At 50.5% G+C, this 141,308-nt stretch overlaps 2 protein-coding genes across 7 annotated transcripts; one reads left to right on the top strand and one right to left on the bottom strand.

Moving 5' to 3' along the window:
• Window positions 1–57,073: 57,073 nt before the first annotated feature.
• On the bottom strand, window positions 57,074–90,942 carry USO1 (USO1 vesicle transport factor). Of its 4 annotated transcripts, none has more exons than XM_086611350.1 (26): window positions 90,877–90,942; window positions 90,359–90,445; window positions 90,168–90,232; window positions 84,175–84,268; window position 83,382; window positions 78,500–78,597; window positions 77,087–77,189; window positions 76,881–76,936; window positions 76,092–76,212; window positions 74,139–74,317; window positions 73,307–73,447; window positions 72,420–72,508; window positions 71,533–71,687; window positions 71,149–71,360; window positions 70,313–70,333; window positions 66,714–66,824; window positions 65,955–66,073; window positions 65,392–65,573; window positions 64,296–64,417; window positions 63,280–63,418; window positions 62,319–62,482; window positions 61,654–61,743; window positions 60,785–60,871; window positions 59,076–59,174; window positions 58,397–58,612; window positions 57,074–57,531 (listed from the first exon to the last, which is right to left on the bottom strand). In XM_086611350.1, the coding sequence occupies exons 1-26, from the start codon at window positions 90,940–90,942 to the stop codon at window positions 57,454–57,456; spliced, it is 2,895 nt and encodes a 964-aa protein (XP_086467476.1). In that variant the 3' UTR covers window positions 57,074–57,453. The 4 variants fall into 4 exon arrangements, with proteins under 4 accessions (XP_086467476.1, XP_086467474.1, XP_086467473.1 ...); XM_086611348.1 differs by lacking the exon at window position 83,382 and adding an exon at window positions 81,937–81,948 and having other exon boundaries at window positions 78,500–78,600; window positions 84,189–84,268; XM_086611347.1 differs by lacking the exon at window position 83,382 and having other exon boundaries at window positions 78,500–78,600; window positions 84,189–84,268.
• Window positions 90,943–94,385: 3,443 nt separating this feature from the next.
• On the top strand, window positions 94,386–122,827 carry G3BP2 (G3BP stress granule assembly factor 2). Of its 3 annotated transcripts, none has more exons than XM_086612553.1 (12): window positions 94,386–94,448; window positions 102,050–102,168; window positions 105,554–105,635; window positions 106,694–106,867; window positions 107,770–107,860; window positions 108,825–108,927; window positions 110,385–110,565; window positions 111,538–111,636; window positions 116,009–116,111; window positions 118,624–118,752; window positions 118,945–119,063; window positions 121,948–122,827. In XM_086612553.1, the coding sequence occupies exons 2-12, from the start codon at window positions 102,074–102,076 to the stop codon at window positions 122,038–122,040; spliced, it is 1,269 nt and encodes a 422-aa protein (XP_086468679.1). In that variant the 5' UTR covers window positions 94,386–94,448; window positions 102,050–102,073; the 3' UTR covers window positions 122,041–122,827. The 3 variants fall into 3 exon arrangements, with proteins under 3 accessions (XP_086468679.1, XP_086468677.1, XP_086468678.1); XM_086612551.1 differs by lacking the exon at window positions 121,948–122,827 and adding an exon at window positions 119,710–120,091; XM_086612552.1 differs by lacking the exons at window positions 111,538–111,636; window positions 121,948–122,827 and adding an exon at window positions 119,710–120,091.
• Window positions 122,828–141,308: the final 18,481 nt, after the last annotated feature.

The following is a 141,308-nucleotide window of genomic DNA, read 5'->3' as shown; positions in this document are numbered from 1 at the left end:
TCAAGAAGATGTTCTTAGTGAGGTGCAGACTAAGGCTTGAACGACCTCTAATTCATGCTGAGAACATGTTTGTCAGCAGGCCGTTAACCCAGAGGGAGCCACTTCTACATCTCTTATTCTCCCGTTGAAGTGCTTCTACTTTGGTTTCATGAGCTCTTTGTGAGATCTGAGAGATGCTCAGGGTCACTCCCTAGGATAATAGCTGCGCCGTGTTCCCTCAAACGAGGGCCACACACATCTGAAGTCTTACCCTCAGCTCAGCTTCTTTATATTTGGGGAGAGGAACAGTTAGATCAGAAGATACTACTCTCTGAGTACCACATGTGTAAAAGGAGCAGGTTCTTCCTGTCTTCCAGTGAGCAAGGACTGTGATGGCAGTCGAGCTCCTGACAGCTCTGTGGGACACTGGGGTCAGAAAGGTAAAACAGACCACTAAGCACCTCGCGGTGATGGGCAGCTCCAGCAGAAAAGTCTGAGGGAGAGCGAAAAAGCCCCAGTTTACAGCCTGTTGGTCTAGGCACCTGCCTGAGATAAAGCAGTCCTGTTCAATCTTCAAGTCCTGTTCTTCTGGTTTTGGTTCTCAAGTGATTCATTTCTCCCAGAGCCGTCTCGCAGTGATGGAGCTGGTGACCTCCCAGCTCGTGGTCCCCCTTCCTCAGTATCACCTCCAGCTTTTCTCTTTGGTGCAACGATACCATCAGGGGAGTGAGGACTTCAGTGCTGGCTTCTGGGACGTGTTGCAACTAACTCTGTGAGTTAGTCTTTCAGGCTAGAAAAATGGGACAATGCTGGGTGAAACTTGCAGCCTTTACCCTGTGGGTTTACCTCAAGGGTCATTTTCTCTCTGTTGCTTCTGGAAGTGCTTTAACACCCACAAGTTGAAGGGTTTTGGCTGTTTGAAACCGTATCAATGTGAGCCATCTGTCATTCAAGTATTCTCCAAGCCAGGGTTTCACAAGTTGCCCCCAATGACTCGGTGCAATTCTTTGGTAACTGCCCATTTGTACCAGAGTGATGCCCAGAAATCTTCTGCTGACCAGCAGGAAGGGAAGACCTGGACCTCAGTGCCAGGAAATTGTCTCAAGCCCCAGATCATTTAGACCCTCTGAGTAAGTTTGTTGCTGCTGCTCCAACTTTAACTGTAGTACAGCTTTGAGTTACAATGACTTCAGTCATTTCGAAGCGCACGTTTCACCGTCACGTTCCACGGACGGTGAGTCTTGCTTGTGTTAGCAGACGTGGGAAGTGGCTCCTTCCCACCAGGAAGCGATTGCTGCGCAGCATGGGAGGGCTCCGAAACTTCCTGGTGGAAGGTGTCAGAGGGCTGTGCTCAGTTGTGCTCTTACACAGACGTGCCGTCCTGCCCCCAGGAGCAAAGGGATCTCACATCGCTGTCAGTGAGACACAACAGGTGAAATTTTGATCTCTGCCTCAAGGCTCCGAAGTCGAACATGATGCTTCAGAGCTGCCATCTCTATTGGAAACCTCTAACCTGTTCAGTGGGCTCCATATTCTCAGTATTGGACTGCTGGTGGTGCAGACGGCACTGGAACCATTTAGGGAGCGTGGCAGAGCACGAGCAAAACGTATAGACGCACATGGCAACCCAAAAGCAAGTTACCTGTCAGCTCGATGTGTAGGTTTGGCATTGTGTTGGGCACACAGTACCCAGGATATCTGTGGGACTTCCTGATTTAGAAACGAAGAGAAGAGGAGATCAGTTTGCATTGTGGCATTACTTAACCTGTGCTTGTTTGTGGAAAGTTCTCCATGGCCTTCCTTGATGGAAACGAAGCAGTTTCTTGCGTCTGCAGACCTGAGTGCTGGCATTTCGTGGAGAAAATAATAATTTTAGTGTTTGTTGATACGTTGATTGTTCATGAAATGCCAAGTGAAAGCACTGTCTAGTCCCCTCTCATCGTTCTGGCTGAACAGGCTCACCCTCAGTTCATAGGCATGAGGTCTTGGCAGGAGAGTTGCACCCCTCGCCGGCTTTCCTTCTCCGCTGACTCTTGCAGAGGGATCGCTGCCTTCTGCGAGGACCGTTGAGGTTTGTGCTGGGAAGCAGCGCCCCGGCACAGCCAGCCTGGTACTGCATCCTCTGTTTTTCATCCTTCTGGCCTGCGTTGAGACACCTGCCTCCCAGGAAAAACCGTATCTTCATGTTTTCAGACGGTGGGACCTCCTTGCCACAGCAGAAGCCTCGTGCAGATGCACTGAGTGCAGACTTGTCTTTCGGCTTCGAGTACGCTCATCTCACCGATGAGGCTGGTCCGCTACCTCGAGCTCTTCAGGTGGAACAGGCGAGTGCATCATTAACACGTTGCAGCTGGTCCTTCACAAATCCCGCACATCCCGTTTGTGGCAGACAGCTCTTTCCCCCCACTCCAGTCCCTCTTGCGCTGTGGAAAAGAACAGCATTAGTTTCCAACACTGCCTCAGACAAAACAAGGGTCTTAGAAGGTTTTGTTGTTTTCTGGCATGCTGCTTCCTTCTCCTGTCTGGAGGATTTTGAGTTTTGCCCTGGGGCAACCGACCTCCATGTGCCTTCTCCTGAGTCTCTTACTGGTTACTCAAGCTATTCTCGTCTCAGCAAACCCGTGGGACAGTGAAGGGGAGCGAGGGACAGAGAAAAGTTCATGTCACTGATGCAGAACCCCGGTGTATTTGGGTGTTTATTTAGTACTTCACAAACTATAAACTACTCTGCGAGGGTGCTGGAAGCAGAGATAAATGAATCTGAGTAACTTCACAGACCAGCATTGTTGGTTCTGGTGGGTCTGGGGGAGTCCTCTTCCCCGCTGGAAGCCGGGTCGCCACACCGTAGATAGCAGCTCTCCCTTGGGCTGGGCACTGGTGTTTTGTATCCTGGACCAGTTTTGGTAATGGCCATGTGTCAGTGCAGAGGCAGTGGTCAAACGGTTATTAGTTTGTGAATCCAGGACCAAACATGTTACGGTGACGTGGTCACATGCCTTCCCAGTGATCAGCAGTGCTTGAAATCCGAGTTACGGTGACGCACTAGGTTGAAAAATAAAGAAGGATCCAATGAGCAAAAACTTGCAACACCCAGGAAACGCTCCTGGGGCTGAGCCTGTCTTTTCGGGACAACGTATTCCCTGTGCTTGCTGACAAGGCATGGTTCTGCCCAACTTTCTGGTACCTTGAAATCTGTTTTCTGGAGAAAAACATCTCCTCACATCCTAACACCTCACTGTTGGCTCTTAACTCTTGCGAAAGGTGATCGCGCCCTACGACTGAAGGGCAAGCGAAAGAGACCGTCTCCTCAAGCCCAGAAATAACACTGAAAACTTATCTGTCATAGCAAATGGGATATACATTGAGGAAGGGGAAAGGGGAAGGCAGGAAAAAAATGAGGAAAAAAAACCAGAAAATAGAAACAATAACGTTGTTGTTGTAATATAATCGTTATTCACAAGGTGTTATACCAATAACATCTTATTGTGAATAAGATTCACACAGTTATGTTCACTAGACTGTGACAATCCCTTTTCAAATTCTTTTAGGTGATTTTTGAACCAGTTTACCCTTTTGGCTTTCACTTGAGGCTGTGGCAATGAGTTCCACAAGTAGATGATGCACAGAAAAAGTGAGGAAGAATGGTGGCCTCAGCGAGCCCATCCAGGCAGCGGCCTCGGAGCGAATCACTGTGTGGAAAGGCTCTTCTGTTTCACAACTGCAATCTAATAGTTACAATTGTTTTTCCCACCTTCTTTTCAAGTGAGAGAGGCCTAATCTGTATCTTCTCTCCTGCTGCTGCAGCCATTTCAAGTCCCTCATGGACAGCATCACCTTAGACTTTCCTGGTTCTGAAGAAAAAGAGGTCATGGGAATGGGATGACTAAGACTGCAAGTGGGTTCAAGACGTTATCGTGTTATTCAAGTACACGGTGGCACAACTCTACTTTCTTAACACCTTCTAATACCCTCCTGGCTCTTCTGGCCTCTGCAGGGCACTGCACAGGAGGAGGAAGACTTATGCTGCCTCCAGGCTGGACAATTGAGTTTTACTGCCACAGCTTGATGAGACTGTAAAGAAAGATCAGGCAGAGCTTTTGGCAGCTTGGAGAACAGCGATGTCTAGGGATGGAGGGGATTCTGCTCTAGGAAGACATCTGAGCGAGGTTCACAAAGGGAAGGAGGAAACAACTAAACAAAGCCTCTTTAATTTGGGGGAAGGCAGTGCTGAACTCAAGAGCTAGAATACGAATCTGAAGACTGGGTCTACCTCGGGCTCCTCTGGAGACCCTAAGGAAAGCTGCCATCCCAAATTGGCCTGTCTAGACTACTGCTGCCAGAGCACGGCGTGGGCCAGAGAGCACTGTGGGATCTGGGACCGCCGGCTCTGCTGTGGCTGTCGGATCCGCACTGCGGCGTGTCCTGAGGGACCTGACGCTTCCGTGCTGTCTCCGTTCCTGCAGCTTTAGGAGCACGGGGAAAACGGTCCCTCTCATGCCTCGTGGTGCAGCTCCTGCAGGGAGGTCAGTGCAAACATTTTTTCTAAGCACTTAAAATACATAAACCCGGATATTTCTGAGGATTAGATGAGCTTAAATAGATGGTCACAACCACCTTTTCTCACCAGGCCTGGCGTGTCTTTGAGATGCTCTTTTCGGAGCGGTGCTGTCCTCTGAAACGGGCAGCCTGAGCAGAGGGGCTGCTGCTGTGCTGCCTTCGCTGTAAGAATTGCCATTACTTCCAACGTGCTGGACTCCTTTTGGCCTCAATCCTGGAGAGCTAAGAGAAAAAGGAGTGGCTCCCCTTGTTAAGAGCTTCTTTTCCTTCCCCTGCCAAGCTTCTATTGAACTGCCCTGGATGACAGTGCCTCCTGAAAGTCAGTAATTAAAGTCCATGGTGTTGCATGGGGACAAGTGAAGGCAGTTTCTGATTAGTCTGCGCTGCAGAGTGCACAAAGGGTTCGGAGGCAGTCAGGAGTGTCAAATCCAAAGTTCCATCTGCATTCCTTTGGATGTTGGGTAGGGAACTGCTAGGCCAACAAGCATGGCACTCATGATGTGACTAAACCTGCATGCTCATAAATCACAAGTAGAGCCCTCAAAAGGCTCTTCAGGTTGATGTAAACTTTAAGAGACGTGATGGTTTAGCCTATGGATTTTGAACGGCATTTATTTGCTAATCATCTTTCAGGATTCAAGGGTCAAGCATTTTACTATCTTTCTGTAACGCTGTGGGCTAGAAAGGTAGTTCTTCAAAGGGATTCCCACCTTTCTTTAAAATCAAAGGTGGCAATGCCATGTAACTGCAGGAGCTGCAGTAAAAGGGAAAGACTGCTCTGAGATGCAGAGCCCTGTCACCATAGCTGGTGATACCACAGATTATTTGCTGGGAAGTGCTGGACTGGACCCCTCCTTAGCCTTCTGGGAAGTCCAAGTTGTTGATTCCTCTTTCCGCTTTTGTTTCACGAGACTTCTCTTTTGTGGTTGACGCCTGCGTTTGCCACCCCTGACGCTGCTGACAATGTCAACTCGAGCTTGGGGGGGGCAGCACGGCGCCCCGAGCTGGTAAGCAGCCATCCCATTATACGGTGCCTCAATCTGCTCGTTAGCTGTGGCTGTCTTCTCTGTCAGCAGCTGGCATCCCTAGGAGTTGCAACACTTGACATACTTTAAGCAAGTGTCTTTGCTGTCATTATGATATGACCCGTCAGCCAAATACCCAGGGCAACCATCAGTCTGTCTAGGGCTCCTCTGGAATAAAGGAAACTGTGGCTCCATCTCCATCCCAGGACTTCAGCCTCTGGGAAGGACAGCTCAAACTTTCCTAGTCATGCAGACAGCTTTCCTCCTACTCCCTACCCCTCCCCAGCCCCACAATAGGAAGAGCCTGTTCCCAGTTCCTCTCTGCAGGATTCATTAACAGCACGGGGTGGAATGAGTTCTGTTGTTATCGCACCTGCTCAACACGCTCTGCGAACGGGCAGACTGAGAAACTCAGAACAACAACAAAAAAGAGCCTGTGAGCTAGTTTCTGTTCAGACAGACAGGCTGACCTGCAGTCTTGCAGAACAAAACCTTTTCTTCCCTGTCCTCTCAGTCAAACCCAAGCTTCCTCACTCAGCTCAAACCTTTTCCTTGGTACAGGCAGAGTGACCTCTCATCTGGGGCTTGCCTGCCCGATTTGTAAGCCCTTTAATAATGATCATCCATTATCCTACTTTACACATCAAAACGCACGCAGGCACCTCCCAAACAAGAGAACTTGGCAGATGAACCGTGGGTAAAAGCACCATCATTTATACAAATGATGCTGTTCAAGGGTATCGTTCCTCTTTCTCCTCAGCAGAAGGAAAAGATTTCTTCCCCTCCAAACCTTACAGAAGTAGTGTTTGTAATCAGGTTTATGCAGACACAAGATCACTCTGCTGTGCATGTTCCACGTCCTAAGGGTGCAGCTGGCAAAGCCTTGCTGTGTCCCACTGTCCCTCCAAGACCACTTCGGAGACGGCCTGGAGCAGGCTTTGCCTTGCTGCAGCGCTCCGTGGGGTTCTCTGCACAGCCTCGTAGCCCTTTATAACTGTCCTGGTTTTTGTCTGACTCTGAAGTAAACTCATGCTTTACGTAATTATGGAGCATCTAACACAAGAAGTCTCTAATTTGAGTCTAGGATTAGCTGAGCATCTGCGACAAATTCTTCGTGGAGGAAACAAAATAATCACCATCTGTTACAGCGGCTTCTGGTATCATTTTGGAGTGGGTGGTAGGAAATGACAGTGGATCTGTACACATTGCAGTCCTAAATAAGCCACAAATAATGTATTTTAGAGCCCTTTCATGTCCTGGGACTGAAAGGAGGGGGATGCAGACAGTGCACGCAGTGGATGTGCGAGGGGTGGCAAGGATTGTCACTGAAAACACGTGGACTGTCGGGCACGGTCCTTCATCGTTACGTTGTGCCACCTGAGTTGATACAGCTCGTCCTACTTGCCATGGCGAACCAGTTAGCATCTCCTAGATCTATGTAAATTGTGGCGTCGATGAATTCAGCAGCTTCCTCTTGAAAACCTTTATTGGGCGACTTTCACGCTGCCCCCACGGAGCCCTGTTCCTTGAAGTCAATGGAAGATCTGGGTGTGGTGAGAAGTCAAGATCAGACCTGTAAATCAGATGATAAAGAGAAGTGAATCAGTAGGAAATGCTCTTGGGGAACAACATATTTCTCTCCCATCAATTAAAAGCACAGGGAATGGCTCAGGAATAGCTTCCCTCCAACACGTAAGAGACTGTATTTCAACAGCATAATGGTATAATAGAGCTTTCTAATGGGCTGAGGACATAAAAGCACACTTGTGCTAAATAAATTGTTCAGGCCACCTAATAAAATCCGTTTCTGAAGAAGGATATGCAAATTGGTGTGGTTACTCCAAGGATGTGTTCAGACTTCTTGTGTAGTATTAGCATATCCTGTGGCAGAGCTCAGTCCCCAGCAAATTGACATGCTGTGTGCTGGGCCCCAAAAATGTTTGATGTGGCTGTTCAGGCTTCAGCTGCTCAGCCCTAGGGAACGTACTCCGCTGTGTCCAAATCTCTGAAAGCCTCCCTTATTCCCTGCCTCCTCCCGAAATATCTGTGGCAGGTCGCTGGGGAAATTATGTGCCACTTCTGTCCTTCTGGTTGCTGAGTTTAATTAACGTGACTCCAGCTTTCTTCCTGACTTTCTTCTCCCTTCATTGTTTCATAAGCCAGTGGTACTTAGCCTGTTGTGGGTCATAAGTCATCAAAAGGTTGCCCGTGACATCACTGCAAATAAAATAAAAATGCATAAAAACATGCCCACGCAGGCAGAGGACCGAAACGGAGAAGCGGAAGTAGTAAACGAACGCACGAGTTTTCACCGACGGCAGTCGCGGCGTTCCTGGTACCGCTGGCTCGTGCCAGCTGTGCCCACGCAAGCTGACTCCTGGCCTTTCCCCAGGACAGGAGGTGGGCTCCCGTTAAAAGACGGATGGAGCAATGCCATGGCCAGGGCTGGATGGCACCGCGCGCGGCGGCTGCGCTCGCCGCGTTTCCCGTGCTCCTCCCTCGCCCCTGTCGCCGCGGCTCCTCTTCTGCCACCACCCCAGCTGGGCACTTTCTGTGTCGCTTATGGGGCAGCGTTTGTGGAGCCCAGTGCCTTTTCCTGAGCTGTTTCATCATGTTGCTGGAGTCACGAACAACAGCAGGGCTAATAAAAGAACCTTGGAATGCTCGGCAGATGGAAGATGTCATACTGGGAAAATCAATCTGCAGATCTGCTCTTTGATGGAATCTAGCTGCAGGCAGATGCTTTCATGTACAGCAGCATCTTCCCAGACAGATTATTTCCTTGCTCACATTGTGTACAGTCGTGCAAGTCCTGGGATAAGCAGCTTTGCGCTGCAGCGCTTTCATAAACACATCTAGAGTTCCTTTCTCATCCAGGCTGCTTCCCTTGGGGGCGTTTTGGGATGGATGAGAGAGGAAACAGACTGGCAGTGGCCATCTGATGCAGTGGATCTAGTCCCAGCGTTAACAGGTAGACTCAACAGGGACTGCAGGAGCGACCGTTCCGTGCGTGCGAGCCGCAGTCGCCTCTCCAGCCACCCCCCAGCGCAACACAGGCGGAGGTAAATGAGATGATAGAGCAAACATCTAGCACGTCCAGTTGCTCAGAAGAAAAGGCAGGGAGTTGTTTTGTCAGCATTTCCATCTAGTTTCCTCAACGTTTTTGAAGTGAAAAAACCCCAAAGTACAGCCACCTCTGTTGCTGGGAGTGAAACGATAAGGATCAGACAGGAGCTCTGTTCAGACAGCTGTGCAGAAACGGTCTGCAGTTCCCATCGGAGGACGAGGCACATTGAAACATGTTGTGATACTTTCTTCTGTTACTCCTTATCCCATTTACACCTAGAAACAGCAGGGAACTCCCAACAGGCGGAGTGTTACACATGCCAACCCCCAAAGAACCTCCGTAAGGAGAGAAAGGGCATCCCCTTACACACGCGTGTCTCGTATCTCACACCGAAATAATAATAAACCCAACCCGTGAACTCGTTACGTTTTTATGAGCCTACGTTTTGGGCAGGAGTTTCTTTTCAGTGAGATTTTGTTTGGTGTCCGTTTCCAACAGCTAAAACTAAAAATAGTAACTTGCCACCTAACTTAGTAAAGTGTAATCTAAATAAGTAGCCTGACTCAGCTGCTTTCTTCCAGGTTTATTTGGGTTTTATCTCAACGTCAATTATTGAATATTAACAGCCTTCCACAAGAGAACTTGTAAACAGTGCCAGTCCAAGGGAAACACGGGAAAATACAGGGTAGTGTGAGCACCTTCCCACCCCCTTTACCTTTGTAACCCCCTCCCTTCCACCCATAGTTGTCTCGAACGCACCTTGTGGCGACCCGAAAAGGCATTTATTTACATGGAAAAGCAACATTGGGATATGTGGGGTATGCTCTGGTTTTGGTATGAAAAGCAAGTGGGTTTTGTGCTTTAACAAACAAACAAAAAAAGTTGTTTCTTTTTTTGATTAGCTTTTCTTGCGTATTTTACTTCTCATCGTACGTGTTTCTCCCTGTTTTGCAGCCCGCAGCCCTGGAAGCTGGTTTCCACCAGGAGGTGCAGCTGTGCATTACCAGTAGACTGAGCGGTTGGCTCTGCACCACACCACCCGTGAGAGGGACAGGGCAGAGTGAAATTCCAGCCAAGGTGTTTTCCCACCACCGTCCCCAAATTCCCCTGTAAGTATTGCTACAATTTAACCCAGGTATTACGATTTGGCAGCTCTGGCTGTGGGCACAGCGCTGTAGATGTGCCATAGTCAGTCCATCTTTCCTGCACGGCACGTCAGTGACTTCCTCGTAACAGTTTGGTCTCTTTATTGTTTTACTGTTTGTTCTTCCAAAGTGCACAAAGGTTATTTCACTTCAGATCTGAGAGCTAATGGCAGCCAAAAGGAAGTGAATGTGAAGTAGTGCACCGTGACAACCCGATGCCCTTTCTATATATAGCTGTACTTGAACTTTCATTCGTTTAGTTGCTATTTTGGTATGGCAAACATTCCATCTCCCGGGGAAAGGACGTTAGCCGTGCAGGTGAGCAGGAGGGAGAACACATTGGTCATGCAGACAAATATTTAATGGCCCTAGAAACCATTGCTGTTCCCAGAAAGCATATATAACCAGAGTGATATCGAAGGGAAGCTTCCCTCGCACAGTCATTCAGCCAATAAGCACAGCACTGTTTTGAGGTAAACCCCGACCTTTTTACTGACCTCATGTCTTTTATTAAATTTTAAATCAAAGGAATTTTTAATATTTCTATTCTCAGTGGAATAGGTTTGTCTGATAAAATGAATACCCTTGGTCACTTGTCCCGTGCTCTGCCTTCTGGGCAGAGAGCTGGCTAACAAGCTTTGAAAAGCTACAGGTGGGCTTCTCGGTCCTGGCAGAGGAGGTTTGCTCAGCTGTTCAGTGTCTCACATCTTTCTGGATCGCTAGGCCAGTCTGTAGTGATGAGGCAGGTCTGAGGTCAGAGAGAAGGTGGCCTGTGGGCTGAGGTGGGTGCCCAGACCCATGAAGATCTTTACTTAACTTCTAACTTGGCTAAACTGAGGGGCGTAATTCCCATGGGTAGCACGAAGCAGAAAAGCATGGGTTTCCAGTGGTCCGTAGTGAGAGAGACCTGAACAACTTCATGCCTGCTTGGTCTTATCGCATTGGGCCAGGAGCACACAACAGCATGAGCTGGCTGGCTGCAACTGCCCCTGAGTCCTCGGCTCAAATGCCCAGGCACCTGTCTGCATCTGTTGGAAATAAGAGTAGTGTTTGTCTTGGAAAAAAACCTCTGGATCATTGTTACCCAGACTGATGCTCTAGTAGTGTCTGAGACACTTCTAGAATCATAGAATCATAGAATGGCACAGGCTGGAAGGGACCTCAGAGACCATCTAATCCAACCTCCCTGTCATGGGCAGGGACGCCTGAAGTATGGGCTTGCCCCAGTGCTGCTTACTGGCAACAGTGGGACTTCAAAAGGGGAGGGGGTTTGGAAGTGGGTAGAGATAAGCTGCTAGCTTTTCCTCGGTGTCAGCTGCATTGCCATGGGGTGTGTTGCAGAAGGTGTGAGAAACCCCGTGAAGCCCCTTTGCCAGCAGGTATGGATGACCTCAGTTAGCGGTGCTGGTAAGAGGGGCTCGGTCTGCGCCAGACAGGCAAGGGGCTCCAGCATCGCGCGGGTACACGCCGGCACGGGCTGTGCCCATCGCCTTCCTGCGTGTGGCAGCTGCCGTGCAGACGGTGGCACATGGTGCAAAAGGGGAGGTCAGAGTTTCGCAGCAGATGGGCTGATGGGAGCCCGTTCTCAGCCCGGTGTCTGGGGGACTACGTCGTTAACTGGTGGAAATCTGCCTTCGTGCACCTCTGATTTTCCCTGGCTAAAATCTGTTCAAGTCCTGCTCATTTCATCGCTCATGAAAGCCAGCTGTATCCTGGGCTGCATCCAAAGCAGCGTGGGCAGCAGGTCAAGGGAGGTGATTCTGCCCCTCTGCTCTGCTCTCGTGAGACCCCACCTGGAATACTGTGTTCAGCTCTGAGGTCTCCAACGCAAGAAGGACATGGAGCTGCTGGAGTGGGTCCAGAGGAGGCCACGAAGATGATGCGAGGGCTGGAGCACCTCTGCTATGGAGACAGGCTGAGAGAGTTGGGGCTGTTCAGCCTGGAGAAGAGAAGGCTCCGGGGTGATCTTATCGCAGCCTTCCAGTACCTAAAGGGGGCCTACAGGAAAGCTGGAGAGGGACTTTTTACAAGGGTGTGTAGTGACAAGACAAGGGGCAATGGCTTTAAAGTGGAAGAGGGGAGATTTAGACTGGATATAAGGAAGAAATTTTTCCCTCTGAGGATGGTGAGGCACTGGAACAGGTTGCCCAGAGAAGCTGTAGATGCCCCATCCCTGGAAGTGTTCAAGGCCAGGTTGGATGGGGCTTTGGGCAACCTGGTGTAGTGGAGGGTGTCCCTGCCCATGACAGGGGGATTGGAACTAGATGATCTTTGAGGTCCCTTCCAACCCAAACCATTCCATGATTCTAAAATTTATTTCTTCAAAGAGAAGACAGTTTCAGGTGAAGGCCAAATCCCACCTTTGCACTGTTGCTGCTTACAGTGATTAATGATGATGCTGTGCCCAGAGTAGATGGAGAGCTTGCCTCCTGGATCTGCTGCGCTTGAGTCTCTCTTATTGAGTAGGTTGAAGCTGTACTACAGCCATACTCACAATTAACACCTTCCTCCACATTCTCATTATTTAGCCATCATAGTCACAATCTCTTAGATCATTCCTTTACTCACTCACTAGCTTGACGAATTGATAGCTGATATTTCAAAGGAACTCAGAACTGTTTGTTCCCACCTCCTATTCCCTTTTTCATCCAAGAGGAGTTTTTCCTTTCCAATACAGACCTTCTTGCATAGTGAAATGCCCTCTCACTGAACACCTTTTTGAACTTCACTAATGCTCACCAGCTGAACAGGCAGGGTGTCCTTCAGAGAAACAGGCTGGGCCATTGGCTTCAATCAAAGAATTCATGGAAGAAAATTCCGGACATGGTCTGGTGTAGCCCATAATTCAAGGCCTTATGTGAGAAAGCAGAAAGAAGGTTTATTCTGAATTTTGAATGCTTGGCTTGACAACCTCAACAATACTGCAGAGCAAGCTGGGAGAGGGACCTGCACACGTGTCATCTCACTGGGGCTTCAGGCAAGTGTTTCCAGAGAACCATTGGCTCGTCTGTGCTGGGCTAGTCTGAGCCCCACGGAATGTGGTGAGAAACCAAGAGGCTTGGCATGTGTCACCTACTGTGAGACAAGTTGCAGATACACTTTTGGGATGAGGATGTTAGACAGCCAGGTCCAGATACTCAAAGATCCTTTCCTTCTAGCAAGAATTAAGGGTCTTAACTATCTTTGAGGATCTGGCTCTTCTCCCACAATTTGGAGACACCCAGGTGTGTTCTAGTATAACCTCATGTCTCAAGTCACAGGGAGCTGCCGTGTGTTTTTTGTGTCCCAGTTTCTGTGGAGCTGTTAGAAAGGCTGAAAAAAAAAAAAAAAAGAGGAGTAGAAGACTGCTTTCCTAATTCATCTTTAGTGTCTCTCCCTTGGAGCACAGACAAGTCAGTAGAAAAATAAGTGCCTTAGGAATTACCTTAGATCAGGAATGAAGGGTTTGATCCATTGCTAATAAAGAAAGCCAGGAGGTGCAAGCTGGCTTACCTCCGGAGGGACTCCTTAGTGCCTTTGGGACGGGTACTAGCTTCTCTTTCCAGCATCTTCCCTTCCTGTGGGAGAGGCACGGCGTGCCGCATTTTTCTGTGCTCTGATCGTGCCTACTCATCCTCACAGGTCTCTGTTTGCCAAAGCTGCCTTCGCAGGGTTCGATTGATCACTTCAATCCAGGTGGTAGCCGGGTTAGGAACCTGGATTTAACACAAGGCACACTCACTGCTGCTGGAGGTCTCCCCTCAGCTCCGGGGAAAACATTTCCTTGGAATGTGAACGCTCGCCCTGCAACCATCGAACTGGGATCTTGATTTCAGCTCAGGGTTTTGCAGGGCATGTGCTGGGCCTGTGGCATCAGCACCAGCCTGCTCGGCTTCCTGTTCCTTCCGGAGCTTCCCCGGGTGTCACTGGCATGAGGATTTAGGTGCCCCCTTCACCCAGCACCTATCCCCAGCTCCTACCCACCGTCTGTTTCCTTTCGTCTCGCTCTTGCAAAACGGTCTCTGCACCTCAGCTGGGACAAGGAATTCACATCGAGCAGCTCCCCTCACCCTTCCTGCCTAACCCATGAGTTTGGGCTACAACTGCCAAAATCCGCTAGTCACTGAATTAATTGACTGCTATTGGTAACACATCTTTTCTTCTGTTTGTGGATGCCAACTAAGAATCCTTGGCCCATTCCTGATAGATACCTGGGGACGCAGATGCCAAATGGCATTTGCTACAAGCTGTTTGTTGCTTTATAGAAAGAAGTTGAATACACACAGTGATTTTGTGACCGAGAGGAGCCTCTTTCAATTTAATGCAGGGAAGGTCACCCAGTCATCATATAGGAGATAAAGGAGTGGAGCCACTAGTCTCAGTTTGAAGAAAAAGAAGACTCCGTTACCGCGGCTTTCCTCTAATTGCATGTGAGTTTATCTGAAGAGTTGGAAGGTCTTCCACTAGATGGAACACCAGAAGAGAGAACTTCATTAATCCTTTCCTGCAGCCAGTTTGCAGAAGCGAACGACTTTGCGAGCGCGTCGCTGGACGAGCGTCACACCTTCTCTCCGCTCCGGGGTTAAGATCTGAGGGCAGGAGCAAACGCTGAGAAGAGAGCTGTCCTGTGACTCTAAACGAAGATGTGTGTATTGATACCAACATCTCCTGTGGCTTGAGCAACCCTGGACGTGGGGCGAGGTCATTCACACTTTCATGTGCTAGCCAGCCAGCCGAATTCTCACACCCCTATCTATTGTACGGGCGAAGGCGTCGCTCTGTTTTCTCTTCTATCTGCATAACCAGGGCTTGAGCAACTGGAATGTCATTCCAGAAATTCTGACTGGCTTGGGTGTGTGCTCCTCGCAGGAATTACTTCTGGGAATCGCTCAGGAGGGCCAAACAATCTGAGTTCCAAAAATTATGTTACTGTGCAGCATGCATTTAAACGAATGGCATCATTTTGCCAGAGATGATCCCTGTGTTGTAGAGAGCGGACTCCTCTGCCTGCCATTTCAGGGGGTGACCCAGCTTCTAGGAGCTGGGTGCTATTTACATGGTTGTAATGTTTATTTATAGTGTGTATATGTGCCAGCAGGGAATTAGGGTTTATTTAATATTTTCCATTGTTTCAAACTTGCAGCAGCACTCTTCATCCTCCCACAGCCCCACATCTTGGTAGTTCAGCCCCATCATTCTCTTCATTCCCTTCACAAGCAGGACACGTTCCCAAATGGAAGTGGCACTGCAGCAGGCACAGATGGTGGGAGGCAGCGACCTTCAACACAGCTAAACACTGCTTTCCGTGGCTCTGGGCAAAACCCTGGCATCTAGAGCAAAAGACTGCATCCCGGTGAGCGAGTGGGCACAGCACACGGGAGAGATGGGCGAGCCAGGGAGCTGCCTTCCTGCTGAGCCCTCATCTCGCCGGGTACACGTGTGGGGCAGTCCCCGGCCAGAGGCAGCGCAGAACGAACCACACATCCCTCCCGGGCACCACGGCGGCATCGGGAGCCCCCCAGGCTGGCCCAGACAGGAGGAAGGTTAGGAGCAGCCTTGAACAGCCCAGTCTGTTACCTGTAGTGGTGCTGCACTGCATGGAGTTACTCTGGCTTTGTCTACACCACGTCAGTGGCTGAAGACTACATCTCACCCGCTCATCACCTGTGCTGTTTACAAGCTGGCCAGCACTTTGGCTTTCACCTGAAGCAAATCAGCTCGCTCTCCAGGGAGGAAAGCTCACTCCCCAGAGGAAGAGCTGGTCACGCAGGAGCTCCACCCTGGCTGGCAGTGTGGCAGTCCTTGGCTGTTGGAGAAGCAAAGCCCAGAGCGAGAACAGCTCCCAGAAGGCACGTGGATGTAGCTCAGAAAAAGAAAGCGAAGAATCTTGCCCTTTTTCTTCACTTGATGGCTTCGCTTTTTATAGGCTTTTTTTCTGGTACTGCAGGGGAAGCCAGGGAATCTGGCAAAGCAGCCAGGATAAGTGGGACTCAAAGGAAAACAAAGCCGAAAACTCTTCGGGTGCCTGTCACCAAATCGCAAGGGTCGATTTGAGCACTGGCAACTCAAGGGTCAGGACACAGAGAAGTGTCTCCTGAGGGAATTACCCTGCACACTTTCGCTGGCAGGGAGCAGAGCTGTTTGCTGTTCAAAGCAGTACAGAAACTGAGGGCTCATTCTAGCTTGTATATCCAGAGGTCCATCGGATGTCACCTGATGGCCCTGGGATGCAGCGGCCTTATGTTTCAAATATGGTCCAAAGCTTGTTTATCTAAAGGCAATCAAGAGCCTTTAAGTGAGCTGTGACAAAAGAAGAGAAACGGGGCCTTGGAGAGGGCATAGTTAATGTGCTCCTGGCAAGACAGGAGGACGAGGCAGCTGCTCTGAGTCATGAGAACTGACCAAATCTGCAGAATATGAAAGAAATTTATTCTTCACTTGTGTGCAACACACCGAGCTTTAGCTATTTTTGTAAAGGTTGAGATTTCCATTCTGGTAGGATGTTTCTGCTCACGATCACTGCCAGGGTGGATGGGACCCGAGTGAGTGACGGTGCAGCTGCCTGACTTCAGCGGCTGGCTCACTGCTTGCCTGGCCTTGGAGGCTCCTTCTGAGCAGCTGGTCACCTCATTGTGCCTAGATCTCCCTTCGCTGTCTCCCGCTTCCAGTCTCGGTGCCCGGGGCTCCCCGAGGGTTCAAGGACAAGGTGCCATCTCTGGTGCTTGAGCTCCGGGTCAGTTAGGTGCAATGAGTGCCCAAGGCCCTTCTGGAGGGCTGAGGTTTTGCTCCTGAGCTTTTGCACAGGGAGAGCGATGGCAAGGTGACTTCATACATCCTTCCAGACCGTGGCCAAGCGTGCAGTGTTTAAGCAGAGGGTTGCACTGGAGTTAGTGGCATGACTTTGTGATACCCTGAAACGTGGCTTCTTCGGAGCATTTACAGTCACGGATACATTCAGCTGTAGTGGTAAGGGAAGATGCTCATAGAATCATAGAATGGTTAGAGTTGGAAGGGACCTCAAAGATCATCCAGTTTCAACCCCCCTGCCATGGGCAGGGACACCCTCCACTACACCAGGTTGCCCAAAGCCTCATCGAACCTGGCCTTGAACACTGCCAGGGATGGGGCATCTACAACTTCTCTGGGCAACCTGTTCCAGTACCTCACCACCCTCTGAGTGAAAAATTTCTTCCTTCTATCTAATCTAAATCTGCCCTCTTTCAATTTAAAGCCATTTCCCCATGTCCTGTCACTACACGCCCTTGTAAAAAGCCCCTCTCCAGCTTTCCTGTAGGCCCTTTAGGTACTGGAAGGCTGCCATAAGATCAGCCCGGAGCCTTCTCTTCTCCAGGCTGAACAGCCCCAACTCTCTCAGCCTGTCTCCATAGCAGAGGTGCTCCAGCCCTCGGATCATCTTTGTGGCCTCCTCTGGACCCACTCCAGCAGCTTCATGTCCTTCTTGTGTTGGGGACTCCAGAGCTGAATGCAGTATTGCAGGTGGGGTCTCACAAGAGCAGAGCAGAGGGGCAGAATCACCTCCCTCGACCTGCTGCCCACACTGCTTTGGATGCAGCCCAGGACACGGTTGGCTTTCTGGGCTGCCAGCGCACGGTGCCGGCTCGTGTTGAGCTTCTCATCCACCAGCACTGCCAAGTCCTTCTCCTCAGGGCTGCTCTCAATCCATTCTCCGCCCAGCCTGGACTTGTGCTTGGGATTGCCCCGACCCACGTGCAGGACCTTGCACTTGGCCTCGTTGAACTTCATGAGATTCTCATGTTCATGACCATTTAAGAACTTTAACAACCTCACAGAGTTGGGATATGGACTTAGCTTACTGCACAGCCACACTTCAGCGGTGCGTTGTGCAACTGCTATTAGCATTAATGAGTTACAAGGCTAACACACTGATACTGTTCCTAGAAACAGTGTGCCCGGGAACGCACTCTTTCGGACTAGTTAGAGGAGTTAGATGGAGCAGAGGGGACCTGTGTACTTTGATGCTTTATGGGGTACCTGGATCCAAACCCAGATGTGGGTCTGCTCTTTGGCTGTCAAGGTCAAAACTTAAAAAGAAAAAAAAACACCCACAAAAAACCTGCCTCTGTCCGGGATCACGTTTGGGTTCTGTCTAGGAATTATGTCTTCCAAATGTTGATGAGCTTGATATCCAACCTGATGTGGATCTAGGAGACAAATGTGAAAGCAACTATTTAAAACTACTAACTAAAGAGCAAAATGAAATTCACCCCATACCTTGAAAACAACCTGCTGTGGAAATCTCATTTAATCTTTATTTTGAGTAAGATGAAAATATCTGCCAAACGTTAACGTTTCTAGTTCTGGTGTACAGAAATTGCACTTAGAAGAAGCCTCCCACCTTAGAAGGAGGATCCACAGGGACCATGAGGGTAGCTTCACCCATCTCTGCTAGATCACCGATGCCAAGAAATTGGCATTGTTTTGTAGTGACTGAACTTCTTTGGCGTTTTTGGGCCAGCACAGCCAAGCCCAGTTTGCTGGGGCTGGCAGGCACGAAATGCCGGTGTCGGACCCGTACCGTCTCTCCAAAGCTGCTCCCGCTCTCCCCAGAGGACTATTTGCATGTCCAGACGAGGCAGCGGTGCAGCCGTGTGCTTAGCTGCACAAACCGGTACTGATTTTGCTTGTGCGAAACGCAAACACCCTCAATTACCTGTAGCAAATCCTCGCCCGGGCTTGAGATTTCGGATCTGCTTGGATGTGGCACTTCCTATCATGTGCACCGGTCTTCGTCTGGAGAAGAGCCTGGAGGGAGACGAGGGAGACAACGGTAGTTTTAGTTGAAAGGCGAAGGGATCAAAGGCGGGTGATTAGCATCAGAGCCTCTCGTCAGGACAGGACGGGGTGTCTGGGCGCAGCCTGCCCCGTGTCGCGCCCCGAGAGACGGGTCACTCCTTTGTTTGCCCGACAGCCTCTCGGGGACGGGGCAGCCTGGGCATGGGTCACACATCAGACAGGCCGGGGCAGGAGCCCGGACCAGCCGCGTGGCTGGGACCAGCCCGATGCCACGGCTGATTCCCAGGATGCTCTCAGCCAAACACGAGACCTGATAGACTGGTGGGAGGCGGGCAGGTAACCAGAGAATAAAAGCCGGGCTTCTCCAGCACGTAAACAGTAGAAACCACAGAACAACCACGCTTGCTCCGGAAAAAGCACCGCGCTTTCGGGGCCAAACAGCTGGCCAGATGCTCAGGCGTGAGAGGCGGTGACTCGAACCCACCACTAGCCTCCGAGTCGCCCTCGTGCCCAAAGGCCACGACATCCTCCAAGCTGTCGCGGAGTGGCGTCGAGGAGGAAATCGCCCCGTCGTGTCTCTGTCGTCTGCTCGCGTGTTGGACATGCTGCAGCACTGAGCCTGACGCTGATCTATGGAGATAGATCAGGAAGAGCTTGGCTAAAGTAAACAAGTATTCCAGAGTAAACTGGGAACAAGGAAGAAGTCTGCAGGCTTCGTTCGCGCGTTCTCACGCTCTTTTGCAAGCCTGAGCAATCCTGTTTTCCCCTGCCGGGCTGCGGGAGCGCGTTGAGCTGTCTGCGCATAAGTGGGTCTGTGGCACCCAAGGACCCTGTGCTCCTTTGGGATGTTGGTGGAGATTTGAGGGCTAAGAGATAGCTGGGGGGGTTCTGGAGCTCGGGGCTGAACGAAGGGCTGTCTGCCACATCAGTGCTATATGGGTGGTGCTCAGAGGAGACTCCCTGAGTATATCCACCACTTCTCGCCTCTTCCCTTTGGGTTAGGGAGAACGTCTTCAAAAAGCCGTGCCTTAAGCATGTCACCCCAGGCCTGCCTTTCTCTAATGGCCTCCTTTAGGGCCCAGGGGATTAGAATCTTTTCCAGGTAGTAATTTACCCGTCATTATAAGCATATAGACATGGTGCTCTGGTGTTAGCCGAATTCTGCTCGCGCTGGTGTCACCGACAGCTCCGCTGTAGCGGGCTGAGAGCTGGACCACCACGAGCGTGGAGGGAACCCTGTCCTTCGTCAGCGTCGTTCCACCTGGCCCCTGTGCTTCCCTCGGGTGCAGTGCCAGGGATCAGGCCACCCTTTCGGCCGTTAGCTTTGCCAGCCCGTGTACATTCGTGCGGTCCCCGTGGCTTCGTGTCGCACACTTGGTAGCCCAGCAGACACCGCGTCTCCGCTGTTGGTCTGCTGTCAGTGGAAAGGGGCAGGCTCACCCTGAGGGCAGCTCCTTGCCCTCTGTCTGGGAACTACTCGAGGATGGTAGTCTGAACCCCAGAAAGATGAAATCTCCCCAAAACAGATTGCTGTGGACTTTCCAGAAGTAGTTTCCCGGAGATGTGTAGCATACGCATTTTTCAAGGTACTCATTGTTCACGGGTGTTTATAGTTTGGAAATACGCTTGTATTTGAATATTGCAAGGGACAAAACAAGAGAGGACACTAAAAATGGAGGAAGGTCCTCTGTAGGGCTGGGCATGTACCTTCAGCTCCCATTTTGGATCTCTGCAGCCCTCCGTACCGGGTTTGGCTGTGGGAAATATTCCCAGATCTGTATACTTACGCGTAGTCAGCATATACAGAAGCACAGGTGCATGCCCAGCTCCCGTTGTCAGCAAAAAGAACATGTGCTCAATGTTGTCTTGGGATAGACGTGCTCTGAGGCACGTGTCCTTGGTCTGAAGTAAGCAACCTCTCCACAAAAATCTGTCAAAGGAGAGTTTGACTTGTAGGTTCCACCGAAAAACCTCCGTGTTCAGATGGTTTCATATCGTCACTGTTCAAAGGGCTGGGAAAACCTTCGCCGTTTCCTGTTCTAAATTTTAGGGGAATACGATCAATCCGTTAGGGAATTGCTAGTACATAATGGCTTAGTGGTGGCAACCTCCAGACTTCCTGAAGCTGTACAGCTCGTAATTGCAGGCTATTTTTGTAAAACGCTAGGTGCAAAACGAGGCACCCAAAACATAAACTCAGTTCAAACCTTTCTAAAAGCAACACGTTCCCGACAAAACTGTACACAGACAAAGCCAGACCCTAGGTCCTTCCGTGTGCTGTGGACAAACTATATTCTAGAAGCTGCTACCTCACGTGGTCTTCACCATCCATCCTGGGTCCCTGTCTGTGGAATCTCGCACCCCCACCAGATCTAGTACCAAGCAGGGAAAGGCTGTCTCCTCTTTGGGTGCCTTTGCAACCTCTGCCAGTTTCACAGTCTTGAATACAGCCTAGAAATTACCTGAAAAGGAATTATTCATTATTTTTTTTCTCAAAGGCACAGATGAAGCTTAAAAAATACTTCCTGTGACTGGCTGCCAACCAGTCACGAAACAAAAGCACTCCCAAACTTACAGGGGAAAGAGATGGTTTTAGCAGAAAGTAAACCTCTCTTGGGTTTTGCCCATCGCTGGCGATGAACCACGGGCATACTTTTCTTTCCTTCCTTCTGCAGGTCGGCTGCTGATGCCCTGCCCTCTAACTGGGCCCACTCCAGCTCTGCGGAGGAGGTGACAGTCCGCGTGTGCGGAACGTGTCCCCGAGAGCGGTGTCTGCTGTGCTGCCGTGCTCCGGTCCAGAAAGACGGCGCTCGCCCGCACGGCCCTGTGTTCCTCGTGGAGCTCCTGGGATGCAAAAGTGCCTCTCTCTGCCAGGTAGGATGCTGCAGACGGGCTGTGGTTAGCTGCGGGAGCTGCTTACAGGGAAGTTCAGCCTGTGGATCCACGGGATTCAGAGAAGGGGCCACACTGTGCAGCAGGATACGTTATCTGGCTGATAATTCCTCTGCTCTGCTACACTGTCACTGCACTCGTGACGGTCAGGGACCTTTTCTCAGACAAAATTTCTCCAAATACTGACGTCTCCTGACATTTTCACACCAAACGAGCAACCTGACTGTCACCAGGTCAGCCGCCCCGACCGGCATGGGACATGCCCAACATTTGCACGATTATCAGTACGGATAACAAAACCCCGCTATGGCTGCAAGGGAAAGGTGAAAATCTGCATTATCTGATCTGAGGAAGGTCATGGGCAAACTGGGAACAGGACCATCCCAGCGCCCCGTTTGCATTCCGTATGAAACCCTCGCGCAGCTCCAGACACCAGCGACCTTACCAATAATTAACAATGGAAATTTCATGCCCACATGCCCCTGGATAACAGGGCAATGTAAAGGAGGTATTTTTCCTAGCCTGTCGCATACCTGACAGGGTGTTGTAAAGCTGGTTAATTTTTATGGATGCTGTGCTTGGGATGAGCACTGTTACCTACAGCAGAGGGAGCAATCCCAAGTTCCTCTGTCATAGGCCTCTGTGGGACTTCGCATCCACCTGGCTTGGGTACAATTTTTAGAACTCCTACATAATTTAGGATTTCTTCACGCAGCTGAGCAGCCAGCCCCTGTAGTGTGGGCACAGTCAGGGCTCGGAGGTGCAGAGAGCCCATACACCTCGCTGAGCTGACCAGCCTCTGAAAGCAATTCCAAGCATCCCTGATCTTCAGGAGAAATCTGTGCACATAAACTAGCTCCCTCAAAAACTGCCAGCAGTCCCTGGTCTGTACCAGTGCCCAGCTCAGTCCTCGTAGGGGAAAGTCCGTGTTGTTGGCCACTGTCACACCGTGCTTGGTGCCACCATCGCCGTACCCAGTCTCAGCCGTACCTGTCTGCACCCAGTCGGACGCGTTGGGGCTGTCAGGTGCGTGTTTCCTCAGAGAGCTGGTGATGGAGGAGATACCTGCGTTGTGAGCAAGTGTGCAAGAGCAGGTCTGTGGATCCTCCAGACCCAGCAATCACTAAGAAGGAGACAAGCTAGAGGGATTAGCTCCGATGTTCACATTTTGACTGTACCTTCTCCTTCCAGGCAAACAGCTGACACGGAGATGAAGACAGCGTCTCTGTGGATGGAGCAGGCCGTGGAAGACAAAAGATGACAGTGAAGGCAAGTCCCCAGTTTTATCCAATCTCCCCTAACAATTCTCACACCACAGCTGGTTCCCTTGGGAATCACAGCACAACGAGGCGCAGCATCTTCACACAGGAGAATGGCAGCGGGACTCAGAGCAGCGGTCCCCGGGCTTGCGGGGGGGTCAGCTTCAAGCAGGCTGTCTTTGTGGTTGTTTAGGTGGGGGTCTGACAACGAAAGAGCAGGAGACTCTGCCAGAAAGTGCAAGGGCCAGCAAACAGAGCTGGCAGGAGCCAATTGAGAAAGCTTGGGAACTGTTGTATCTGACATCACCCCTGGCATTAGTCCTCTTGTGTGGAACACTTTGGTGTTGCCCCCCACCAAAGTGATCCCTCGAGACTGCAGGCAAGGTGGGTAGAGTAAAAGTCTTAACTTCTGGTCTTTCCTGGGCAGTGCGTTTTTCCTGGTGGTCCCTGGCCTGCTCACAAAGCCAGTCACAGGGCACCTAGTGAACACCAGGGGTTTCCATACCTAACGCTCACCCTGCAGAGCCTGTTCTGAGCTGCAGCTTCAAGTTTGGCAGTCTGTGGTGACAACACGGTGGTCCCAGGAGAGTCCTGCCAGCCCCCTTGCTTCAGACAGCTTTTCACACAAGTCTTTTCCCCAAACATTATCCATGCCTAAATTTACAGTCCAGCAGTGTCACCACTTTGGGGCCTCAGCAAAGGCCCTTGCATAAATAACGAATGCCCTGTGACTAAGCAATCAGCTGCACTTTTAGAGTGAAGGTGTTTTGAAGATTAGGACGTGTTTGACTACGCGGAACAAAAACAAATGTCTCCTCACTCATGGACTTAGCTTTTATAGATCTGCATGTGGCAAATTCTTTTGCTTTGTGTCTCTTGTTTTCTCTTTCGTGGTAATAGCTGGGCATGAGTTTGTGGGTTTCCTTGTTTGTTTTTAAAGGCAGTGGATGGAGTTGGAAAATGTTTTCTGTGCAGGAGGCGTGAGCCTATTGGTTTAGCTCCGAACAAGGGGATTATAGAGTGAGAAATGTGGGGAAACCCTGTTCTGGTAGATCCTGTACACATTCCTTCCAACTGTTTTGGCATCTCTCCAAGAACAATGGTGATTTATGTAAGCTATTGTGAGAGAATGACAGGAGCGTGAGCATAAATCTGCCTCTCGGTAAGAGGAGAAAATATGCTTGCTATTCTGTTCAAGCTTGTTCAGGGGTAGAGAGAAGAGTAGGCAGGCATCGTGCTGAGTAGTACGGTAGGCGTTGCCAGTATCCATTGAGGAAACCAGGATGGTTTCTGACATTAGTAATGGTTCCTGCTCTCATTTGCAGGTGAACAGTTCAAAAAAATTCAGCTTGACAGTGCCTGAGACTGTAAGAGCTTTGGGAAAAGGGTCCAGGATCGTAGTTCAAATCAAAACTACAATGCTGAGGAGCACCTCGGGTTTGAGTGGAGGCGAAGGCTGAGGCTGGGCTTAGCTGAGCTGTTGTAGCTGCATCTGAAACACGTAGAGAGGCTTCTGCCCCTGTGGCTCAGCACTGTCCCACCCAGCTGGAGGATGTTGCCTCCTACCAGAGCGATCCTTCGGGGCTGATCCCCGATGTTGGCCCCAGGAGGAGGCAGGCTGAAAGCAGCGATTTCGTTCACCAGCAGGAGCCTGTCGTGCCTCTGTGGCCAGACCCAACCACTCCACTTTCTTGGTCTGCCTTCCTTGGAAAATGGATGTTGACTCACGTGGTGAAAGCGTTCCCCTCTTCGTGGGCGTGAGTTACATCCCACATAAAGCTCTGCTCGGTTCTCTTTGCTCCCCAAGCTGTTGCTTTCCCAAAACACAGCTTTCACGGGCTCTGTTTCTTCCCTGTAGCAAATTTCCCCCAAAAATCTAGCGAAAAACTATACTCCTGCTTCTTGCTGCTTACTGTACGAGTGAGCAGTGATTCTGCTGATCCAAACCTTTTCCAAAGGGCCAAACCCATTCGCTTTGTCTTTGAGTCACATTGGTTGTACATAAAAATCCTTTGGAGCGTACTGGAGCCAGAGAGGTACTGTAAATCTCGGCCTGGGCTGTACATCTCAGGCAACCCACAATGCTGCTTGTTGTCCAGGAGATCAGTTATTCCAGCACTTTGTCATGGGGCTCTGCACACCCTGGCCTGAAGTCTCACAGCTGGCTTCGTCCAGGCTCCGCACGTTGTGCCAGGGGAGGGGTGTCTTTGTCCCCAGTGCGCGAGATCCCCCACCACCTTCCGCAGGGTGACAGCTCCCTGCCAAGCCAAGGTGGAGGCTGCCACCTGCTGAGCCACCGGCGCTGCCTCCGGTGACACCTCAGCTGCCTTTGGGGTTTGTGAGCAGGCACACCATGGCACAGTGCTCGGGGGAAGGATCCCAGTGCAGGACTCAGCAGGACCCTTGGATCTAAATTTTTCATAAGCAGCATCCATCCCTTTGACTCTGTTTATATTTCGACACGTTTTATTTGGGTAGAAAAACTTTGGTACGAGTTTGCTCGATGCAGTCTTGCTTTTTAAGGCAGAGTCATCTTCAAAACCACCCCCAGGATGTTACTGTGTGTTACCTGTTCATAACACGGGTAGGTATTAACACAGGAGGTATTAAAAAACCACTGCTGAGAGTAAACTCCTGAGCCTTAAATGCTGATATTCTGACTGAAGGGGTGCCTGACAATTTGAAAGGGCCAGAAAAGAAGAGCTTTTTTTCTCCCCTTCCAAAATCTTGAAAATGAGTGTTTCTCATCTCCCAGAGAAGTGTTTTAACTCTGTGAGGAGTTCCTTCTCCTTGGAAAGTGCCTCCTCAGAGCTGCACGCTGCCTGGTCCGGTCGTGCAGATCGTTAACTGGGTGGCTGCTGAAGTTTGCACATTTCCCTTTCTGCCCCGTGCAAACTCCCAGAACTTTATCCTGCACAGTCAGGTGAATGATACGGATCTTCCCACTTGGAGACTTCTTCCCCGGCGTCAGGATGAGGCATCGGTCCCCTTGCACTTCTCACATCAAACTCAGGTTGAAGCAGCCTTCTGTTGATTGCCACACTCAGGTCTCTGTGCACATAAAGTGAGTTTTTTTGTAGCCAGCTGCAGTAGTCTGTAAGTTCAGCACCTCGTGCCTGTCCTCCTTCATAGCCGGCAGAAATAAACGTTCCTGTGGGTGATTTGTCTGGATTAGTTTAGGTACCTCATTTTAAATTAATTTCCTTATACAAACGCCCTCTCCTTCACCATCTTAAAAGAACTAACTCAAGTTTGGTACCAATCCACTCAGTGGGTAAATATGAGGAGGGGGGAGGTAACATAGCGTTAGTTTCTACAGGTAATTTGGTACTTCAGAGCCCACTGAAGTAAAAAAGAGCACAAGGACAGACCGACTGTGTATAGCAGCAGAGATGTAGCAACTCTAGTCTTTAACACGAGCGGTACTAGAGGCCAGATTTACTAGAATCATATTCTTAAAGCAATTAAGATCCGATTGTATAATGAATGAATTGAAGATCACCACAAAGCTATGAGTTTCCCACCCTTGTTTCACGTTGCAAAGACCTGGGATCATCTCACTTAAGCATCTGTTGCAAGTTCAATTTACTGTGCTGTTGCTGGGAGGATTATGATAAGGGAACAAAGCTGCAGAGTTAATTAATTAATGGAAGTCAGCGGTGGGTGGGGAGCACTGTGAGGCTACAGGGTTCTCCGAACCTTTCGCAGGGCTCTCGTTACCCTGGAATGTGCTCATGGCTGCTGCTGTGAGGTGGGATCGACTTTGATCTGCAGTCACAGGCCTGCTCACAGCCTTTGGGTGTGTTAGCACTCTTCTGTCAGGCTGGATGGAAGGAGCAATTAAACCCCGTTTATGCAGCAGGTCGCCTCGAAACAAGAGAAGCCAACACCCCAACAATCACATGAGATGGGCCGTACAGCTGGCTGGAAGGGTCTCGCTCTGCAGCTTACGTTCACTGGGGGAAAACATACTGCTGCTGTTTGTGTTAAGCAAATTTGTTCAGGAAAAGATCGTTTTCCTCGTTTTTTCCAATGACTGTTTTTAATCAATAACTGAGTAAGCCCAGATGGGTTTCAGGTTGATGGGACTCTAGTCTGACTGCCTGCTGACAGAGGCAAGGCTGAGGCGCTCTGAGTGACAGCACTGGAAGGGAAGGACGGCAAGGTACTGCCTTCAGAAACTTCACATCATTTCATCAAAGTGTGATTCGAGACATCACTCAGCAAGTAGCTGCAGACGTAAGTTGTCATCTGAATACCAAGCACATTCCAATAACTGCCTCTGAAATGAGGAGAGTGCGTTTCTTACTCAATATTGGTCAATATTACATCCTTCCCCTTTTGAGCAGATGTGAGAAGAACTGCTCTTCTTAGCAGAGATGATAGGCCTGGGATCCTCTGCAAGTTCTGGGAACTAGCAAAAGCTTCTAGGAAGAAGAGCTCAACATTTTTCAAACGTGCCTAGTTCTTTAGAAACAGAAACAAAGAATATTTGGAAAAGCTACTCTAGTGAGGAGTCTGGAGTTTCAGAGACAGAGAGGAACCGTGGGAGCTGTTTCACTACGTGCACCTATGGACTGGTTTGCACTCTCCTCTCCCCACAAGAGCAGTCTCCCCAGATTCAGACCTGAGCTGACCAGAGAGGGAACCGCCGGCTGGAAGCGCCCTTTGTTTCTCTGCGGGGATTATTGCGCAGTGAGTCACAGTGCCAGGAGAAAGCAGCTGTCAAGGGCAGGAGGCACAGACAGCCTGCTGGAGGCACAGCTTTATCCCAACCTACACTGCCCTGCGCTCCGGCTGCTGCTGGCAGGGGATGTGGTCACGGAGACCACCCTTACGCACCTTCCTCCCCCTTTGGATAGAAAGCTACCTAAAGCTCGTGTGCCAAAGTGCATTGCAGTGCGGAAACCACAGAAGGCTGCCACAATGCTGCAGCGCAGCGCAGTGTCTTTGGCATCTTTTCCTAAGGAAATGAGTCTTGGCTGTTACGCAGCATGTGTCTCTCTTAGTCCCCCTCTCACAACAGCCCAAATTCAGACACGCATCAGGGATCTCAAGGATATGATGTTCCTGTCTGTGTTGTGAGTACAGCTCACTGGAGAAAGAACAAAATCCTCCCCCAGTGCTACCACTAAGTAGAAACTGGCAGTGCAGGCTCACCTCGAAGAGTCCACAGGCTCCAGCTCTAGACCCCAATCCAGGGAAAACCTTGGACCATCAGTCCCTGGATAGCAAGGCCTTTAAACAGGCAGCATGGGGACAGATAGAAGAGCAAAGATAAGAAAAGTGTCGGAAAAAGTCTTTCTAAAGCTCAGGCCCATCCTTCCTTTATTCTTGTTCTGATCACAGTGTTTATGCAAATGATTCGATAAGCCCGAAGAAGTTAAACCGGTTAGCTGTTGACTTACGAAGTTGTCAGCTTAGTGGCTGAGGGCACCCACTGGCCCGGCGGGATGGAAGGTCAGTGTGAAACTGTGGTCTGGCTTAACACTCCTGACCCGTGGCAGCAGCACAAACCAGAGGGAAAGGCAGCAGAACTTTTCCCATCACCTTTCTCTCTGACACAAAGCCACTGTTCTGTTTACGAGGCTCAGGCAGCTCATCTCGGCCACAAAGCACGTTGGAAAGTGGTCGAACGAGTGTTCAACTACAGCTGTACGTTATAGATGACATCAAGCGTGTGAAAACCGAGTGGCTGGGCCTCATAACCTTCATACTGCGTAGAAACTGTATTATTCTCACAAAAATATCTATTACAGTCGCTTTTTTATTTGCCGACTGATTTCTCAGCTTGTTCAATGCACCGGAATCATGTTTCAGTTTTTTTGTCCCCAGCCCTGAGGGAATGAAACCTGTTTTAGGGAAAGAAACAGAGCTTCATGCCTCGTTCAGAAATCCCCACCTCTTGGGGTCTTAAGGAGCAAGTCTGGAGCACATGGAGCTCAGCTTTGAGCTGCTCCTTCAGGCAGGTCAGGAGGGGATGCCTTCTGGGCCCTGGTCCTTGCGATGGTCACAGAAATCCGTAAGAGAACACATCTCAGGAGACCGGTGCCCTGGGACCAGCAGAGTTGTGTGAACACTGCCTTTCTCTTTCTTGTTAGATCCTGCTAGAGATTCACATGCTGCACTGGATTCACGGCACTGCAAGCAGTGCCCGGAGCCGCCAGTAACCGGAGGTGGCCCGTGTGGCTGGGGATCTCGTGCACTCAATTCACATGCAAAGAGCAGGGACCATGTCTGAGCTGCGAGGGTCCTGGACGATTCTTTATACCTTTTAGTCAGTGCTATGAAACCTGGCAGCCTTCCATACCTCACCAGCAGGCTCCTCCCTCCTCTATCCAGGGTCCAGTCACCTTTAAACAGGCAAGATTCGCAATAAGATGTGTAGGAAAAGCATACCCCTCTTTTCACTAAATATGCTACGTGGGACTCTACGGAGAGGTCACAAATCCAACCATGCGCCCTTTGAAGAGCTTCTCTGGGGGAGATGTGTTTTCTGGATCAAGTCTCTGTCTGTTCTCCTTCTCCTCCTAATTTATGAATGGCAGAAAGCAACAGCATCCTAGCTATGCGTTCGGTGGGTGTAAAAGAATGACTCATTAGCTTAATGGAGAGTTATCTGGGCAATAAACCCATGAATAAGAGTATGTGACAATGAGTCACCATTCGATTATACACCTGGGTGGAACAGATGGAGGTACCATTTTGCCGGGGATTGGTGTAGGGCAGAGTTCAGGATGGGTTCAGGGAAGGTAGGATGCTTTTTTTGTAGCTGATCTAAAGTCCTTTAGCTGTAAGATACAGTTGCCAAGCTTCTCTGGACTCTCTTCGCTAGCAGCATCACCCAAATAGGGTCAGTCTTGCGGGACAGAAGGGTCTCGGAGCCACTTCGCTGGGTTTCCCCTGCAGGAGCTATCTGCAGAGTCTGGCAAAGAAAACTCCGTCTTGTCCAAAGCGTGTCCGAAACAGGAGCCAGCTCTGAGTATCAGCGGGCTGGCTGGGTGCAAAGTGTGCAGAAGTACTGAACCATCAAACAGTCCTGCACAAGCCCTGCGTGTTACTGGGCTCCCATCACCTTAGGCTGAGCAGCAAACTCGCCCTGGGACCACTGAGGCTCTGGGCTGGGAGTGGTCGTGTTTTGGTGCCACCGTAAGCTGGTCAGCGCTGCTGGGGCTCGTGGCCTCTGCCGGTGCTAGCAGGTGGCCCTGGGGGTTCCTAAGCTGTGTGCCTCGTGCCCGTAGCGCTGCTGCGCCTAAAACTCGTATGCGGTCCCATAGCTCCCTGAAATCCTGGCCAGCGATCTTCATCTGGGGGCTTAGAGCTGACATTTGGGTTCAGAAGGAACTTTTGTGACTCACCTTGGGCAAGCATTAACTCCACGTCACAGCCCGGGGCTTTTGCAGCGAGTGACCCACAGCTCTGATGCCTGTTACGAGGAGGAGGTTTGGGGAGGAGGATGGTGCATGCCTGCAGAGGTACCTCAACCTAAATGTTCAGCAGCCATGAGATCCTAAGTCACTAGTTGCTTTTTAAAGCCCTGGCCTGGAATTTCTGATGGGTGATAGATGCCAGAAAGTGAAATTACTCTTGTGATCAAATGAATCCTCCCAGTATGTGAGGGAGTTACAAAACTTCGTTGGCACAATTGCACAACAAACAATTGCAGCTGGTTTTGGGAGAACAGTCTCCACCCTGAAGTATGGTCCGTAGCACCGCTCCGCTCACGTTTTTCCAGGGACTGAACTGGATTTGCAGGTGATGGCAAAGTTGTTTCGTGCGAGGCCGTACGGTAGGCAGGGGCTGCAGCTGACCTGGCAGAATTTGTGGCCTTTCTGATAACCGTGAGAAGAGGGCAACCAGAGCTGCTGAAGCAAATGTGGATGTAGGGCTCCACTTCTGTGTGATTACGTGTTGTTCCCTGCCTCAGGCTTAAAGCTGACTTGTACCAACTCACGTGTGGCCAGTACCAGTGGGGCTGGGCTGTTGTCTGCACTGGTGGTGTTAGTCCGGAATCGCTGTGCTCCCCACGTTAACCCCATGGCCTTTATGGAGATCAGGGCAGCGACATCTTCTAAGAGGATGATCTTCCCCCAGCCAGCGGAGCCCAAACCCCAGCCTGCCTGAATCCCAGCAGGAGCACAATCCACATGCGACTCCGAGCGCGGTGTTCGATGTGGCTCCTTCCCCAGGGCCAGCCAGATTCCCACCCGCCGCCGCACTCGGGGTAACAGGACGAACGAGCAGTACTGACGTGAGAGGGCTGCAGGTGTTTTGACACTAGGGACCTGGGGGAGTTCACAGCGGAATAACAAACCGACAGCACCCATGGAAAAAATACTTTTCCCCTCTAACAACTCTGCAAAAGCCAACGGACGATCAGTCCAAAGTGCCACACGCATATGAGGACTTGGTCATCGAATGAAGTCATCGTCCTCGTGATGACAGGGCATGGAAGGCTGGAGGGCACATTGCTCAACCCTCTCGGTGTCTCACTGTGTCTGGAGTGGCTCCTCTTCCAGGGGAGAACTGCCAGGGGGTCTGGCAAGGAGATGGCCAAACTAATACGGCTCGTTGGAGCAAATACCTTGAATCAAACCTCCAAATTTAGGGCAACGTTTACATACATCAATGCTGTGCGTGTAAATTGTGGTGTTGGTGTATAGACATAAGGAGTAAACTTTAAATACAGTCTGACTTTTTTTCCCCTCTATGCAACATCAAGTGAGGGCAGGGAGCACTTTTATTTAGATGACTTAATATGTATTAGAGGCTTTGTGTAGGAATACAGGACTGGAAGGTAATTCCTGGTGCATCAAGTCCAGCCACCAGCATGGCAAACACATGCATTGTATAATCCTGTTAATTCTTTTGTCGTGCTCCAGTTTAAACCCACTTAGTTTTCCTGCCCCAGGTTCCCTTACTGAAAGGGCACTCATCCCTCCTGAGTGCACGCTTCTTTCTCACTCTCTGTTCAACTGGGTTTAGGCTGTTTTATTATGGACTCAGGAACTCAGAGGATTTGATGAATCTGAGTTTGGAAATCCCTTCTGAAAAAAAACCAGACCACGACAGCCTGTAAAATTTGACACTTCCTTTTCAGAGACACAAACCTAGTTCTTCATGCTGGCTTTGTATTATTAGCCTTAAACCTCAAAGGAAAATACTCATAGCAAAAATGCAAATACTTCGTTTCTACGAAGCCAGCAGTCGGTGGAGCTGAAACAATTACTGGCTGTTCCAGTGCTTTCCGTGTGACAGTGCCATAAAGAGCATTTAGTCTCTGGATGAAAGAAGCCACCAACAAGAAACTCAGAAGTAACAATATCAATTAATTTAAAACAAGCTAATTTTTCTCTGTAATTGTATGTCTCAAAGCTTGGTAAATGTGGTATTGATTTAGAGTTTTATGGATAAGGTAACGATTCATTTTTGATGGTGCAGTTCTCCTCTCTAGGCTTGAGTTTCTACCCATTTTATGTCTGTTGTCCTTGATGGACCCTACTTCCCTTTGTTTGGCAGATCATGAGTGAGTTTTCTGAAAGGTGCTTGGTCTATGAAAAGTTAAAAAAAACATGAAACATACTTTTTTTTTTCACTTGGGAAGTTTTCTTTTTTTTTATCCCACTTGACTTTGTGTACCACAACAAACGTGGTTTGTCCTTGTAGGATCTCCTTTCTAACTGCTTGAGAGACAGTGATAACATCAGTAGGCTGCTAGGGAACACCACCATTTGATGTCTGCCACTGGGCTGCTCTGTTGGTAGGGGTGCAGTCTCGCTCTCCTGAAGTCAATACAGAAATTCCTCCTCAACTCCGTGAGGATCAGACCAGGAGTGCTAAAGATGGCTTTTTGTGGTTTGATTTAAAAGCCCAGGGCCCAGGAGCATTTCATGTGGAGCACAGTCTGCACAGAACTGCGACTCCGACGTGCGGCGGTGGTGGTGGTAGTTACTGGTTCCAGTGCAGCTGCAGTCAGAGCGGCGTTTTCTCCTCGGCCGAAGGCTCCCTGTGCGATCCATCGTGAGTCCAGCAGAGTCCCGTCCACAAGCCCATCTCCTTCCCCCATCTGCCTCTTCTGACATGCCACGGAGAAGCCAGGAGGAAACTGCTGGGGCGAAGCACGCCTGCCAAACAGCTCAAGAACTTCTCTGGCACCTGTGAACCGCGGCGCTTCGGGCCGAAAGCCGCTAACGCTGCCCCGTGGGAACAGGGATGTGCTCCTGGAAGGGCCGCTCGTCCCGCTGCTGTCGCAACGAGGAGCCAGGCGGAGAGCCACGGGCCACCGCTGTCCGTTCCGTGGAGAAAAGGGAGGCCAGGAGGACTGAGGAATGTACCGTCAGCCCGGCTGTGAACCCTGAGCCCTGGGACGAGAGGAGAGGAGGGGAGCAGGAGAGGAGAGGTGAAAGAAGGAGAGGCCGCTGCTTGTGCCAGGAGCACGTCCCGAAACCTGCAGCCAACCCCAGTAACTTGTGGCTTCTCCGGGCATCAGTCGGGCCCCTCTCCAAGGAGGTCAGAGGGTGCCCGTCAGCCCCACAGGAACGGAGGTAAGACAAAAAACAGGGCCCTTTCCAGAGGAAAAAAAGAGCCAGCTCCTCTGCCAGTGCTACGCCCTTCCTTTCCAGCCTCTCCCCTAAATCCGGGTTACCCAATTCCGACATGATTTAACTCACAGCTGCCACTTTGCAACGCTTTCCTCCTGTCACCCTTGTCTGCCCTTCGCTATTTCTTAACCACTCCGTCACGCGCCTCGCATCGCATGACTTAATCGCTTGAGACTTTGGAGTCAATTTACATATATAAACAAATAAAAACATACAACACACCTGCAGTTGCTTTGGCCAGCTGGCAGCTGCCCGAGCAGCGGCCGCATTCCTGGATCATGACATTTAGCAGGGCAAAGATGTGGCTGACACGCAGCGCGCCTCGTCGATAACCACTGGCAGCAGCCGCTGCCTTGCTCTCCTTAGCCGTTCTCCCAGGAAGATGAGGTACGGTGAGAGGAAGGCCCGGAGCACCAAATCCAGCCATCTCTGCTTAAGGAAAGGCAAGATGTAGTTAAAGCCCTGCTTAGTTTCAAGGGGACGTGAAGTCCCTTCTGGTGAGGGATTTTGAGTAGGACGTGAGGAATTGAGGTTAATAAATGGTCAAACGTGTTTTTAATAGTTAACGTTTCTTGGCACTGCATGAAAAGCATTGGTAGCTCCTGTGGCAGGAATGAGAGTGCCGGCATGTTTGAAGTCAGGCATGTGTTTAAACACTTGAGTCAATTAAAACTCCAGGGCAGCGCAAGTTTCATTAGGAACAATCCAGTGTTTCACCACAGGATACTTTTAATTGTTCCTCATCAGGAAGATGTGATCCCAGGGACAGAAAGATTAAGCTTTTAAGAAGCTCAAATGATAACATTCAAAGCACTACCCTAAATGATAATGCATTGCCTGTTCATCTTGTAGACTTTGATGATAGCAACCAGAACGCATGCATGTTGGGCGGCTGGTTTTGGAGACGACGTCCCCTGGATTACAGCAAATCACCAGATGGACACCTGCCACGGTTTAAGGAGTCCCAGTACGTCATGATACCTCCCTCTCCCAGTCCAGTTTTCATAAGACCCTTGGGAGCTTTGCAACCCAACAATTAAGCAGGTCTACTCTCTTGAGAAATAAGCATGTAGGAGCAACACAGCATCTCAGCATAAGCCCTGAAAAACCTAGATGATTGATGTAATTTGGGAAATCCTGTGTGTAGACGGCGTCAGTCCCTAGTCCCAGGTGGCAACTCTAAACTTCACCCAACTCGATTGTCCTCACCACGTGGTGTTTGTGCAGAGGGCACTGGCTATGGAGACACTTTTGGAAATGAAACAGCAAATGAAAATAACAGAAATCACCGAGCGAGACCAAGACTGTCTCAGGGCCATCTGGGGAACGCTTTCTAAGTCGGGATTTGTTCTCTCCACCTAACCCCTAGCCACCCTGGCCTTCTGTCCGCACTCTGCTGCTTGTGACTCAAACACCTTTAGCCAGGAGCTGTGCAGGAAAGACGTCTGGAGCCAGCGTGCAACCACACGAGAGACCAGTGTGTGGAGTAACTTCTCCCTCTCTCTTTCTCACATTTAGAAAACCTCTCCCTGGCTCCTTTCCTCTAACCACTGTTGGAGAACCAACCATCCACTACATGCTGCAACACGAGGTGAGGCGGGTGAATATCCATGACACGAGTGACAAAGCAAATCGAACCACTGATGACCAGAGTGCCTTCTCACCGTGGCCCTGGCAGGCATTTCCTGCTGTTCCCTGCAGCTCAGACAAGTGACGTTTGGGACCAAGCCCCTGGTGGTCGGCCTCTGAGGGGACAGGCGAGGACAGCTGAGGGTCTCCTTAGCACTCTCACCCAGCAAGTTCCTCCTCTGGCAGGATTTGGTCCTGTGCTGTGTTTTAAGCTAACACCAAGAATTCTTCTCCTCGTGTGCAGAGGGTTGTAGGAAAAAGTCATGTTATAAAGACGAATAAGGAGAAAAAAAGTCTTTTATTGCGGTATGGCAGATGAAAGGGAACTGAAAGCAAGGCTGCGAAACTGCTGGGAGCTAGGCTAACGAGCGGGAGGGCTGCCGTGCCTTCCAGGGCTTGGAAGGATCTCCCAGACATGTGTGGTGCTGTCCAGAGGAGGTTGTGCAGAGAGGAGACATCCTGCTGGAACGCTTACAAACCGATGGCACAAAGAGGACACCTGGTGTGGGTGACGACTGGAGCTTAGTGTCATGGGAAAAGTCATTAACTAATTAGAAAATACAGGATAAAACATGATAGAAGCTGATAGGAGTGTATGTGACAGAAAGCAGACGGAACAGATTCAACCTGGATTGGGGAGATTCTGGTTGGATGTTAGAAAGAATTTCTTCTCTGAAAGGGTTGTCAGCCACTGGAATAGGCTGCCCAGGGAGGTGGTTGAGTCTCCATCCCTGGATGTGTTTAAGAAAAGGGTGGATGAACTACTTAGGGATATGGTTTAATGGCAGATTAGGGATGGTTGGACTGGATGATCTGTAAGGTCTTTTCCAGCCTAGAAAATCTATGAAATCTATGAAGGGCAACCATGGGATACATTCAGTGGGCTGGGCAACCCGTACCCTCTCCATGTGCTGGTGAGCTGCTGACTGTCACCTGTGTCACCCCAAATCCAGGGGCCTTGCTGTCAAACCCTCCTTGGAGTTCAACCTTATGGCTGGGCAAGGCCGGGAGACGTTGGATCAGAAACCATCTCTGGAGCACTTGGGCTACGGCAAGCGGAGGAGCAGCTACCCGCTGGGCAGACCCTGCAAGTAGCAACCACCAGCAGCTTCTCAGCATGTCGGCACAAAGCGCCCGGGCACCTCTGTTGACTCACTGTGACAGCAAACGTGCCCTTCTGCATTGAGAAAAATCTCAGGATCCGGCCCCGCCGACACGCGGGTGCTGTGCCCGTGGCTGCCGCGCCGGCACGGGGCAGGGAGTTGAGCCTGGAGAATCTCGGGGGTCTGTCCGGACCAGCGCTGCGGTGGTGGAAGCCGAGATGTTTTTCCAGGGCGGGTTAAAGCCGGACAGAAGTCAGCGTTGAAGACAGATGCAGAGATAAAAAAGCTGAGATTTCCATAGGTTTACTTGGCCACATCATTCGCAAACACGCTTTGATCTCCAGTCATCTGTTGCTATAATTACTGGAAGATGGTTGATGCAAACACCCTTCCCACCACGGCTGGGTCACTGCAGCGCGACGCGCTTGCTGCAGCGCTGACCCAAGCCTGCCTTCCCATTCCTTTCTCTGTTCAAAGGGCTTCCCACTGAGGGTTATCTGACAAGTACCTGTTCTTTGGGCATCAGACCTTGGTGACCAGCAGTCAGTTTGCCCTTTTCCATGTGTGTGGAGCGATCGCCACGGAAAGAGGCTCCGATATAAGGGGGAGCTCCAGGGAGAGCTCGTTGTGGGCAGACACACTGCGAAGCCGTGCCCGGGGGTAGCTCGGGATCAGACAGTTGGAGTGCTTATCTGCGGATCATCGCTGCGCCGTTTGATGTTCCCCTGCTGCTGTTCGGGCAAGCCCGTTCGGGAGCTCTTCCAGAAGAGCCGCTCCACGTTACCATTTCAGTGGAGTGAGACAGGATCTGATCCTCGGTGTAAACACGCCTTCAGTAAAACAGGTGCATTTTATCTGGTGCAGCTCCCCACCCCGCAGCCTGCCTCCCCCAGCCAGGTCAGTCCCGCGTGTCTCCCGCTGCTCCCTCTGCCCGCGGATGGCGTTCCGACGGGACAGGCCACGACTCGCCGCTTGCTTTGATGCTGCCTGCAGGCTCCAGAGGGTATGGCCATGCGAGGAAGAGATCGCTGCTTCGTGAAAGAGGGAGAAGGGAAGTCACTGGGAGCAAGGATAACGACAGAAGCAGCCTCTAAGCTCTTGGGGACAGGAGAGAAAGGAGGTACTTCAGAAACGTTGTCTCCCTCCAACTGGCACGCAAGCTTTACTCCAGGGGCCGGAGTTTACTCTTAATTAAAACCAGTTGCAAACTTCCTAGAGGAGCCAGTAATGTCAGTTTTTGTCTTGGTGCAAAACAGGTACGGACCCAGCCCTTGGAAGCAGCCACCTTTGGGAGAAGTCACGTGAGCAAGCACAGCGGCGCGGACTGCGGAGGGGCAGGGTCGCATCCGTCGCCGTGGCACAGCCCCGGGTGTCCCTACACGCCTCCCGAAATAAAGACAGCGTTGCTCTCCTTCCCTCATCCTGCCTCCAAAGACCGTAATTAATTTCTTTGTGTCACAATTTGCTTTCCACAGGTATGCTGAATACTGTCTCAGATCTCAAATGCAAAATGTCGTTACTGCCTTTTGAGAGAAATCTTTTCACCGTTGTCGAAATGAGATGCACTGGTGTTATGGCAACAAAGCGATTGCCTTGTCGAAACACAATGTCCGTGTTCTGTAGGATTCCCGTGCTGTGGGAAGTTGCTGGCTCTGGAGTTTTGCTCCTATCTGATCGTGGGAAATGCTAGAAAGTCACCACTGAATGAAAAGAGGCTCCTCAGACTTTCACCCTCAGGTTTTTCAGCCATCTCCAGTGACTATTAACACAAATCATTGAATACGTGTTATCCAGGTCCATTCCAATCCAACTGCAGATGCTTTCTGGAAGGAAGGAACATCTGGGATCTCTCATACCTAAAAATAACTCCCTTTGCCTTAGCATCACCAAACCACTGAGATACTCCAAACCAAATCTGACCCGCGGCTCTGCCAGAGGATCAGCCTCTCAAAGCTCATACGTGTCGTAACAGCCCAGTTACCGGCTGGTAGGAAGGCAAGTGGAAAAGTACTGCCAAGGCAGACTTCCTTCAGCCCCTCGTCACGGGCCCATGACACAACGCAGCGTGCCTGGTGCCTCCGTTTCTCAAGCGTGCCCTGCACTAGGGAGGGACCTCGTCGAAGTCTGCAAGAGATGGAGCTGATACAGCGTGCCCGCAGCCACTGCCAGGAGGTGGTGGGTCACACGAGGCGTAGCTCCAGATGGCAGCATCCAGAATTATGTCACGTTTGGGTGATCCGATTGCAGAAAGGATCAAAGCATCTATAAATAGTTTAAGTAACCCGTACCCTTGTGAAGGACTGTAGGGAATACTGGTTTTTAGGTCACAAAACAGGCAATTACGTGCCAAGAGGAAATTGCCCAAATATTTGCGATGCGTTATTGCTTTTCTTAATTTCGCCTTCGTGGTGTGTCAGTTCCAAAGGGTCAATTACGTTTCCAAAAGATACATATTTCTGTAATTATACTGAGTCTGCAGCTAAACTGGGATGTGCCGTGGGATCTCGCGCTCGACTGTGGGAAATGCTGTGGGTGCGGGTACGGCAGGCTGGGCAGCCCGTGGGCACCCTCCCGTGCTCTGCCTCTCGTCTCATCTCATTGCAGGTCTGCCTGGAGCAGCACCTCAGCTTGCTCAGGCTGCCAGAGGGCTTTCTGCCTCTGCTCCGTGCCTGGATCGTTTCCCAGAGCCCAGCAGGGACCCAGGTTTCTGGGGGTGGTGACAGGAGGCAGCAGAGGAACACGGGGGTGTCCTGAGCCGGGAGTGAATTTCACTGGGAGAAGGGAGCATCTCAAATACCCCTAGTTCCAGAAAGAAGGCAGATTGGATCTTATAACTGACACGAGGCATCTCACCTGGAGAAGTGCAATTGCTTCAGGTTTGATTCTCAATTTTTAATTAGCTGGATTTGAAATAGTTTGGGAAAATAAAGGCATGTGATGCAAAGGAAAGCTTGGCCCAAGGTTGGCCCCGAAGGTTTTCCTGGCTCGCCCTGCCAGCAGCCACAGAAACAGCTGTCACACAGGAAGGCACAGGTCACATTTTCCATCTTGTATGTGGAAAGGGATGCGAGAAGTGTGGCATCTGCCTCCGGTGCCAGCATGTGAGCAGGGAGCGGGTACTGAGCCAGCGGGCCGGTGCCCGGCCAGCGGTGGGGCTGGCAGTACACTCCTCCGCCGGACACCGGGCAGCCGGTGGGGCGGCAGAGCGAGAGTCCTTCCCCGCTTGTTTCTGCTCTGCCTGCGTAGCCCGTTTGTGGCCAGACATGCACCCAACACGTGAGCAGTGCTGCTTCTGAAACCAGTAGTGCTGACTGGGATGGAGGTGATAAACAGCAGCCCTGCTCCGTGAAACCGTGTTTGCTCGTGGCACCGCTCCGGGGAGCTGTGTAACTCTTCCAGCCTCTGCTCTGAGGCTGCTGCTCCAGCCTCTTTTTTCAATATTTGTTTTCATCCTAGAGTTTTCTTGTGATTCATGAGGCTATTCTGCTTGGAAACAAAGGCAGGAGAAGCCCACCCGTGGGGAGAGCCCTGGTGGCAGGAGGGAAGTGATCAGCAGGCGGCTCTCGGAGCTCCTGCTCGTAGCCAGCCCTTCCCTACCCACAGGAAGTGCTCCTGCTTTGAAGTTTATTTGGAAAGCTTTAAAAATACTTACTAATTGCCTGGCGTAGACCCGTTGATCTACGAGGAACACTTTGCAATGTAAATATGCTCCCTTGGTACACTCAGATAACAAGACCAAGCTCAGCCTCTGTCTCCAGAGGCCTGGAGTTATTTTTTTCCTGCTGTTCATCGTGAGTGGTTTCTGTGCCCAAAAACTGACCTGCGAAAATGGGTACACCTGGTGTGTCTCTGATGGGTTTTGTGTCCCATCTGTAGCCCCAGCCAGAGGGCTCTGAAATTCCCCCGGCCCAGTCCATCTCTGTCAGCAGACAGTTAGAATGAGTTCCCATTTCCAACAAAAGCACACCTGGAAGGTGAAACCAGTAACTGGCCGTTGTAGAGTCACAGTCCTTCTCCGTCCTGTTGCAGGGCCTAACCCACGGCTGTTGGCGCCGGTTCACGGAGCTGGGAGCTGTGGCAGAGTCTCCAGGAGGACAGGGAGGTCACGTAACACGACTGACTGCGATGGAGCCAGGTGCCAGATGGGAGAACACCCATAAACCAGAAAATGTAAGTGATTGATTGTTTCTGCAAGATAAATACACATGGAATTAGCTGGAGCCAGTCTGAGCTAACGAGGGCATGCTGGGGCAGGGGAGGTGTGTGAATAGGGAAACGAAAAGTTAACTACTAGCAAGAGTGGGAGGATTTCAGAGGAGACGTGTTACTCTAGCGCAGATTCACGCCAGGTGAAATGGGATGCCAGAGAGAAAATTCCGGGACTCTTGTCCCAGCGAGCTTCCTCCTGTGGAGTATTGGCGCGTTGAGGACTGTTTTGCCTTATCTGTAGAATATGCATCTCTGTCTGCTGCCCTGTAGTCTTCGTCAGCTTTTGGATCTCTGTGAAGTAATAGTAAAGATGGGAGTTTTATGTCAGCAGTGATCCTTCAACCGTCGCAGCCTGGTTCTGCCAAGAAATACCACCTTCCTTGCAGCTCCTGGGCTTCATTCCCCTTCCTCATCCCTCAGCCAGCCCCGAATGCCCTGAGACTGTCACCCGGCTCTGTAGGGAGGTGCTGGCTGGCAGCAGTGCTCCTTTGACACCTGCATCATGGTGAAGTGCTATTGACTCAAGGAGATCAGGATCGGGTCTTTAGGGAGAAGAGAGCTTACCAGTTAGAGGAAACTGGTCAAGGGCTGGTTTGTCACTCGTGTGATAAAGTTACTGTAGAACTAAGGGAATGAACGTCACTCGTATTCAGTCATTTGCAAATAATCGACCTAAAGTAAACCATCCCCACTCACTTTTCCTTCAGGTGTAGACAGTTTCCAGGTCCTGGCTGGGTGGGGGATTTCCTGTCTGCATTTAGTTTGTACCTTTTCCAAGGCCTGCGGTTTGCCGGGTGGTTCGTGCCTTCCATTAACATCTGCTGGTTGTTTAACTCAGTTTTAATTTTACGACTGGGGGAGCGAGTCCTGTCTTCTGCAACTGGCAGAATTCATTCTAGCAGCTGAGTCTGTGCATTCTGCTGTCTGATGTGAGCCAGAGGGTTTGCTCGGTTTTGTTTCGCCGAAAATTACCTTGATAGTGTCGAAACGGAAACCAAATAGATAGAAAGGGAGCAACCCAGGAGCATCACTCCCAAGTTATCGTCGTTCCTTTGCCAACGGGCTGTGCCAAGCCTTGCGTGCTTTCTGCGGACTCTAAAAAGCACCCTCCACCCTCTCAAATAGAAAGTAAAACTCACTAAATCTTCCCAGTCTACACAGGAAGCTGGCTCAAATGAGGCTGGATCAGTGGCACTCAGGAAAACTTCCTGAGCAAGGTGAAGGAACCAAAATGTTCCATTTTCCTCACCACCTTTGAGCTGCCGGTATTTATGAGTCCAAGCAGTCGGCGTGTATTCTGAATTAATTAGGGAGTCAGATCAACCCTCTTTTCCCCCGGCTCCCAATCATACAGGATCAGCAAGATCAGCTCCAGCAGCCTTCTCTTTGCAGCCAGCGTGCCACGGGAACTCGCCGGCTCTCCGGTGCCACCGCCTGCTTCGCCGAGCGGAACGGGCGCTTCATCCGGTCCGCTTTGGGTCGAGCAGCATTTGCACCTTGTAGTCTGGTGGAGCTGCATCCACTTGGAAGTGCTGCTTCTGTTTTTCAGTTTCTGCCTCACAGGCTGTCAATAGATAGATTTAAAATATATCTGCTGTGAGTGGAAATATTTAAAAAGCTAGGGCATTTTTCCTAAGGAGGAACCAAAACCACAAATCAAAGCAAGTACTGTCTTTTGCATCAGCCTGAAGCGTGTTTTCAGCAGCGTGAAAGGGAGACTCATGAAAGCTGTGTTTGGTGTTGACCAAAACATTTCCTTTTCTTGGCATCTAATCCTAGCTATTTTCCCCACAAACACATTTGAAAGGAAAAAATCCAAAGAGTTTCCTTAAAAGAAATGATATGAAAACAAAACAAAAATGAAAAATATCACCCCTTCCTAGTCCTTGACTCAGCCAAACGTATTTACCAAATCCAAGGTGTAATCCTTGTTTCCCGAAAGCGTATTATTTATTCGAGTGCACAAACAATCCAGCAGATGAGAATATTATTGGTGCATCCCGGGGTAGTATTTAGATAGATTCGTGCCATCGTTTCTTTTCAAGTTTCATGATACAATAAAGATTTTAGGGTTTTGACAAATATTAAGGCACAGGCTTCCCAGGTCAGGGGGAGCTTTTCACCAGAAGCTGTGGGTTTTGCTGTGGCCCAGACATTCTGATCCCCTGGAGGTGTCCTGGGTGCAGCTAACCCCAGCACTGGAGTGTCTCTCTTTCCAAATAGATACTGAAGAGCAGCCCCCCCATCAGTCCAGAGTTTGTGAAATAACAGGGAGGTGCCCCCACTTCGCTGATGCTAGCTAAGATCTTGGCATGGAAGGATCTTGGAGGCACCTGGAGGTATTTCATTTGACCTGCAGCCATGGCAATAATTTTTAATTAGAGTCCTGGGCGGTTTAAAGGTACAGTCATGGATGTGTGTATCCATACTCATGCAAAATCCACCTCTGAGGTGCAGTGTTTCCACCTCCTGCCATAAATCCATCTCCAGGACACGTTTCGGGCCTGTGTCATAAATATGCAGTTGGCATGAACTCAAACGAGTCTTTTTTTAAGCACCACCTTTCCTTGAGCCCCATTCAAAACTTCATGTGATGGTAACAATAACGAAATGCTTCTCCTCGACCTCTCTTGCGATGAATTTTCTCAGAGCCCGGAGAGGGAGTGGAAAGCATCAGCTGACAGCATCCTAGATGTGTAAGTCAAAGCTGCCGCGTCCGATTTGCTTTTGCTAAATCCAGAGCAGGCTCACTTTGGCTGACCTGTGGCTTTTTGGCAGGACAAGCAAGTGTGTGTATAAATATATACACAGGCATATATAGGTATAAAATAATATGATTTATATGTAATCGTTCTGGTTGGTTTTTGGAAAACTGTGAAATCAGGTTTGGGAAAATAAATGCTCATTTGAGTTTCCTCACTGATAGCAGGCATGACTCTAAAAGTTCTGGCCTTTGGTGGTAACAGCCCTCCCCACAGCAGAGCACAGCCCAGGTACAATAAAACTACTTGGCACCAAGCCCACCGGAGCTGCAGCTGCCCTCTGTGCCATCGTGGTCTTCAGAGCCGTCAGGTCTGTGACTCCCCGGAGCCGTAGCGCTTTTGAGGAGAGGAAAAGCCACGATACAGGAAGGCAAAACTGCTTTTTTCTAAAGAAATCTTCCACCCTTGAGGGCTGGGGCCATGGGAGCACAGCTCCCGGCGCCCAGCTCCGCGCGGCATGCGGAGGACGTCTGGGCGGCTGTCGTGCTCGGCTCACGGAAGGGCAGCGGGAGGGCCGGGATGTGACCCCCAGCCCCGGGTTCACACAGACCCAGCAGCTCCCCCCTGCCCGTGGCGCTGGGACAGAGCCCGGCTGCACCCAAAGCAAACACCGCAGCGGAAGCGGTGTTTGCACGGGATACCTCCCGCTGCCAAGGTCTCCGGGAGATTGCTCGCCGTGCGCTCAGTCGACAGAGCTTGTCTCTGCCCGCTTGGTCTTCTGCCAGGCACACTCAGGCACTGGTTGCTGCCCGTCGCTCCGACGTGCTGACTGTCTTCCGAGGTGTTCCAAGAACCCGGCTTGCATGGGGCCGGCTCCTTCCTCCCTCATTTGCCTTCTGCTTTGATCCCGAAGCGCTGAGCAGGCAGGATCTCTCCCGTTGTGCCCTTGGCTGGCAGCAAGGGGCCACGCACAGGCTGGGTGAGGGACAGTGCCATCAGGCCACAGCTGCAGGGTGGTCCCCATTTCTCTCCCTATTAGGGTGGCTTTTCCAACCTCTCTCTCTTGCTGTCTCTTGTTCTTTGGACAAAGAACGGAGAAACGAAGGGGCGAAACCGTTTTGCCCTGTGCTCACTGGTGTCCGAGGAAAGCGGACGTAAGGGGCTGCTGTGGAAAGCACACGTGGCGCTTGCGTGCTTTGAGATCTTTTAGGAGAAAGAAAGGATTTCCCTGCCTCGGAGGAGTCCAGGACTCGGGTGTTTCTTTGGGGGCCTGCACGGATGCAAGACATGGAGGCCCATCTGGAAATCTGCCTGGAAAACCACGGAGAGAGATGCAGGGGGAAACTGAGCGTGGGCTTCACGCTGCAAGAGCACTCTTCCCTCCGCGCTCACTCCTTCCTTCCCGGCAGCACCGCAGCCCCTGGCAGGTGTGGGTCACGGGCACCACGGGTGAGCAGGCAGGTGAGGCAGAACCCCAGAGCTTCGGTCAGGTCACACGTGTTGCTGAATGCCAGGCGCAACGGGCACTTTGGAGCCCGTCTTTGCTGGCATCCTCCAAGGAAAGGGGTGCTGCCTGCCCTGCAGGAGAGAGGACGGGAGGTAAGGGGTGGCTTTGGCAGAAGGCAGGGGATCCTCTGTGCACTTCCTGGCCTCACGCTGACTTACAGCTGCTGTCAGCCCTGTCATCTTCTCAGAGATCTTCTCTACATCATCAATCCTGTTGCCCTGACACTGCATTTGGGAGCTTCTTCTGGGAAATACAGCGGGAAATCTGCAAGTAATAGGTATTTCTAGATAGATCGTTCCTGAAACAGCAGGTAACTGGAAGCAACTGTTTTGACTAATGTCCTATTGCCTGTCGTGAAGCAGCAGGGAAGAAGGAATAACAGACACGTTATCTGGTCAGTCAGAAGTCGGCACAAACCTCTGATGAGCTGGGAGTGTCACCAGGACCATTCAAAGAGGAGCTGAAGGCTGAAGAAAAATACCCTCTAGCCAGCCCCATTGCAAAAGCTGCATTTCAAGGGTAAAAGCAGAAACGGAGGGGAATTTCCCACTTGGTCTTTTCTGCTGTCCGTTGAGGTCAAAGCAGGGGGTTTCCAGAGCAAAGGGCAGACATGACTCAAGCACGTATGAAACTTCACTGGGAAATTGTCTCCAGTGCCTCAGTAATCGCGTCAGAGCACGTCACCCTCCACGCGGGGCCCAGCTCTCCGCGTGCGCAGGAGAGCGCTCATCTTTAGGTGGCCAAGTCAGTGACTTGTATGGATGATGCAACCAGCCCAAAAGCGCACATCCAGAGCACAGCTGTGGATAAAGAGCATCTTTTTGAAGTTGTCAGGCGTCTGATACAGCTGCCTTAAGTCCAGCTGCTTCTGTGGGCTTGTAGAGCACACAATAAATGAGTGCAAGTGATGACACTTGTCAGTGGGGTAGCCCTCCGAAGTCGCCAACTCAGCCATAGCCAGAAAAACGTACCACTGCTGGCAGGACAACCTGCAGAAACAGGACCTGGCAACCCGAGCAGCATGGTGGCGGCACGTCGCCGGAGCCGAGGTCCTCTGGCTTCAGCAGCACGCAGCCCAGTAGGGTCGGGCTGGGGGGTGGCACATGGCAGCAGCAGTGGTATGTCACTCTTCACCATCCCAGCTTTATTTTAAAAGCAAGCCGAAGAAAACAGGTGCCTGTTCTGGATCCCACTATGGTGGTTGTGGTGGAAACACCACCAACGCGGCACACGGGTGACCAGGGCAACGAATGATCTGCCCAGTGCCAAGGGACCTCGTTTACCCCACTCCCCTTTGGACATGGGCTCACGTGTGTGGGAAGCAGGCAGCCACGTGGGCTGGAAATCCCAGAGAAAAAATGCCTCTAGGTCTGGTCTTGGATTAAGAATAATGTGTTGAAAATATTGTTGGGAACGAAGGTATAACCTCCCTGCCGAAAGCCTCTCGGTGAAAGATCGTTGTTATCCCCCTCACACAACAGAGCAGAAAACGGGGGACAAAGCAGCAGTTGCTCCGGGTCCATGGTGGCTGCAGGAGGACAGCGGACCTGGTGCAAACTCCCAGCCATTCCCCCGCCCAGACCCCAGTCCCAGCCCCACCAGTTTGGGCAGGACAGCCGCCCCTGAGCCTGCAGCTGCACGTATCTGCAGAAGAGCTTTGCAAAGCAGGTCGCCTGGGCCCTGCCAGGCAGAGCAGTGCGTGATCAGGTGCCTACAGCTGGGCTTGCTCGGGGTGGAAGCCGTGGATCCGTTGCCCAACCGTCACCCCCTTCCTTCCCATGGAAGCGCGTAGCGTGCGAGATACAATCAGCTCCAGACGGCTCGTGACAAAAAGCTGAGTGTAGGTGTCTGAGAGGTTTTTGTAAAATAATAGAGAAAGTTTGTTCTTACTCAAGCGGATTTCCTGGGGTGATGAGTGAGCCTGGCATGTTTCTTTGTGCCAGAGCATCTGGGCGGGCTGGCATAACCTCGTGCATTCCTACTGCGAAAGGAGCGCGTCCCTTCGCAAGTGCTCCGTTGGAGCCTGCTCTGTCCTCGCCTCTGCTGCTCCAGCACCAGCACCAGCCCTCGTCCGCGTTAGCTGGGCACCCTCTGGGCAGCTACGCTGGGGAGAACTATTCTGCATGGAGGACATCCTGCTGCTGTCGCCTTGAGGTGCCATACCTGCTCTCCTCGCTCGCTGCGTGGGCCAAAACTGATGGCAGCTCCAGTAAATCACACCCCTGGCAACCTCCCGTATTCCTGCACTCGCTCGTGGCCATGACAGCCTGGAGAAGCCCTTTACTCGTTGGCCAGGCATCCTGACAGATGCCCTCTTCTCTGGCTGCCAGGAAAAACGTTCTTCCTGCCAAGAGATGTTTGGGAAAACAGCTCCCCAGAAAAGAAAGCAAAACCCAACCCTCCTGAAAAACAAACACCATTCTGCATTTAAACCATCTAGGCATTGCGGTTCCTGGTGCTTGTGTGAGCAGGGAGAAACTGTGGAAGAGTTAGCATCGGGTTTGCTTCCAGATTTTTTTTTCCATTTTGTGCTTTAAAACAGCATGCAAGCCTTTAGCAGGTTATCTCGAACACTTTCACCTGCCGCTCACACCCTGCGTGATCTCACGCATGCCGATATTTCCGGCCAGATAAAGCTTTTCGTTCAACCTGGGTGATTTTTTACCAACTCCGTGATTTACGGAGGCGTAAGCAAACAAGCAGCCCTCTAGTCACCTTGCAGTGAACTCGGGAGCAGCGATTTAACAAAAAGGACCCGGTGAGAGGGGAGGGGACAGCAGCACAACGCCCGAGCTGGTCCTCAGCCTGGGAGCGAGCCGCGCGTGCCTTCTCACCGGCATTTCCCAGAAGCTCCGCAGCCGGAGATGTTGGCTCCATATCCACACACGGCACAACAAAGCCCAGGAACGGAAGTTGCGTGGAGGTTGAGGCAAACGAAGCCGCTCGTTTGCAGAGGTCGCGCAGTGGATCAGTGGCAAAACAGGTCCTTGACTTGGTCCAGCACCCTCCCTCGTAGGCTCTGTTGCTTCTCCATGGAGGAGTGGAAAGACAGGCCTTCAGGTTTCCACCTGTGTCACGCCAAGGCCGAATGACAGTTTGGAAGGTTTGAACCCAAATCAACACAGCGCTGGCTCCAGCCTGGCAGCTGGAGTGCAAACAGGCTTCCTTCTCTTGCACCTAAGGAGTAGGGACAACGGGACCAACCTCCTCAAAACTGCCGGCACGGCCACCTTTACCGGGGAATTCAGTGGAAGAGCCCTGTGTGCTGCCTAACTCGTGTGCAGGAGAAACCCCAGGACTTCAGAGGCTACCAGGCAGGAGCACACTAACAGGGATCCACTGTGGGCAGGCAAACAGGATGCTCTGGAGCCTAGAGCCCAGGCTGGCTGTGCCCTCCCGTGGGTGCAGGCTCACCGTCTGCGTCCCCGGAGCTGGCACAGCTCTTCCTGCAACGCGCTCTCTGCAGCCGAAGTCCAAGCACAAGTTCCGTTACGAGCTCGTTTCACGTAAACTTATGTCCTCAAACTGTGCCAGCTGCTAGAACTATTTTAGGTGGAGGATTACTAGACTTGGGGAGCAGAGAGTAAGTTATACTCTAGCTGTTTGCCCTGCAGCTCTGTTTAAAGCCAAAAGCAACCATCTAGTTGCCTTGGCAGCCCCTTTGCTCGGGTAACCTTCGTGGCTGCAACGCTCAGCTTTCCAGCTGGTAGCTCGGGGCTGCGCCGGCTGGGCTCCGTGTCGTGCGTGTGAGCTCCACGTGAGCACCATGAGATCCGTGTGAGCACCCTGTGCGCTCCGACAGCTCCATGTGAGCACCATGTAAGCTCCATGTGAGCACCATGAGCTCCGTGTGAGCACTCTGTGAGCTCCATCAGCTCCATGTGAGCACCATGTAAGCTCCATGTGAGCACCATGAGCTCCGTGTGAGCACTCTGTGAGCTTGGTGAGCTTCATGTGAGCACCGTGTAGGCTCCGTGGGAGCACCATGAGATCCGTGGAAGCACCATGCCCTCTGGTGGCAGCACCGGAGATGGGCAAGTGTCAAGGCAGCTGGTAGCCACACGTTCCTTCCGCAGGATCACTGTGGTAGGTCTCAATGGCTAAAAAGAAATGCCATGAGCTCGGCGTGAGCACCCTGTGGGCTCGGTGAGCTCCATAGGAGCACGGTGTGAGCTCCATAGGAGCACGGTGTGAGCTCCATGGGAGCACCCTGAGCACGGTGTAGGCTCCATGGGAGCTCCGTGGAAGCGCCATGCCCTCTGGTGGCAGCACCAGAGATGGGCAAGTGTCAAGGCAGCTGGTAGCCACGCTTTCCTTCCCCACGATCACTGTGGTAGGTCCCGATGGCTACAGAGAAACGCCATCTGCTTCATGTGAGCGCCCTGTGAGCTCGGTGAGCTCCATGGGAGCACCATGAGCACCGTGTAGGCTCCGTGTAAGCTCTGTGGGAGCTCCATGGGAGCACCCTGAGCACCGTGTAGGCTCCGTGGGAGCTCCGTGGAAGCACCATGCCCTCTGGTGGCAGCACCAGAGATGGGCAGGTGTCAAGGCGGCTGGTAGCCACACGTTCCTTCCCCAGGATCACTGCGGTAGGTCCAGATGGCTATAGAGAAATGCCTAGAGCTAACCAAGGGTTAACTCATTACCTCAGCAGCTTTCTCCCTCCCAGCCTTGCTGAGGCACCGGGAGCAGAACCGCATCCTGCAGCAAGCCCACTGTCCCGTGCAGCATCATTTAGGCTGCCCAGGGAGGTGGTTGAGTCCCCATCCCTGGATGTGTTTAAGAAAAGGGTGGATGAACTACTTAGGGATATGGTTTAATGGGGATTAGGGATGGTTGGACTGGGTGATCTCTAAGGTCTTTTCCAACCTAGAAATCTATGAAATCTATGAAATCAGTTTTGGGTCTGAAAGCATGCGGATGAGAGTCTGGGTTCCCCTGGGCAGGCAGGTGGAGACAAAGCTTGTGATTTTGTGCTGTCGTTACCCAGCTTGCTTGTGCCGTGGGAGATGACATGAAGACAATGTGGTTGTACTTTGGTCTCAGTTTAGAGACTGGATCTCATCGGGAGTGTCCAGAGGTGAGAATCTGTCCGCAGATGCGGTGCAGGAAGGCTTGTACTGAAAGCTTTTACCAGTCCCTGTTTCAGGCCTCCCCTGATGAGTGGGGAAGCCCCATTTTTCCTTTGCCTTTAGACTGCACGTGTATCCAGGAGCTAAGCTCTTTACCCAGTGAAACGTCCAAATCGGTGATGGATTTACTGGTGTAGGTAAGTCCACAGAGGGAGTCTGGAGAGTTAGAGATGTGAGCATGCAGCAACCCGGCCCTTCCTCCGCTCTGGCGGCAGAGATCCCACCGCTTTGCACCTACTTCACGTCTTAAGCTGCAAACAGCAGCTACGCCGACCCTTTGTTCCGCTCTGCACTTTATTCCCAACAAGGAGGTGTGAACAGACAGGACAGGGTAAGACTTGGAGTAAGTCCAATACAGAATGAGTAAGAAAGGGCTTTTAGGTAACATCTGTGGAAATACCTTAACACACGGGCAACAGAGGTGTCCTCAGAGGAGGAGCAGCTGGTAGGGAGTTCAAGAAGCAAATTTAGAGTCATGCAAGTGCCAGTAAAGCTCCTCCTCAGCCTCGTGCCCTTCAGCAAGTCGGCTCCTGCTCTGCTGGAAATCTGGGACCAGCACAACTGAGATGGGCATAAGCCCCAGCTCTGTCTTTGGCCCCAACGTGGCCCAAACGGTGAGCCAAGAAGCCAAAGAGCAAGCTGTTTTCCTGTTGGGGATGCAGAAGTGGCCTTCCTCGGGCTCACCGCCTGGTTCCTTGGTGTCAGACGAGGCGTTTAGAAATCCCTGCCCTGCCCAGAGCCCTGGCTGCACCCGACGGCTCGGCTGCCATCGGGGAAGCTCTGGGAACCACTCACTGGTGGTGAAACTGAGGTAAGACCCTCCATGCTCTCAGGCTGTGGGACGCAGTCCTCTGGTGCTGACTGTCTTAGAGGAGGGCAGAGGCTGCAGAGCCAGGCACGTCTCCGTACCGCCCCGTTGATTTTCTCGGTGCTCCCAGGCACAGCCAGGGACTTGCATCCAAGTCAGACTGTTCTTCCCTCGCCTCAACGGAGAGGCAGCAGCAGCAGCGTCAGTTCGTTCCTGCAGCGTGGCCTGATTTGTGGACCTGGGTGCTCAGAGTGCACTCTGTGAGCGGGGCAGCACCTCTCTCACCCGCTGTCACGTCGCCTCCGCGCCCCAGGTCGATATGGAGATACCAGTCCGGCCACACCGCGGACGTGGCCGGGGCAGGCTCTGCTGTGCTGCGCCTCAGGTCTCACCGGCCGTCGTCTTGGTGCCGAGCTCACATGTCGCTCGCCGTCACGGGGGTCGGCGTGAGGCCCCTCCGTGACACTAACCCAGAGCACGTGCTTTCTCACGGACCTTCCCGTGGGCAGACGCGCCAGCCTGCGGAGCAGCGGCTCTCCGGCACTGGCACTAGTATCTCCGTGCCATCGAGCGGGCTGTCTGCCCGGTGATTTATTACACTGCTCCGAGCCGCGCGCGTGCTGCCTGCGAGGGGTGGGTGCTGACCACCCATTGTGCCCTCTTGGCCCAGCAGGGAAATTTCCAGCTCCAGGGCGCAATGATGTGATTTTCAGCCTCGGCCTGACCTTGGCGTTAGCCTCAGGATCCGAGTCCATTACATCACAGTTTGCTCCCAGTCCTTTGTCAAGAACAGTGTCATAACGTTACTGGTTTCTTTCATAAGTGGTAGGAGGCGATCACAGGCTTGTCCAGACCCATTGCTGGTTTCTGAAATGTCATTGCAAATAAATGTCACGCTCTGCACCTGCTTCATGGAGCAAAGGAGTCAGATGCGTACGGAGCAACCTACAGCCTTCACAACAGGGCTGTCAACTCAGCAGAGAGCAGTTTGGAAGTGCCACAATTACCCATCTAGACATAGATTCACCACTTGCCCCCAGAGAGAAGGCCTGTGGTTTTCCAAAAATCCATTTAGTCCTGGTGGGGACTGGAGCGGTCGCTTCCCCACAGCCATGTCTGGAACGGGTCCCTGGCGAGGCCGTTCCGCGCTGACCGCACATGCGTGTGCACAGCAGAGCCGTGCAGGTAGGAGATGTGGTTTAGAAACGTGCCAAACGGGGTGACAGAGAGAAATAAACAGCGTGACAGGGTCCCACCTTAAATAGCATTGAGAAGGATAGCGAGGGAATGAAAAACCTGTTTCAGTTTTCTTCTCACAAGAGTTGTGCCACAGCAGAGTGCACAACTCAGCCAGGCGCCGTGGTCCTCGTGCAAATGCTGTCATTTTGCTCAGGAACGCACGAGGCTGGGATAACGCCGTCGGCTATTTATTTGAAGTGGAGATGGTGTTTGGCCCACACTTGGGAGGAACCGGAGAAAACATCCTGATGCTCCTCCAGTGCCTTCTGGGGGCTGAGGGTAGAACCACTCTGTGGGACAATGACAAAGCTCGCTCATGGGATGGAGTGGTTCGGCCAGCAAGGTGGAACCGGGAATGGTTCAAAATCCTCCTGAGGGAAGGGAGAACGCCACTGCAGATGGTACAGGGGGTCTCACCCACCCCGGGAGGTGTCAGGTGTGCCAGCATTCAGTCCCGCTCACGTCGCTGAGTGCTGAGCACACTCAGAACAGGCCAGAGGGCTTCAGGGAGCAGTTGTGTTGCACAGACACCCGCACCCACCTTTGCTGAGCAACACACAGACCGGGGATTTCACTGCTCAGCAACCAGTTTCCCCCCAATCAGTCTCCAGTCTCTCCCCATTCAAACTTTCACTTATTCCTACAGCTTAAAGAAAGGGAGATATTTTTTCTAGTAAAGTATTTTTAAAAAAAAGATCTCCTAAGCCTAAGTGCACTGCTGAACGTTTGGGTTTGATTTTATTTTCTAGGAAGAACTTTCCACAAATGAAGAAGGTTTGGCAATTTCTGAGCTCACCGAAGATCAGCGGCAGACAGAGGCTGTGTGACACAGGTAAGGCGACTTCTGCTGCCCTCAAGTCCGTACTTGGCACACAACTGGTGCAGAAAATGGTGTAGCAGCCGTGGGAAGAAAATTACAAAGGCTTCTCATGTTCAGACCAGGCAGCACTGGACCTTTCCTGAAAACCCTTGCAGTGAAAAGGCGTATATGAAGGGACCCTCACTGCCTGGTTTGGACATGGCATGTAAGCACCAGCTCTGGACTCTGAGTAGGTTACAGTGCTCTACTGCGAGCATACAACCATCAGAATTCTGCTCTTCACTCCTAGTAGTCTGCAGTTCAGCATCTCTTGGCCTGTGTCTCTGTATCCAGGTCAGTACCTGCTGGCTGTTACCAGCTGCTTGCTTTGACAGAGAGACTATGTGGAAAGGATCCCAACGCCGTGCAGAGTGGAGTAAACCACCTGCATTCGTGATGTCCCAGTCACGATGGGACAAGAGGAGATGCCAAAGAATTAAGAACGCATCTAATTTTCATGACACAAGCAAGAACACGGAGTCAAGGGAATACCTTCTGGGCAAAGGCCACCGGTTCCACAACCACACAGTTATAACCCAGACACGTCTACTCCCAGCAGGAAAATATACCACCGGGATGGTGCAATAAGATCATTGACAAAACAGGTTTTCTAAGTGGGAAAACCACTTTGAACAGGCTTCTTGAAAACCTGTTTGTAACCAGTTTGTCAGTCTCCTGAACTTCCTACCCCACCTACTTATCTCTTCCTTCATTTTTTTGCAATTTCAAACATTTTGAAGTTGCATCCAAAAGGAAGAACTTTGCAAGCGTAACGCTGCAGAGAACGGCAACAAAAGAACATCGTGGCATACTGCCCTTGGGGAGTGGCACTGATGTCCAGGTACGGTGCCAGATTAGCAGCTCCTGATCAAGACCAGGCCAGACCATCAATCACGTGCCTCGTGCTTTCACATACTGAGTCTGTGTTTATGCTTATTTTTCAGGTGACGCCGTCGCAGCAGTTCAAGGAAAAGGTGCGTTAATTTTCCCTTTTCTTCCTTTCTGTGTTCCCCTTCCCTCTACTCCAGAGAGGCACGCTTGCCTCCTAGGGCATGACGGCATGCTGAAGAACAACTTACCTAAACATCTCTTTATTTCTGCCCACAGCATCTGGAGAGATCTCGCAGAAAGGCAACCAGACGACAACAAAGTAAAAACATCTCGGGCGACGTGAAAGGTGCGTAGAACAGACAAAGGGCCTGCAAGGTCACAGACAACCTAGCGGGACGTGGGGAGGGCAGAGCAGATTTCCCTGCTGGTCCAGCTCTACAGGCCACATCAGCTTTCCAGGCTGTCCAAACATGACAAAGCCATGAGGTCTCCTGACACCACTCCTTCTCCATTGCCACCTTCGCTCTCTACTGAAGGACCCAACACTTGCCAACAACAGCACTGCTTCACAGGACACCTGACAGTAATGGTGGAAGAGGTCCAAGCAAATATAACTTAGTAGGTCTGTCTTCTCTACATTGGGTAGGACAAACTGTCACCAGCTCTCTGAGGGTGGTACCGCTGACAGCAAAGGGCAATGCCAACACTCACGGGGCACCTGGGTACTGAAATTGTCACCTCCACCAAGGTTCATAAAAAAAGGAATTTTTAAAACTGACTTCCCAAGAGATGCAGGAAGGAGCTCCCATTTATTCAGGTGCTAATGCTGGTGACTGAACCACTCAGTGAAAATTTAAACTCCTTAAAAAGTAAGCATGCCCTTCCTTGCCACTCTTCTATTGAAGTGCCAGTCCTAATGGCACACGGGTACAGCCACAGGCCGAGCAAGCCCAACGGGAGCCCTGGTTACGTCAAAGCACCTCTCACTGACCTCCAGGAAGCCTCAAATCAGGCTCTGGGTTGGAATAAAAACCTCCCTACACTTCTTACCAATACCATTGATTTAAGAGACACCAAATCTAGCAGGACGGGTCCATCCCCAGTCTGATTCCCAGCTAATCTAACTGCATGTTTCAGCTACACCGGAATAAACTCCGGTGGGAATAGTTAATAGGCCTTGCATCTGGTCAGGAGAGACAACACATGGTAGCAAGCAAATAGAGCAGTAAACAAGAAGGAACTACCTAATGCTTAAATACTCTCAAAGGCACACGTGGCTTCCAACGCTCAGAAAGAGTTTGGTTTAAAGCTTGCAGAAGGCATCATGATGACAAAATTCTGTTTAGGCAAGTCTAACCTACCCTGAGCGTTGGAGGACCTGACAACTAAAATAATCTAGATCATTATCTAAAACCCATACCTTAAAGTCCAGATTTAAACTCTTTTTTTTTAAGAGATGACAGGCATCATACATTATATTGTGCCCGAAGGACAATCCTAGTCACAAACAGAATTTTCAAGGGATAAGAAATATCAGCCTATATCCACACACACAATGGGAGCTGAGTACTTGAATTCTTCAGCTATTTGTGATAATCCCATCTTGTGACTGTATTATCTTTGAGTAGGGAGGGGAGTACAAAGTAGGTGAAATGGTGTGATAAGTCTCAGCACAGAAAGCTTGGATATTAACTTACACTACTTTTTATTATTATTTTTCCCCCTGCTAACTGTAAAAGCCATGAATCACTCAGTCCAGTTTGACATAAGAGCTCCAAAGCACCCTTGGCAAAGCAAATACCCTGCTCTTCCTCTCTTTGCCCTGGAAAAAAAATAAAAATCAAGACCTGTTAGCTGTCAATGCTGCTATTGTACCACCTTCCACTTAAACAGTGGCCACAAGGTATCTTCTTACTTTCGTATCTAGAGGAGAGTGTAGTCGTACTAGGAAGGGTCACTAAGTAGGGCTGAATTCATGCCATGTGCTTGTGATGAGGGTGTGCAGCAACAAAGCTGTCAAGTCTTTTAGAACTTGTTCACATCACTGCACAAGCAGCAAGAGCACTGCAGGCCTTCCTTGTTGGCTTTTTCAGTTCTTGTAGTTTGTGAATCTCCTGTCTTGAGGGAAAAAAACAATGAAAAGAAAGTACTGCCTCAGAATCAAAGTTCTCTTATCAGCAAATCTATCTGCAACTCTTGCTGCAAAAATCAACACAGCAAAGCCATCTAGAAGAGGTTTCTGGGGCTTGCATCCTTCTGCCCTCATTCTTGGATTTTGCATAGAAAAAGAAAGGGTGGACAGGCACCACCCGTGGGCTGTTGCTCACAGCTCCTGGTTCATGGGCCATGTTCACCAGACAGCAAGCCACACTGGCAATATCTACACCTTGTTATGTAAGCCCCCACACTCACATCGTGTTTCAGCTCCTGTTCTACCATTGCTTCTCATCCTTGCTCTTTTCCCCCAATTCTTGTAACATCTGCCCAAGGATGCAGTGTAAGAGCAGATCTTATACAAACTACACCTTCCGACAATTTCATGTTGAACACACGCTGAGTTTGAGGTGATTTCTCTCTCCAGGCTGAGAGAGTTGGGGCTGTTCAGCCTGGAGAAGAGAAGGCTCCGAGGTGATCTTATCGCAGCCTTCCAGTACATAAAGGGGCCTACAGGAAAGCTGGAGAGGGACTTTTTACCAGGGTGTGTAGTGACAGGACACAGGGCAATGGATTTAAACTGGAAGAGGGGAGATTTTGTTGATGTCTAAGGAAGAAATTTTTCAGTCTGAGGGTGGTGAGGCACTGGCACAGGCTGCCCAGAGAAGTTCTAGATGTCCCATCCCTGGAAGCATTCAAGACTCGGTTGGATGAGGCTTTGGACAACCTCGTGTAGTGGAGGGTGTCCCTGCCCATTGCAGGGGGGTTAGAACTGGATGATCTTTGAGGTGCCTTCAAACCCCAATCATTCCATGATTTGCAAAAAGTGTTTCTTTCCTCTTCTTGCTCAAGTTACCATTTGCTCAAGGTATGACTTTATGTTTGAAAAAAGCTCTGATTAACTTTAGCAGGTACTGAAGTCTGTATTGTTGAAACATGCAAAAACTGAAGCAGGACCCCTCCACACCCAGGGCTTGACAGCCCTAGTACTTGGTATATTATTCCTTTTATCTGTCACCCCTGACTAGCTTTAGACCATATCACATGTGTATTACAATACCTGTTATTCAAACAGGACAAGAACTAAATGAGTGAGTACAAAATGGACGCACCTATTTTTATTGCTGAAAAATGAAACTGATGCATTTACTATGTTGTTTTTCTCTATTAAAATTTTCTCTTTTATTCACTCATCAAGAGCCAATAAGTTACATAAATCATAGTAGTTCTCCTTTCCTTTCTGAAGTAGTCAACAAGATTTTAACTTATTTTTATTCTGACTTGGCCACACATTATATCTTTAGAACGAGCGTATTGATCTTCCTTTCCCATAGAAGTTCTTCTGAAGAACGCTACCTTTCTTGCATGGGTCTCCATTAAACCTCTTCCATGTCATCAGCATAGCACTGTGGTTCCCCCAGGAGGTGCCAACTGCAGCTCTATGTGGTGGCAAGGCACTCAACATGGGGCAGGTCAATGCGCACCCAGAGAACCAGCCCAGGAGGCCAGCAGAGCAGCCACCACACACCACAGCCACCCTGACCCTCACCTTTAAGGGAAGCCACCAACAACACCGCAGCTCCATGCTGAAGGCAGGGCCAATGATTCCATTTGACAGACGTTAAACCAAATACTTGTGTATTTAATCACGTTAAGAGTTCCAGAAGGTTAAAACCGTAGACAAACGCACAGAACTTCTGTCCATGACCATGAACTGCGGCAGGAACTTTGTCATCTCCGTGCTTTAAACAGTGTCTACAGCAACTTCTAAACAAGTGTAATTTGGGATACTCATGTAGAACTTAAACAGAGATTTTTGTTTGCTTTACCTAGTACGAAGGGTTTTCAAACGCTTCAGTAACTTAGAACTAGTCCCACGGTTGCTGTTTTCCCACCCGCTTCTCATAGGCTGATGTTTTGCTATTTATAGCAGTAGTAAGTGTTTTTTTTTCCCCCCAGTAACAATACAATCTACTCGTCATGGTAACACACAAAAGCATCCTAGTCTTGCTCCTCTTCATCCCCATCCTCATCTTCATCTCCTTGATCTCCAGATTCAATATCATCTTCATCTTCAACCTGAAATTAAGAAAGATGTGTTTTGAGCAGTAACATTTCTTTCTGTGATCCTTTTTGAAGGCAAGATAAATGCTAAGGGAGCAAACATAGACTTAAGGCTAAGCTAAAATTATCACCCTGTATGAATTAGTGTTCAATAAAGGCAACTGTCATCTTGTAATGTCACAAAGATTGTAACTTCTCTGCTAGGGACAGCTGACCACTGGGATCAGCCCCCCTTCAGCACCATCAGTTCTGCTCTGGACATTCCATAGCCAACTTCTTCCTTCCCATACAGCTGCGTGAGTGAAACCCACGTAGTCTCCTGCTAGGAGACACAGGCTGCAGCGTGGTGTTCAGCCACAGGAACTGCAGCACAGCTGCTCCTCGTGTCCACCGTATGGTCCCATGCCAAGCTGCCAGTCACAAGGATTCCTGAACACGACTGCCCAGCAGACAAGGTGCCAGAAGGAGCCCTGACACTTCGCAGTGCTGCTTAAGACCAACACTAAAGCTTTCTAGTTACCACTTGGATCCCCTCTGGAACCATCCCTCAGGATTTTAACACAGCCATCATATGCTTTCTAGTTGGCAAGCAGGGTATGCTGCAGCAAGCAAGGCCAGGTACTTGGTCAGGAATCATTCCAGACACGTACATGTCAAGTAGTCTTCCTCCCAGGCGTTTGGCAGGTATCTCTCAACAGCCCTAAGCTGAACACCCCTTTCAAGAGGCACTCATCTTTTATTGGTGGCCAATAGAAGTTCACAGAGCAACTCCGATGAACTCAACAGCCCTGTATTTATACAAAGACTCAGTGGATCAAGTGTTGCCCTGCCCAGACATGCCTCAGGCCCAACAACTCCCTTGACCCATGGTTTTGCTTACCGGTACACCAAGATCCTTCAATTTGATCTTCAGCGCAGACAGTTTCTGATCCTGGTCAGCCAAAAGCACCAGAAGATCATCCTGTTCTTTCTTTGATTCTGCAACTTCTTGTTGAAGTTTACTTTTCTCATCTTGCAAGATAGCAACTGTACTACTGGATGAATCCAGGTGCTGTTTAAGCAATTCTTTTTCCTCTGAAAGGGTTTTGACTTCATTCTGGCAACATGATAAATCCCACACCAAGTTATACCTTATGGTATTAACAACAGCTCAAGCCTTTTTTACTACAAACACATACCATAAACTACCTATAACAGCTCCAACCCCACCAAGCGCCCTGTGGCCTCCTTCCCACACACTTCCTACCCCAGACTCTCCCAACCAGGAATAAAGTAGGTAGATGCCTTAACAGTGGCTCCCTTCCTGTCAGCCCAACTGGGTTGTCCGTGTCAGAGTACAGCTATTTCCCAGACTGCCCTTACCAACTCTTTCACTGCAGCCAAGACCTACATCTCCCAAGTGAAAAATGAAGGAGACATAACAGACTCCTCCTCTGTAGCCTGAAACACTTAAAAAGCTGAGGAAAACCACTTCCACCCAAAACACTTCTATTGTACAGCTCCTCCTAATTGATGGCTTAGCATTAAGTGATTTGGTTTGGTGTTCACCCACCACCCACCTTCAGTTCTTTGATTTCTTGCTCAAGTCGGCCCTCCATTTCCGAATTGTTTGCTGCTGCTGCACCGCTGTCTCCTAAAATACCATCTGCAGTTCTGTTCTGTAGACAAGAAACTCAGTATCAGAGCACTGAGTGCCTCACATGGAAAGACAGCAAGTTCAGACCTTACACAGTCAGTTGTAGAATTCAGTCATACTACCTTCTTACGGCATAGCCAAGGTGTGGAGGCTGCACACATCCTGTCCTGCCAGGCATCGGAAACGGGTCTGTGCTGCCAGGGGTCTCAATGAACACGTGAGCACGTGCACACGAAGAGGAGAACACAAGGTGCAACCCTCCTTCCATACAAGTTGCACTCTGAAGAGACCATTAGGTTTTTCCCTAGGCACACCCTGCCTATTCCAGGTCACCCGCCTTCACTCATATGCTTCTTAAGTGCCAAAGACTTTTTTTATTTTCTTTGGCTAAATATCTCAATCTTTGTATGCCACTACTATAGATAGCCACAGTTTAGCCTCAGCCAGCCCTACCCAGTTATTTATTCCAAACCAGGGCCGCTGTCCTCCAGCTCAAACTGCAACATGGCATGAATTCAAGGTATTGACTTGTCCAGTCATACCACATTGCATCCAAAGCTCTAGGAGAGGGAGGCAGTGTGTGGGATGGCAGTGAGGTGGTCTGACAACCAGTGGCAGCACAGAGCACCCGAAGGTGCCTCTGCCTCCTGAGCACACATGGGCAGCACATGTGCAATGAAATCTTCAGTGGAGCAGCTGAGACTTTTGGCAGTGCAACTCTTAAAAGGCTTCCTCTCTCAGATGATCTGCACATTATCTTAAACACTTCTCATCTTCTGAACACAGGTTCACTTCCTTGCAATACCACAGTTAGAATTTGCTGCACAAGCCAGAACAAACCAGCCAAAAGCAAGACTTGAAACGAGTCCAGCTCCCACAGACCAGCCACCCTGTTTTCATTATAGCAGGGCTGTCAAGGAGGGGACCTTCTGCTTGAGCACCAAACATGCCATTGGCATCATTTCAATTGTTCCTGTGGCCCACGCTCCCGCAGCTCTGTTAGCTCTGCTGTGGAAACATCCCTTATCTTTTCATTCAACTTGTCGTTTAACATCTCTAGCTCAACAGTCCCTTTATAATGCTGTGAGCTAGTTTTGGGGACACCATCACACTTATTTAGCTCTTCTCTAAGGCTTTATTGGCTAATCTTTTCAATACCAGTTAAAAAAAAATAAGCCCTGAAGCATCTGGAGGTCTGACCAGGCAGATGCACCATCCATCTGCCATTCAATTCTAGAGCTAATTAGTATCCTCAAGTGTTTGTAAGAATAACCATCCCTCCACTGTACATGGTATCATGCATTTGTGTCTCACAAGAGATTGTCCACTGTTTAGGGTACAAGCTTAAAACCCCAAATCGTTGGTATTCCTTTGTTTCAATATAGTAAGGACCTGTGGCCTCACGGAGTGCGAACTTGACTGGAGCATTTGAGAGAGACTGGACTCTCTACTCCCGGAGGATTTGCCTAGGGAACCTGTTACTTGACTTACAACACTGTGGGAATGACTTGCTGATGAGTATTCGTACAACAGGCTTGGTGTAGTACACAAGCTACAGACAGCATAAGCAGGAAAGCCAAGTCTTTAAGATTCCATCCCCAAAGAGAAAATAAGGAACTTTTTGACCGATACCATTACTTGTAGCTTTTGATTCTCCATCTGAAGCTTGGTGATTTCCGCAGACTGTAGTTGCATCTGACTCCTGAGCATTTCCAGTTCCTTTGGGAAGCAAAAGCAAAACATACTCTTAAGACCATTTGATAAAGCGAGGGAGTTCTTCACATTAAATTAGTCTTAGGGTAAATGCTACCAGACTGAGTGCTTCATACGCTCCTCCGGGAGAGGAAAGCTGCATCCATCTCTCCATGAGAGCACTGCAGCCGTTTCTCCAGGAGGCGAAGCCCCTCAGGAACATGCGCCGTTTTCTGCCCTGCTCATATCAACTCTTCTCTGTGGAATGCCCAATCAAGGCTCCTATAGGAGCCTCAGGTGCGTTTTAAGGTGTTTCACACCACCAGCACTCCCATTAGCATCCTCCCCATGTTACCATTCTTGGGGCCAAAACCCATTACGACTTATCAATCCAGGCACTGCTAGTTCTCTAATCACACAAACTCTGCTAGGGATTTTCTGAGCAACAGCTACCTTAAATTACTCAACTGGCAGATATTTCATCTTTTACTTTTTGCTGTACATCTAATACCTGGAAGCTTTCAAATCAACATTTAAAGTTATGTTTTGCAATGGATAAACAGATTTTGGAAGCCTGAAGGGGCAGCTGAAGCATGTTCTGCTGGTCAAACCTGCTTCACAATAACTGATTCATGTTTGTACCCATCATCTTGATGCTCCAAGATTAGTACCAGCATCACATAAAAGCACACCACTATAAACATCAACATGCTCAGGAGTTCATGCTGCTCCCTGAAGTCTGACAAAGCTCCCTCCTATCCCAAGCTATCACTCTTCTCCGCAGCTTTGCTGAAATACCCCAAGTTCACCTTCTGTAGTTCATGGTTGTGCTCCAAGCCACCAGATTTGCTGGTCTGTGAAGACTGCTCTGTTGTTCCCATTTCCAACTGTGAAGACTTCTGAAATAGCAAGAGGAAAATCAGCCAGAGAACTAGACAGACTCAACAGTCACGTTGTCAGAACACAGCCAACTGCGTGCTCGCATGACCCAAGTTCCCAGCAAAGGAGGTGCAAGCAGGGTAAGGCAGACATCTTTTAAAGGTCTTCCACGACAGGGGGGCAGCTCCATGGTCTCCTCTAAGGAGGACGCAAAAGTATCTTCCACTAATTCCAATGCAGAAGATATGCACAAAGTAAGCAGCATGTGTCATTCTGCATTTTGACGAGTAGACCACCATGACTGTGTCTTGGACATAACCCCACAAAGCTCCTAGGAGACACCTCACCATTTTTTCCCCACTCAAAACCACTGATGTACAGTACAACAGGTCAGCTGCACACATTACTCTTGGGAACAGTGTCAAAGACAAAAGGCTTTGCTCCAGCCATCTCCCACCATATTTCCCATCATCAGCACACAATCCATTAAGATTGCTTGACTTCCATCATAGTGGGGACTTAGACAGCTGAAGGCAAATTACATTGGAAAACGGGAATTGGAAGGTGCATCAAGTACTGCTGAGACAGCCCTTACCGTTCTTTCAATCACAGAATCCTTCTCCCTTAACTGCCCCTGCAGCAGTTCATACTTGTTTTTCCATTCTTCCAACTCCTCTTTCAATTTGCTCACTTCTTCCATCTGAACCCCGTTCATCTGAAACGTCTCGCTGTGGGAATTATGGTGCTGAGTGTCCTTTCCTAAAAGGCAGATTTGGTAACAAAGCTCACCAACACAACTTAGAAGATTGCTTTGAACACAGCCATTAAAGTATTTATAGCCCATTCTTCTCCCACCCCGCGGGGCAATGCAAGCCATTCTAACTCAAGAACCAAAGCAAAGTATTGAAGAATTTTCTATCAAAAGCTGAATGAAGAGCTCTAAATTGCCTTTCCTTCACATAGGTAGTCATGGCAAGCAAGGGCTTTACTTTTCATTGTGGGCAAGCAAAGCACAACCGCGATCAGGTCCAAAGCTATGGCTAAGCTCAGTATTTCCATGTGTCCATTTAACTGAACTGTCTGGTCTATGACCATCTTCTTCAGGTGGTCATTCTCCCCACGAGTAGCTGTACATGGCAGACGGGCCCTAGCTCAAGTGCTCAAACACATCTTGCAGAAAACACTACTATTTTTTAAAGAGACCCAAAATTTAAGCACAAAGCAAGAAGAACTGATACCTCAATCACATTTTCATGCTGTCCTCTCAGTTCTCACTTGGCTTTATTCTGTAAGTTTAAAGGCACTTAAAGCAAAACCTAGTATTTTAGAAAACGAAGCAAACCTAATGCTTCAACAAAATTGTTGGTCATGCTCAACATCAACTTGAACACATTTATTTTATCTCTACGGGAAGTTCTCATATGGTGCAGAACCTACAACACACATGCCTCAAGAGACAGAAGGTTGTCTGCTGGAGCTGTTTTGTAGCTTGCCATACATCACACAAGATCTTAGCCCTAGCAACATTTTTTTTTATTATTCTTTCTGAAACCTACCTAGCTGTACTTTAAGGAGGTTATACTGGTCCTTATGCTGCTGGATCTGCGACACTTGCTGTGTAACTGTTGTTTGGAGCTGTTCATTTTGAGATGTTAAAGTGTTAATTCGTTGTTTTAGTTCTTCAAGCTCCTGGTCCTGTGAAAGGGAAAAAAGGCACTTGGAGTAACAACAGTTTTCAATACGATACTGTCAGGAAGGCAAATCAGGACAGAAAAACCTTGACTCCACCATTCCACACTATTATTTAGTGACACAATCAGTGCTACCTGTGACAGATGACACCAGGGACAGCAGCAGGCATTAGAAAGGAAATAGATGACATCTTACAAGTGTAATTTTTCTCTATCACACTGCAGGCTGCACCCATTCGGTCCACTTCAGGAGTCTTTATAGAAGTCATGGTAATTATCAGTCATCACATGTTCAATAAAGCCTCACTGCCAGTTCAAAAGCACCCCTTAATTCCACGTGCACCACTATATTCTGTGTCTATTCCAGATCACTGAACTAAAACCACCTGCTTCAGGTTTCCATCAGCTATTTAAGGTAAATAACTTTGTTACTCGTCTGTCTGAGCTGTGGCAACAACACAAGTGTACTTCTGTTCAAAAAAAACCATCTTGAGAATCCAACCATAGCTGGTATGTTCAAACTTGACTGAGAAACTTCATTTCTTCCTTCAGCCACATTTCATCTCTCATCTTTTAAAAGGCGAGAGCACAGAACTCAAATGCATCTCTGCGAAGGGCTGCAAGCTCTCCAGTTTCTCATTTGGTAAGAAACACTTGAGCACAAGAAATATCATGTGTACCCCAGGAGAATTGAACTGAACCAGAATTCTAAACACTTGACATTTCAGTTGAACTAGAACTTGGCTTAGAGGCTTTCAAAACTGTCTCTGCATCGCTAGGTTCCTTGTTACTTGTTTTGGAACATCGGGTATGGAACTGCACCGCCAGAGAGCCAGAACAAACCCCTTGTGGAGGCACACTGCAGCCTGACTCCCTCTTACCTGCTCTCTAATGACTTTTTTGTAGTGAGTCACAATGTTGTCATGCTGCTCCAATGTCTTCTTGACCTCCTCCTCCTTTTTATCTTCCTCACTGGACTTGTAAATAGCTTTACTTATAACACCTGTAAAAAACAGTTTCTGTGAAGTGAAGGCCATTTCACCCATCCTTCCTGTCTTCAGAACAATCTCACAGCCTCCCCCAGTTTAACTGAGTTCATGGCATTACCAACTCAACCTGAACTTTTTAAAAAAAGCAACTGTCACAAAGAGGTTTAAGAAAATAGGAAATGGTAATTTTTTTACAGCCATGTTGGCACACTCACTGCTTTATAGCTTCTAAAAAGCAAATGGGAGTTTTGAGTCCTTTCTGTGAGGGATGGGGTGTTTTAGCTCCATTAGGGCTCCTCTGCAACCACTGCCCAAGCGGTTCTGCAAGTAACTGGCAGACTCAGGACTGCAAAAGCAACGTGCAGGTGAAACATGATTCAGCAGAGCCAAATTTACTGTTGCTGCTTCAAGGTCTCCTCCTTCTCCAGACTGATTTAAGTTGGGCAACATTAATAAACAGGACATTAGTTAGAAGTTAGGGATGATGACAACCTGTCTCTTTTGTGAAGGACAGAAATTACTAAACAAAGTCCCTATCTGTTTCTAAAAGTCAGGAGATTCTGCATTCTTAATTTTACTTAATGAATCATTTAGAAACAGCAAATATCTAGACAATGTACTTCCAGAAGTCAATCCTGTAGGATCACTGCATTTTCTCCCTACTTCAGTCTCTACGCAAGCACAGGTAAACACACCCCTTGGCCACAGCGTGGGAACTCACAGCACAGTGAGAATCACATCACCTAAGAGTATCAAGTCTTCCAGTTAGTACTAGCCCTGATTATGGGCTGAGTACTGAGAGTATTTTTATTCCATACTTCAACTGCAAGCTTGGACATGTGATTACTCACAGCTATTCCTGTAGCATGTTTTTCAGAACACTCCCTTTTATTATCATCACACTACTACGAGGGTTACCTTCAGCACATATGGTAGTTCAGTCACCAGTTCATCACAATAAACTACAGAAATGAGCATAACATCTCACCTTCCAATTCCTTCACGAGCTTGGTAAATTCATGATCAAACATCATGTGGTCTGGGCTAGAAAAACTAGGCTGTGGCTTCTGAGCAGCTCTGGAATAAAGTTCATGTTTGCTAATGAAGCCAAGCTTCTCAATGAAGTTCTCCCTGCCAATCCTCTTCTCAATCAGCTGTTTCAGCTTCTCTCTAGAAGGAAGAGACAAATGAATCAGTGCACCACTTGAAGAGAAGTGAACCTCTCCTTCCCTCAAGGCCCTTTTGCAGTTACAACTCTGATTATCTCACTCAAGTCTGAACTGCTTCACATTTGAGATGCAATTTTTCAGTTGCCACTGACATCTGTTCTCAGCCCAGATACTCAGAGGCTAGGAGGAGCCCTGCATAACAGCTCCCTGCTCTGCCTACCCAGAGGTGGGTCTGTTATTTCACCTCCTCTAAGGAACACGGGTAGAAAACATTCACCCCGATGTCCTCGACTGCGCCACCTCAGTTAAAAGCCTCTTAAACCACCACCTGCCATTCACAGAACCTTTCCCTACAGTCCTCTTAGCTCTACATCATACTTACTTCCTGTAATTTTCAAGGGAATTGTCGTTGTAGTAGATGGAAATGCCAAGCAGAAGTGCACAGAGGCCTTGGACGAGCTGCTCCTCTTCTCCAAGGTTTTCAGCTATCTGCCCTGTGAGCTGGAGCTCTTGTTAAGGACATTTGAGATACTCCACAAGCACAATACTTGAACAGACTTCTCCCTGTATAAACTCCCAGTTCCAATTATTTTGACATGTAAAACCAAGCTTGATTAGCAAGTAGGCAAACTAGCTGCTGCAACCCCCACCAAGCTAGCTCCTGTTTCGAAAGACTTGGATAATGAGTGTTTCCTGAAATTTCTTTTCTCAGTAACTGTCTGTTGAGCCAAAGAGATTTAGTTTAGAGATGCAGTTTAGAGAAGGTGACAGTTTAGCCTGGTGTACTTTAGCCAGACTTTTTTCCTAAAAAGCACAGACTTAAGTTAGAAAGTGGAAGCGTTCTTCCCACCTCGTGGGTATAACTGTTAGTCACACTAAAAATATCAAGGGGCTGGTCACAATAAAATAATACACGTTGCTGGCAGAATGACGTAGCTTTGGGCTTACCTGAATTGACATGTACACCTTAGACACGTCTGGACACAGCACTGTCAACAGCAGGCTGCTTCTGTCTCTTGCCACAGTGCATTTTTGTTGTGTCATGCAGTATCCCTGTAAACTGATCTAGGGAAACATCAAACTGGAATAATCCCAGTAATTCCTAGGCGAGTGCTTTTGCTCTGCAAGAGGTCAAGGATACAAAAGGTATGTTGGCTGGATTGTGAAGGAAGTGGGTGACAGCGATCGAGCAGTTGCTGAGCCAAGTGCAGAGCAACATCAGTAGTCCAACCCTGGTCTGTACTTTGCTGCCCTGAAAAGAATAAAACCCCCCCCATGGTTATCCTTCCACGGAGGAGGACTAAAATACCAAGAAAAGCTGCAGGGATTCACAACTCACCCACTTTCACCTCATCGCTTTCAAAACCAGGAGTCATGTCTTGCATAATGACCCTGGGTTAGTTATACTGAACACAGCTTTAGTGTTTGGATAAAGCCAGTACCAAATCTTACAGATTTAACTGCCTTCAGCACAAAACAACAAGCAACACAGAGGTGAGAAGTGACTCAAGGCAAGTTAGCACCAATATAAAACCGTAACAAATTAGTTTTGCATTTATAATTAAGGTAACACACACACAACTCCTGGAAAGAAGGAACAAGGTGTAAATTAAGTCAAGGGAGGATTCCCTCTAAGAGGTGAATCACTAAGATTTCCCCCCTGCTGACCAAAAATTGCCATGTGCTCCTCGTATTTTCTAAGAAAGATAATACTGGAGCAGCTTTCGGTTGGGACAACACGCACGTGAAGCCAGCAAAAGGAACGCTAACTGCAGTATTTGGTTTTGTTAACCAAGACAATGATGACTAATGTCTCCATTCTGTCTTCCTTGTCTTCGCTGCAGATACCACGGGCACAGCAGTGCTACAACAAGCACCCATCTCCTCCCATAGGCACCATTGGGAAGGCAAGCAAGAAGAACGTTCCCTGCATGGCAAACTGAACTTCACACAAGCACCTCATCTATCGAGCCAAGTAACTGGAAGCTGAAGTCAAGTCTCAAAGGCCAGATGAGGTACACAGAACTGCTGGGATATCTTCGAAAGGGGGCAAGAAAATACACTGAAAGAAGTGGTCACAGAGGTCAAGACAGTGGCAAAAGAGAGAACTGTGTGTTAACAACAAAGGAGCCTGTGCTTGAGACATTGAACTTCCATCCTTGCCTCTGATAACCTCTAGGCATTAAAACTGAAGGCCGTGTTATCTTTAAGGAAGCTTTTTTAGAAAAAAAAAAAGCCCTCCACCATCTTTGAATAAGCCAGTTTGCCCATCAAAACAGAGAGCAAGCAGCAGTCTGGTAAAGAAGCTCTTCTGTGTCAGGCTCCCAGCTACCCAACCGCTGCAGACCACCAGGCAGGCAGGAACTGAGTCAAGCCACTCTGGCAAACACCAAGCTCTGAACAGACACTTCCTTCTGACGTGCTCTGATTTGCTGCAGCCTGTCACCATCCCCGAGATGAAACGGTCTCCTTAGAGGAGCAGAACACACCTCACAGCTGTCGACACTGCAGCAGCCATCCCTAACGCTGCACGCATAGCCAAGGGAGCCTGTGGGCCTGTTCCATCATCACTGCTTCCAGAGACCCAAGCAAGGCGTGTCAAACAGCAGAGAACACAGCCATCACCACCAGCCACAGCCCCGACCTGCTGCGCTTCACGGTGAGTACTACAGACCCGACTAGCCATCCTTGGTTAGTCTTGGCTGTAGGTTTGTCTGCAGCTTTCCTGTGACCCTGTGTTGCTGTTGTATTACACATGGATTATCTACCTTGCTGCTACCCCTCTAGCTGAAAGCCACAACTGGTTTCCACACACCTAGACCTCACAGCAAGCTGCCTGGTCCCCACCAGCTCTCTTCTCTTGCCTCCTTCTTTCCTCTGGACTGGCTCATTTTAGCTTACCCCATCACCACGTCCATTTCCCCTACCCACCTTGTACTTGGTAGTTACTTAATGACTGGGATGCAACACAACACTGACATCTCTGCTCACAAGGTGAGATTTTTCCCAAGACAGTCTAAAGACAAGACATATTTAAGAGATATTCACTAGCATATAGAAAATTTACTCACAAAGGCAAGACAAGATGCCCAAAGACCAGATTCACCACTTATTACTCAGTAGGCAAAGGTGAAAACTGGGTTCATGGTCCAGTTTTCAGGTGAAGCACCAATTAAGACACAAGGTGACAAATCATAGGTCTTACAAGCTCGTACCAAAATCATCTACCACACCACACTGGTGTAGTGAACTGCTATAGTCTTGTCTCGTCAAACAGCTCAGCTGAAGAACCTGCTGACCACGCAGGCCCTTCTTGCTATACCACAGCCTCAGCTCAGGCCATTTGCTTCCTCATTGCCATCTCAGACAACTACAGGGTCACTTGAAACCACTCATTCAACCCTGCTTTCACTCTTCTGGAACAGACAAAAGTTACCTGGAGCAACCAGAACCAGTCCAAGGAAGTTAAAAGCTCAGACTGAATAATGCCTGACAAAACAGCTGTGACACCCATTGTCTGTGCAAAGGCACCAGTGACACCAGCTCACTATTTGTCAAAACATCAAGTCAACTCTCCCCTAACTGAACAAAAACAAATATTTGCTTCAAGCAAAACCAGCAATCAACTCTAGGAACTCTTTTCCCCCATCCAGCCATACAAACACTGGCTCTTATTGTCCCAAGACTATTAGCCTGTTCCTACGCACTGGGAGTAACCACCGTAACCAGCAGGCTCGTCCTGCAGCACACCAGCACACTGCCTGCTTCTTCAGAGAACACTGGCACAAGTGTCTCTTATCTTGTGCGACCCAGCACTCCCAGCACACCTTATCTGCTGGGAGCAGTTGCAAAGCACATTTATTCTCGACTGCTGCAGGCTGTTCCAAGGTCAAATTAGCGTGTTCTGCCTTGGGATTCCCACCCAGTTCCAAACACCTTCTCTAAACCAAACAAAAAACCACCCCAACACACAGCTATTTCCTAGACACACCATGATAACCCTGCTGTGATAGATGACAGCTCTCCACAGGTGCTGGTCTGCAATTCAGGGCTGGTAGCAATACGCCCCCACGGCTCAGGACAACTCTGATTCACTTGGTGAATAAAGCAGACAATTCCACAGCAGGGATATTTTGGAATTGTTTCTTCGGCCAGTGATAACCAACTTAGCAGAGCTTCAAGTAACACAGCCTAAAGAATCAAGCCACTGGCTTCAGGGATCTTTTGCTAGTAACAAGATCTCTCCTAGTCAGCACTAGTAGCTCCAAGGTCAAAGTTTCTGCTGTTAACGCCAATGTACAAACTGGCCAGAAGGCAGGTTCAACAGTTTTTCTTTTTGCCATCAAGCAATCGGCAGCATGTTCCCATGTCAGATGGTACCGACTATCTGCTACAACCCCGTGGGAGAAAACAGCATTTTAAACAGTTTTAATGTTTCTTACAAAGAAGCACATCTGTTAGATGAACAGATGGTGAATAACTCTGCCCCACTGCAAAGAAAGCACCCATGCTACCCAAGATCTTGATCCCATAGTTTTGTGGAGCACCCCCAGAGAATCCCCTGGAGACACAGAGACAGCTTGTTATGCCAGGAAAAACCCAAACCCAACCACAACACAAAGCTGTAAGTGGAAACACATCAAAAAGCAGTTAAAGAAAACCTCCCAAGCAAACCCAAGACAAGAGGCAAAGGCCTGCTTTGGGCAAGGAAGTGCCAGAGCTGTGCCAAAATATACATACCCGTCTGTCGATCTTATCACCCTGCAAGTTACACACGCATTACTTGAGAACTCTGAAGTAGAACAGATTTCAGAAACATCCCCCCCAAGTTGGAGTCCCCTATTATTTAAGGCTCAAGAGTTGAGACAGTTTTACTGACTCGAATTTACCTGAGACACAACTGCTGGGAAAAGGATAAAAAGGAGTCATCTCTATTTCCAGGTAAAGCAGATGTAAAAAGTCACATGAACAAACTGGAAATGCCACCGTTGTGCTATTATTCTCAACTGCAGCAAAGTCTAAAAGCTGCCAGAGCAAACTCGCTCCTCATCATGGCAGCCCGGCAGGAATTAAGTCCACGTAGCGGCAGCGGATGCCACGAGAAGCGTGGGCTGAGAGGCCAAGCTCACTCAGCTGCCATTTGCCACGACAGCTGTTAAGGCACTGAACCAGTTCACAAAGGCTTTTTGCAGCACATCAACAACGACCAAAACATGAGAGCCTGCTTATTTTCAAGTTCCAAGTTAACACTTGCACCTTTACAACTAACCAGGCACTTGAACACCAAAACGTGCCTGGAGATCCTGCCAGTTGGCCTTGTCTTTTAAACCAAGTTGAAGGTCAAGATGCTTTAAGACCCTCTGCCTTCGGGGAGCAGACAACATCCAGCAGCAATCACTGATGAACAACGGAGAATTGCTGCTTTTCTCCTCCCCTTGAAGCACCAAGTGCTTTAAAGAAAGCTTCAAAACTGTCTACAAAAGAGAACCCTCCTTAAGCCAGCGCTCATGTCTGCCTGCGGCGCGCCGCGTTCCTCCCGGACACCCGGAGCTCCCGGCCGGCGCGGGGTGCCGTACCTGCGACAGGATGTTGGTGCACTGCTGCAGCAGCGACACGGGCGGGTTGCCGATGCTGGTGGCCAGCTGAACCCGCAGGAGCTGCTCCTTCAGGGTGGCGTTCTCCTGCAAGGCGTGGGCCAGGGCCACCGCGGCACACCAGTTGGAGAGGGAGTCCGTGGAGAAGAGGCCCCCGCAGAGCAGCTGGCCAGCTGAGACAGAGTTACCTGTAGCTACGGAACAGCCCAGAGGTACAAGTGAGATTAGAAGAAGCCACGAAACCAGCGAAATATTTAAGACATCACCATCCAGGTCAAACCCAGAATACCCAAACTAGTAGATTTTTAGAGAATTCAACCTTTGTGCTAGTTCACAACTCGGTGCGGAGACGGTAGCTTTGCGTACCATCAATAGTAGACGGCAGAAGCGTTGAAACGATTTCTCCTTGTCCTTTTTGGTTTTTGTACAAGAAGCACTGGAAGCAATAGAGCACGGCACAGCGGAGCACGAAAGGCTGCCGCTCGTTGACCATGGACATCAGCAGTACCACAATCGCCGGCCTGGTGGGAGAGCAGAGAAGAAACGTGAATGGCAAGTCATGAGTGAAGACAACTGCCAAAACACAACTGGGAGGGTATTCTATGGGTGAGGAAAGTGACTTCTGCCTGCTCCATCTAGTGTCACCTCAAACACAGCAGTGAAACTTTTGGTATTAACACCAAAGTTTTTCAGCGAGTTTCAACACAGCACAGCAGAGTACAATGAGCCAGTGTTCCTCCACAGTAGTTACACTTCCCATCCAGTCCCCAGCTGCTCCCCACTCAACTCAATGCCATGGATGGTGCCTCACAGGGCCACAAGCAACTGGTAATACAAAACCGTCCTTTTTCTACCCTCACAGCTTCCAACGCAGAGATGAAGATCTCTTTAAGCCAACGCTTGCTGTTCCCTGACTAAATACTAATTACCTGCCTGTTCTCCTGGTCTCTAAATCCTTTCATAGACTGTCTTCTGCCTGACAGTGGCAGTTCATCCCCATCCAGGAACTCCTCAACTATTGCTCATTCACTTTTCAGGTACCACATGAAAAATAATGTCAGTTCTACGCCTCATCTCTGTGGAAAAACACCTGAGACCTTCACACTACCTCTACTACACCCCATGTGAAGCTGAAGCTGTTGCTCTGTATCTTGACTCCCAACTTGGAATTTAAGGATTCCTTTGGATTAGACTGCCAGTGCCCATAGCAATACATCTTTACACAACACAGGTAAACACTTCTCTTCCTCTACCTTGGTGGATTCGAAGGTGCATTTACAGAGGCAAAGTAGTCCTGATTGATCTGGCATCCTCGAATGACCTCTGATACAGTATTAATGGTCTACAGTAAAGGCAGAGAAAAAATTAAAAGGGATGGTTAAGTGTGAACCATAATCTACTACCCAGATCACTCAAAATTATTCAAATGACCCCGACAGCTTAGTATCGAAAAACACATACTGAGTCTCAGCACCGAGATTTATTCAATAATTGTTTGGGTTTCATTTGAAATGGTTTCAAGAGCTGTGAAGCATGCTGAGCACAGGGCAAGGGACAGAAAGCTCAGACAGCTCCACCGTACCCAGTTACCTCCAACTTCATTTTCTCTGTCAAGGCAGTTTTGCTACCACAGCCAGTTAAACTGCACATTTTTCCAAAGTCAAAAGGTGAAACCTTTTAAGAGATAAACCAATGAGAAGGGAGGCCGTGCCAGAGGAACCACTCCACAGTCACTCTAAGCACATCACTTCATCAAGGGAAAAAAAAACCTCATCCTGCACTGCTGACAGGGCTTTCCAGAAGCTAGAAATGCCTGATCCTTGGAAGCATGCCGACTCAGAATACTTGTAGGCTCTCTCAAAACAGAAAAACAGGAACAAAAAGCCACCACTCCCAAACCAGGAAAAAACAGTAATCAATTGAGCCCCTCTGGGATATGCTGAAATCCCACTGGAAAAATAAGCAAATCCCAGTACTTTCTTACATCTGACATGCAAGCTGACATCTCTGGCATCTAAAATACTTTGTTAGCAAATGTTATAATTGCAGTTTGTCTCTGGATAAACCGGTTATCCCTGCCGACTCCTGCTTTCACCCACTCCCTTGCCCCCATTCCCTACGGCTATTTGCTCCCTCTTACTTCCGTCAGGATATCAGCAGGAACTCCAGTTGCCATCAGGATGGTGCAGAGCTGCTGTAACAACCCACAGTGAAACATGGTCTTCTGACAGCTGCTGGTAGCACCAGGAGGATTCGTGGGCGACACCAGCACTCGCACAAGCTACGAGAACAGAAATGTTGGTATGTCAAGAGAGCTCGAGACCTTCAGAAATGCATCACAAAACCAATAGACCCATTTGAAGTTTAGCCATGAAATGGAATTGCTCCTGAAAACGGACATGGAAGAGAACAATTCAAGAGTACGTTCGTTATTCATTCTGAGTTCAGAGAAACCCTCCAAAATCCTCCAATATCTGACTGCATTGTGTACATGACAACTAAGTGGTGAGAAACCAAGCTGTAACTTCTACACAGAGTGTCTCAGAACAGGCAAACACAATTATTTTTATTTTTTGGAGGAGTGACCAGAAGACAAGATACCCGACCATCAGTCATTATGAACCCATAGCGACAGCAGCTACCACAACTCCCTTAACACACCACAGCCCTACACGAACTGGTGCAGGAGGGTTCTCTGGAAAACATCCCTCATGTGATGTGTTTAACTCAAACCACTGTTACATCTCAGGTCACACAAAATTAAGTTCTGCTGTATGGCAGCCAGTACAAGTTCAGTTTGGCCACATGACTCTGCTGACAGCAGTGCATCTCACTCGTGCCGGCAGCTAATTCTCAGCTCAAGACAACACGTGTTTTGGAGTTAATTGTTACATCACACTAATTCTTCATTACAAAAGAGTTGAAAAAAAAACCTCGACATTGCTACTCTGGAGTTAGAAGAACCATTTTACCTGCAGCATTAGGTGAAGATTAGTTACTTTCTGTGCAGACCACCCACAGTTGTCGTCTCCAACTTCAAACCAAGGCTTCATACGCTGAATGTACGAACCTTCTTTGAAGAAATTCTGATTCGAATTATTATTCTTCAACAAGTTTTGTATCAGCAGGAGACAATCTTCCACTACTATTCCTGGTGGAACAAAAAAAAACGAAATATTAATCAAAAGATGACTCATGGAAAACTAACTAGCTTCTCTGTGCACTAAGCATGTTCTAGGTGGAATAGAGCACACTCTCCCCAAACCCTCATACCTAACAAACATTAGATTTCGATCAAGAACTGTGAACCTCATGCATGAAAAAAGTCAAAGCTCACTCTAAATTAAATCCATTGATGTTGATCCAGCATATTTCCAAGGTAACCATAATTGTGTTTTTTCCAGAAGTCTGACGCCAAAACGTTACTTGCAAAGAATATCCAGTGTGTCTGAGTTAATTGGGTAGGAAAGGGAAGAACTTCAGACAAAACCTCACAACCACTGAGTTGTCTTGAAGTACACCTACTTCAGAGTCAGGCTACACTCCTGCCTCTTTGTCTTGTCAGCACCAAAACAAAGTTCCTCTTGAACTGCATCATCACTCAAATGCAGCAACCCTCAGGGGATTACACATTCCTTCTTTTATCAGCAACTACGTCAACTCATTTCAAATCTACTTTTTCAAGTTATTTTGGTGGAGAAGCAATGCTTAGAAACAGCCCTTACGATGAGCCAATACAAACTCAACTCCTTGAAGCTGCAACAGCTTTTTGATTTTTTTACTCTCAGTTTTTATCTGTGCTGAAAAAGCACTTTAGATGCTCATCAACGATGCACTCAGCCAAGAGAAAATCCTCAGACAACTCTGTGCAGAAGACACCACGAATAACCACAGCCTGCTTCTGGTGCTCCTGCCATGCCTCCAAACCCAGACTCCACACAAACCACCAAGACTTACTCCTTGCACCTCTGAAAACACACAGGCAGGGACCGACTTGGGGGTGGGAGAACAAAGAGAGCAGCTGTCACATTCCCCCTTCCCACTGCTGCTGCAGGGCCACAGCTGGCAACGCGGCCCTCCGCACGGCTGCGCACAGGGGGAGTGGACACGTAGGAAGGGGCACATAGAGAAATCTTAGCACTTAGGAATTGACATACCAAGTCCCCTGAACTTATTAACTGCCTAAAAATAGCAGTTTTGAATCAAAGGTTTGCCTGATCCGTCCATGCCCGCATACCTGGAATAATTCAGCTGGGAGAGAAGCACTGACTGCTCCTGCAGCCCACAAAAGTCACAGAGCAGCAACCTGTCTTGTAACTTAAATACATCCTGTAGCAAACTACAATTGGTGGTAAACTCATCATGTGTTGCTAATTAAAAAAAGAAGAGCATCACCTAAGTGCTGCATTGTTTTTGCTCATTTTTTTTAATCCTTTTTTCCCCCTCCACAGGTAAATGATTTGGGAAGGAGCTGACCAGAAAACCCAGTTATTTATGAGGCCCAAGAAACTCAGCAAGCTGTTACTTCCAGCCACTTCAAGCATCCAAGGATCTTGCAGGAGGAATGCAGACTCTCAACTCAGTAAGTGACAAACGCAGCAAATGCATATTTGACACTGCCACTCTAAGTACACCCATTCATAGACCTAAGCCAAACAGCAACACACCAACTCATGCACACATGCTCAGGGAAATTAACTCATGTTTTCACTAAATATCTCAAGACTAGGTTTCTAAAGATGGTGAAACCCTACCCAATGGCTCAAATATAGTTTTGCTTTTGTTTGTTACACCAGCCTCTATGTTTTGATCCTTCGATCCCCTGACCTACCCTAAACACACACTAACGTCAGCCCGCAAACACTGTCACCTTCTAGTTTGTGCAGAAGCGCAAGTATATCAATACATCTTAGACTTGTCTGTACCTCCATCGCTGTTTCCTTCTTCTGTTATGATATCCAGAAGTCTCTCAAAGGCATTTTCAAAGGCAACAATCTTCTGTATGGCTGCATTACTTTTAGTCAATTGCTGTAACAGCAAGACTCCCTTGGCAGGTAGGTAAAAGAAGAAATTAAACTTACTTTTATTAGAACAACATTGCTTTTCACTGGTCACAGCTCTTAGAAGGATGCTCCATCAGCAGCATAACCCTTGGCCAGAGTCACAGGACAGAACCGCACGCCCTGCAGCTCGGCACATCTACCACCACCCACCACGGGCACCACACCATAGTTCCCTTGTGCCTCACTGCACTTCAGCTAGAAGCAAAGTACTGCTCTCAAGGATGCTAAGTGGCTATGCAGAAACAAGAGGCAACTTGTAAAGCACCTCATCTCTTCTGCAGTAAATAATTAGAGCCTTTTGGCATCTGACGAGTAAAGAGCAAGAATTGAGGCAAACCTGACATAAGGCCAAGAGAAAGATCAGCTAACATGCTAGGAAACCCCTACACAAAGGTCAAGGTTGGTGTTAAATACACAGCAACAGTTTGCCTTAGTTCATGTGAATAGTGGCGAGACATCCTTTGGATGTCCACCCAACACGTATGGTTGGCCACCCAACTCAAATGAGGAAGGAAAAATCCGCAATTAGCCACCACAATGATTTCTTCAAGTGCATTCTTTCACTTAATCCAAACTCTGCACGAGTACTAAGCCATTCAGTTGACAGTTAAGATTTACTGAGAGGAGAAACTGCCTTTGTTCTGCACTTACATCATTTCGTATGACCTCCCTAGAGTCTGCTAGTAGATCCATGAGTCGGGAAACACCTGCAAGAAACATTTTAAAAAAGCATTAAAAAGGTGCAGCTTTCTCATGCTGGACGTCTTTAGAACAGCTTGCTCGAGACTCCTCTAGCCTCTGCCATGTTTGCTGAGCTTCCAGCTTCAAGTTTCTCAGCAACCAACTCAACCACTCACCCATAGGGCTGACAAGAATTATCTGCTGCACTTGAGGTCCTTGCTGCTTTAAGAGAGACGTAAGTAGTTTCACTCCAGGCCAACGAACATGGAAATCAAATTCCTGCAAAAAGTGAATGCGTACATCAAGTAATAAAGTCCTCAGTATTCAACCTTCTCTGCTAGACACTACTTAGGAACAGATACCAAATGGATAAGAAACTTCATCTCCTGTCCATTTCTTTTTTCATCCATCCTCTTACAGCACATGGCCAGCAAGTCAAAACACTGTCCTATTCTGTGGGTCTTTATTTTATTATTATCAACTCTCAGCAGTTTCATTTCCTCCCTCTCCTCTGAGGTAGCTTTCCAGCTCTGCACAACGCTGTACACTTTTTCAGTAAACACAATTTCACACCAAGCTAGTTGCAGCAGTCACACTGCTCCACCTATAGGTTTTACCTGTCCTTAGGACAGATGCCTGCTTCTTCCAACATGCCCATCTCAGATTTGGATCATTAAAATCAACAGCACCCTGCTGCAGAGTAAGGCCCTACTTGAACTTGGAACAGACACATCAATCAAACGTATCCTGGATTTTCCTAAATTCAGTATTGCCTTCATGCATCTCAGGAGTATATGTTAAGCCAACCTTCCACACTTGCTAAGTAGTTTTATTGGACTGTGAGCCACAAAAAAGTTTCAGAAGGATAGTTTGACTAACTCACTAACTGTAGTCTGCTAAACTGTGCTGCCAATTAACCTTTCCATCTACTGTGGTCAAAATTAGGCACTCAGGGATTAAACCTCAAATGTACTGACAGATTTTAAACACGGCTGCAAGAATGACTTAAGTTCCATATGAGAAGAGTAGAACATCATCTTTTTACCAAAGATGGCCTATGAAGAGAGACGTGTGGGGGGAAAAAAAAAAGAGATGGACATGGCTTTTTCTCTGAAGCACCATCATGTGCTTAGTCTGGAAACAAAATTTTTAACAGTTGAGAAGAAAGTGGCAGTCCTTGAGGATAAAACCATTGGAAAATGAGTCAAACGTATCACACTGATGGAAAGCAATCACCCTTCCTGCTTGAACTGCATCTCAACTGACATGACTACCATTATCTTGTAATGATCATCTGAAAAATAATCCTTCCACCAGTGACAACAGTTGCTGTTTATGGAGCAATTATTTTTACTGTTTCTAATCAAATAGCTCCAACTCTTTCAATGTCACCCTGCTTTAAAAGCTGCACTAGTGGCATTCATCCATGTCATAGTCTTCACTCACCTCCAACCCCACGTTCACTATGTGTAGGAAAACCTCCATTTGACATAGGCTTCACAAGACAGAAACAGCTTTATCCATTAAGGTAACCTCCCTGTACAGCACTCCGTGTCTGTCGCTATTCCAAGTATCACAGTGGTACTCACCTCCACAAGAGTCAACAGGAGCGTGACATTTTCTTGCTGTTTAATGAAAATCTCCGTGAACTGACTTCCCAAATCATCTACTTGTTTTGGTAAGTTTTCTTCTGTAATAGTGAAAAACAACGTTATTACAACACATGATTGCAAGAACTCCGGGTAGTTGTGACTTGAGTTTTTAACCAAAATAAGGCCACGGATGACCAAAAGGTTTAGAGTCACTGCTGTAATGTTAATATAATTATTTTCTAACAAACACTGACACAAGCTTCGCACGAAAGACAATCTAGGTTATTCTAAAAATAGCTTTTAATGAGAAGCGTTTGGTTTTAAAAACAGGAGGGAAGCAACAATCTACTAAACCTCATGTCAGCATTTGAAGAAAAAAAAATCCTATTTCCACTGATCATGTCCAACCAGATTGACAGTTGTCACCCCCACAGTTGCCTGATATAGATATTACCAAGCACACTCTTCAGTGAGCAGAAAATTCAGAGAGAAAAAGAGAAGCCTCCCAGCAGAGGAGGAGCAGAAAGTCTCAAACTGGCTACGTCCACATGCAGCTGAACTGATGCAGTAGAGAAGTTCCTCCTAAGGACCACTCACTCGTGTGCAAAAACCAAGTACATTTCCTACCACGAGCCTGGAAGGGAACATAAACCACCTAAAACTCAACAGCTCTAACACCTCCTTCGCTTATTTTGGTTTGGCAATAGCTAGAGATCAAAACATCGGGAAAGGAGAGTTAATTTCAATCAGATGAGCTTCAAAACCTCTCAGGAATTAATTCCTCAAGGGAAACAAAGTGTCATTCTGTTCTTTACTCTTCAGTTGTGCAGAATTGCACATAAATTTCATCTTAAACAACTATTTCATCACTGTCCCACAAACAAAGAACACACACATCCATATCCCACAGAAGAAGAGAAAACGTGCAAACAGCATCTCCGCACTGCTGCTGCTTTCCTAGGCTGAGTGACAATTCACAAAGCCTTTTCACAAACCAGTCATCCGTAGGCACTACAGGTTGGCATAGTTGAGGGATTTCACTTGAAAAACTGGCAGAGCAATTCTAATTGAAAGGGAGTTTTTTATTACACTTGCATTTTGGAGGGGCAGGGAAGACCTTTCATTGAAGCCCAGAACAGCTTCTGAGCCCTCAGGTTTGCTGCTGCTTAGCAGCAGTCCAAATCCAGTCCCACTCAGCAGAGATGGGAATTCAGTTGAGCGTGACACCAGTGGCCACTCCATCAGAAACAAGTCTCTCACTGAGTTGAAAAAAAAACAGACTGGTCCTTTGCTGGGTTGTGTTTACACCAGGTTTCTGGGAACAGCACAGAAAGCCAGTGGGCACAAGTAAACGGCTGGGAACAAAACACAGGTCACATCCGCTCACATCCACCTCCAGCCAAGCACCCTTCTCCCTACAAAGCTCCCTCTCCCCATGCATGCCCTCAACACCTTGCTGCCACCCTGCCTTCTCTCTCCTGCCCCACCGAGCCTGCTGCCTCCTGCACAGCAACAGCTCAAAGCGTCAAGCACAGAAAACATGTGATAAAGCCCCTGAATTTCTGACCAAATCCAAAGGTCTGATTTGCTTGAGGCAAGGCAAAACAAGGATTTTTCCTCCTGCTTAAATTGCAGCATTCACAGCCCTATGAAGGGGTCACTAACAAACCAGTAACAACTCAGCAGCTGCAGAAAGGGTCAAAGACCACACACTGTTCAAACTCTGTACCTTGTTTGGGGTATGGCAGGGCAGAGAAATCAAAGGACTCCACCACAGAAATTTGGTGCCCAGAAAACAATTTAATTTCAATCAACCCCATTCCAACTGTTGGCGATGGTGATTGACTGACATTATCAGCTCGTAAAATCTAATAAGGATTTTTAACACAGGAAAGAGGTTTTTGTTTGGCCATTCCGACAGAGCAGCTGATGGTTTCTCCTGTAGTGGAGTTCTCCCCTGAAACAGGCTTATTATGTAGCTTACAAGAAGGGAAAGAAGCAGCACCACTCTGCTGTACGTTTTTAGCTACACAAACTGTAAAATACTAACCCAATATTACAAAAAAGAGGACAGACTGTGTGCCAAAGTAACTCTAGCCCAGGCCTGCAGCATCTCCCAATACACAGGTCTGATAATGAGCACGCTGAAGCTGAGGGGCTTATCTAGTCTGAGTCACTCCTGACTTAAATGAATAAATAATCATCAAAAATAAACGAGCAAAGCCAACTCTGCAGAAGTTCATTGCTGCGCTTCGTGCTGCAAAATTACAGACATCTCAGCTGAGAAGCACACAGGCACTGCACGGGCTGGAGCGTGCTGCAAACCAAGGAAAGCCCACAGACCTCAACTTTTTTTTTGTTAATAGATGCCTAAGTCAAAGGGCTTCAGGTTGAACTTTCCGTGCACTGTGAATGAACATCTTATCCTTTACCCAAATTCAGCTACAAACAGCAAGTGTTTGAACTATGGATTTCTCCTCACCCCACCTCCTGCCCTTGCACAAGTCCCAGGTGCTAAGGCCAAACCTGACCATTACGCACAATTTCCACAGCCTCTTACAAGTCTGCTGTACTTTTTACTTATTCCAAAAGCTTGACTGTAGTAGAGATGTTTAGAATTATTCTATAAAAGGGCCAAATAAAAGTTGTCATCTTCTTTTCCCCTCTCCACTTTTGTTTTTTCCTATCAGTATTTCTTCTAGTAAATTTAAAAAAAAACGTAGAGAGGAGCCAGACAGAAACAAGCAAAGTCAAATTGCATCTTCTACTTACGTGGGTATACCACAGACCTTGCAACCAGACTTCTACCCATAATTGCTCTTAAATCTACACATTCACAGGGCTCAAATAAAGACAACATTCATCTATTCAGATTAACTCTCAGTGATTCACCAACAAGCAGCACTGCAAACTAGAATTTAGTCTGAAAATAAATAGATTAAGCATGCATTTTGATAAAACTAGTTCAAAAAAAAAACAGAACATACCAAGTGTTAGTGGTAAACTTGGGGTAGAAGCCCACAGTATTTTAACATGCATTGCTTCAAAGGGACACTGTGAAGGATGCATCTGTGCCGCACGCGTGTGTGTCACCCTTCAGGGCTTCTTGGAAACAGACACTCTGTTGGGAACCTTTTGCCCATGAAAATCCTACCAGTGCTGAAGCCGCACGCTTTCCTAACATTCTAAACAAGAATTTATCCTTTTTAGTCTTGAGACATCTGCTGGCATTCAACATGCCCAAATCACATGAGAAATGAAACTGGGAAGATGCTTCAGCTCCGAAGAAAACAAAGAGCAGAAAGCAGAAAGCTCTCACTGGGCAGCAGTGCAAATCTTCACAGTGTCCTTTTTGAACCGTGAGCGTTATGGGTGTGAATAGCAACCAGGCCTAAACCAAAGTGCCATATTTATAGAAGTAAAGGTTCTTTTACCTTCAGAATCATCTGTCAGTGCAGATAAAAGAAAAAGAAACAAGAGAAAGGTTTACAAGTTGAACAGCTTTCCAAACAGCACAACCAACAGCAGCGTAAGCTTTAACTTTCCAAGCAGCAATCCTAGCCTTCTAGCAGCAGTTACTCCTTCAGGTACTTGTTGTTGACATGGCCCAACTCAACGACCCCATACTCTTACAATACTGGTGATGGCACATAAATAACTCAAGTTGGTCAACTCTTGGCTTTCCATAAGAGACATCTAACAACATTCTCGTCAAGTCCAAAATGACAGCCACTGCCATGAACATGAATTGACCAACACTGTCAACGCTGATCTTGTTCAAAACCTCTTTGATCAAGATCAGGCAACTAGATGAACAAGGAAAAGAAGGGCAAGTCAGCAAAACGACAGTTGGAGAGATGGTTATGAAAAACATACAATTGAAGGTTTTCAGCTTGCAAGTCTCTTGCAGCTACGTAAGACGAGACAGTGGGGAACAGTAGAAGGCACTGTGTAAGGACATACTGCACAAAGTAATGCCAACGCACTGGCAGAAACATATTCACACTGGAGAACCCTCACCGACTTTCCATAAGGTTATTTATCACTTAAGGACCCTTTAAAGAGGTATCTTGAGGTAAACAGTGCACAGAAGAGACTTCAACTCAAACAGCACTATCACCTTATACTTTGCACATTCACAGGAGCCTTGCCACTTCAGTACATGTAATGGAAACTAAGAAATGAGATGCAAGTGCTGTCACAAACTAGAAAGACTCAAGGCCCATGGCAAATGCAGGATGTTACAAACCCACAGATCAGTCACCTTAAATGTAACCTGCTGCTCGCACCATGTTCATGCTTGCTCAAGAAGTCCAGTCTTTTTTTGGACAAGCTGGTAGGATGGATATTCATGTTCATTGACCCCAAAGCAGAACGGATATCCTACAAGACTTGATTTTTAATTGATGTTTTCCACTTACAACCTTGGAAAGCAACTCTACGGCCGTTTGGCTTCAATTACTAGTTTAAACACTGAGCAAGCCAAGACCTCATTTGCAGAAATGAACAGAAGTGGTTTTCCCAATAACGTTTGCAGCAAGGCCCAAGTGAGAACTTGGAGAAGTCAACTACATGCCACAGTTGGCTCTATGACACAACCTGCTTCCATTTAACAGCCAGTGACCTTTCTGGTAGAGCCACCTACTTGGCAGCTGCCTCCATGACTGCAATTAGTACCTGGTCTCCTTTCTCCACAGTGATGGCAACAAGAGCAAGTGCACACAAGCTCAGCATTTCACTGATGTCCTTCTCTGATTGATATCTCCTCCCGAGCTAGCACTTGCACAGCCCTCAGCCACATCCCGTTCCCGTTCTCCAAACACTTCCTTGATGCCAAGAACAGGGCAACTTGGACTGTGCTGCCCTCTGCACCATTCACCCTTCAGAAGCCTGAAACAGTTGTAACCCAGAGCTGGTTTGCTTGTCAGAAGCATCTGGCTCTTCTTCAGTGTGGGCACTGGCAGGTCCTATTCCTTTATTTAGTTTTAGCAACTTCTTGCCCAAGCCTAATTTGGGTTACTGCTGCCATTTTCTTCCACGTACTGAATTTTCTGTGAAATATGAGGTTATTTTCAGGAGCTGTATCTGTTTCTTTGGCCTTTGAGACCACTTCTGATGGCCTATCAAGAAAGGCCTCGCCAAGTAAAATAAAGGCAAGAGGGTCAGGTTGTTTAGCAGCCTAACTGTACAGCCTCTACTTCTACATCTCCCTTGGGAAGGACAGCCAGTCTCTTTCTAAAACGGCACAGCAGGGCTGGAAAAGAAGGTTTTCACTCTTCTGTATAGCCACCTTATCATAGATCCCTGAGATTTTTATCTTTCCATGTCCTTGTTAAATAATCAGACAGTAGCATCCCACTTGACAGTAACAGCCCCAACAGTCCTTCCCCCCCCAGCAAAGAAGCAATCAATTCTTCACTTACGAACTAGAAAAAACAATGAATTATCCAGTTCTCTGGCTGCTGTTCACAGAACACCGTTTTTACAATAAATAAGCAAGAAACCCAATATCACTTGAACGCAAACTGCGTACAACAGAATTTTTAGCATTGTCATAACAGCTACACAATAACAAAGCAAGTCTCAGCGTTAGTAAATCACAGCGTATTACAGGTGATAATTTGAACAAAACCACCAAGGAAAGGACCCCCCACCGTTACGACAACTATTACTACCAAGCGCTTACCTTGCTCCTCCTCTTCTAGGTCATTCGATATTACATTGTAGAGAGTGTCCAAGGCATAGCCAATTATTTCAGAATCTGAACTGCAAACGAAAGAACCACTTTTCTTTAATGACTTATTTCCAACTACTCTTACAACATTGTTTTTCTGCACAGGCAGTTCCCTTTGCAGCACTAGATCAAGTGATGTTGACAGACATTGTGTAATACCAGGTAACCATGAGCTGTGCAGCCCCTAAGTGGAGTCAAACTCCTTTTCCCGGTTCCATTCCCCCAGGAAGCCACATCCAGAGAGGGTGGTGGCACAGGATGACCACAGGAAGCTTCATTGTATGCCTGTCTTGCATTTCCTGAGTCACTCCTTCCAACCTGCTCCTCAAGTAGACCAGAAGAAATCTCTGACAGGGATTCGGACCCCTTCCCAAAACTCACCCAAGGAAGCTCTAGACAAGCTTCTACACCATCTCAGAAAGACCTCCCGGCCATCCCCTTGGTGAGATCCATGGGCCAAGAGCTTTTGCTCCACGTGAACGCAATGACAACAGCCAGAGGTTCTCCAAACAGGGCACCCTCTGTGTCACCAACTTGGACTACACCCAGTCATTAAGGGGTTTTGAACTCCAAGCAGCCCCAGGAAGCTGCTGGGCAGCCAGCCTAATCCCCAGGCATCAGTTCACCTGCTTACAGCCAGGCTCTTCTCTTAACCTGTTTCTTCTGTGCTACAAAGACCCAACAATCTGTAAACACTATGCTACAACAAAGACACAGTGCAAGAGTTTGAGGGGGTTATGGGGAACATAACTGTTTTTGCTGTTTGCTTTGATGCTCATAAATCAAAAAAGTATGAAAGCACAGCTGGTCAAAACACAAAGGCAAATAAAACCCAGCATGACAAAGGAGGACACACCTCACAGCGTGATCGTGTCTGGCCCAGGCATCAGAAGAGCACACTGCCAAAACAAGACCTCTCATTCCAAGTTCTAAGTATGTGCTTTCGCTGATCTCCAAGGCCTCCACACCAAAGATAAATTTGCATTTTTAAGAAGCTGCTAGGCCGGTTCAGACCCACCAGGTTGGATAAGATGGAATGGAGCAATCCTACCTACACTTCTCACTACAGCCAGGGCTTTAGCAGCTGTCCAAGCAACACCTCGCCTCCCTTTCTACCACTCTCAGGCTAAACCAAAAGCTAGAAATGATCAAGGGTCAGCATAGGTTGTTCTTTCACATTGTGAATTGAATCCTTGTCCTGCTGATGTCCTCCCCGGACACAGGCACTCTTCCTCAGTGTCTCACTCAACTCCTACCTCCTGCTTTTAACCTGCACTGTAATGGAAACAAATGGGGAAAAAAAAAACCAACATCTCCTCCTGTGCCAAACTGTTAGTCAAAGCAAGCAAAGGAAGCTTTCAGTCCATGTAAATACTCTCATCCAGCAGGTATGCTCAGATTTCCAGCCTGCTCATCTTCTTTTTATGGTAATTTTGCTTTTTCAACAAAATACTACAAAGGCTATGGCTTCCTTTTCATGTAACTGAAACAATTCGACTTCTAAAAAACACAAAGGAATTATTTCCTGGAAACTTTTTTTTAAAACGCAAAACCCCACACCACAAAGCTGCAGCATTGCTCTTCATTTCCCTTGTTAGGGAATCACAACAGCTACAAAAGAATAAACCATTTTTCAGGTAGATGTGGTAAAAGATGACCTTGTTTCTCTTGTCAGAAAAGGAACCCATGACAAAACAAGGACAGCAGCATCCCGTTTTTCCTGTTCATTGCCTGACTACCATCCCCTGTCCACCACACACAATATTTTATTGATTATTCTGTTCAAGCTGAAGCTGTGCACCTTTTGCTCTGTAGTGAAAATGACTCAAGAAATGCACCTCCTATTTCTCATCCATCCATAAAAAAACCCACAGCTTTTAAGCAATGTAACCATCCAGCACAAGCCACCTTCGCCATCTGCCCTCTGCCAGCTGGGCTTTGGCGTGGCACCCGGGCAAGATGTCAGTGCAGCGCTCCACGAGGTCACCAACAACAGCAGAGAAAAACCACATGGAAGTGAAGGTACCCACATATTGTCCTGCCCATGCAGGGTGCCTCAAAAAGGCTTTTATCACCTGTTCTCCTGAAACTATAGCATTTCACTGCCAGAAGAGAGACAAGCATCACTTTACAGTTCAAAAACTTGGACCTAAGAGCACATGAATAACTGCTGCTTGAGCATTAAGAAAAAAAGTTAGTCTTTCTCTTCGGTTCGTAGAACTAAGAAAACTGTTAGAATTGTCACACTGAAATTTAAAAACCTTGTTACTTAAGTAGACCCAAGGCAGTTAAAGATCAAGCTGACTTCTCACCCTGGTGCCTTCTCCCACACCAACAGTTAAGCGGTACTGGCCTGTTCTAGTCCATGCCACATCTTTTTCAAAATAATCCCTGGTGGGATGTGGCAACATCTAGACAGCAAGTCAGGCAAAGTCATCTAGTAGATCACAGTTCCTACCTCATGTTACCAATAAACACATGGCATTAGATGACTGGTGTGTGTAAGCATCTGGAACATTTAAAGGCTGACTCAGCAGTGTTAGCGGGCTCCAGGATGGCTGAGGCACATGCCTAAAAAACTAGGGGAAGAAGTTAGTTTGGTACAGAACAAGTTTCAAGTACTCAGGCAAGAGAGGGCTTAAGGCAATCTACAAGTAAACCGCTTAACAAGTGGAGAGACACGTTCATTTCGGAGACACAAGTGGTGTATTTCTGTTCCAAGATAAAGGCTATAAATAGATCCAAGCAACAGTTTTCATTTCTGAGGACAGAAATGAAGCGAGGACACGGGAAGTGCTCACCATTTCAGCTCAGCCATGCAAACCAGGACTTGTCCCTACTAAAGTTAGGAGATAAAGCTATAAATGCCCCTCGCCTCATACTAACAACTTCAGAATTAAGGAAACATCAACATGCCTTGTAACACAAAAAGCTAAAGAAAAGTTGAAGTCACTACAAGGGAAGTCAATGATTAGCACAACAAGGAGGCTGCAAAGGAAGGAAAAAACTACTGCTACAGAGCTACTTGTTCATTATCACTTCAAATTCCAAGATAAGGAACAATTGATTCACCAAAAATCAGGAGATAGACCAGGGAGGAGAGAAAACTACGTTTCCACTCACGGGCTACATGAATAACAGTTAACATAATTCTCAGAAACCATAAGAGCCGTGCTATCATATTTGGCTGACCAGGTCCTAAAACCAAATGACCTTTCAATTAGATAGTGATTTCTCAATGAGCTTATTTGCATTAGGAAATATTCATCTCTTATCAGCAAAGTTGATTCAATTTTTCATATTGCTGTTTCATATTCCAGCAACAGCAATGCTGCTGAAGATCTAAAGTCATGCATCTCCAACCATCCCGTTAATTTGGGGTAAATACATAATAGGAAAGCATGTTCACACTAGTCACTGCTCTCACGTTACGGTACTCTACACCAGCTATCCATTCCACACCTCCAGGCTCTGAGAATTCCGAGACCCATGCCTGCTGCTGGCTCCCCGCCCTGTAATTCCTTCCACCCTAACACTCCTTCCCCACAAAGGCAGCTGGAGAGCACATGAAGCCTCACCTGATGCAGCCCAACCAAGCTCTGCTTCTACTCAACTGGAACGAGGAGAGGAATCCCAAGGATCACGTTCACTTTCTAATGCACACAGAAAACAGGAACTACAGGCGTACATCCAAGACAACAGGCAGACAGGTGTGGAACATGTCGAGCCAGTAAGATAGCAACCATCAGCAGCTTCATGGTCAAGAAGCTTCACCTCAGGAGCTCAGTCACCCATCTTCAGGCCAACCTAATAATCACTGAAGAATCATACTTCGCTAAAGCTAAGCTACAGAGGAAAACAAAAGTCACTATTTTGACTTCAGCACACTCTTTTTGTGGTCCTTGCCTACTTCTAATCATGTTAGACCTTACGTAATCTTAAACTTGACAGCAACACAGTCCATGTACAGGATCAGCACACGAGTCACTCACATGAATAGTGTGACATGTCAGAAGACAACTTGAGTCAATCCTTGACTCCTGTTTTCTCTCAAGTTGCATTGCTGCTTCTTAAGCATCATCTTAAGCAGCTTCAATGCAAAAAAAAAATAGAGGACAGGTGAAGTAAATGAGCATTTTCCATTTCTGCAGAAAGCCTGAGGGTGCCTCATGTGGACACTGAAATGCTCAAAGATGTCATCTACAGAGGGGTTTCACAGTTTCACACACTGAAACAGTGATGACAGTACAACAGCACCTGCTTGTCAGGCCACCACCCTCTGACTTTAATAGGCCAGTCACACCAGGAATCAGGGACAACTGAGCCTACGACTCATTTATCAACCAGTTATTCAGATGAGCTGGCTTTAATTTGTATTCCTACTGCAAGAGTCCCCAAAGCCTCACCTCTACAATGGCTGACACCTAACCTTGCACCCACATCACCTGTAACACACCTGAATTTACCAGGCACAGGGGCTACAACTAGAGCTCTCTCAAATGAACCACAGCATACAACACCCAGGTCAGCTGACATGCTGCTCCAACATAAAACATGCCATAGGAAATCCATCTATCATCGTGGTGGAAGACAACATTTTTTTTCAGCTGAAAACCCATAAAGATCTATGAAACCAGAAAGGTCTAGGGACTGTCATTTGAACTGCAGCCTGACTCACACACGACATCAGCACACACAAATTCCAAAGGGACAACTGGAGCTCAAAAGCACAGAGAAGCTCCCAAGTTCCTGCCCTGCCAGTTGGGGTTTGCATCTCTAAGGCAAGGAGATCAGCAGAGCCCCGCCTCCCTTCTCCAAGTTCCAGTCTGGCCTCAAGAAAAGATCAGGGGATGAAAGCAGGAGCCTTGACCTGATTCTTGGAAGGGCTTCCCCTTGACGTCCCTGACAGTCACTCCTATAAGCTTCCCTTCTACTGTTTGCCTTGTACAAGCTGCACGTAGGCCAGACATTCATTTGTAACCACCCGGCCAACGGGACGGCAGTAATGCCTCCTTCGAGACCCTGGACTGCTGCTGACCTAATCCTGCTTCACCTTGACATCAGGAAACACTTCTCATCTACACACATGCAGGAAATCCACATTTGCCCTTACGACTGCGGGGTTTTTCCTACCTTTACCAGCTTCGTGTTCACATCCCGACTGAAGGAGTGTCACAAAGCACTCGCCTACCTCAGCACCAAGTCTGTGCAGTGTTTGAGGCTGCAATCCGAGCAACGCAAACAGGTTCCACGTTACAACCCCCAGGTACTATCTAGCACAGCAATGCTATCAATCGCTAAAAGAGCTGGATAGCAAAGATGTCTTAAATACTGGAGTGCATAAATAGCACATTCTGGATCACATGAAGTATTTAGACTAGTGTCATCTGTCTTAGCAGCAGCCATGGAGCCCAGCTCTCCTGCTTTCTTGAGCCCTTCAATATAAACTCCTCACAACAGAATTATTCTACCAGTTCCTTCGATGACACACAGCTGAGAAATCATGTTTGCTGACTTCATCTGTTTTCCCTTAATTCTGTCTAGTTCACTTCTTGCCCAACAACAGCTCCATGTGGGTTATTTCCAATTCTCTATTGACTTAATCTTGTCATTTTCAATTGACCTTTCCATAGTAGTGGAAACTGACCACTAGGAAGCATCAAGATGCACTTTGATATCATCTTTAATCTAACCCTGGTCTTTCAGTCCCTTTCACCCTAATTCCTGAAATTCTGTTCTTTTCAGCCCTGAACATGCTCTGAATAAGTCTGTCATCATTAAAAGCCACCGTGACAGAAGAGCTGTTAGAAACCCAGCTTCCCTCCCAGCTTTACCAGTATGCAGAACCAGTCTGTATTTGTCCATTAGGGCAAAAGAGAAGGGTCAGGTTAGCAGCTGGAGGTGGCTACCAAAACTCAGCAACGCGCTTACCGGTCTGTCTGAAGAACGTGGATGAGATGTTCCATAGCCTGTATGCCTACCTCCAGTCGGTATTTCTACTCGGAAAAAAAAAAAAAATGAAGAGTTAAGTGTCTAGCCCGAAATCCAAACAAAGCTTTTTAAGCAAAACAGGACAAAATTATTGAAAACCCACACGGCTCCTCGGGAAGTTCAATACTTACCTTGGATAATGACTTAAGAGCACGCACAGCATCCCTGCGGTCATCCAACAAGGTGGAAGAAGCTACCCGGTCGCACAGCTTCTGGATCTGGAAACAGACAAGATAAAAGACAAAGAGGCCACGACTCCATACCAGATTCCCAAACACTCCACGAAATCCAGCCTGATTCCAATAACAACATGGACGTGCAGTTCATTTCCCACATTCAACTGATAAATTCATTTCTCTGCGCAGAACACGGTCGGGCCACTCGCCAAACCCCCGCGGGTTACGGAACCCCCCGGGGCGCGCTCGGCAGCGGCGCTGGACACTGATCCCAGGGCGAAGCCGTGCGGGCCCAGAACCGGGCGGGAAGGGCGCTCCGGGCCGCGGCCAGCCCGGCCTGGCTCCGGGACACGCTGTCACCGCCCGGCGCCAGGCCAGCGGCAGGCACCGCGCCGCACCGGAACCAAACCCGCCCCGCGCCGCCGCCGACCCCACGGGCCACCGACAACACGCAGGGCCCCCGCCCCGCTCACCGTCTCGGCGCCGGAGGGCTGCGGCCCGGCGCTGGGGCCGCCCATGACGCCCCGCAAGAAGTTCATGGCGGCTCGGCCCGGGCCCCGCCGCCGCCCCCGCCGCGGAAACGAGCGCCGCGCCTGCGCCGCGACGTGGCGCCGACGTGGCCGCCGCCGCCGCCGCCGGGCGAGAGGGATGGGCGGGAGGGATGGGCGGCGCTCCCGGGAACCCCGCCGGTGCGCTGCCGCTGCCGGTCTCCTCGCCCCGCGCACCCTCCGCGCACACCGCGGGAGAAGCGCACCGGGCAGCCGCCCCGTCTCCGCCGGCCCCGCGTCCCTCCGCCCGGGCATCCCGTCCCGCCCGCTGCGTTTATCCCACCCATCATGAATCGAGCCCCCAAAAAAACTCCTCCTTCCCCCGATTGCCTCATTCAGTTTTGAAAACGCGGCAGAACAGCAGGGGGAAGCCCAGCCTTCCCTCCCAGCTCCATCCCAGCTGATCCCTGTTCACCGTAATGGTTTCCGAGTTCCATTTCCCCGTGCGTTTTTCACCCGGAAAAAAACAATCAAGTAATTAAGAGCCCTGACTACCACGTCAGGTAGGAGGAGGTTTTGCCACATGTTTGCTCAGAATTAACACCGCACCCACAGGGTCCGGGGGCATTAACCTGCTTGGAAACGAAATCCCACACACCCCTGTAACCCAGGTGCCCCCCCGGCATCTCGGGTCTGAGTCCCAAACAGCCCAACAACAAATCCTAAAGCTTTAAATTCAAAAATTCTATTTGCTTATAACCGTTAAGGATCATGTGATACCAGCTCCTATCTAGAAGAACAACATTACTATATTAGAGATTTTTAGAACATCATCAACTCAGTGATAAACAGCAGCTTAGCCAGATAACCAATGATGTTAAATTTCTTGCAGATGCTGAATTTCTCAACACTGGATGCTCCTGCAGGACTTGCTGTGCTCCTGCTGAGGACCAGCAGCCACTACCCACCAGTACAGACTCTTCAAGCACAGCATCTACACCTCAGCCCTCCTGATGGTTACCAACAGGATTTTGGGGTTGGTAGTATTTTGGGTTTTTTCTGCATGTCAAATGACAACAAAATTCATAGCAACTCAAGAGCAAACTAGCACAGAAAGTAACTGATCATCTTTTCTTGCAACTCTAACTAATTCATGACATTCCAAAGAGGAAAAACCTTCTTACATCACCATTTAAATGAAAAGCTTTGAGGTTTTTGTGATCCCCATCAACTGAACAGTGAAATAAGCATTTTAAATTAAAATATGTAATTGAAACTGAACATCTACTCTTTCCATATTCTCAAACTAATAGCTTCTCCATCTAAAAACAGACACCAAAAATCAATGCATTCATCTAAAACGATGAGACATGACAGCACTCATTACAAAAAAGCTTTTGTTAAGCAGTTTTATTCATTTCCAACTGCATTTCTTCCAACATCAAAAACGAAGCCCTGGGCACCTCCAATCCTTACAGAGCTACAGAGACTGCTGGATGCAGCCAGCAAACACCCCTCAATCAAGTAAAAAAAAGATGCAAAGCAATCCTATCTCATTTCTGCCGTACTTGACTCACCTGCCCGGCATTCCCTCTCGTGGAAAGAAACATCTTTTCTATGCAACTGCCTTTTCCCAGCGCCACCTTCCATACCAGGTAAAGAAAACCCAGGTTTCCAGTGAACCTCCAGTTGCCCAGGGCTCAGCTGCACCTCAGGAAGCTATCCAAACCTCCTGGCTGGCCAAGTTTTCCCTTTTTCTCCCCTTTTTTTTTCCTCCTCCACAAACACACAGCAACAAAGAAACCTTCACTCAGGTATACTTACCACATAACCAGATGTTTTACAGCAAAAAGGGCCATGGCAACAGTTCCTCGAGCCTCAGCAGGACAACGCCAGCCTGCAGTGACAGCACACACCCAAGGCAAGTGTCTCCCCCCAAGGCAAGGCAGCAGGTAGCACCTGGGCACAAAAGGCTGACCTGGAGGGGCTTTGCACCCCAGACCCTCCTCATCAGCAAGGTGGTTCAACAAAATGGAGCTGGAGCCAGCTCACTCACAGCTGTCCTGGTCTGTACATTCCTGGGATGTCCTCTGACACTGCATTGCCCAGGAGCGGAAAAACAGTTTTCTTTACCTAAGAAAAAAGTAATGAAATCCCTCTCCTAAGTTCAAGGGCTTTACATACATACAGGTTAAGAAAGGATGTCTCCTTCCCACGGGGATGATTCAAGGCACTTACCTTCCTGGACTGCTTGCAGACATGCACCAGAACTCCTCAGAAATGCTCAAGTTGGACACAGGGAGATACTGGTCCTCACAAAGACAAAAACACAACCAAAACTACAACTCACACACAACACAGCTCTTTATTTCCAAGTTTTACATCCTCATATATACAGCCTGAGGGAAATAAAGCGATTTTCTTCTGAGCAATATATTTGTTGTGCTCCAACTGCTCATGCACACCTCAACAGTCAAGCTCTTCGTAAGTCAACTGGACAAGCCATTGTTTTGGAGACATAATACGCTCCAAGGTCCAGCTTTTCTCACAGTGGGGAGGATTTTTTGGACTCACAGTTATTATTTTACCTCTCGGCATAACTCAAAAAACGTACTTCAGGGAAGAGCTCCCAATTTTGGAGTTATGAATGGAGGAGAGGCTCTGCGCGGAAATACTGGTTTTAAACCAGCGCTGTTACATCCCCTACTTGGCAGGATGCTGGAGACCTCCGTCTGAAGGAAAACGCTCCTGCCGTTCACCAGAGAGGCAGCTGGAGAGACAAAAGGAATGAAACTCCCCCGGTAAACCCAAAAAAAACGGAACTTTCGGCCAACCCGCGCGCTGCACCAGCACCCGCCACCACCGACACCCCGCCTCCGCCCGCGGGTAAGACCCGACCAGCGAAACATCGCTTGGGCGGTACTGAAAACACAGCGAGATCACTGAAACAACGAGCGCGGAGCTTCCGCGCTCCCCGGGTCAACGGGGGGGGGGCTGCCGAGCGGCGGGGAGCGGCGGGGAGCGGCGGGGAGCGGCGGGGAGCGGCGGGGAGCGGCGGGGAGCGGCGGGGAGCGGCGGGGAGCGGCGGCGCGCACCCACGGGCACCGCCGGTCTCCCGGTCCCCGCCCGTCGCGGGGCACGCTCCGCTCCCGGCCCCGCGGGACAAAGCCGGAAGCGCGGAACCGCCATCAGCTCCGCCGGACGCGCGTTACGGGCGCGCACCGGACGGGCTCCGCCGCCGCCGGGCGGCAAATCGGCGCTCCGGCTGACGTCACCGCGGCGGCGCGGCGGGGATTGGCGGAAAGCGCCGCCGGAGAGCCGCGCCCCCTCCCGCGCGGAGCACGCGCGCCCGCTTCTCCCCCGCCCCGCCCCGCCCCTCGCGGCTCCGTCCGCGCAGGCGCGCGCGCGCGGGAGAGCTCCGGCCGCCCCTCCCCCGCCCGGCCGTGACATCGCCGCCGCCGCCGCCGCCGCGCTCCGGTCGCCCCGTCCTCACCCCTCCCCTGTCCCCGCTGCCGGACACGCCGCGGGACGCGCTCGCCTCGCCCGACACCGAGCAGGTCCTGGAGGGGGGGACGTGCCCCGGCCCCGCGCACCGAGACTTTTTTTTCGCCGGGTGAGCGCTGGCGGATCGGGGGTAGGCCCCGCCGCGGCGGAGGGGAGGATGGCGGTGTAACGGGCGCGGCAGCGCCCCGCGGCCGGGCTTTGCCCTTCGCCGCCCGCCTGGGCGCGGCGGGGCCGGCTGCTGGCCGCCGGCCCGGTTCCTCGCCCGCTGCGGCGCGGGGGCGGCGGGGCGGCGGAGGGGAGAAGGTGGGGGGGCGGCTTTTGTTCGCCGCCGCCGTGTCGCCGGGCGCCCATCGCGCTCCCGCCTCGCCCCGCGCGGAGAGGGGCGGCCCCGGGAAACGCGCCCCGCTGCGGCGGCGGCCCCGCGCTCGCCGCTCTCCGGCTCGCCCCGTGCCGTGCCTTCCCGAGGCCTCCGGAGGGGTCCGGGCACCGGCGTGTGCGCGGTGCGGCTGCCTCAGCCCCGGTCGGACCGCAGCGGCAGCCGGAGCCTCCCCCCCCGGGGGCGGCGGGCCGCCTTTCCTCCTAGGGCCCGGCGCTGCGGCGGCATCGCGGGCTGTGGAAGCGCCTGCAGCCCTCGCCTTCCTTCCCCGGTCATAGCCGGAGCGGCTCTGTTTGCGCATGGAACGGGGCTGGAGTTCCTGCGGGCACCCTTTATTCCGCAGGTCCGGATGCCGTGAGCAGAAATTCCCTGAGTTTCTCGGGTTTCGGGGCCGCGCTCCGTACGCTCTCCGGCTTTGGCTGCCCTCAGCCTCGGAGGGCTGAAGTAGAGGTCACTGCAGTTCCCGTGGAGGTGCCCAGGAGCAGCTCCATGACGAAGCTTTTACATCCCGCCGTTACTTGGGTGGCCCTGGATCTTGAGCCGGGTGCCAAGCGCCGCTGGATGAAAAAAACAAGGCAGCAGAGATGGGAAAATACAAGATTGTTGTTTGGTTTCAACCAGAAAGACCGAGTCAGTCATGTAGGTCTTGTTATTGTGGCCTTCCGTGTCGGGTTGGCAATTCCTGAGCTTTCCATGTGTTCTAGGTGTTTCAGGATCGGTGTGCAAGTGCTCTGCTTTGCTACAGAAAGAAACGCGGAGATACCCAAGGTATTTTTGAACTGGTGAGAAATGGGATAAATTTTTCTGTTCCTTGCTCGATTCTCGTGCAGGCAGACTGCTGATACGCAACCCCTGTTTAAAGCCAGCCCAGTATTCTTTGGTCTGTAAAGCGAGACAGGAGTATGAGAGGAAAGATATGCTAAGAAGTAAGTGTTTATTTTTTGTATAAAGCACTCTGTGCTGTCTCATATGTCTCAGGGTTTGGTTTTTTTCCACTTTTCTTATGGACACTTTTAATTAGGGAGTAGTAGCAGAATGAAGATCAGTGACCGACTTGTAGGAAGTGGTTACTCTGCAGTGTAGGCTGTCCTGTCCAGCTCAGGGCTGGGTGCAGACTCCACGTGAAGTGATGTGGAGCGATCGCAGCCATGTGTGCCCGCGTTCCTGCAGGTATCACAGCGGCGTTACCGTGGCCCTGCGATCCCAGTTGTCAACGTGATTTCTGATCCGAGAAGGTGCTGGTACTGACAAACCAGTATCGCTTTAGCTTCCGGAGTTAATTTATCATTAATGAGGCGTTCTGTGTTCGTTGTCATCGTAAGTATGCCTACAGGGCTATACCTGCCCTAGGAAAGACTTTCCTTTCTTAAGGATTCCATCTTCTTGTGGCCTCTGGTCGCTGGGATATAAGAGACCTCGTCGTGGCTTACCGTTTGAAATGTTCTTGTAGTGTTCTAATTGGCATCTGTCTTGCGGTGTGGAATTATCAACTGCATCATATTATTTTTTCATTAGCAGACTAAAATCTTTTCTGTGGTAGCTAGCTTAAACTGAAGGGAAAACAGAATGAGCTGACCATGGAGGTCTGTTCTTTTAAATAACCCGGAGGTATTTAAAAGATGCGTAGACGTGGTGCTTAGGGACGTGGTTTAGCGGTGGACCTGGCAGGGCTAACTTAACAGTTGGGCTCGATGATCTTCAAAGTCTGTTCTGACCTAAACGGTTCTATGATTCTGTGGCCATCCAGTCTACTTTTGCACTGATGTCCTTACAAATAAAATGTTTTCCTTTGTGAAACCGAGATTTGAAATTATGCATCTACTCTCACACTTAAAAAAATATTTTACAGAGCTGAAAATATGCTGAAGGAACACAGTATCTTAACACACAGTGTTGAACTTGAGTCTTCCTTCTTGCTATAGCGGTTGTGACACTGGATGTCCTTTTTCTGAGAGTATTGGCCAAAAGAAGAACTACGTTGCAACTGAAGGAGCGTGCGAGAAGATGAATATGTCAGACTAATAGGTAGATCTGATGAGAGAGCAGAAGAAAGGCACCAAACTTGGCATTGGGTGATGACAGAGAGAGAGGCAGTGGCTTCCCCAGAAAGGGTTGCTATTGTTACAGCTGTTTGGGAGGGTGTTAGGTCTTCTGGGGGTGCAGCTTAACTGCCCGGAAGATGGTCCACTAGGCTAGTCATGGCCTGAAATCCAGGGTGCTATTAAGCTCCAACCCAACCCTGCAGGACACCGTGATTGAGAAGGTCTGCATGCAGCGCCTTGGGGCTCAGCCTGTACAGATGGGAGCAGATTAGGTGAAGGAGATGATCATGTCCAGGGATTCTGGTGGATTACACAGGTTTGCCTGCCCTCCCTGCTGATGGAGGGTGATCCCAGTGCTCGCCTCTCTGAAAGAGAGAAGGTTGTTTCCGTACTGAACCACGTTCTTTGGGTCTTTCGATGGCTCTTTCACCATTTTGTTCGTTTCGGTCCAGACGCATTTCGCTTTGCCGTGGAGCACCCACCAGCCTTTGCAGGGCTGTGTTACAGATGCCCTGGCCGGTGCCAGCTGCGCTGCCAGTTGCCATTAGGTTTTTTAGCTTTGTTCAAGGTGTGGTTGCTCCCACAGCGCGTTGCAGTGCCGGGATCTGAGCGTCACGCTTAGGGATCGCGGTAGCAAGCACGCTCTTTAAGGCATTACTTGCCTGTCTGCAGTAGGAAGCGCAGTTTAAAAGTGATAATCTGAATTTAGGAGAAACCTGTCCAAGACTGTGGAAGTTGCTGTCCCCCTCCCTTCTGTTTTCCCTCGGCTTTCGTGGTGCAGGAAGCGGCACGGTGTCCCTTGCAGCTTTGCTCTGTGTGCTCGCTGTGTGGGGAGCATCTTTTCATGATGAGCATTTTGCCCAATTTTATTTTCAGGGGTATATTGTTGTCTGATCAGCGACTTGGACATGAGTTGCAGACTTGTGGGTCTAAGAAGAAGCCACACTGTTGCAGGTTGATGTAAAACTATCGCTCGACACCTGCATGCTTTTAGTTCAGAGGAGGAAATTTGCTTGTCAATAAACCAAAATATTGTTCTTGCTCATAGTTGTTCAGTAAAACAAATGGTGAGGCCTGCATCTCCCTCCCAAAGCTTAAGAGTTTGTCTTGGTGGAGGTTACCTTCGAGTTCAGGTATCACTTTCTTGAGCTCCGGTCAGAACTCGGTTCAGCTTTTTTATTTTAAGTAGGATTACTGAAGCATCCAGGCATCCTCACTGTTGTTGGTCTGTCTTGAAAGAGGATGGAGATGGCTTTGAACTTCCTCTTTCGGCACACACAAAGACTTTGTGCCAAAGGTTGTTCTCTGTTCCCTGGGTACCTAAATTTGAGCATGTACATCACCCTTCTGTAGCTCAGTCACCTCCTCGGGTAACTTCATGCCTTGCCACAAGGGAGTACTCACACTTCTTTTTCCTACCAGATAAGGGAAATAATATGAGAATGCTTACGTATATTTTAGGAAAAAAAGACTTCTCTAGTGTGAGACCTTCTTACTGACCGAGATGCATACCAGTGAACATTTTGACTACTCAACACGTAGTGACCTTCAGTACTTCTTCAGAAACAGATTGCTGCTGCCCTCCTTCGCAAACTGATGGCTGATAGTTTATTTTGTTTGTTTTTTTTTTTTTAAGTTAGTTGAAGACGTGACAAAAACAGTTTAATAAACAAAGTTTTCTGTGTAAAGATGATTACAGGCCAAATGAATTCGTACACTATTAATTCCGTGTGGACTTGAGAAATTATTGCAGCGGCTGGTTCCCGAGTACTTCAACGCAGTTGTGCTGACGTGAGCTGTATCCCAGCTTTTTAGTCCTGAACAGTTTCATTTTGTCGCAGAGGCTAACTTCTTGCTTTATTTATCGTGGCTGTCGTTTGCTATCCCGGGCCATCGAAAGGTTTTTTTTGCAGAGCTGAGGAAAGTCTGTAATAATCTTGTACTTGAACCTAACAGAATCTAACAGAAGCTGGGATGTTGTCAGAAAGTCAGATGAGTGTTACTGTTTATTTTGGCACTACCCTGCAGTTGCACTTGGTGTTGCTTTTCAGAGGAAAATAGCCTTTCTGCTTTTGTTCCTGTGCTTATCTGTGCGTGCGAGTAACAAATAATTCCTTTCTGTGTTAACTCTCCCGTTGGTTTTGTTTTCTTGAAAGAAGTGACCGTGGAAATAACTCAAGATGGGAACTGGGTTGTTTGAGGTAGCGGTGACAAGCTTATCCAGTCCTGCCTGTAGGCTTAACTTGTTCCTGTGACGAGCTCGAGTGGGGCCAACTGAAGTAGCAAGAAGTATTCCACTGGTGCGTGTCCACGTTCCTTCGGATCTGGAGTCCCATCCCTCGGGTGGCTGGTTCTGGGTCCCCTACCTCAGAGCCTTGTCTGGACAAGAAAGATTCCATGTAATCCTCCAGCTTGCAAGTCTATGACGAAATAAATCGTGTGGCTGCCGCTCATCCGCGGTTCAAGAAGGCGCTGCAAAGCCAGGGTGTCTTCCTGGTCGCACAGGAATCAGAAATACTGAATAGAGTGGAAATTAAATCTTGTTGATTAATCGTTTGTTAATTGCTTGATGTAGGCAGGATGACCTGTGGACGAGCAGCGATTGCATGGGTGTTTGCATCACCCTGTCTGTGTAGCTTATGGTTTTTATCAGTGTGCATGATGGAGGGGAGTTCTTTCATAGAATCATAGCATCGTAGAACAGTTTGGGTTGGAAGGGACCTCAAAGATCATCCAGTTCCAACCCCCCTGCCATGGGCAGGGACACCCTCTGGACCAGGACACCACTGGACCAGGTTGCTCAAAGCCTCATCCAACCTGGCCTTGAACACTTCCAGGGATGGGGCAGCCACAGCTTCTCTGGGCAACTGGTTCCAGTGTTTAACCACCTGCATTGTAAAAAATTTCCTCCTTACATCTAATGTAAATCTTCGCTCTTTCAGTTTAAAGCCATTGCCCCTTGTTCTCATTACGGCACCTTCCCAATGGCTGCTCAGGCTCATCTGACAACGTGGCTTGTTTTTCTCGAGTTAGAAGACCGCTCGTTATTCCTTGACTCTGGAGTGTATAGTGTTGAAAACTGGAAAAATTGCTTTTCTAGAGTATGTGTATCACTGGGGTGTCTGTTGATGCCTGGTAAAACACAGAGATGCCATTCGTTGCAGGTTCAGGCTATTTAAATGGTCAATGCCAATGCCTTGGATCCTGGGTTACATTTCACTGGTGCCTTTACTCCCCGAGCCCCTCGGGCCTGCTAAGACTCGGGTCTCTGACTTTAAGAAGGTGCTATACTAATTGGGATGTGGAGATTTTAATCTTTTTAAAACCTGGTTTCATGGCACCCATGTCGATAGCAAGGAGTACCTGCATTTTTATTTTACTGCCTTTTAATGGCTCGGGGACCGGAACAGTTCATTAAGCCTCTGCTGCCCCTCTTGAGATCTCCGAAGAGATAATGAAAGGAAATAACAGTGGCAGAGATGAAGAATTGTACTGAGGCATCCTGTAAAATACTGGGATTCTGTGATGTAGAGCAGTAGTGCTGTCGCCTGAAATATGGACAGAGGTAGATGTTACTCAACTCTTTGTGTAAACCAACTTCTGTCTCACGTTTTTAGGGAAGAATCGGCCGTGTGTGATGATTGCATGCTTGCCTTTCTCAGGTTTTCGGAAAGGTTTCGGCAGCCTTTGTTGAAATAGCACAGCTTCCAATGAAGAAAAGGCCTGGCGTGATGTAGATCTGATGGAGCGTAAGGACTTGTCACAGATTGTCACGTTTTGCACCCAGAGGCGTTCTCGGTGTTGCTGTGGTACGCCAGCAATTGTTAACACGTGTGCTTTGCTTATTGCCATCATCATAAGAAGGTGTGCTGGCTGTGATGTGCTTTTTAATAGGTCTGGTTTTAAAAAACCCAAACACCTGGGTGGTGGGCTCAAGTGACCCGCAGCAAGTGTCTGGAGGGATAGGCTGGAGAAATGGACTGACAGGAACATCACCAAGTTCAGTAAAGGCAAATTACCAAGTTCTGCGAGTGCATGGGAAGCTGCGTGCAAGAGCAGAGGCCGGGAAGGGGCTGGATACACACCAGCTTTGCTCGATGGACCTTGGCGTCCCGGCAGATAAGGTGATCTGCAGTCAGCAGCGTGCCCATGCAGTGGCGACGGCCAGTTGCGTGCTGGGCTGCATAGGCAGGAGCGTGGTGAGCAGAAGTGATGCTTCCTCTCCGTTTGGGCTCCTGGGACACCCAGAGCATTGCTCCCAGTTTTAACTCCGTAGTACCGGAAAGAAACCGACGTGCTGCAATGGGTCTGGTGTAGGATCACCAGGATTGTTGGAGGATTGGAGCACCCGGAGCGGGAAGACGCTGAGAGGGCTGAGCTTGTTCAGCCTGAAGCCAGGAGGACCGGAGTGGGGGGATGATATGTTACCTCCTACCTCCTGCCAGCCACCGATGGGCACCGATTGCAAATGGAAATTCTGTGTACATGTCACCAAATAACCTTATTAAGGACGTGTGTCAATGAGCAACGTGGTAGAAACTGGTCATGCTTTGCACCCAGGGTTGAACCAGGTGACCCCCTGAAGTCCTTTCAAACCGAAATTATTCTGTGACAAACGTGGGACAGAACCAGTTAGCATGGAAAAGTAGTGCCTCAGGCTTTGACCATCTCTGAGGCACGAAGGTTTCCCTTCCCAGTCCTCAGGGAATGCAAATGCAACGCACAGGATTCCTTTGGAATGTTGGTGCTACAACTACATGTTCCCATGTGACAGTAGCCTTTTGCAGCAGGCGTGCTTTGAGATACAGCAATGGTGGGGCTGACCTAAGAAAGCTTGTTCCTGTTTGCAGTGCCCGTGAACTGGGATTTTGAATTGTTTGTCACTTTATTGCCAAGGGGTTAAATAAATGGTGCTAGAGGTTTTTAACAGAATTTGTGGGTGTTTGTTAAGGGGTTTTGTTTGCCATTGCAGGTTTTTTTTAAAGCACCTGTTCAGTAAGGGACTTTTTTTCCACTGTTCCCTCTTTGGCAAAGTCACACATGAATCGATTGAAATCTTTCTGTTTATTCAGAGGAGATGGAGGAGGGTGTCCCGAATTGGTGGAGTGGTTCTGTGTGATTTAAGTTCCTGCTCATACAATTTTTTCAATTCTAATATCATTATGGTTATCTTTTTATAGGGAACTTGTGACATACAGGGCTGTCTTTAAACTAACGTGACTATTTTTAATTACAGCATTTGACACTGCGTACCAAAGAAATGGTGATGGAGAAGCCAAGTCCCCTGCTCGTAGGGCGGGAGTTCGTGAGACAGTACTACACTCTGCTAAATAAAGCTCCTGACTTCTTGCACAGGTAACACCTTCACATGCAGAACTCAAGGTTTTGAACAAAAGTGTGTACTGTTCATTGTAAATCAGATGAACATTCATTTCGGAGGATGGGACGAAATGCACCTGGCTAACTTTTGGGCTCTTGGAAAATTATTTCATTTCACCGAAGGCTTGTTAGGCTCTAGAACCAAGTCTGATCATATGGATGTATGGCATGGTCTACAAGTATTTCCTGTGTGGAAAAGTGAGCTGCTTCTCAACTGATAAAATGGTAATGTGGACATATATTCCAGAAATATTTTTCAAAAAAGGAACGAAAATGGCAGATAAAGGACTTCCACTTTGGAGGTGGAAAACACAGTAGGTTTTTGGTCCCTGTGTGCTAAGTGCTACTCTGAATGTGTTTCTTCCTTCTTTTTTTTCCCGTCTTTTTTTTTATTATTATTTTGATTGGCTACATGCAGCTTGTCGCTTAAGATTTTGCATTTCCACTTTTGGACTCAGAGCAGCATGGACTTGTAATAAATACAGGTGAAAGTAGCTCTGCCAGTGAATAAAAAGAAAAAAGCAGTCGCTGCTTGACTTGCTCTTGTCTTAGAACTCGACATCATATTGATGGTGAAAAATTGGCCCGTCTGAGGGCAAGTTGGAGCTCTCAGATGGCTCACTGAAGAATTCAGTCTTTTGAATAATGCCTCTTTTCATCTGTAGCTTTGAGGTAGGGAAAACGAGTGGTATCGTTTTGACTTAAATCACGGAACTGCTGTGGAACCGTGTTGTTTTCTCTGTTTAAATCTATTTTTAAGATGTCTGAGCAGTGTATTCCAGGCCTTCCGAATCTATATTTAGCAATCTAACAGAAGCTAAAAGCAGGATTTTTAGCAATTGCTGCATTTTTCCTCACCCTCAAAACTTGAGTCGGATCAGATCAACGACTGGACAAGTATGTCCATGTCACACACGGGTACCTGGTACACGACCTGACAGCTCTCTCTGACCCGAGAACTGCGTTCCCTGGGTACGTGTCGTGCCTGGCTCTTTTCCCCAGGAGCCCTGGAAAGGATCTTGTGCCTCGGAGGCACCTCTTAGGCAGGTCTGTCAGCAGTTAGCATCATCTTGATATCCCTAACAGTCCATTGCCTGGAAAGGTCAGGTGGTCGGAATTCTTTTAAGAGACTTAAAAAGGGTGGGACAGTACCAGTGTTTCAGGGCAACAATTATGTTGTGAGCAAATGGTGCAGTGGAAACCCTGATACTGGAACAGGAGGATCGTTTCGGAATGATAGAGAAGGCCGAGTTGGTAAGAGAAGGTTCTTGTGAAGCGTGCTGTCGTTTTGCTCTGAAACCTGGGAATTGTTTGCAGAAACAGAGAGACAGAGAAGTGTTGATGAGGGATGATTAGGCCACGCTCCACAGCTTGATATGAAAGGCAGAGGGAGAATTATATTGCTTCGACAGCGAGATTGCCTTTTCCTTTTGTAACATATCTTTTCAATGACAGTTAAACTGTGTGTTGGGGTAGATCACCCATGCCTCAGACTTGATGCTGGAAAGTCTTTGATTTTGCTCGTAAGAGCGTTTATCTCTAACGATAGCGACGGGAACCTTGGCAGGATTTGGACGGGGAGCGTGTGTTGTGATTCAAGCAGCACGATATGCTCAGTGTGTTTTTCTTCCCTGACTGCTCCAGTCAAAGCAGAGCAGCCAGCTGGTCCAGGCTGGCCTTCCCTCCTGCTTGCCCTTAGTAGGGCAGTGCTACTTCCACGGCGTGGTTATTAACACGCACCATGGGAGCGTTACAGGGTTGGTGGTCCTGGGACTTTTGGGATGCAGACTCATGTTTCCAGCTTGGAGTGATGCAAAATTGACACAAGTGTACGTGGGAGGAGAAAAGATGTCTTCAGAGACATTTAGCCTGTTGAAGACAACTTTGGTACTAGATATCACTCTCACCCTTCTGAATCTCAGGCTTTACTCGAACAGCTCCGAAATGCAGCTTTCTAAATTATGTGGTACGTTGAGTGGGAACAGGGAATTGTCCATAGAGTTTACCTTCTTGCAGGAATTGTGTTTTCATCAAGGGCTCTAGTCCAAAAACGTTACAGAACAACAACTTGCTCGCTGCCACAGAAAGGTTTGGGTTTTCATGGTTTCTTGATGCTCGGTGGTCCTTCTTGCAGCGGTAAGGGAGCTTGGACAGCTGGTAACTGGTTTATTCTACTGAGAGCTTGAGAAGAGTACCAAGTATCATGTTGCTGGGCATTATCCAAAACTTATCCAGTGGTTATGGGTAGGCAAAGATGGATTTGCATGTGACAAATGCTTAATATTTTCTGTGCATTTGAATTGATAGACCAGGCAAAGCTTTATAAGCTGGCAGTAAAAATCCAACGCAAAACTTGGACTATTCCAGGCTCAAAATTTGGAAGTGGATTGAAAGTGCAAAAAGATCTTGAAGCAAATCTCTGGATATTACGTATTAAAAATATGTGCTTTTGAAATTCATTCCAGAAATTGGGTCAAGAAAGGGTCTTAAGGTTTGTTTTTCTTGGAGAGGTGGAGAGGTTTGTGCTATTTACAAGACCAAAACTACAACTGCTGCTTGTTGAGTGGCATAAATATGGAATATTAGGTTTGTGTCACAAGTTACACAATAGAGGCTGCTCTAAGAGAGAACATTTTGGGGGCTACGTCTGGTGCTGAATCCAGCCCTTGGTGTGGCAGTAGTGAGGCACAGTTTTGTTTGGCCTCCTTTTGTTTGCTGGTGTTTTTATGCTTGATTTCAGACAGCATTTCTTCTGGGGGCTGTGGTGCCGAAGAGGAATCTGGTCTTTTCTGATACTTGGGGCATTTGTAATGAGCTCGCTGGCCATTGCTCCCGAGAAGGCTGACGTGTGAAATAACAGCCACGTATATAGCAGAAAGCCAGGATAGATGGGGAGGTGGGTTGGCTGGTCAAACAAGTTGTCTGCGCGGTCTGAATCCAAGGCAGAATCCCACCCTGCTGCCTGAAGCTTCGAAGAGCACGGAGGTGGAAAGCAGAAGCAGGCAGGTTGTTCCTCCCCAGGCCCACGCCTTGGCTGGGTAGAGACACCACCTTTGGCACGGGCAGGTGACTTGCATGTTGGGGAACCTTCAAGCCACAATGGCCACCCTGCTTAAAGGGAGCAAGTGAAGGGTTGAGACTGATTTTGGAGCTTGCTATGGATCTTGGGCAAACTGGAATACTCAATATTAAGCTTGTTTGTTCCTGTGTTCTTGGAGCTTTGGAAGTAGAAGGCGTGTCGTGAGTTGCTGTTTGTGCCGAAATTCCTGATGCGTTCAGCTCTACAACTTTAAGCTCAAATACTTGTTGGATTTGGTTCTGATTTTACACTGCTATCACCTTTGTATCTCTTCCCTTGCAGGTTTTACGGCAGGAATTCTTCTTACGTCCATGGAGGACTGGATGCCAGTGGGAAACCGCAAGAAGCAGTGTATGGTCAAGCTGTGCGTATCAAAATCAGTCCTGTAGTCCACATGGATGTTCAGAACTTACTTGTATAAATCACTTTTTCTTTACCAATTACTTTGACTTTCTTATCTGGTAAAGAATGCATTGTGATCCTGCTTCCTGTTCAGAGGCAGATAGGAATTTGTAGGATTGAATTTGCTTGTTTGATGGTTGCTGCTTTTACTGGGGGTTGTGCTTGATTCATCAGCTTTGCATCTGGACTGCAGAAAAACATATTTGGGCTGAGAAACAAAATCAAGACGACCTGTTAGACTTGTGGTGTTGCTGTATTTAATTTTAGTTAGAAGTGGTTCCTTAGGAAGGGGACTTGATCTCTGCGAGTTACATGGAATTCTCTGTGTTACCGAACTCTTCTGTGAGTGGAGTTTTCTTAAAGTGGAAGATAACTTTTGAAGAGGTGAATTAAGTCCAGGAAACAAGTTTTAACTTTGGTTGTATCTTTTGAGCAGAATAACATCTGTCACCCAGGGGCATCTGTTCATGTGGTACTCACCTCTTTGAGCAATGTGGCACTAAGCCCGGGGCAGGTTTGGTTTCTTCTCCTTGCACGAGCAGAAGCTGATTTGGCAGCACAAAAGTCTCAGCAGTGCAGATGTTACCCCCTTCTGTGACATCTGGGTATTTTGTGGATGCGTAGAGGGTTGGGTTTTCTTGTTTGAGGGGTGGCAGATTGTTCGTGGGTGGTTTTTTTTTTTTCTAACACAAGATAAATCCTGTCCCTCTCACAGATCCCTTTAAAAAATGAAAGCCTTAAAATAAGTCATATGTTGTAATACAGCTGGAAAAATGGGATAGCCAATTGTATGCTATTTGACCACTCTGAGAAGTACTTGAATACTGATGGAAAACTTCAGAATGAAAATTAGATGAGCTCAGATGGACTGTTCTCAGTGAAAGATACTTCTTAGTTCCTGTGTTTCCGTTTTGAGCTTCAGTGGGGTGCTTTTTCGTGTTAGTCCAGACTCAGGTTTTTAAAAGCTGTAAAGCTGGGTACGAAACTCGACGTAGCTAACGTGAAACTCTCTGTTTCTAGGAGATACACAAGAAGGTGATGTCGTTACAGTTCAGCGAGTGCCACACCAAGATTCGCCACGTGGATGCTCACGCCACTCTGAGCGATGGGGTGGTTGTGCAAGTCATGGGAGAGCTCTCCAACAACGGGCAGCCCATGAGGAAGTTCATGCAGACTTTTGTGCTCGCTCCAGAAGTAAGTATATGTAAAATTGTCTTCGACTTCAAATAACGATGATGGAAACCTGACCTGTAGCTACAGTTTGTCATACTGGGGCAAAAAATAGGAGCTGACTTTTAGAGCTTGGCCCGGAGGCCATCATTAGATGTGTCACAGTGTGTGAGTGCAGAGAAACGAGTGTGCTGGACCTGTCCTGAGCAGTTTTATTTTCTTAGACTTGGAAGTACTGGAACAGTAATACCGAGCAAATGAGAGCTTCTGTTTGGGATCTGCCGTTGGCACAAATGAATTTTAAAAGATACTGTTCAACTCAGCAGATCAAATCTCGAGTGTAGTCTTGTACTTTCTTCAAGACTGCTGGCAAATGCAAGTGTGGGTTGATGCTGCGCAAGTTGCTGCTCAAATTCATCTTTTGGTGAGAACACAGCTGTGGAAGGGTGAAGGGTGTCTTGTGTTCTTTCTCCTTCTTTCCCCACACTTGGTCACAAACTGTTGTGTGCTTGGGGATTAATGTTTTAGAGTCTTGTTGAATTTCTTCATTGTTTTCGTATGCAATGCTATAAGCATACAGTCACTCCGTGAAAGTTTGTTCTGTTTTATGGTGGTAGAGTATTTGTAATAGGGAAAATTCAAATTCCTTGATGAAACTGAGGGACTTCATGTTTAGTTAGAACCTACGATGGCCGTGACTTAGCAAAATTGAGTTTTATTCTGCTTGAAACTTGCTTTTACAGCTGGGCAAAGCTAGGATTCAGTTGTTTGCATAGCCAAGAGGTACCACTTAGAAAATGGCTTTAGTGCAATAGTCCTGTTCCAAAATGCTGGTGTGTTTCCCGAAGTTTATAGCTGTAATCCATCCTGATTGTGGTCTGCTAATATACTGTATAGCAAAAAAAATACATGTTGCTCTTTTACAGGGTTCTGTTCCGAACAAGTTCTACGTCCATAATGATATCTTCAGATACGAAGATGAAGTATTTGGGGATTCAGAAGGAGAACTTGATGAAGGTGAGAAGAACTGTACCAGTAGAGTTTGTCTTTTTCTTGTTCCTCTAGCACGTAGGCAGAGCTTTTGGAAGCACCTATAGGAGAAGGAAAGATGGGAACTGTATTGCATTCTTAAGGAGCGTAGTATTTTGGGAGGGGGCTGAGGCGGGGATAGAGATTCTATTGCTGGAACTATCTGCTGGTCCACAGCACTCTGTAAAATGAACGTGGTGCAGTAGTACCTTACTCCTTGAAAGGCTGAACCAGCTCAGGGTGGCTGAGGCTTGTCAGAGAATGGAAATAATAAGCAATAGTACCTTCCCTGCCACTGGTGTCATCTGGGAGACTTGATTTCTCTGATGAGTCAAATTTCTAGGTAAAGTCATTTGAAGAAAGAATCTAATTGGCTTTTCAAATCCGACATGTAGTTCACTTGGACGTCGTCATCACATTCAGTAATTCGTTTCTACTCAGGGGCTGAACTCGACCTGGGTGGGTTTTTTTCCCTCTGTTCACCGAGGCAAAGCGAACCAGAGTGCAGCCAGACTGTATATACATGTGTTCACTGGGTAATTTCTGCAATTTTTTCATCTCAGCTCTGTGGAACAAAGCGTCCTAGGCAGTCATCCTTGTATTTGGGGTTGATCTTGTTAGTTTTAGGTACTGAGGTTTATGAGCTGATAGTGCAATCTTTCTTTTACTGCCACCGTGTGAAAGGCATCTGCTGCTTTAAAAGACCCTCGAACCCTCTTCCCAGAACTTCCCAGCAGCGATATGTCTCCAGTTTCTCCTTTTTGTGAAAATAGTAAGAAACAAAGCCTCTTGACCGAGTGGAAGGGTCTTCTGTCTTTTCTTGCAGCTAATTTTGCCTTATTTTGTTGATGAGGCTTTATTTTGGTTCCTACTAGTTAAATATGCTTTTATTTTAAGTGTGGCTCGTGCACGCTTGCAGGGATGTTCAAGAAGGTTTTTCTTTTTGTGTCAGAGTCTGAGGAAGAGGTGGAAGAGGAGCAGGAGGAAAGACAACCGTCACCTGAGCCCGTGCAAGAGAATGCAAGCAGTACTTACTATGAAAACCATCCTGTAACGTAAGAAGTCCATCTTTTTATTATATGAAGTTGCTTTTTTTTAGGAAAAACGACAGGATTACTTTGGCTTTGGATTCTGGATGTGATTTAGCAGTTAGTTTAGGAAACTACACTTAACTCCATACGAATCTGTCTTAAGTAAACGTTACGTTATTTTGAAACATCGCTTCTTGAATGTAGAGTGGAGGATGTTCTTATGTTTGTTAGTTATTTTCACTTCTGGTTTCAAATGCGAGGTGAAAAAGTAGCAACCATGTTTATGTACACACTTAATGGAGTCTTGGTCAGATAAGCTTGTAACGACGAGTTGACATGATGTAACTAGTGTCAGCAAATGGATTAACAAAGGGATGGTTAATGGTATGTTACTGCTCAAATTGGGGTAGCACTGGCAACTTTTGAGAAGTTGCTGTACAGCTGTATAGGAAGAATAGGCCTCTGTCTTGAGTATCTTAAAATCTAAACAAGACTAAAGAAAAAAATTGCTTTATGTTTTGATAAGAAACACTTTTTATTAGAAAAACCAAACCAACAAACCCCACAAACCCAAAGAAACAAACAGCACCAAAACCGTGTGCTTTTTTTTGAAACGTAGGAATGCCTTTTAAGGGGCCTTTTGTTAAAAAAACAAACCAAAACAAAAACACTGACGACATCTCTAGATGAGGTCTGTTAAGTGCATCAGTGATAACACTGAACGCTGATCACATAACGCTTTTCATGAGAAATCTTACGGAATAGGAGAGTCTGCTGGAATTCTGGCGGTGACTTGCTCATTATGATGCAGGAAGCTTTTCATGCCTAAAAGCATTAGTCAGGTCTGGGTTTTGGGTTACCCTGCCAGTTGGAAAGAAGCTGTAAAGGCAACGTTCATCAGGTTGTCACTTAGGTGTATGCTAACCTGTGGCAGGAGCTGCATAGGCACGAGTATTTGGAATTTGGTAAGCTTTTGGGGTGTCTGAAGAGAGAACTGAAGAACTTCAGATCCATCACGTTTCCAACACAGAGAGTAGAGAAGCTGCATGTGGTTTTCAGTAAACAAGACTTACAGCTCCTTTGGTAAGGAACTCGTATGGCATTTTTGTAAATAAGCTGCGGGTTTCGTTCCAAAATTGGCTTCATTTATGTGTGTAGCTCAATCTTCCGTTGGTCTCTGTTGTGCTTGTGTTCTTTTAGGAGCAGCAGTTCTTCAGTTTAGCACCTGTTCCTTAAAGGGTTTATATGTCTGGGGGATTCTCTGCAGAGAATTGTAGAAGATGTCTTTGCTGCAGCAGGAGTAAAATCTGGCTTTGCGTGCAGCTAAGGGGTATAGCTTAACTTCTCACATTGTTCTGTACGTAGGTACCGTGTGGTAGAACGATCTTTTTGGTACCAGTCATTACCGTAGCATAGTTTATAAAAAGGCATCAAATACAAAGCCATTGATAAACTGCATAAAACGTGTTTGATTGTTGTAGCAATGGGATAGAGGAGGCGCTGGAAGAATCGTCTCACGAACCTGAGCCGGAATTGGAATCGGAAACGAAAACGGAGGAGCTGAAAGCTGAAGTAGAAGAGAAGACCCTGGAGGAGCTGGAAGAGAAGTCTCCGTCTCCACCTCCTGTGGAACCTGTTTCACTGCCACAAGAACCACCAAAGGTTAGTTAAAGTCCTATCTGTGCTTCTAGGTGCAGATGGTAAATCAGAAGATTTGGTCTTGCACTTAGCCTTTTTGAGTGGCCAAACTGGCACCTCTTTTCAGTGCCGTGCTGTCTGAACAGCTAGACTTGAACCTTGAACTTGTGAAAAAGCAAAGTTTAACTGTAAAAGGAAAGAATGTTGGTTTTAAGTGCTGCTCAAGTCACCTGTGGTAAATTTAATGCTCTGCTTGTTGAGTGTGTGTGTTGGTTTTATGCATGTGTAAACCTTTTTAAATGTGCAGTTAGCATATGTTAAGAAAACACCTCAAGCTACCACCCACAAAACTCTCATACAATGGGAACCACTGCTCTTCCTTGAAAAGAACCATAATGCATTGACACTTGCAAAATTGCTGGCGGTGTAGGTTCAGAATCCATATGGGGGCATCGAGTGTCTCCCTTAGAGGCAGGATGCCTGATCCTAAAAACCACCGTGCACTCCGTGCGTCACCTGGTCCTTACCCTTAGGTAGTTTGAACGAGATGGGAGGAACCGGTGGAAGCTGGAGAGACTTTTCATTTTCTAGCTCCAGCGTGTCTCCCTTATTTTATTTTTTTTTTTCCAATCCTTTTTCTCTTTTCCGTTTTTACTTCTGACTTCTGGCATCCGCTTTCTTCCTTCGTGCAGAAGACACTGAACACTACAGGGTTTTCAGTCCTAGGTTGCTAACTCCGTGGAAAGCAGTGATCTGGGGATGCCAAGGGAAGCGGGCTCACTCACCCAGCCATAGTGGGCACGCTCGCTCCACGCCGTTGGAGCCCACAGAGGGCTGGAACTGCAAATCCTGCTGTGTCTCCGTTGTAATGCTCGCACAACAGTTATGTAACAGTCAGATATGAACCGAAAGTGTGTTTTCCGCAGACGAGTTTCCCTGTAGGAATGTCAGTGGTTTGCCATGATGAGTAGCCTAGGTTTGTTGCATTTCCTGCAGGCTTTCTCTTGGGCTTCAGTGACCAGTAAAAACCTGCCTCCTAGTGGTACTGTTTCTTCCTCTGGAATTCCACCCCATGTTAAAGCACCAGTCTCACAGGTAACCCATCTGTGAACACCTTGGATTGTCTCATTACTTCTGCAAACTGCTTCAGTTTTTTGAATTAACAGATCGATTTGTTTGACTTAAATTGCACCGATTAATCGTGTCTTAAATGTTAATGCACTCACCTTGTTGTCGCAAGCGAAGGCACGTACACGTAACAGGTGTAACCTTGGGTGATGGTGACATGAAAATCTGTTCCTGTGGAAACAGGAAATCGCTACTGACATTTTTTGACCTATCTTAATGGGATATGGTTTGATTTGTAAGGGGGAAAAAAAAAGAAACAAAAACTCAACTCCCCGCAAAATGGTAGTTTTCGAAAGTGTGTTTGAAAGGGGTGTTTCGTTGGTGGAAGTGCCCCATAAATCAAAAGGGATGTCATCGTTTCCGAGAAGGTGCAAGATTGCCTTGTAAGGCTGATATCTACAGCAACATGCTGGATTTCGTTATCCATTTATAATTTACTTGCCAGAGAACCCTGTACCAACTTATGACTGTGTGAGGAATGGAAGGATTCCCATGTCCTTGCCGGGACAATGCTGTCTTCCCATTCCGAGGTTGACTGGGTGAGGAGGGGAAAGAGGAAGGAAAGTTTGACCGGGTGGAAGCTCGTGTCCTGCGCACGCCAAGCTGGTGCGACACCGTCTGAGACTCTCAATTCAGCTGCCTCCATGTACATAAAAAATATAAAAAATAGAAAATGTGTGCTTTAACCTCTTCTACTGATGCTGTGTACCAAAGCCCTGTAAGTCGCAGCAGCTCGTGTCCAACCTTCTTAAAAGACTGCAGTTCTCAGTAGAGCAGCTGGGTTATTGCAGCTGTTGCTTTTGCTCTGGTTTCTTCTCCATTTTTTACCCACAGAGAGGAACCTGTCTAGGACTGCCCTTCAGCCAAATGCGTGTTAGAAAAGAAAACAAAAATAAACCCAAAACCTCAACGATCAGAAAACCAGCACCTTGTATGGTGTTGCTTCTGGTCTGACAGGGCTGTCGTGGAAATAAGGTCATGGCTGTGTAATGAGCTGGGAAGCCTGCCTGTCTTCATCAGCTTCAGCAGGGCTTTGAGCCTTCAGGTGATGTTTGAGATGTAAAAACTGTTTTTTTTCTAGTACAGAATAGATTTTCCTTATGCAAAACCAAAATTGGGTTTGATTTATTTGCAGGAGAGAGGGTGGGTTTTTGTACTATGACTGCAAAAAGCCTTTCAGATTTTCTGTACGAGGGAGCAGAATACAGCTTGTAGGTGCCTTCTGCCTTTTAGACAACTTGTGCTGTGACTTGGTGTTTAAGTAAACGTGCGTGGAAGTTGCTGACCAGTGCCCAAGTGGCAAGGATTTCAAAGCTCCTCTGGAGACAGCATCAGTCCGTTCGTAGCTCCTCTTCTTGTCCCCTTTTCTGACATGGCATACAGCAGGCTGGTAAAAGGGGCACCCAAAGAACTTCTACAAGGGCTTACAGATCAGTAGCAGTTTTTTCCTCTTCTCTTGCATGTGTTGGTGCCAGGCACTGTCCGTGTAGCCGAGGAGGGCACATCACGCTAGTTGGTGGGGTGGCTCCTAGGGGATGCTGTTCTGGCCAGCGTCGGTGATGTTACAGAGCAGCTCGTGACTGTCCTTCTCATTCCCTTCTCCGCATCACTCCGGTTTTCCCCCGTCTTTTACCAAGTTAAAAACACAGCCTCTGTAGTGTGAACTCAGAACCCCTCAACAGACGGCACACGTACTGTTTTGGGTAGAAAGCAGTTCAGTTCCTGTTTGTTTACAGCTGTGGCATTAAAGCAGGTCAGCATTTCTTGCTCTTTTTCTTCTTGTGGGCAACTAGAAGTCAGCCTGCCCACACTGGTAAACCAGCCCTTCTCTTGATAGGGTTTCCAGATATTCTGGCCTCCCAGTCGCACTAACACGTCAGCTGTCGCAGGGGTGCCGGAGGGACGGGGGCAGGCAGGGTGCTCCCTCACTCTTGTCTTCTGCCTTGGAAGTGGTGTTTTAGGGAAAGATCCGTTTGTAGACGCTGCGTTCTCTCACCACGTTAAATCTGGCCAGACTCCAGATAGACTTCTGTAACCTGTAGCACCTTTGTGGAAGTGATGGATGGGTGCTTTCAGTACGTCGTGTGGTTCGCGTTTCCCTCCGAGACAGCGTGGCAGCTGTACGAGGTGTGCATCCGACCTCACTGCTGGAATTCTGCTGAGAGCATGTGGGGTTTTTTGTTGTGTTTCACGTGGAGTGTGGTTTCTTGCTTGGCTAGTTGGTTCTTTCATGCGTGCGTTTTGACGGTGGCAGGCATCTCACTTGAGAGAAACTTTTAAGCCTAGTAAGGTGTCAAAAATAGAATCGTACCGGCCTTTGGAGCCACCTCTTCTCTTGCTCTTTCTGTCCCATCCTTCTGTTTCGGGGAGCTGTTCAGTTCCAAAGTTGGTGAGCTGCCTTGTGACTGGTTTTGCTGTCATTGCCAGTAGCACTGCCATAGCAGAAAGAGGTCCCGTTCCCTCCCCAGATGAGCTCCTGAAGAGAAGAGACAATGTCACCTTTTCCTTAGTTGTTCTCAGAGCTCCATTAGGCTGAGGTTTGTGGCACACTTGGCTCCTGGGCTGATCTCTCCTTCGGTAGTCCTCTGTTGAAAACCTTATTCTGTGCCTTTCAGTCTGCTTTCCGTGCTCTCCGTGAAGTGAGAGTGGCAATTAGCTGCTTGGCCAGTGACCGGCAGCCCTTAACAGGAATCTTGGGACGCTGCTCATGATGCCAGTGTTTTGGGAGAGCACGCTTTTGCCCAAGTGCTTTCCTCTTCGGGCAGCCTTCCGCTCTTAAAAGGGATGGTGCTGGTTGGAAAGTAACTGATGTGATGAGCTGTTTGTTGTTTGGGTAGACAGAGCGCGTTTGTGGGATAGGTGAGACGTTCCGTGAAACGCGGGTAAAATCTGTTACTCGGGATTTAATGGCAGGACATCAGGGACTCAGCCCGTCTTCGCTGCGGCTGACGGACGGACCGAGCGCTTAAGCCTGTTAGCCATGAGTATCTAAGGAATGAGGATCTGACTGTATTGGCTTTTGAGGTATTACTGACAATGTGGTAAAGACGTGGGAGTGAAGGATGGCAGGGGAGCTCCAGTGACCCCTGAGGAGGTACGATGAAAAGAGATTTAACAGCAAGGCTGATTTTTCTAGCTTATGCTTGAAATCGGAGAAAGGGTCCCAGAAACATTGGAAAGACAAGCTAATGCGTAGCTGGGTAGAGCGTGGGTGATAGAAGGGCTGAAGCATTTATTTGGTGCCCAATACCTGCATGTTTGGTGGAAAATACAGTCCTTTTACCCCTGCGAGGTTCTCTTTAGCTGGAACTGCCAGTTGTCTTGAAGTCCTCCAAGGAAAATAAAGGAGATGTTTAACATAAACTAGTTCTCCGCAGCAGTCTGGGCCTTGACCTTGTGTCTAATCTTCCTTGGAAGAAGTGTTCTTCTCTATGCTCCTAAGGATAATTTTGTTTTTCTAAGATAAGAACTCAGCACAGAAGCAGCAGCTGGACTGCTGTACACAAAATGGAATTTGAAAAATGTTGGAAGTGGCTTCAGTAACCAACAGGCTGCATAGAACTGTTTTTTATTGTTCTGTCTCTTTTTCTCAAATTATCTTTAAAAGCATTTTTTGCTTACAAAAATAATGAAATAAGTGTTCTAGTTCCTGAAAGCATGAAGCTATGTACTTTGAACATCATGGTCTTGACGTTAGGAAAATTGCAGAACGTCCTCAGCAGATAGTCTGCAGAAATTGTCATTTCAGGTGGCTTTATTGTACCAGAAAGACTTACTACACTTCTGAGGGCTTTTGTTTTGTTCTTCTCTTTCTTTTTGGTAGTTTCCTTATAGTTGTCCTGCACTCGAGGAAAAGAATCCCTCAGGGACTCAGACAGAAAATGAGGTTTGCCCATCTCTTTGTGTTCATCTCGGACTGCCTCCTAATCCATGAATTCTGAGCTTGGCGTGAGGAAGCTTCATTTGATCTTTGTGGAGTTTGTAGTTAGGTCGAGGAATTCTTGAGTAACGGAGCGTTGGGGTCTCGATGCCTGGTCAAACATGGAAAATTCACCTTAGCCATGTTTTGGGGAGATGCTCTGATTGAGAGACGTTTGCTTTGCACCCTTTAGCAGATATAACTGAACACTGCAGTCCTGGATTGGTACAGAGGAATTTATAGCGGTGAAAAAAACGTATTCCCAAACACATTGACATGGATGTATATCTTCTGGAGTTTGTTTTGTGCATGCCACTATCTATGTCTTGTGTTGTGGGCTTTTTTTGGTTTGGTGAGTTTTGAGTTTGGGGTTTCTTTTTATGGGACCGGTGTTTAATTACGCATGTTCTCCTGTTTTAGCCAAGAGTTGAAACGAAACCTGAAGCTCAGTCTCAACCTCCTCGTGTACGTGAGCAACGTCCCAGGGAAAGACCGGGTTTTCCACCCCGAGGACCTCGACCAGGTAACGTGGATCAGCTAGTTGAGTGGTTGATGAGTGGTGTCTCCTTGATGGGTCGTGTCTGTGTTGTATTTGGCTGATAATGAACTGGCTGTTCCTACTGCTTTCAACTAGAAATAGAGCAATGCGATTTGGAGTCCAAGCTGGTGATGAGTTGTTGGGAAGATGAGGCATTATTTCCAAGCTTCTCTTTGGTTGAAATGTTTTTTAATAATCAGGCCACTTGCTTAAGTGCTCAAATACTTTTCACGTGGCTTGATGCCGTTCTGAAATGCTGGTGTGAAAATACCAGCATTTGGTATTGGACGTGTTTGGACACGTTTTGTTCCGTGTCCTCGAATTTTGCTGAGCCTTGGAAGCGAGATCTCTGGAATACCTGTTGTTGCTCTTCGTTTGGAAGAAAGTCTTCCCACCCTGTCAGCCTCAGTCAGTTAATAATTTTATACATATTTTTCCATCTTGTGTAATTGTCTCAAATACCATTCTCAGTTTGGCTGCCTCGTGTTGTCTTAGTTTCTGGGCAGCAGCTCTCTGCGTTTTCTTACTCATACGGAGCATCCGAACCTGTAGGATGGTCTGGCTGGAAAACGCACGCGTTTCCGGACGGTTGTCGGAAGTGGTGTTGGGAGGTGAAGGCCTTCTGAGCTGCGTTCATCAGTGCAGCCTGGTCACTTGGCACTCCTCTGCACGGCGCTGGTCACAAAGGCCCGGAGTTACAGGAGATGGATCGGTTCCTCATCTTCCCTGAGCGTGGCAATAAGCCAGGAGTCGTAAGGGGGAGGCTGGTGTTTGCCATCATCCTGAAGCAGAGCTGGCAGGAGCTGGCACAGCGCTGCCTGCAGCAGTGGTTATGTCTCAGAGGCTGTAAGCATCTCCACCAGCTCTGGCTAAAGTGGATTCTAGTGAAGGTTTTCAGTCAGTGCATACCGAACTGGTACGGGCTGGGCTTTGCAGTGCTTTTGGCTTTGATCAGTGGAAGTGTATCTTCACTCGGGGACAGCACTGAAACTGAAGCGATTTGAGGCACCGAGAAAGAGCCGTGGTATCTATTACAGGTTAACATTTCCTGTTACAGGGTAACATGTCCTCTTTCTTTAACTTGTCATCTCCAGCAGGGAGCAAAAGCTGACACTTGTGGCTAAATCAGGATGCACATCTGCATTTCTCCTACTCTTGAATGTAATACAGGTCATACAGAAAATGTGTAAGAGAGCCCGAGTCTGTTAGTTCTGCTCTTACACTGGAGGGTAGCAGAGGCAAGGGAGAAGATGCTGAGATCTCCATTGACCAAATGGTAGAGCTTCACCCCTACGGTCTTACTTGGAAAGGAAGTCAGCGAGCTGTTTTATCGGCGTAACGAAACCTTTCCAACGAGCCAGCAAGCGCGGAGTAACCGGGCTTGTAGGGAAAGCCGAGGAGCCAAAGGGGTACACAGCTACACCAAAATTCTCTGGGTACAAAGGGGTAACGGCGTGCTGCTGACACGCTGCAGGGCAGGCAGCGATTCCGTAGGGACATACCGGGGAAGATTTGGTCTTAGGTGCTGCTGAGCATACTAATACTTGGGTTGAGCTGGAGAGAGCTCAAGGGGCTCTCACTGGTATTGGGGACAAAGTGGTGGAAGGTGAAAGCCAGAAGAGGAGACCGGCAAACACGGATTGTTTTCAGTATGAGTGCCAAAGTAGGTATACTGGTGTTGTGCTAAGGAATAGATGAAGATGTGACTTAAAATGTACGTTTTAATGGGTAGTGAACTCTTTCTTCAGTATGATGATGGAAGATTATCACCATCCCTGGAGGTGTTGAAGGCCAGGTTGGATGAGGCTTTGGGCAGCCTGGTGTAGTGGAGGATTTCCCTGCCTATGGCAGGGGGGTTGGAACTAGATCATCTTTGGTGTCCCTTCCAACCCAAACCATTCTATGATTCTAAGATACAACACCCTCTGAAACAAACTTGCCTGGTCTGCCGGCTGTTTTAGTCAACGTGGATTTATTTAGCCTAACCAGAGAAACTGGAGAAAAAGAAAATAAACACTTTGTACACTTTGTACTACAAACACTGTACTACTTAGGGGCAATGGATTCAAACTGAAAGAGGGGAGATTTCGATTAGATCTAAGGAAGAAATTTTTTACATTGAGGGTGGTGAGGCGCTGGCACAGGTTGCTCAGAGAAGCTGTGGCTGCCCCATCCCTGGAAGTGTTCAAGGCCAGGCTGGATGAGGCTTTGGGCAACCTGGTGTAGTGGAGGGTGTCCCTGCCCATGGCAGGCGGTTGGAACTGGATGATCTTTAAGGTCCCTTCCAACCCAAACCATTCTATGATTCTATGATACTATCACAAAATTGCCAGGAGTAAGAGGAAGATAGTATCCTCCCACTGCGTCACCCACTCAAGAGCTGAAGGTGCAGAATTGTTGGAGCGAACGTGCTCGGTGCTGTTGGTAGGTGTGTTCGTCCACATCTTCACACATCTTCTAATCGGTGGCTCTGCCATCTTCTTTCCGTTGGTGACAGGGAGAGGGGACATGGAACAGAACGAGTCGGATAATCGTCGAATAATTCGCTACCCAGACAGCCACCAGCTCTTTGTCGGGAACTTGCCGCATGATATCGATGAGAGCGAACTCAAAGAGTTCTTCATGAGTAAGTAGCAATCTCAGCTCTGGAGACTAAGAAGAAAAACTGGGTTGAAAAGTCACGTAACGCTCGCTTAGGGCCACCCAGGGGGACTTTTACGTGATGTGACAGTTGAGGTGCTGTCTGGAACAAGCGGAGGGGTGGCAGCGCTGGCGCTGTGGTTTCGGATAACGTGGCTTTTCCCTCGTGTTTTCCCAGGCTTTGGAAACGTGGTAGAGCTTCGCATAAATACTAAAGGAGTGGGTGGAAAACTGCCTAATTTTGGTTTCGTGGTATTTGACGACTCTGAGCCAGTCCAGCGAATTCTCGTCGCAAAAGTAAGTATCGGCACCGAGGGGGGTGTGGGCCGTCCCAGTTTGCAGCGCTGTTGTTTCTACCGTTTGCTCCTAAAAAACAGTTTTAAGAAGGACGTAGTTTTGGCACGCTCAGTCTGTCGGGAGCGGTCTGTAGCTCACGAAAGCCGTGCCAGCGTTCCTCAAACCGCGTCCGGCCAAACTGGGGTGTTCTGCCTCTGCGCCACGTGGAGCTTGGCGCTTTTAGAGATCCTTTTAAGCTGAAAGTCGAGTGCGGAACCTTTTGGAGGGCATGACGTGGATCTCTGAATTCTGCGTCCTGGGGCTGAGAAGAAGGAGCGAGGTGATTTGTGGTTGTAACTTGAGGAATTTGAGAGGAGAGAGCAGCCGTTTTCATTTCCAACGTGTGGGAGTGAGCTTTAGCCCTGAACTGAAAAGGCTAAAGCCAGCCCTGCCCCTACTCAACAAAGATGTTTTAGTTCCTTGCATGCCAAATGGATGCCAAAATGCTGTTCCATTTCCCGTAGAGCTCTCGGGCTGAGGCCGTGCGCCGCAGCGAGCCGTCCCTTTTTTGTCTTTCGGCGGGGAGGCTGACGCGTGCCGTGGCGCGGTGTTTCCGTGCTTGGCGAGACGGTGACTAACGTGTGCCTTGAAAACTTTTCCCTATAAGCCCATTATGTTCCGGGGTGAGGTGCGCTTGAACGTAGAAGAGAAAAAAACAAGAGCCGCTCGTGAAAGAGAGACCCGAGGCGGAGGCGACGATCGTAGGGATATTCGTCGCAATGATAGAGGCCCCGGGGGTCCCCGCGGAATAGTGGGTGGTGGCATGATGCGAGACCGTGACGGAAGAGGACCCCCTCCGAGAGGTGGCATGGCACAGAAACTCGGCTCTGGACGAGGAACCGGGCAGATGGAAGGCCGTTTCACTGGACAGCGTCGCTGAGATCTCCGCTGCGGGCAGACGGTCTTGGCAGTGGTACATTATCCATCGTGTTTGCATTCTTGTTCATTTTTTTTTGGCTTTGGAATGTGACACAGCCCTTCTGATCTTTTCTTTGATGTGAAAGCATCCTTTGGTTTCCAGTTTAAATTGAGGTGGACGTTCTTTGCCCAGTTTCACAACAGGAGTCACACTGTTAATTTATAAACGTAGACTTGGAGAATTGAGGACTGGAAAAAAAAAAAAAAAAAAAAAAAAAAAACACCAGAGAAAAAAAAAAAAAGACCGGTTACCTATCTGCAACAAAAGTGAACTAAAGGACACACCCCTTAGAATTCAGGTCCTTTCAGTCAAAAACCCTCTGCTGCACATTTTGTGTAAGTGTTACTGTTTCTGCCTATTACTGTTGGAAACACAAATAGTGCAATTTGTGCAATTGGAGAAGCTTGCCTTTTTTTTTTTTTCCTTCTTAGAACACTCAGCTCCAAACAAACTCGTGTTTACGCGCTCATCAAAATGCACTAATGGGTACTCTGAACTCATTTGTATTGACATCTGCAGGAGGCATCGGAGGAAAAAAAAACCTTCATCCTCTTACTCAGACAGAATAGCTTGTGAAACGATGCGGGCATCTGGTCTGCTTGCTGTGACCAACATACATACACACACAAACCTTAATGAGACTCCACGTTCGTTCCAGAAGGAATCCATTTAGCTGTCAACTAAACAACGCAGAGTTTCAAAGTCGTAGCCCTGAGTACACAAGTTTGATAGCTCACGTCAGATTTTTCTATCTGCCCCTCTTCAGGACAGGGATGGCTGCTCAACACACTCCTCCTTCCCCTTTCCCCTTCGATAAGCATTGTACAGTGAAGTTTGTCTTGACTGTATTTGAGTTCTCCGGTAATGTAATAAGCATGATGGTGCCTTCGATGAATACATCATTCCAGTCTTGCTGGTGATTTTGTACAGTGTAGTGTATGAATTACTGTGCTGCAAAGCCGATCGGCTGCAAAGCGTTTCGAAGAAATCATGGAAAAATTGTATTAAAAAAAAAAAAAAAAAAAAATTGCAGTATCTTTCCATCAGTAAACGTTGCTAAAATGGTCATCCACCTTGCTCGTCGATGAACACGTTCGCCTGGTTTTTTGCGGAGGGGGGAAGGGAGGAAGAAGGCATCCAGGTAGTCTCCAGGTTGTCTCTTCTCTTTAAGCGATGTCCAAGTTAAAGAAGGCAGAGTTGAAATCTCTCCTGGGCGTGAGAAGAAGGCAGTGGAGAAGGGTGAACGCTTTTGGCCCGCTCGTAATCGGCGGGACCGAGCATCCTTTGTGGGGGCGAGCTCATCCAAGGAGGATACTGCAATTTTCCGAGAACGAAACAGCAGCTCTTAAGTATTTGCGTTTTCCAGTTGCGCTTTTTTTAAAAACTCTTAACTCATTTTGCACATAACCCTCGGCTGAAGTCGACACGTACGTGGCTCCGGACTGAAGGACAGAAAGGAGACATCCTCTTCTTCGGTCTGACTGGTGGGGTTTCCCAGCGGAGAGCTCTGTTTCTGGATGACATTCCGGAGCGCGTTCCCGTAGACGGCAGCTGCAGCAGACAGGACAGCCGGGCTCGGCGCCGGGGCGCGCAGCGAGCGCCCGGCTCGGGGGCGTCAGGAGTAAAAGAGGGGGGTGTTCGTGCGTGCGTCCGTGTGGAAGTGTGACCACTTAAAGCTGCTTCTAAGCACGGAAGACCTCAAATAAAATACTGGCATTTCCAAGCAAAAGCAGATAGGGCATCACAGCAATCTGTCTCTGGGTCATGCAATCGTTTGCTCTTTTCGAGTAAGTTGGAAGATTTTGCACATATTTTTCTGATACGTTAGGCACAGTGAAGTGGCATCTGTCTGTTTTCTCCCAGACTCGAGGTCTTCTGTGTTCGGTGGTAAGTCTTGCACTATTTTCATAAGCTTTTTTTTTCCAGGGCACGTTTCTTCCCGTTCCCGTTTTCATATTTGAGTTTTTTGTTGAAGGTCTGGCGTTTTTCAGCTGTTACCTGGAAATCTGTCGTACTTGAACTGCTCGCCACACAACAACACTACTCACGTTGGAAGCCTTGGGACAAATCGCTGTCATCGGTTGGCAGTTGGCCACCGGTGTGTTTTGTGTAGCCTTTTTTTTTTTAATTCCCCCCCCCCCCCTTTTGTAGTGCTGTGATGTTTTGCTGCCACCTAATTCGTTTGGGTGGCAAATGGCACTGGGAATAATCTCAACAGCGACAAACAGAGTATTAGAGCTACTGAGCCATTCCGCTTTCCGGCCTGCTTCTTGTTTGAGTGACGTGAACGACCGTTGGAACGTCATCCAGAGAAGTTTACACGGTGATAGCTCACCTGCTGTGCTGTGGACTCTTACGTGTCCTCGACCCTCTCGATAGTCAATGTACCTCTTAGAGCAAAGGAAGGGATTCACTGACCATTACTGTTAGTTCCTGATTCGTGGATGGTGGGAGTGTTTTGTCATTACGGTTCTATTTCAACAAACTTGGCTGACCATCTTGGCTTTAGTAGGTATACGAGACAGTGGATTTCCATCTCTATTGCTGTAACGTGTCAAGCATTATCTGCTCGTAGATTCTAGTTTAATTGTTGCAGGTGGAAAGTATTTTTACTTTTACGTTTCCATTCTGAATGTGTTTTGACTAAACATACCAATAAACTACTGATGTCTGCAGCATTTATCCATGTCCCTAATTCTCTGGAATGCAGGTCGCTGTAGAGCTCTGTTCCCTCCCTCGCTATACAGAAAGTGCTTTTGTGAAATCCTTGGCTGGTTTGTCAGGTGGTGGGAAGCCGTGGCAGTGCAGTGCCACGTGTGAAGTGTTTGACTTAAGCTCTGCTTTGCCCTGCCTGTGGGAAGCCCTTCCCTGGGCCGTCGGATAAGGTGGCACGAGGGTCGGAAGCCCTGCCAGGGCCGCTGAGAGACCGACCGCGTGCGGTTGTGGGCGTTAAAATACTGGAATTAAAAAACGAGATCCTGCAGAAGACTCCTAAGCCCAGGTCACTGAAACCTCCTCTGAGGAGCAGCCTTGACAGCGACGAGATCTGCTGGTGCCGGAGATGCCCGAAGAAATGCGATGCCCGCGATGATGCCCGCGACGTCTCCTCCTGAGGGCCTGCAGCGTTGAGAGCCACGTCGTGCTTTCCCAGGTAAATCAGGAGGCCTGGAAACTCGTGTGTGTCTGGGGTGGGGAGGAGATGGCGGAGATAATAGGATCTGAAACCAAACAAGGTCGGCCAGGACGTGGTTCTACTTGTGCCATGACGTCTTAACATATTATAATTATTCAGGAGCACGTTTTATCAGCAGGCTGCCCAGGGAGGTGGCTGAGTCCCCATCCCTGGATGTGTTTAAGAATAGGGTGGATGATCTACTTAGTGATATGGTTTAATGGGGATTAGGGACGGTTGGACTCGATGAGCTCTAAGGTCTTTTCCAACCTAGAAATCTATGAATCTATGAGCACCTGAGCTGATGTTTAGGCTTAGTGAATGGCTGTGCAGTGATCAGCCTGTATATTTTGGGGTTTTTTTACTTTTTATGTGGTTGAAACGAAGCAAGGTAGGAGTCAATCCACATGCATACCATAGTGATAGTGGGGTGGGGCTGGGGGGTAAAAAAAGAGCTTGGAATGGCAATACAGGGGTCTCTTGGCAGGTGGGAGCCCCGGTGGCAGCGGGCGGCGCCCCCGGTCCGAGCGGGGTCCGGCCGGGCCCGGGAAGCGGCCGCCCGCAGTGCCGCGCTGCGTCCGCCAGAGGGCGACACCGCGCCGGGGACGAGACGCTGTGGGGACGCGCGGCGGCCGCCAGGGGGAGCCCCCGCCCGCCCCGCCCGGCCGCACCCCCGGGCCGCCGGCACCGGGCCGGAGCCTCGACCGGCGGAACGGGGGCGGCGCGGAACGGGCGCGCGGCGGGGCCGCCGGGCTCCTGCCGGGGATGGAGGAGGCCTCTCGGCAGCCGGGGCACGGCGGTGAGTACGCGCCCTGCCCGCACACGGGGCGGAGACGGGCTGCGACCCCCGGGCTGTACCGGGACGCCGCTGGGGTGATCTCTTCCCCGGGAATAAACGTGTGTCACCGGGCAGTGACCGGCAGCTGTGCCTGTGCGCACACGGGCGGGTTTCCCAAACCCGTTCCTGTTGGCTCGGAGCCGGCCCGGGACAAGCTGCCCGTGCCGGGCTGCCCGGTGGGCTCCCCCCGACCGATCGCAGCCCCCAGGCCGCCCCCGCCCCACGGGCCGCCCGACGCTCGGGGTGTCCGGCCCGTCATCAGGGCCGGCTGAGCCTCGTTAGGGGCGGCTCCGCGGGGGCGGCCCCGCTCCGCACCGCGCAGTTCCGCCCGCGCTCGGCGGACGGAGGCGGAGCCGCTTCGGGAGCAGCGGGAGCGCCGCGGGGCTGTGAGTCGGGCCGGGAAGGGGCTGGGGGGAGTCGGGGGGTCCCTGCGCCCAGGGAAGGGGCACGCAAAGGGGGCGCAGCCTCTCGCCCAGCCCTGGGCGCAGCCCGCGCTGCAGGAGCCCCCCGAGGGGGCACTGGGGTCTGTTTGCCCGCAGAGCTGCAGCCACCCGGCGGGGGGGGTGTGTGTGTTGGGGGGGGGGTGTCAGCTCCGCGTCCCGTCCCCCCGTCTTCCTCCCCCCCCACGCTGTGGCCGCTTTTCACGGTTTTTTCCAGCAAACGGCGCCGGGAGCAGCCGAGCGGCTCTGCCCGGAGCAGCGTGAGGAGCGCGGCCCCGGCACGGGCAGCACCGGGGGGCGCCGGCGCGGGAGGCCGAGCCGGGGCGAGGGGCACAGCGGGCACACGGGCAGAGCCGGCGGCGCTGGCACGGCAGGAGCGTTCGGGAAGCGCTCGGGAGCGGCCGCGTGTTGCTCCAGGGGCACCTGGCAGGGCCGGGCCGGGCCGGCGGGAGACCCCCGGTGGGGCGAGCCGAGGGAGCCGTGCCGGGCGGTGGGGGAGGAGGAAAACGTGCCGTGCTGGGGGCTGCTGGTGCCCGCGCTGCTGGGGGGCAGCTGGGGGCTGTGCCGGCAGCTCTCGTGGGGTGGGGGCCCGGCTGTGGCAGGGCCAGGCCGGGGCTTGGGGCTCTGCCCCACGGTTTCGGGACTGGTGGCTGCAGGGGGAGCCGAGGGAACCTCCAGCTGTGGAGCTGCTTCCAGCTCACAGCAGCAGCCTGCACCTGGCAAGTGCTGGGGTGGCTCTCGGGCAGGGCCGGGCTGGGGACAGCCCTGTCTGGTTTCCCCGTGGGGCTCCTGGTTGTTCTGGGCCCCTCCTGGAACCCACATCAGCCTGATTTGATGTGTAGCCCTGGGCTGGGCTTAACTGTGTCTGGTGTTTGGCACACTGGTTCAGCTTGATTCGATGTGTAGCACTGGGCTCGGCAGGGATGTGTAGCAGGATGTCGAGTGCAGCCCGCGGCTCCCCCGATCCCGCTCCTGGGCAGGATCTGGGTGGTGGACAGGGGGTGGGTGCTGTGCGGGATCGGGCGCTGGATGGGAACAGCCCGTCCTCAGCCCCCGTCTCGTTCAGTGTTGGTCTGTGCCCGCAGTGCTCCGAGCCGAGCCGAGGGGTTTCGGCAGGGTGCACGGTCTCGCCTGCTGTTCTGCAGAAGAACGTGGGGCTTTGGGGCCTGTCTCGGTGCCATTTCTCCCTCCTCTCCCTGTCGTGCAGCTCCAGTGGGTGACGCGGGGCCGTGCTGTGCACCCCAGGAGTTCTGACTGACCGGTTTCTCTCCCCCGTTTGCAGGTACAGAGGAGATGCCGACGTCACCCTGCCTGCACCCCGTCACCGCGTGGCTGCCCCGGGAGAGCGGGGGGACCCCCACCTCCCTTCTGCCCTCAGGAACGGGACTGGGAGAGACCCTCCAGACAGAGAAGCGTTCGGTGTGGATTTAATCCCCGAGGGAAGAGGCCGGGCTCCCTGCCCGCAGAAAAATGACTCGCCTCCCTGCTGCTCGGAGCTCCTTGTTGGGGACAGCCCTGCCTGTGCCCACCTCGGAGTCCAGATCCAGCTGACGGACACCCCGGCTTCTTAGAGCCCAGGTACCTCCAGCTGCAGCCATGAGATGTCCCTGCTGTTAGTCACTGCTTCCTCTTGCAGCTGCAGGTGAGCTCTGATGGATGTCACCGCTTGTTACAGCCCAGCTAACGGACGCCCCAGCTGTACCGCAGCTCCAACAGGAGATGTTCCTGCTGACAGTCTCTGCAGCGTGTTACTGCTCAGGGCATTTGAAGCCCCAGGTAATTTCACCTCTGGCTGACTGTTTCCATTGCAGGTGGTTTCGGTTCTCGGTACCGCACGCTCCAGCTTGCTGCAGCTCTGTCTTGTTTCAGTTCAAGGTCATTTCATGGCCCTAAATCCATCACTGCCATGACTTGTGTCTGAACGTGAACTGTCAGAGCTGTGCAGTGTCTAAACACGGACCCAGGAGTTCCGGGCAGCAGCTCCGGGGCGTTTCACGCCGTGCGGTGCCTCCGGGAGCGCCGACTGTCCCACGTCTCTCCCTCTGCAGGAACGGACAGACAGACGGACGATTCCCAGCCACGCCAGGACCCGCGTGGAGTGTGGAGCCCCAGGAAGAAGCCAGGCTGTCTGCGCCGAGGCCGACGCTGTGGGGACTGCGGCACAGGTCGGTTGTTTGAGCCCCTATTTGGTTTGGGCTCCAGTTTGTTTCAGGTCCGGCTCGTGGATGGCTCCAGCTCATTCCCAGCTCCTGTTGTTTGTCTCTGCTCTGGTTTCAGGTCCAACTTCTGCACAGCTCCGGACCCTGGATGGCTCTGGCGAGTTTCAGCTCCTGCTCCTGGACGGCTCCAGTTCCATTTTGGCTGCAGCTCGTTTTCATCTCCGGTGCAGATTGGTCTCCAGTTCCGTTTGCTGCTTCAGCTCCAGTTGGTCTGTGGCTCCAGCGCGTTTTCGCCTCCAGTTCCTGGCCTGCTCCATCTCCAGCTGCTTACAGCTTGTGCTTGTTGGAACCAATGAGCTTGGCTTTTGGCCAGGTCGTAAATCAATCACTGTCATGACTTGTATATGAATATGACCTGTCATAATTGCACAGTGTCTCAATATGGCAATGCCCATTCCGGCGGTTGTACGCGCCTTGAATAAACAGTTGGATCCTGGAAAAACGTGTGGAAAGTGCTTTTTCGCCCAGAGACTATCTCATGCGTTTAATTCGGCCTGGTGCATGCCGGCGTCCCAAGCTTCGGGGAACAATGCGACCGGACCCCCACCTCCGGCAGGGGTCCACGCACCGTGCCCACCCCCCCCCCCCAACCACCCAGACCCCACAGCCCTCGCCCACCCCCCTCTGTCTCCCTCCCACCCAGCCCAAGTGCCCCCCAGAGCCTCTGTTTTTCGGGCTGGAAACAGCTGACTGCGCCGCTGGTTCCGAGTCCCAAAAACGCAGGACTTAGTTGGTTTTTTGTTTCTGGAGTCCCAGAAACTCCCGACTGAACCTGCATTTTCAAGGGCTGAAAACGCACGACTTAGTCTTGTTCTGAGCTCCAGAAAGGCCGTGCTGAGCCCTGCAAACGCAGGACTTAGTCTCCACTTTGCAGCCTGAAACACACAGGGCTGAGGATCCGGGGTTTTTCGGAGCTTTGACAACACAGGACTGACTGAACCTGCGTTTTCACAGCCTCCAAACACAGGACTTAGTCTTTTTCTCAGCTTCAGCACTACAGGGCTTGGCCTCTGCTTTGAGACCCCAAACCAGCCCTGGGAGCTTGTTGTCAGGGCCAAAAAATGCAACATTTAATCCTGCTTTTTCAGCAGCTGAAAATGGAGACTAAGCCCCACAACACAGCACTTAAGGTACATTTTGTGTTTCAGAACCCATCTCTGAAACTGTGTTCAGAGCCCACGTGTGATGTGATGTTCAGGGGGCAGGGGAGTAGAGCCCACCCACAGCCCTGGGGCCCCATGACCAACTCTGGGGAGTGCTTGGGAACTGGGATGGAGGCACCCTCCCTGCAGGGAGGGTCCAGCTCCGTGTCTTTGTGTGGCAGCACCAGCTCGCAGAGGGAATTGCTTTATTCTCCTTTATTTCACCTGCTCCAGCAGCCCCACACCCCAAACCCAGCTGAGGCACAGCAGCTGCAGCCCCTGCAGAAACCTGGCCCGGGCACCCGGGGAGCACAGTCGGGACAGGCACGGAAGGCTGCAACCCCCCCGTGCAGAGGGGCATCCCCGCCCCTCCAAACCTCCGCCAGGCGAAACCGACCCCCCGGCCTCTGAAACCTACTCCAGGGGAACCCCCACCCCCCCAAAAAAAAACCACAATACACACCATCCTCCCGGGGGAACGTCCCCCCCCCAAAAGACGCCCCACGCCTCCAGGTGAAACCCGCTCCCTAAATACCACTCCACTCCTCCAGGGGGAACCTACCCCCCAAAAAAAACCCCGAAACCTCCTTCAGGGGAAACCTCCCACCCACCAAAAAAAAAAGCCTCCTCCCGGGGGAACCAGCCCCTCGCCCCCACCAAGGGCAGCCCCCGGACCCGTCCCCGCCCGGCGCCGCAGCAGCCCCGGGGCCGTCCCCGGCCGAGCCGCGCCGAGAGCGGCAGAGGCTGCCCGGCCGCAGCCGGGGGGGGGGACGAGGCCGCCCCCGCTGCTCCCGGCCCCGGCGCCGCCCCGGGACAGCGCTCGGTGCCACCGGCCCGGGCAGGGCAGAGCCCGGCCGCGCCCGCGGGGGCTCCGGCCGCGGGACGAGGGTTCCCGCAGCCGCCGCCCGGCCCTGGCCCCGGTCCCGACCCAGCCCCGGAGCCGCTCACCTGTCCTGGCGCGGCTCCCGGCGCTGCGGCCGCCCAGCGCGGAGCGGAGCAGAAGAGAACGGGCAGCCGCGGCCGTCGCCGCTGCTCTTCTGGCCCCGCGCAGGCGCCCCCGCCCCGGCACCGCCCCGCCCGCCCCGCCCCGGTACTGGCCCGGTACCGGCCCCGGGGAGCCACCCCGCTGCCCGCCCCGTCCAGGCCCCGCCCTGCCCCGTCCCGGTACCGGCCCCGGGGAGCCCCCCCGCTCTCCGCCCCCTCCCGCCCACCCCGGTACCGGCCCCGCCCCCCCCCGCTCGCCCCGCCCCGGTACCGCCCCCGGGAAGCGCCCCCCCCCGCTCCCCGCCGGGCCCCCCCCGCCCCACTGCGGCAGCCGCCGCGCTCCGGTCCCGGATCTGGGCACGGGATCCCGGGCCCGGCCCCGCACGTCGCTGCCGCCGCCGGCTCCTGGCCCCGGGACACGCGGGGGGCTGCGCTCCCCGGGGACCCCGAGTGCGGCCGGGCCGTGCCCGCAGCCGCTGCCCGGCCCCTCCGCAGGGCATCAGCCCCGGGCGGGGAGGGAGCTGGACCGCAGCACGTCGGGGCACGGGGGGCTGGTCCTCGGCCCCTCAAGTCCTGAAACAGGCCCCCTGGGGACCCGCACTGCAGAAACCAAAGCCATCATCCTGCCAACACTGACAAAACAGGAAAGAAAACCAGACAAACCAAACCAAAAGAACCAAAGCCAGAGGAAAAAACCAATCTCCCTGGGCAGGCAGCGACCAAACAAGTCACTTTTCGGCCCCAGGGAAACGCCCCCTTCCCAGCACCCCGGGCTGCACCAGTCACCCCAGACTCAGAGGCAGCGTGGCAGGGCCACCTGCAAAGGGCCTTCTGCAGTGGGCACCAGGAGAAACGGGAAGGCAGGGCACCTGGCAGTGAGGAGGCAAGGCCCCAGCAGGCAGCAGTTATGAACTGGGCAACACCTTCTTCCCAGAGGATCTAAACCTCTGCACGAAAAAAATGGGAGTAAAAGCAACCTGAGCAATCTGTCCCCCCAGGAGATGTGGAGGCTGAAGCACTGCCTCAGTGCCACAAGCAAACACAACCTGGTCCTGGGCACTGAAGGCCGGCCCACGTGCCGGTACCATTTGCTCCACCTGCAGGGATGTCCATCACTCGTGTATCCCTCCAGGAACAGCATCTCCCATCCCAAAGTGGCACTGACTGGCTGCAGGAGGACAGGGAGCCACCCGAAGAATGACAGCCTTCAGGCTCCGCTGCACGGACACCACCTCCGAGTTGGCATGGGTGATCTGCGGAGACATTCAACAGAAACCACCGGGGAGACCGAGGTGTTTCCCCCGCCCCGTGCCAGCCGGGGGGCTGTGCTGTCTGCCCTTCAGCCTTCTGCCATAGCCCCGCAGGCTGGCAGCTGCAAACTGCTTCGGCTGCCCCACTGCCAGCGCTGCGCAGGGCTGACACAGTGCCCCGGGGGATTCACGGGCATTCGCAGCGTGCCCGGGACTCCCTCAGGATGAGCAGTTAGTCAGAAAGGCAGAGAAGGAGCTGCACAAATGTATATGCCAGAAACACGCTGAGCAGCTGCAGAGTGACCTCAGATGGGAAGAGCTGGTGCCAGGTCTGTCCTTGCCCGAGTTCTTGAAGATTTCATTGAAACTGTTAGGATGAAGCGTCTCCTGCCCAGGATTCTGCATGGCTCCCCCATGTCACTGCAAGGGAGCAGAAGTTCACCCATCAGCCCGTGGGCTCTGGCACCTGCGATGCTCTCGACACAGCCCAGCGCTCTCCGTGCCCCAAAGGGGCTGTCAGGGGCTGAGCTCTGGCCACGAATGCTGCGTGTGGCCACGCTCACACCTTCTCTCCCCAGAAGAGGAGGACCAGCATCTTCACCAGCTCCTCCCTACCTGCCAGAGAGCAGATCCCTGGGCACCCACAGGGGCTGGGGCAGGACGCAGACCTGCCAGGGGCAGCCACGTCTGCAGGGCACTGTTGATGGTGGCCACAGGGTGAGCGAGGACGAGCACAGATACCAGCACGACGAGGAAGTGTCAGAGGGCATCACGCTGGGTGACCAACACATGGACGGAAATAGTGCTGAGGACTTCTGGCACCTGATTGAACAAGACAAAAAGAGCTGTTCTGTTCGGCCTTTCCCTGTCCTCTTACCGAGCCCGGACACGACCGTGCCGACGAAGAGCAATGCCAGTTCCCCTGGCAGTTTCTGCAGATGCAGTCCCAAACGTCACGCCAGCGGTGCGCAGCGAGTCCCCCGCGGGCACAGAGAGCACACTCACCTCTCCCACCCACCCACCTGATCCCCCACACAAGGTGCTCACGCTCCCTTCCAGACGAACACAGCTCTCAGTGGACACTTCTCTTTCCTCCGGCCCCCTCCTTTCCCCCACGTCCACCCTCTTCCCCACACGAGAGGACCTTGCTCTGAGCTTTCAAAGCCAGGCACTGTGTCTGGGATCAGAACAGCCAAAGGATGGGGTCATTGTCCCGTGGGAGCACTCAGCTTCTCCTGGTGGGGCTGGCCCCCAGACAGTTTGGTCTCCCTTCACTGTGGGTGACAGCCACGCAGCCCAGGGGACACAGGATCACTGGGAACAGCCGGGCTGAGGGAAGACAATAAGAACCAAGAACAGGCACATGATGTTGTAAACATGGACCAAAGGCAGAGTAAAACTCGGGAAGTTCGTGGAACCGGGGACGAACAAAGAAAAAGCAAATAAGGGGATTGTGTTGTTAGAAAAATGTGTAAAAAACCTCAGCAGCGCCAGGAGCGAGGGCTTGAGGTGCCCAAAACTCGCTGCAGCCTCCCCACTTACTTGATGGTGTACTACTTGGAGAAGATGGTGCTGTCCCTGTTAGGCCCCAGGGCCAAGGAGGGCTGAGCACCCACCTGGGAAATGGGGAGCAACTGGGAAGTTGGGGTGTCTCAGCTGTAACTGCCTCGGTAATGGGAAAGAGCTGGGTTTGGCCTGGGAGTGTTGGCGTCACCAGACTGACAAGTCTGGGATGTGGCTGCCGGCACTCAGAGCGCACAGATCCCGTGGCTGTGGACACCACGCGTGCCTCTTCAGCCCCCACCAGCCGCCCGTGGGGCACTGCAGCAGCGGAGGTGATGGGAAGCTCAGAGCCAAAAGGAGCCAGTCTCTATTGTATGCCTGGGAATAATGGTGCCCCCCCTCATTCTTCCAGGAAGGTCACCAGCCGCCCGCCAGCTGCCTGAGCACACGTGGCTCTGATGGACACCATCCCATCCAGCATGGCAGAAATGAAGACGGCGTGGCCTGTGCTGGGTGGATGTATCTGCATCTCCACAGTTTGGAGAGAAATCAGAAACAGGAGAGACCGCATCACAGTTCTGGCTCTCAGAAACAAAAGAGGAAACTGAGGCACGCGATGAGAAGAGCAGCCCCTTAGTCCTGCAGGGTGCAACTGCTTCAACGTCCAGCTGGGCAGGTCGGGCTTTTGGCGTTCTGCGTAGCTGACAGATCTGAGTGTGAGTCCCCAGCTCAGCCCCAGACCCTCACTGGAAGCCAAGACCTGCCACATCCCTGCCACGGGCCCAGTTAGGGCAACGAGGGCTGTGCCTTGGCACAGGCTGACACATCAGCCTCCTCTCTGCTCGCCACCGGGCAGTACGAAGTTGGAATCTGCCCTTTTCTCTGACAGCTGCAGCTGTGGAGAAGCTTGGGCTGATGGATCTGCTGCTTAGGGATATGATGAACTTGTTGGCCAGAAGCTGCTGTTGATGTGAAAATATGTGGCTATGAAACTGGGCACGGCGACCTGAAACCACGGTGATTGCATTGTCATGCCAAGGTGGTGTGTTGCACCCAGTCACAGGAAATCTCCGCTTCCGTGAGCATCGTGTGAGCCAGAAGGGCCCTGAATCTCGGACCCTGCTGCTGCCAAGCTTGAAGCTTTCCCTGACACCCCTTTGCCACGAGACTCCATCCGAGTCATCTGCAATGTCGTGTGCCAGCCCAAAGCAGGGCAACGGCTCTGAACTCTTCGCTCCGTTTCTCCTTTCTCTCACGGACCTCAGCGGATGAGCTGCCGCTGCAGAAAGTTCCCAAAACAAGGGCCTGCAGGAAGCAGGGCAAGAAAAACGCCCGCAGAGAGCTCGCACAGTCTCAGAGGCCCAGGAAAGCTCCCTGAGCACCAGGAACCGCAGGCTGGCAGAGAGCTGCCGGGGCCCGCGGGCCGGGCACCGCGTCTGACGCCCGGCTCAGCCCCGTGGAGCCGCACAGCGGGGAAAGGCCGCGGCAGCGTTCCAGTGCCACGGCAAACGCTGGCAGTCGGGGCCATCTGGGGCACACGGGCGCTTCGGGGATCCCTGAGGCTGACACGCGGCCGCTCAGGGACTGCCTGCTGTCCGAAGGAGCTTTTCTGCCCACGGCGGAACAAACAGGTCTCGGGGACCGTAAGAAGCCAGAAGTGCCACAGGACTGTGGGATAATTCAGGTCGGAAGAGGCAGCGGGAGGTCTCCGGTCCAACCTCCTGCTCAGACCAGGGCCAGCTGCGGGATCAGACTGGGCTGCTGAGGAACGTGCGTGGTCAGGTTTTGAAACCATCCAAGGACGGGGATGTCCCAGCCTCCCCAGGCAGCCCGTTCCAGTGACCGACTGCCCTCCCAGGAGAACGCTTTCCCCTTACAAGCAGCCGGACGCAAGAGCTTGGCTGGCAGGAGCAGAATCTCGCTGCCCTGCGACTGGGGAGCAGCCCAAAGACGCCCTGCAGCAGGGGCTTGGACAGGGATGCCTGGGGAGCTCACTTAGCGTGTGTGTGTCCTCCCAGAGAACCGGATCAGGGGGCTGACTTGTCTCAGTCAGGGCCCAGCGTGTTGCCTGTGCTGCTCCAGCTCTGTGCAGCTCCATTTCCCCCGTGAGTCACCAGTGAGGGTGCTGGGGAGACAAGGAGCGGAGGGCTGGGGAGGGGAGATCTGCCCGGCCCGAGGAACTCAAATGCTGCACGTTCAGCGCTCGCGGACCCGGACTTGTTGAGTTTGTGGCAGATGTGCTTTGATCTCCTTGAGACTTCTCTTTGCCATGCCAGCATTCCCGAAAACGTGCTGTCTCGGCTTCCCAGCCCCGGGAAGCACTTGGAGCCGGAAGGATCTCAAGTGCTCCAGCATCACCCGTGCCACCGCCCTGCGGAGCAGAGGGCACCCGGAGCTGTGCCTGTGCGCACACGGGCGGGTTTCCCAAACCCGTTCCTGTTGGCTCGGAGCCGGCCCGGGACAAGCTGCCCGTGCCGGACTGCCGGGTGGGCTCCCCCCGACCGATCGCAGCCCCCCGGCCGCCCCCGCCCCACGGGCCGCCCGACGCTCGGGGTGTCCGGCCCGTCATCAGGGCCGGCTGAGCCTCGTTAGGGGCGGCTCCGCGGGGGCGGCCCCGCTCCGCACCGCGCAGTTCCGCCCGCGCTCGGCGGACGGAGGCGGAGCCGCTTCGGGAGCAGCGGGAGCGCCGCGGGGCTGTGAGTCGGGCCGGGAAGGGGCTGGGGGGAGTCGGGGGGTCCCTGCGCCCAGGGAAGGGGCACGCAAAGGGGGCGCAGCCTCTCGCCCAGCCCTGGGCGCAGCCCGCGCGGCAGGAGCCCCCGAGGGGGCACTGGGGTCTGTTTGCCCGCAGAGCTGCAGCCACCCGGCGGGGAGGTGTGTGTTGGGGGGGGGGGGGGGGGGGCAGCTCCGCGTCCCGTTCCCCCGTCTTCCCCCCGCCCCGCCGCTGTGGCCGCTTTTCACGGTTTTTTTCCAGCAAACGGCGCCGGGAGCAGCCGAGCGGCTCCGCCGGGAGCGGCGTGAGGAGCGCGGCCCCGGCACGGGCAGCACCGGGGGGCGCCGGCGCGGGAGGCCGAGCCGGGGCGAGGGGCACAGCGGGCACACGGGCAGAGCCGGCGGCGCTGGCACGGCAGGAGCGTTCGGGAAGCGCTCGGGAGCGGCCGCGTGTTGCTCCGGGGGCACCTGGCAGGGCCGGGCCGGGGGGAGACCCCCGGTGGGGCGAGCCGAGGGAGCCGTGCCGGGCGGTGGGGGAGGAGGAAAACGTGCCGTGCTGGGAGCTGCTGGTGCCCGCGCTGCTGGGGGGCAGCTGGGGGCTGTGCCGGCAGCTCTCGTGGGGTGGGGTCCCGGCTGTGGCAGGGCCAGGCCGGGGCTTGGGGCTCTGCCCCACGGTTTCGGGACTGGTGGCTGCAGGGGGAGCCGAGGGAACCTCCAGCTGTGGAGCTGCTTCCAGCTCACAGCACCAGCCTGCACCTGGCAAGTGCTGGGGTGGCTCTCGGGCAGGGCCGGGCTGGGGACAGCCCTGTCTTGTTTCCCCGTGGGGCTCCTGGTTGTTCTGGGCCCCTCCTGGAACCCACTTGAGCGTGATTTGATGTGTAGACCTGGGCTGGGCTTAACTGTGTCTGGTGTTTGGCACACTGGTTCAGCTTGATTCGATGTGTAGCACTGGGCTCGGCAGGGATGTGTAGCAGGATGTCGAGTGCAGCCCGCGGCTCCCCCGGTCCCGCTCCTGGGCAGGGTCGGGGTGGTGGACAGGGGGTGGGTGCTGTGCGGGATCGGGCGCTGGATGGGAACAGCCCGTCCTCAGCCCCCGTCTCGTTCAGTGTTGGTCTGTGCCCGCAGTGCTCCGAGCCGAGCCGAGGGGTTTCGGCAGGGTGCACGGTCTCGCCTGCTGTTCTGCAGAAGAACGTGGGGCTTTGGGGCCTGTCTCGGTGCCATTTCTCCCCCTCTCCCTGTCGTGCAGCTCCAGTGGGTGACGCGGGGCCGTGCTGTGCACCCCAGGAGCTCTGACCGACCGGTTTCTCTCCCCCGTTTGCAGGTACAGAGGAGATGCCGACGTCACCCTGCCTGCACCCCGTCACAGCGTGGCTGCCCCGGGAGAGCGGGGGGACCCCCACCTCCCTTCTGCCCTCGGGAACGGGACTGGGAGAGACCCTCCAGACAGAGAAGCGTTCGGTATGGATTTGATCCCCGAGGGAAGAGGCCGGGCTCCCTGCCCGCAGAAAAATGACTCGCCTCCCTGCTGCTCGGAGCTCCTCGTTGGGGACAGCCCTGCCTGTGCCCGCCTCGGAGTCCAGATCCAGCTGACGGACACCCCGGCTTCTTAGAGCCCAGGTACCTCCAGCTGCAGCCATGAGATGTCCCTGCTGTTAGTCACTGCTTCCTCTTGCAGCTGCAGGTGAGCTCTGATGGATGTCACCGCTTGTTACAGCCCAGCTAACGGACGCCCCAGCTGTGCCGCAGCTCCAACAGGAGATGTTCCTGCTGACAGTCTCTGCAGCGTGTTACTGCTCAGGGCATTTGAAGCCCCAGGTAATTTCACCTCTGGCTGTTTCAGTTGCAGGTGGTTTCGGTTCTCGGTACCACACGCTCCAGCTTGCTGCAGCTCTGTCTTGTTTCAGTTCAAGGTCATTTCATGGCCCTAAATCCATCACTGCCATGACTTGTGTCTGAACGTGAACTGTCAGAGCTGTGCAGTGTCTAAACACGGACCCAGGAGTTCCGGGCAGCAGCTCCGGGGCGTTTCACGCCGTGCGGTGCCGCCGGGAGCGCCGACTGTCCCACGTCTCTCCCTCTGCAGGAACGGACAGACAGATGGACGATTCCCAGCCACGCCAGGACCCGCGTGGGGTGTGGAGCCCCAGGAAGAAGCCGGGCTGCCTGCGCCGAGGCCGACGCTGCGGGGACTGCGGCACAGGTCGGTTGTTTGAGCCCCCATTTGGTTTGGGTTGGTTTGGGCTCCTGTTTGTTTCAGGTCCGGCTCGTGGATGGCTCCAGCTCATTCCCAGCTCCTGTTGTTTGTCTCTGCTCTGGTTTCAGGTCCAACTTCTGCACAGCTCCGGACCCTGGATGGCTCTGGCGAGTTTCAGCTCCTGCTCCTGGACGGCTCCAGTTCCATTTTGGCTGCAGCTCGTTTTCATCTCCGGTGCAGATTGGTCTCCAGTTCCGTTTGCTGCTTCAGCTCCAGTTGGTCTGTGGCTCCAGCGCGTTTTCGCCTCCAGTTCCTGGCCTGCTCCATCTCCAGCTGCTTACAGCTTGTGCTTGTTGGAACCAATGAGCTTGGCTTTTGGCCAGGTCGTAAATCAATCACTGTCATGACTTGTATATGAATATGACCTGTCATAATTGCACAGTGTCTCAATATGGCAATGCCCATTCCGGCGGTTGTACGCGCCTTGAATAAACAGTTGGATCCTCGAAAAATGTGTGAAAAGTGCTTTTTCGCCCAGAGACTATCTCATGCGTTTAATTCGGCCTGGTGCATGCCGGCGTCCCAAGCTTCGGGGAACAACGCGACCAGACCCCCGCCTCCGGCAGGGGTCCACGCACTGTGCCCTCCCCCCTCCCAGCCACCCAGGCCCCACAGCCCTCCCCCACCCCCCTCTGTCTCCCTCCCACCCAGCCCAAGTGCCCCCCAGAGCCTCTGTTTTTCGGGCTGGAAACAGCTGACTGCGCCGCTGGTTCCGAGTCCCAAAAACGCAGGACTTAGTTGTTTTTTTGTTTCTGGAGTCCCAGAAACTCCCGACTGAACCTGCATTTTCAAGGGCTGAAAACGCACGACTTAGTCTTGTTCTGAGCTCCAGAAAGGCCGTGCTGAGCCCCGCAAACGCAGGACTTAGTCTCCACTTTGCAGCCTGAAACACACAGGGCTGAGGATCCGGGGTTTTTCGGAGCTTTGACAACACAGGACTGACTGAACCTGCGTTTTCACAGCCTCCAAACACAGGACTTAGTCTTTTTCTCAGCTTCAGCACTACAGGGCTTGGCCTCTGCTTTGAGACCCCAAACCAGCCCTGGGAGCTTGTTTGAAAGGCAAAAAAAATGCAGCACTTAGTCCTGGTTTTGCAGCAGCTGAAAATGGAGACTAAGCCCCACAACACAGCACTTAAGCTACATTTTGTGTTTCAGAACCCATCTCTGAAACTGTGTTCAGACCCCACGTGTGATGTGATGTTCAGGGGGCAGGGGAGTAGAGCCCACCCACAGCCCTGGGGCCCCATGACCAATTCTGGGGAGTGCTTGGGAACTGGGATGGAGGCACCCTCCCTGCAGGGAGGGTCCAGCTCCGTGTCTTTGTGTGGCAGCACCAGCTCGCAGAGGGAATTGCTTTATTCTCCTTTATTTCACCTGCTCCAGCAGCCCCACACCCCACACCCAGCTGAGGCACAGCAGCTGCAGCCCCTGCAGAAACCTGGCCCGGGCACCCGGGGAGCACAGCCGGGACAGGCACAGAAGGCTGCTACCCCCCCGTGCAGAGGGGCATCCCCGCCCCTCCAAACCTCCGCCAGGCGAAACCGACCCCCCGGCCTCTAAAACCTACTCCAGGGGAACCCCCACTCCCCCCAAAAAAAAACACAATACACACCATCCTCCAGGGGAACGTCCCCCCCAAAACAAAGCCCCACGCCTGCAGGTGAAACCCGCTCCCTAAATACCACTCCACTCCTCCAGGGGGAACCTACCCCCCAAAAAACCCCGAAACCTTCTACAAGGGAAATCAACCGCCCACCAAAAAAAAAAAGCCTCCTCCCGGGGGATCCAGCCCCTCGCCCCCACCAAGGGCAGCCCCCGGACCCGTCCCCGCCCGGCGCCGCAGCAGCCCCGGGGCCGTCCCCGGCCGAGCCGCGCCGAGAGCGGCAGAGGCTGCCCGGCCGCAGCCGGGGGGGGGGACGAGGCCGCCCCCGCTGCTCCCGGCCCCGGCGCCGCCCCGGGACAGCGCTCGGTGCCACCGGCCCGGGCAGGGCAGAGCCCGGCCGCGCCCGCGGGGGCTCCGGCCGCGGGACGAGAGTTCCCGCAGCCGCCGCCCGGTCCCGGTCCCGACCCGGCCCCGCAGCCCCTCACCTGTCCCGGCGCGGCTCCCGGCGCTGCCGCCGCCCGGCGCGGAGCGGAGCAGAAGAGAACGGGCAGCCGCGGCCCGCCGCCGCTGCTCTTCTGGCCCCGCGCAGGCGCCCCCGCCCCGGCACCGCCCCGCCCGCCCCGCCCCGGTACTGGCCCGGTACCGGCCCCGGGGAGCCCCCCCGCTGCCCGCCCCGTCCAGGCCCCGCCCTGCCCCGTCCCGGTACCGGCCCCGGGGAGCCCCCCCGCTCTCCGCCCCCTCCCGCCCACCCCGGTACCGGCCCCGCCCCCCCCGCTCGCCCCGCCCCGGTACCGCCCCCGGGAAGCGCCCCCCCCCGCTCCCCGCCGGGCCCCCCCCGCCCCACTGCGGCAGCCGCCGCGCTCCGGTCCCGGATCTGGGCACGGGATCCCGGGCCCGGCCCCGCACGTCGCTGCCGCCGCCGGCTCCTGGCCCCGGGACACGCGGGGGGCTGCGCTCCCCGGGGACCCCGAGTGCGGCCGGGCCGTGCCCGCAGCCGCTGCCCGGCCCCTCCGCAGGGCATCAGCCCCGGGCGGGGAGGGAGCTGGACCGCAGCACGTCGGGGCACGGGGGGCTGGTCCTCGGCCCCTCAAGTCCTGAAACAGGCCCCCTGGGGACCCGCACTGCAGAAACCAAAGCCATCATCCTGCCAACACTGACAAAACAGGAAAGAAAACCAGACAAACCAAACCAAAAGAACCAAAGCCAGAGGAAAAAACCAATCTCCCTGGGCAGGCAGCGACCAAACAAGTCACTTTTCGGCCCCAGGGAAACGCCCCCTTCCCAGCACCCCGGGCTGCACCAGTCACCCCAGACTCAGAGGCAGCGTGGCAGGGCCACCTGCAAAGGGCCTTCTGCAGTGGGCACCAGGAGAAACGGGAAGGCAGGGCACCTGGCAGTGAGGAGGCAAGGCCCCAGCAGGCAGCAGTTATGAACTGGGCAACACCTTCTTCCCAGAGGATCTAAACCTCTGCACGAAAAAAATGGGAGTAAAAGCAACCTGAGCAATCTGTCCCCCCAGGAGATGTGGAGGCTGAAGCACTGCCTCAGTGCCACAAGCAAACACAACCTGGTCCTGGGCACTGAAGGCCGGCCCACGTGCCGGTACCATTTGCTCCACCTGCAGGGATGTCCATCACTCGTGTATCCCTCCAGGAACAGCATCTCCCATCCCAAAGTGGCACTGACTGGCTGCAGGAGGACAGGGAGCCACCCGAAGAATGACAGCCTTCAGGCTCCGCTGCACGGACACCACCTCCGAGTTGGCATGGGTGATCTGCGGAGACATTCAACAGAAACCACCGGGGAGACCGAGGTGTTTCCCCCGCCCCGTGCCAGCCGGGGGGCTGTGCTGTCTGCCCTTCAGCCTTCTGCCATAGCCCCGCAGGCTGGCAGCTGCAAACTGCTTCGGCTGCCCCACTGCCAGCACTGCGCAGGGCTGACACAGTGCCCCGGGGGATTCACGGGCATTCGCAGCGTGCCCGGGACTCCCTCAGGATGAGCAGTTAGTCAGAAAGGCAGAGAAGGAGCTGCACAAATGTATATGCCAGAAACACGCTGAGCAGCTGCAGAGTGACCTCAGATGGGAAGAGCTGGTGCCAGGTCTGTCCTTGCCCGAGTTCTTGAAGATTTCATTGAAACTGTTAGGATGAAGCGTCTCCTGCCCAGGATTCTGCATGGCTCCCCCATGTCACTGCAAGGGAGCAGAAGTTCACCCATCAGCCCGTGGGCTCTGGCACCTGCGATGCTCTCGACACAGCCCAGCGCTCTCCGTGCCCCAAAGGGGCTGTCAGGGGCTGAGCTCTGGCCACGAATGCTGCGTGTGGCCACGCTCACACCTTCTCTCCCCAGAAGAGGAGGACCAGCATCTTCACCAGCTCCTCCCTACCTGCCAGAGAGCAGATCCCTGGGCACCCACAGGGGCTGGGGCAGGACGCAGACCTGCCAGGGGCAGCCACGTCTGCAGGGCACTGTTGATGGTGGCCACAGGGTGAGCGAGGACGAGCACAGATACCAGCACGACGAGGAAGTGTCAGAGGGCATCACGCTGGGTGACCAACACATGGACGGAAATAGTGCTGAGGACTTCTGGCACCTGATTGAACAAGACAAAAAGAGCTGTTCTGTTCGGCCTTTCCCTGTCCTCTTACCGAGCCCGGACACGACCGTGCCGACGAAGAGCAATGCCAGTTCCCCTGGCAGTTTCTGCAGATGCAGTCCCAAACGTCACGCCAGCGGTGCGCAGCGAGTCCCCCGCGGGCACAGAGAGCACACTCACCTCTCCCACCCACCCACCTGATCCCCCACACAAGGTGCTCACACTCCCTTCCAGACGAACACAGCTCTCAGTGGACACTTCTCTTTCCTCCGGCCCCCTCCTTTCCCCCACGTCCACCCTCTTCCCCACACGAGAGGACCTTCCTCTGAGCTTTCAAAGCCAGGCACTGTGTCTGGGATCAGGACAGCCAAAGGATGGGGTCATTGTCCCGTGGGAGCACTCAGCTTCTCCTGGTGGGGCTGGCCCCCAGACAGTTTGGTCTCCCTTCACTGTGGGTGACAGCCACGCAGCCCAGGGGACACAGGATCACTGGGAACAGCCGGGCTGAGGGAAGACAATAAGAACCAAGAACAGGCACATGATGTTGTAAACATGGACCAAATGCAGAGTAAAAC

This window comes from Tauraco erythrolophus, chromosome 5 (assembly GCF_009769465.1).
Source record: "Tauraco erythrolophus isolate bTauEry1 chromosome 5, bTauEry1.pri, whole genome shotgun sequence".
In the NCBI taxonomy this organism is placed as follows: Eukaryota; Metazoa; Chordata; class Aves; order Musophagiformes; family Musophagidae; genus Tauraco; species Tauraco erythrolophus.
This window is presented reverse-complemented; position numbering and strand designations above follow the sequence as displayed.

Coding starts and splice junctions, on each gene's coding strand:
- G3BP2 (XM_086612551.1), top strand. CDS start 102,074: ATGGTGATGGAGAAGCCAAGTCCCCTGCTCGTAGGGCGGGAGTTCGTG. Junction 107,861..108,824: donor AGAAGGAGAACTTGATGAAG/GTGAGAAGAACT, acceptor TTTTTGTGTCAG/AGTCTGAGGAAGAGGTGGAA. Junction 110,566..111,537: donor TGCCACAAGAACCACCAAAG/GTTAGTTAAAGT, acceptor CATTTCCTGCAG/GCTTTCTCTTGGGCTTCAGT.
- USO1 (XM_086611350.1), bottom strand. CDS start 90,942: ATGAACTTCTTGCGGGGCGTCATGGGCGGCCCCAGCGCCGGGCCGCAG. Junction 66,074..66,713: donor ATCCAGCCAACATACCTTTT/GTATCCTTGACC, acceptor CAAGAGCTCCAG/CTCACAGGGCAGATAGCTGA. Junction 62,483..63,279: donor CCTCCTTAAAGTACAGCTAG/GTAGGTTTCAGA, acceptor TCTGCCTTTTAG/GAAAGGACACTCAGCACCAT.